A 143,118-nucleotide genomic window follows, 5' to 3' on the forward strand; every position below is an offset into this window, starting at 1 on the left:
GTCGTGAGATACAATGATGGTCTCTGCTGTGGAGATGTTTAATGTCCAGTGGAATGTAATTGAATATGTGTGTATGTGTGTTTGTGTGTGTGTCTGTCTGTCTGTGTCTGTGTCTGGAGAGTATGATAATGGTCTTACAGAAGGCCATTTCTTTTATAGCAGTGTTCTTCAGCGACCCTATTTTGCATGTCCAGCACCCAGCAGGCTGCCTGGAACATTTTAGACACCCCATCAGTATTTAGGTAACAGTGTTTTTCAATTTCCAAAGTAATTTTACCAGGGAAAAATGAATCTTCTTTTGTAATGATTACAGACGAATCACCCCTCTTCAGGAGCAGCTTTTCGTTCAGTCCTAAGAAATGAGGCAGGCTATGGGTCACTGACATGGTCACTTTAGCAACTTCACCTCCAGCTTCACCTCTCACCAGGGCCTTTCTTTTCCCTCACTGACTTACTGTCAAGAGCAAGAATGGGGAGAGTGCAGAAAGAATCAAAGGCTAGATCACAATCATGGAATGGTAGAGCTGGAATAGGCATGGAAATCATCCAAGCTAAAATTCTTCACCCCTTTTGCTAACAAGTGAGGATCCAGTGCTCATTGTCCTCTACTTTATACTGTGGCTTTCTGGAGCCTGAGTCAATAATCATTCAAGTTCTACACATTTTTTTCAATTAAGATTAAAATTTACCTAATCCCCTAAGTATACACTCAGGTAGGGAAAACCCCTATAATGTAATCTAAGTGTGAATCATGGAAACAGATAAGATTTGGGTTGGTGTAACTGTCATTTTTACTAATGGCTAATATCTGTCCAGCCCTTCATTTTCTCTTGAAAATCACAAACTCCTTAGGATCTTTAAATGTTTTTTAAACAACCTTTTTCTCATCAACCCATAAAATGGTCTTTTGGCCTCATCTTTGGAATGAACTGACCAGGCTATGAATCCTCATGACTCAATAGGAAGTGGGTCAGATTCTAGGGTGAGAGGGATGAGTAGATTTTCTTCTGAAAATGATACAGAATTGTATCTTTTACACATGATTGTCATTACTGGAGCATTCTGAGGAAGACCAGTCTGTGGAAAAGAGACGTAGAGATATGCAAAGGTGACCTGTTTAGAGATTAGTCTGGATAAAGAGAAAAAGTGCCAAGACTGAGTGGGCTGATTGCTTTTATGTGTTGTCAGTGGGGGTTTTTTTTTTGTGGTTTTTTTTTTTTTTTGTCCTCAGAAAAACAAAACAAAACAAAAACCCATACTCTCTCCTTTGTGAGTAAATGGGTCTTTACTGTTTTGCTAGGAAGATGGCAACTTTTTAAATGTGAAAGGCAACCTCAGATTCTAAGCAGGCTCGCTACTCCCCTCACCCTGCTTTTCCTGGTGTCTTAAGTCCTGGACAAAGCCAAGGTAAAGCAAGGTTTGCTCATCTTCCTTTCCTGTCATTTAATTTGAGGTACAAACAGTATACTCTTCAAGTACCAAGTTATTAAATCTCAAGAGTAGCTTTTGGCCCAGGTTACAAGTTAATATGGCAGCAGACTCTCCATGGTTGTCACCACCTACCCTCTGAACTATGCCACAAAAGGAGCAGGGGTTTCCCTCTCAATCAGGTTTGCATCAAACATGGCATCACCAATGCTGGGCCTCTAGCAGAGCACTTAAAAGTCCTGAGAGAACAGGTTTTATGATGAACTTAAATGCCAACTGTTGGATTTTTCTCCTTGTGCACAATGTACTCTTAACCTATGTACAAATACAGTTACCTAAGGCCTTTCCCCTTCTCTCCTGGAAATAGAATATGGGTTGTCTGTTGGGTTTAGTCAGCCTGCTGCAGCTCCCTGGTGGTCCAGTAATAATATAGTCAACATGCTGTCTCTATTAGAAGCAGAGGAAGGCCTGGATCATTGTGGACTGCCATTGCTGGCTTCCCTTTGCCTGACTCATCATAAAAAGCATTTTGACAAAGACAGGACTTGGAGCAGGGATGGCTTGTCAGAAATGCTTCTAACACAATGAGATGACGTGGAATTGAGTGGGATGATAACGTTTATTGCAACAGTACCAAAGTGCATTTTTCAATGTATTGTCTGCCTGCTTGGGGCAAGGCCCAAGTTGAAAATACAGTAAAGCAAACTCATGAAAAGTGTGAGTGCTCTGCTTCTTACCAGCCTTGACTCTGAAGAGCAATGTCTGACAAACATGAATATGCTTAGACTGTGATGCGTTGGGTTCTTTGAACTTGGAGATCCCCATATTGGAATGCTTTGCTTCTTTGAATTTCAGAATGATGGGAGAAATTGGAAGCTGGGATGAGATTTCCAAGGTGTATGACAACATCTCTGGGTGTACGTTATCTCCAATATACAACTTATTCTCTCATAACAGTATGAGTAAAGAGTGTGGAGGAGGACATTGTCCTTGCATGAGGGCTATACTTAGAAATCTGATACTGTGTATGCATGTGCATGCCAGTACTGGGGATCAGGACCTATTATTCTTGCTCAGCATTTTTGCTCATAGTTGGTATTCTACTACTTGAGCCAGGCCTCTAGTTCTGGATTTTTGCTGGTTAACTGGAGATGAGTCTTTGATTTGTGTGTCCAGGCTTTGAACCAGAAATTCATCAGATTGCCTTTAGCACTAGTTTTCACCCAATAGGGAACAAATGTATCCCGGGGGTTCCATGTAAACTTGGAAGACCCATCTGGAAGGCTGCTAGTGCCATACGTGGTATGCCAGCCCAAGGGGCCCTTGGCATTAGTAGGCCCGAACCTTCAAAGGAAAAGTGGTTGCAGAGGGAACGTGCAGCTCGTTGGAGAATCAAGAGCAGTGCTTGTCTCCTGGCCCCTGAAATAACAAAATGCCCTACACGCCAATCATTAGTTATCCTGTAGCTGGATGAGGTGAGTGGTGCAGTTCTCATTTGGAGTTGGGAATTCTGGCCAAACTCTGTCCATCTTAGAAGCTGGGCCCTCTGACTCCAAAGCTGCAGACTGCTGCTTCCCTGGTGTAAGCCACCCTTAGGGTGACGCCTTGTTCTACACTAGCCTTGGCCAGCTGTGATTCCAACTGCTATCTAGGGAAGACTCCCCTTAGACTGTGACAGGCAAGGGACCAATCTGACTCCTCTGTACACCCATTATTGGGAGAGAGAGAGGGATGAGGAACCACGGGAAATGGGGCAGGGTATGTTTCTGCATCATTCATTTCTTTTGCCCACATGGAACTGTCATGGTGCTCACTGACATCTTGGATGAACAGAAAAACAGTTCTGTGTGAAAGGATTCAAGGAAATAACTGAGTTGGTCTTGAAAGGACCAGTAAGAAAAACTGCCATGTGGTCTTACCAGATCTTCCTAGAGGTGAAGCAGTCACTGGATAGCAAATAGTAGCTCCCTTCCTGGGGTCCACATATTTATTGACATCTAGTGTGAGGGAATCGGAGGAGTCAGTACTCTACAGCTTCCAAGGTGGGAAAACTAGGTAGAGAATTGGGGATGATCACCAACAGCTTAGCAAGTCTAGGAGAGGCAACTTGATTATACAGTTGGAATCTTCAACTGAGATAGTATTTGTGGCCCAGCCTTTCCAGAATGTCCTCATATTGGTGAAAGCTCCGCCTGGATGGGCAGAGGGCAAATATACTCTTGTCCCCAGAGGAGAACTAGTATTACCTAGACTTACCTAATGACAGCTAAGGTCAATGGCTAGAACTGCAGAGACAGCCTAGTCATAGGGAGCAAGGCAGATGGACTGGAAGGGCTAGAGGCTGCCTTGAGGTGGGTACAGGGATGTGCCCAGGGGCCCCTCAAGTGTCGATGGTCTGACCACCATTGACTAAAGGAGCAGTTCAGGGGGTTCTCCAGTATTGAAACCTGGTGAAGCTGGTGAGTGACTGGTGGGGAGATTCTAGCGACAGGGTGTTTGCACTCTAGGAGATCCGTGCTGTCAGCAGCATGCCGTCAAACATGGCTGCTGCCGCTGAGGATCACCGTGCATTATGTGCATCTGCTCAGGTGCCTTCTTCACTTGGGGCTCCCTGTGTTTATGCTGCATGATGCATACCAGCATGTCAGTACTGGTGATTGTGAGAGACTGAAAATTAGTACACTCGCATGTACATATTTAGTTGCAAATTAGGTTGTCTCTGCTTGCTGAGGAACCATAATCCTTATGCTGGTGCTTCCTGGATCCTAGGGACTGCAGGTCTGCCACAAGGTGGCATCTCCAGGAGAGGAGTCTTAGAGCAAGAGTTGTCTTGGTGACTGGATGTGCCCAGCATTCATCCCCAAATAGTCACCTTGGAAGCCAGCGCGGCGGCCTTGTCCAGCTTCTCTTCTGTAGCAGATGCTGCCAGCTGGGCATACACCGAGAATGGGCAGACTACCTTGACCACACAGGTCTGTTGTGCAACCAAAGCTAGTTTGTTTGCATTAAGTCCTCAGCTTGGGTCCTGGATTTCAGAACCTTGGGAAATCCCAGCTAAGCTCTGGCCTTTGTTAGTCCCATCACCCTCTTTTCCCCTCAAAGAAAATGCTTTCCTCATGGACAAAAAACAAGGCCCCGTGGTCTTGGGTTTACCCCCCTTCGTACAGTGGGCAAGGCAGGTAACCAGAGCCTTAGGTTCGGAACTGATTCTCCATTCCGGCACCTCACCCCGCCACCCCACCCCCATTTCTGCCCTCCTCATGGGGCTCAGGGGTGTCCCACAGGCTCCCTGGGGGGCCTGCCTCCCTGAGGATCCTTCCCAGGTAGGAGGGCCGCGGCCCCGACCCTGTTTACAAGGAAGAAGGCCAGCACGCACGCCACCGCGCCCTGCACCGCTCTTTATTGCTGCTGGGCCAGGCACCCGGTGCAGCCCAGCCGGGGGAGGGGACCCCAGGCTGCCTCCCGCCAGGCGGAGCCGAACCTCCGGGCCCGAGCCAGGCCCAGTCCAGGGCGCAGAGGCCTCGGGAAGGGCCCGGGCGCAGGCCTAGCCTGGCGAGTCGCCGGCCGCGGGCTCCTGGCAGAACTCGTCCATGATCTCGAGGAAGCGGCCGAACCTGGGGGGCCCCGTGCTCAGCGCTGGGCGGGTCTGGGGCGGGGACGACCCGAACACTGTCCTCAGGGAGCCGCGCACCAGCTGCCGGTAGCGCGCGCGGAACTCCCGGAGCAGCCGCTTGGCCTCCAGGTACTGCTTCTGCGTCACCAGCCGCTGCTCCGCGCGCCGGCGCAGCACCGCACCTGCGGGGCGGGGCGGAGGGGGCGGGGGGCTCGCCCGGTTCTCCCCCAGACACCCCGCCCCAGGACCCGGGCCGGGGGAGGGGAGGCCGGGCCGTACCTAGCGGCGCCTCCGTCACGGTGCGCGGGTCCCGCATGCGAATGAGGATGTCGTCCAGCAGCTGAGCGCGGGTCTTCTGCGGGGCTGGCGCCGGCACCCTCGCGGCCTGCAGGAGGAGGCAGGCGTTCGGGCAGCCAGGGAGCGGGGTGCCGGGGTCCGGAGGGCCCTGGGGACGCCCCCGCCCCCGGGCGGCTGGGCGCTCACCCGCCTCCTCCTGGGGACGTAGGGCTTCTGGAAGGCGTCGAGCCGGGGCTTGGAGGAGCGGCAGAGCAGCGGGTACTTGAGCATGCGCTGCAGGGCCTGGGCGTTCTTCCGGATGCCTAGGGAGAAGATGCCACGGGCGCCCGGCCTCGCCCCAGCAGCCCCAGCGAGAGGGCAGCGCAGCCTCCCGGGCCCCCCGAGAACCGGTCCTACTGGACGCCCAGCCCCCCATCTCAGCGAGTCGCACGGCGGGGCCGGCACCGAGGAGGGCCCAGCGGAGGGCTGCGCGCGTGCCCTCTGGGCCTCGGCTGAGCTGGGAACTGCCTGGCTTTTCCAGCCCGACCAGCTGAGCCAGCCCGGGGCCCCCAAAGCCAGGGGGGCCCGGAAACGGCTAAGGGCGCCAACAGGCGGGGCTTCGAGCCAGAACGCGGCAAGGAGACCTCTGCGGACACGGACCGAGGCCGCTAGGCACCCACCGTGACTCGGCCCTGACCTTGGCCGCGAAGGTGTCTGCGGCCCTCACCTACCCTTGGGCTCCACGAAGGTTGGATCGGGCTTGGCAGTCAGCAGCTCCTCATAGCCCACGTACTTGCTCGGGGAGGGGGCCGACGGGAGCTTCCGTCGAGTCCTCTTCACCTCTCTGGGTGCGGTGGGTGGTCTCTTTGGGTGCTTCTCCTTCCCCTTTAAATCGCCTTGGTGGGTGCCAGGGCCAGGCAGGTCATTCACCTGTGCAGAGAAGAAAACAGCTCATTCCCCGCCTACTTTCAAGTACCAGCTCTGCACCGGTCCCCACCCTGGACTCTGAAGGTGGAGATAGGGCCTGAGGAAGCAGATGGCAAGCCAGGTTAAGGACCAAACATCTCCAAGAAGGCTGTGGTTTGGGTTAACTGCAGGGGAAAGCCATGCCTGGAGGAGCCAGGAGAGCTGTCTACACGCCAGGCGGGGCCAAGGACTGCAAGCATGAGCACCGGGACTCAGCAGGTAAGGAACGGGATCTACCAAGGTACAGAGTTCAGACTCATCAAGGGGCATTTAGGACAACTAAAGATTGATGCGGCTGGAGAGCCAGGTAGAGATGGGCACCAATCAGAGCCCAGGCGAGTAAGGGCCTTTAAATGCCAAATTGAGGGTGTCTTTTGTGGTCTATATTTTATCTATCTTTATACTGGTGGCAAACTATGGAGGATTTTAGTCTATCTACATGTCTTGTTTTTCCTTTTGTGCCGATATTCAGGCCTGAACTCACACCTTCAAGCTTTCGACTGGCTTTTTCACTCAAGGCTAGGGCTCTACCACTTGAGGCACACCTCCACGTCTGGGTTTTTGCTGGTTAACTGGAGAAAGTGTCTTGCAGATTTGTATGTCTGGGCTGGTTTCAAACAGGACCACTCAGCTCTCAGCCTCCTGAGTAGCTACAATTCCAGACTGGGGCCACCAGCACCCAGCTCTGCATTGTCTAGAAAGATTCAAAGGCAACTCACAGAGGGACCCTTGCACTCTGAATTTATCTGCCCTGTGTGGACTAAAAGGGATGAGTGGAGAATTAGATCTAATGTATGCATGGTGTACACCTTGAAGAGATCTGGTCATGGGCATACTGAAGGGGGAGACTGGAGGCAGGAAGATCATGCTCAAGTGAACTTGGTCAAATCTTTGGCCTCTGTGCAGGTTTAAAGCATTTTGCATTTTGGAATATTTGCATGCATGTACACACACACACACACACACACGTACGTATACCTCAGAGATGAGACCCAATCCTGCACATAGAAACCATTTACATTTTATACACATGTACGCTTGGAAGGAAATCTTGCATAATATTTTAAATAATTTTATGCATGAAACGCAGTTTCATGGTGTGGAGTTTTCCACTGTGGTCATGGTGGGCTTGGAGAGATTTCAGATTTTGAAGCATTTTGGATTTCAGACTCTCAGATAAGGGACGTTCAACCTGCATTTCCCTTCCCGATATATCATCTGTCTGTAGCATCTTTTTTACTACCCATCGAGTGGTACTCTCTGCCAGAGAGCCCGTGCTGCCTGGGTCTCCAGCTTGCTAGCTCCTACTCCGCCTACAGAGCTCAGTGCATCCAGTGGGGGGGGGGGGGGCGGCGGAAGTGCCCTGCCCTCTTCCAGGTTTCTTAGGCTCAGTTTCCCAGTAGACTCTGGGTGCTGGAGGGCAGGTCCTGCCCCTGGGCATCCTTGGCTCCTGGAACCCTGGGGCAGCACGAGAGGTGAGGTGGCCTGAAGCAGGGAGGCAGAGACAGTGGCAACCCTGTAGAAACCTGATCAGCCAGACTCCAGATGCTGTCTGTGCCCAGGGATGTAATCTCTGTAATCCCGCCTCTCTGGAGCTCCTGAGTGGCCACACAAGCTCTGCCAAGGGAGCTGCCTTTGGGTCCCCAGACTTGCCCTCTGCTTGCTATGGGCTCTGCAGACAATGGGGAGATAGGTGAGTTCAGGCACCTGGGTCAGGAAGATGGACTCTGTGCTCTTGATGTCCTCATCCGACAGGTGCTCGGGACTGACTCGGCCGGCTGTGTCACTTGGGCAGGATGCAGTCTCTTCACTATGCAGAGTGGAGTCAGAGCAGATGGGGGGCAGGGGCACAAAGGTCCTGCGGGACAGGGAGAGGCCTTCCAGGTCCTCGGTGGGCATCTGTATGTCCTGAGAGGCACTCCTGGCGTAGGGCATATCCTCCTCCAGCTCTGCCTCTGGCTCTGTCACATCCCGCAAGGGAGACTCAGCTGTGACCATGTAGAGCTGGTGGGGTATCACAGGCTGCTTCGGCACCTTGGGGACCTGGCTTTTCACCTGTCGTGGGAGGAAGGCAGGGTTCGATCAGGAGTCACTCCTCCACGTCACCAACCTGAGGCTGCTGGGTATGGAACCAGGGAGGCAGGAAAGGAAGTCACACTTAACCGTCTATCTGTGTTTATCCTATGTATAACTTTTATGTACCCCGCAACATTACCAGGGAACTATTGTTGTTATTACTACTATTGACAGGATTTGAACTTGCTAGACAGGTGTTCTAACATCAAGCCGTACCTCCAGCCCTCTTTTGTACCAAGTATTTTGAGATAGGTTCTCACTTTTGGACTAGTGCCTGGACTGCCATCCTTCTATTTTACACTTCCCGTCAAATCTGAGGTGACAGGCATGTGCTATCACAGCCATCAAAATAGAGTACCATGAACTTTTTTGCCCAAGTTGGCCTTGAACTTCATTCTCCTGATCTCAGCCCACCAAAGTAGCTAGAATTACTAGTGTGAGCCACCCTGCTTGGCTCAATCACCCTCACTTTATAGTGAGGAAACTGGCTCTCAGAGAGGGTAGGAAGACCTGACCAATGTCCCATTTGCAAAGCCTGCCTTTTTTTTTTTTTTTGGTCAGTACTGGGGCTTGAACTCAGGGCCAGAGCACTGTCCCTGGCTTCTTTTTGCTCAAGGCTCGCACTCTGACACTTGAGCCACAGTGCCACTCCTGGCTTTTTTCTGTCTATGTGGTGCTGAGGAATCAAACCCAGGGCTTCACGTATGTGAGGCAAGCATTCTACCAATAAGCCATATTCCCAGCCCTGGCCTGGCCTTTTTGACTCCAGCTTGGACTCTAGGTCTCATTCCTAGGCTGTGTCGTCTTTGACAATACCGCTCTGCCCTCTGGGGCTGATCAAGGTTTACCACAGGGCCCTTGACCTTCCTCTGGGACTCTGAGGGCCATGTTTAAGGTGTACATATACCAGCATATAAAATATATGTGCACATAACATCTCAAATGCAAGTGCTCCCTTAGGGTTGGGGCAAAGGGAAAACTTCCTGTTGAATGGCTCAATTTCATTAATTAGCAGAAACATAGGTCTTCTCTCCTCCTTCACCTCCACTGCCAGGAGGCTGCCTGCACTGTCATCCTCCCAGTCTCAGAAGGACAACTCTCTCAAGATTTTCTGGCTTGCTGGCTTTGAACTGCAATCTTCCTGTTCTCTTAAGCATCTAGGATTACAGCGGTGAGCCACCAGCACCTGACCAGAGATAGAAACTCTTGTGTAAGTGACAGAGCCAAGTCTCTTCCTGGGTTTTCAACCTCAAGACTTGTTTTTCCTCTCAGATGGGCCTAATGTCTCTGTAAGATCAGGGGGTCCCTGACTCGGTGATGCCCAAGGTGCCTCCATTTGCTTGGGGCCTTTCTGGCTGTCAGGCCCTTTCCATTCCAATCTGCATTTAGAGTCAGGAAAGGACAGGCCATGCTGTCTGCACGGAGAGGGCAGGTGACAGGGAGCCACGCTGCTCAGGCTTGTGTGCGCACATCCACATAGGCCCGGGGGCCCTGGAACACGTACCTTCCGTGATTCCTTCCGAGGCATCAACATGTGATGCTTAGCTTTTACTAACTTCCTTCTAATTAAGTGGATCCCCAGCCGCTCCTGGAGGAAGCTCTTTAGCAGTGGTGGGACCCCTGGTGCCAGGAGGGGAAAATAAGATGTTAGCTCGCAGTGACTGGGGCTTCCTATGTGCCAAGCACTGTTCAAATTGCTTGACACATGCTAATATAGCTTAATTTTGTCATCAGCCCCAGGGAGAAGATGCCATATAGTTCTCATTCAATAGACAAGGAAATGGAGGCCCAGAGAGGTTAAAGAATTTGCTTGGGGTCGGGGAGAGGGTGGGGGTGATGGTGACAGTGGCAAGGAACTATGCAGACCCAGGCCCCTCACCTGCTCCAGCCGCTGCCTCCGAGACAGCAGCCTCCACCACCGGACAGTGCCTGGTATTCAGCCTGCTCTGGGAGGGAGGGACCCACCATTTGGGAAGTGGGAAATGAAGCCACAACAGATCTGCTCCACAAAGCAGCGGGGAGCTCAAAGAATGCCTGCCAGCTCTAGAAAATTCTGTTTTGGGGCCTGGGACTATGGCCTAATGGTAGAGTGCTTGCCTCACATTCATGAAGCCCTGGGTTCGATTCCTCAGCACCATATATATAGAAAAAGCCGGAAGTGGCTCAAATGGCAGAGTGCTAGCCTTGAGCAAAAAGAAGCCAGGGACAGTGCTCAGGCCCCGAGTTTAAGCCCCAGGACTGGCCAAAAAAAAAGAAAGAAAGAAAATTCAGTTTTCCGTTCCCGACTCTTTCTTGCTGTGTGACCCTTGAAGATCACAAGCCTCCCTGAGCTTCAGTTCCCATCAGAGTCCACAGGGGACAGCACCATGTGGCCCACTTGGATAAGCATGTATGGAGTGGGTCCTCTCCCTTCCTGGGGCCCCCTGGATCTCACCCACCCCGGCACAACGCGGAGCCCAGGCCTGGTCTCCAGGTGGTGGGAGTGGGGTGCCCACACTGCTCCTGCACGCTACGCTGCAGGGGAAGGTTGAGCATCATACCTCGTGTGTGGGACACCAGAGGGTTGTTATGAAAAACGAGCTCGCAGAGAGAGGGGAAGAGAGCCACGGGCAGGACAGCATCCTCCTTTGAGATCTGTAACAACGGCAGGGCAGGTATTAGGTCGGTGGCACTTGTCACCTCGGGCCCCCATTGCTGACTGGGGAAGAGATGCCACTGTGGGCAGGGCCTTCTCCCTGCAATGCCACCTGCTCATGCCGAGGATGCTTTGCCCCTATCTTTGACTCCACCTGCACCATTCCACATCTGACACCAGAGAGTCATCCTTCCTTCTCCACACTGGATACACAGCCCACATTAAGTATCGGAGAGACTGCTGGGACCATAGGAATGAGCACAGAGCACGTTTCTGGCAAAGAGGGTGAAGGTTGGCCAGGCACTGACTTTGACTTCAGAGTTAGTATCACTCATATCACCTTCCTCCGGGCAAACCTGGGCACCCCCCAGCAGCCTGTCCTCCACCTCTGAGGGCTTCTTCCTGAGGTCAGCACCAGTCATTGTGGGGGAGGACAGAAGAGGCAGGAGATCAGGAGCTCAACCATCAGGGGTCAAGCAGAGCCCGCTGGAAGGGGCACCTCATGGCTAGCTGGGGCCCAGGGACTGCTCTATGATCTATGAAGCTGGCTGCTAAGTGATACTGTTGACCAGGCCAGCCTTTGGTAGGTAAAAATTATATTCCTCCATGAGTCACTGGAACACATAGGGTCATGTTGCAGCTGGGTTGAGTACAGGACCCAAAGATGGTACCAGAGAAGGGCATGGTGCCTGGGATGGGGCTGGGGGGGAGAGGACCTGGGAAGACAGGGAAGAGATTGGTGGCTGAGACTGGAGGAGGGAGGAGGTAGTGAGTGCCGGAGGCGCTGCCACCCCAGTGCAGCCAGGCAGCTAGCTAGGTGGGGTCATGTGGCTTGCTTCCGCCAGTACAATGTGGAATGTAAGTGATAAAGGTCCCTTCCAACACAGTGCCCACCTGCTCATGCGGAAGGCGTTCTGCCAACCAGGAGTGTCCACAGCGGACTTTACAAAAGCAAGAAGTAAGTTTTTCTTGTGCTAAATGACTAAGATGCCCAAGCTGGCTGCAGCAACATTACCCTAGCATTACTCTAGTGTGGCAGGAGAGTTGCATGCCTGTGAGAGAAAGGGTAGGGTGACTAAGCACAGAGAGGAAGCGTGGAAGCGGGAGAAGCATGGAGGAGCCACACCAATGCCAAGGAGTATAGCTCAGGGGGGAGACAGCAGAGACTTTAGAAACAGGAGGACCTAAATTTGGTAAGATTTGGTGACAGACTTGACATGTACAGAGGAGGAGAGGGCCCTTAAAGGAGTATCTAGGATGGCCACCAGATTCCAGCTTGAGTAACTGGGTGAATGATGGAGGACAATGGAAGGACATCATCTCATTCTGGAGGCCCCTTTGAGACCTCCAAGTAGGCAGTAGGACACTAGTCTGGAATATAGAAGAGAGGCTGATAAGAGCCACTGTTCATGGGACAATGGATATTTGAAGTTGTCCCTGAGGAGGTAGGAGAAAAGGAAGGGGGTGTGTGCCTAATGCTAGATCTTCCAGAGCACAGGTTGGCAAGTAAGGACAGAAAACTTTACTGACCCAGACATGGTATTTGGGGGAAGGAAAAAAATATCACTACTCTACTCCCGGAGTAGGGGCAGGACACTCACTTGTATCTGGTACAGCGGATGTCATTTGAGAAAACTAATCCTAGAGAATCAAAACCCACCAGGGCTGCCAAAAATGGGCTAGAACCTGCTCTAGTCCCCATCCTAGGCTGTAAGCACCAAGGATGCAACTATAGCAGCCTGCTGCAGGCCAGGGAGGGAAGTGGAGTTAGACCCTAAGCTGCAAGGATAGGAGAGGAAAACACAGTGCGAGCCTAGCAAGGGCCAGCTCCCTACTAGGGGGCTACTGAAAGGGATGTACTTTCAATGCAAGTACAGACAGGCTGCCAGCCTGGGGCAGAGATCAGCGCAAACAGTGTGAGAAAAGCTGTGCAGCTATATTAAAGTTAGACAACAACAACAATGAAAGACATTAATGCAAGGATTATTGTTAACAGGCAAAGGAGGACAATGTAATAAAAAAGGGTATGCAGCTCATTGATACAACAATTCTAAATATATATGCACTGGTTTCATATTACCTAGCACAAAAACTGAAAGAACTGCTGGATGCCAGTGGCTCATGTCTGTAATCCTAGTTACTTAGAAGGCTGAGATCTGAGGATCACGGTTCAAAGCCAGCCTGGGCAGAGAAGTGCATGCAACTCTTACCTTCAATTAACTACAAAAATCCAGAAGTGGGATTGTGGCTCAAGGGGTACAGCCCTAGCTTTGAGCACAAAAACTCAGGGACAGTGCTCAGGCCCAGAGCCTAGGACCAGCAAAAAATACAAAAAAAAAAACAAACAAAAAAAAAAACAAAAGAACCTGAAAGAACTAAAGGGAGAAACAAAACAAAATCACAGAAGTAGAAATTTCAACACAACATTCCCAGCAACTGACAGAGAAGAGTACACACAGTGACACTGCCAATCTCCTTAATAGACAATACTATCCCGCTTCCTACTAGAATAAACCCAGCGCACATGGAATATCCACCAAGACAGGCCATTTCAGAGGCTATCAAACAGGTTTAAACAAATATCAAAAGAAATAATAGGTGATGTTATCTGGCTAGAAGTAGTTAGAAATGAACATATCCAAGAAGAGCCTCATAGATCTGGAAACTAAACAACCCATGGATCAGAAACAAAAATGATAGGAAAAATTAAAAACACCTTAATGGGAGGAAAATAAAAATACAGAGGCTAGAACTACAGCTTAATAGAAGAACATGTGCTTGGCATACCCAAGGCTCTGGGGTTTGCTCCCTAGCACCCAAATAAATGAGAGTTTACAGAAGACCAAAGAGGATAGGAATATTTGATAAATACTAGGGAAACATGAAATCTGTCCATGGACATTATATCTGCTTTTTCTTTCCTCTTTACTTGTCTAGATTCATTGGTTCAGATCTTAACCTAAACACTACTGTTCCTCAAGAACTTTCTCCGATTTCAAATGCGAGGTTAGACTGTCCACATAGTACTTACATCCCAGCACAATCACGTCTACATTGTGGTTGTCCAGTATTTGTCTTCCCTATAGCTGACAAGCTTCTCAAGGAAAGGGGCCAAGTCTTTCTTTTCCTAGCTGTGTGCTCAATGCCTAGCACTAAACCAGGCATACAGTAAGTACCAAATAAATAATCTGTAATTGAATGATGGACTCCTGCCTTGGCCTGCACTCCTTCCATTTGCCCTTCTCAGAATTCCTGGGCACATGAACCTATAGTACAGGGAACCAGAAGGCTGGGCTCAAGCCAGAAAAGCTCACATCTCACCACCCATCTGTGCCCCTGAGGAAACAGGTAGAGAAGCAAAGTCACCTTGTTGTAGGCCAGGCTAAGGTACCTCAGCTCTGGGAAGGGTGGGGCCAACGTCTGGTTCCTGACCTTCAGTGACTTCACAGGAAGTATCTCGAATATGGGAGGGAACGAACATACCTTGGTTGTCTTAGAAGGAAAAAAAAAAGTCAAAAGTCAAAGTGTCCTAATGATAAAGAAATCGAGCTGGTGATTGCCTTCCTGTGGCATGTCCTGTCATGAGCTTTGTACCTGGGAGAAGGGACACATATAGGGCCCAGAATTCTGATTCCAAGTTCTCTGAGGTCACACAGTCAGCTGATTTCTAGCACCCAAAGTGCTAGATTCCAAGTTCTCTGAGCCAGGGGTCAGTGGCACTGAGGCAGACATCAGAGGTGCTCTGGCTCACTGCCCCCCCCCCCCCGTTCCCACAGCAGCTTGTCCCTTCTACAGAGCTGGATGAGGATGAAACCACAGCTAAGTCTTGGGGCCTGAATGTGGTAAGGTCCATATGGGTCACTTGCAGGGTCATGGTCTCTGTTCAACCCAGACTGCCTCAGGGTCAACATGTTTGATCAGGCAGAAAATGGAAATAGCATTGACCACATCTAACATAATTTCATTCACTGTTTCCTTGAGAGCCATGTGAGTGGAGAATATTACAAGGGTAGAAGTTGGGTTGATGGTTAGGATAAACTAATGCTCTGATTTCCATGTGTTCATTTGGTGAACATCTATGGGATGTCTACTTTGGACAAAGCATTTTGTGTCCTCCTAGGCCAACCTGTAAAGCCCCATCCATGGGACAGGTCGGTCATGGGGGAGAGTGAAACAAAAGCTAATATGACTGCCCTCTCCAGGGGACCCCAACACAAGCTGAGACAGCATATCATGGCAGTCTGATGTGACCACCCCCTCTCCATGCAACCCCCTGAAACAGGGACCCTGAAGGCTGACTTGGCTAGATACACAGGCTCTTCACTTGGCCTGCAGCTGTCCTGTTTGCTACCTTAGACTCTGGGTCAGATCACTGTTCAACTCTCACCCAGACATGTTAATCATGTAAATAATGTCCATCTAAAATCTAGTACTATAAGGTTGATTAGCACTACATTTATCTAATCTTTCCTTCTTCCCTTCAAGGCTGAAGAGCCAAGGTAAGAGAAAGGTATTTTCAAGATTCCAAGAAGTGAGTCTTAATAGGCAGACATCCCATGTGAGGAATCGAAGCTGTACACGTGGAAGCCAACGTTTCGTGTCAGGACTGAAATGCCTCCTCACGCAGGGATAACTGAAAGTCAGCAGGCACTCAGGACCAGAGCAGAGGTGACGGTCAACCAACCGACTGTTGGAGTATGCACACTTCTTCCCATCCCCACCCCTCCACCAAGCTAGTGCTCCCAAGACAAGGGTTAAGACCGTGTCCCTCTGTCTTTCGGTTTTTGCTTTTCTAGTGTAGCTACCCTCAATACTACATTTCTTTCCTACTTTACCACCACTTGTCTCTGGTTAGACTCTCAAAGTGATAGGTGGCAAGTCTAGTAGTAAGGTCTCTGGCCCAGGACTCTGGGACTTATTCCTACTTTGATTAGGTGAGCTGAAGGGAGCAAGTATGGACCACAGAACAGGAGAAACCAGAGATCCAGGCTGAGTGTACTCAACTTAGGGCATGACGCCCTGCTGAGGAGCACAGAGGACCCTGTCTTAGACCATTATCTGACCTTTAGCGTCCCTTGAAAGTCTCAGTCATCCAACTCTTTCTCTACATTTTCAGATGCTAGACAATTGGGATTTGAACATAGAACTAGGAATTATGTTGACACCTACAGTACACAGTCCTGGCCATGTATATGTCTTTTTGCAGGGTTACCCTGCTGCCCCTCCCATTCAGGGATGGGGTAGAAGAGTCTATATTTCTACTCCCTTGAAATTTGACTGGTTGCTGTATAGTACAGAATTTGTCTGCTCTTAGTCCCAGGTTGCTGACACCCAGCTTCTAACTACGACCTTTCCAAGTCTTGGAATTTCCAATTTCCTGAGGGATAGGAATGTCTGCTGCTCAGGATTCTTGACTATACCTGAGATTTTGCTAGTGAGATGAGGATGGGGGCCAGGCAGTCATGAGACACCTGGAAGATGGCTACAGGGTTGGACCTTTGAACCAATGTGACCTCTGGGAGGGAAAGGGGTAGAGATGGAGTTCAAACATGGAGCCAAGGATTCTCCAAGAAAGGCTCTGGAGGTGACCCTCCTAGCTGAGAAGCACATCAACATGCTGGGCGAGTACGCAATGCCCCTGACTCCGTGAGGGAGGGGCAGAAGTGCTGCTGGGTCCCTTCCAGATCTCACCTTCCGGGGCTTTACAGGTAGCTGGTCCTTATCTAGATGATAACAAGACCAGACAGACAGACAGAGAGGCCCATCTACGACAACTGTCCTTTTTAGCCAACCTCCAAGCTACCCTACTAGAGGTAGGGTAACTGTAGTTGCAGGATGTGCTGCAGTGAAGCCAGCAGAACTTCCTTGTTAGCTCCAATAATTGTGACAAGAAAGAATTGCTATTGTCTGAAGTTGGCAACTGAGTTGGTTCCTCAGCAACTGTTAAGTGGTACCATTCCTCCATTCCTCATACAGATGTATCGGTGAGGATGCAGACTGATCACAAGTACAGTTGTACTTCTTATTATCAATGAATTTGCTGACGTTTAGTTTAGGTGCATTAATCACGGTGAGCTTGGTGACGGAGATCTTATCCTAAGGCAAAAGCTGTGCTGACAAGAATCAAGGGTCTAGGCCTTTGACATCAAGGGTTAGATTCTAGGTAGAGATGTATCTAGCAAGAACGTTCCCAGCTTTGTGGGAGTGGGGAGAGCCCCTGGGCTTCAGCCCTTCAGTCAGGTTTATTACTAACAGTTCTGAGAGCAGTGAGAGCCAGACTGCAGGTGGAGGAGGGTAGGCGGGCCCCCATCAGTTCTCCCCTGCCTCTCTAGTGCCTGGGTGCCCATAACTGTCTGCTCAATGAATGCACTCACTTGACATGCTCTATGGAAATGTCTTTTCTGGTCCTTGTCATTCACTTGTTTCTATTCAAATTAATGTTCTTGGGCTAGGGAATGTTGCTCAGAGGTAGAGCATTTGCCTAGCATGTGGAAGCCCAGGACTGCAAATGAATGAATGAAAATGGGCTGATGTTTCAACTCAAGTCTACAAATGGAAAACAGGCTGTTCCTACCTCTGAGGTGGAGAATCCAGGGTAAGATGAAAAGACGACCTCTGAAACAAAGAGAAACAGACTGAAGGTTGGTGGATGCTTGAACTGACCCCCAGGGAGGCCACGGTATGGGTCTGCCCCCCACTATGTACAGCAAGGCTTCCCAGACTGGTTCCAATGATAACTGGCAAAGGAGCAGCAGCAACCGCCACCAGGCAACAAGGCCCTTTGCCACAGGAAAAAGTCCAAATTCTTGAGTGGGGGCCCCTGAGGCCCCACATGGCCAGGCCTCTGCTGACTCCCCCAATCTCATTTCATATGCTTGACCCTCTCCCTGACACTACTTCAGTGCACAGACTTCCTTGTGGACTCCGCAACATGCAAAGCTTCAGGAGGGAGTTTGTACAGAATAGAAAGTGAAGCAGCTAGCTCTCTTAGAAGAAAGAAATGTGCATCAGGTTATTCTGTCAGATGATTGAAAATACTCTGTCCTATTAGTGGAAGGAGAATGTGTTGTCACAGAATTCAGCAGCACAGTTCTAAGGAGAAAGCTGTAGAATGAGCTCATTCTTGGGACTATACGACAGACTATCCACTGAACAGCTGAGCTCACCCCAAGGAAAGGACTTGATCCTGTTACCCTGGGAAAAGGGTGTCCAAGTTAGTGATAGTGTAGTGAGACTGATCAAGTGAAAATAAACAGCAAGAGAGGGTGGAACAACACCTCCATAGGTAATTCTAGATGTGGATCCACAGGAATTTGGGAAAGAGCTGAGCTACAAAGTCAAGAGTTTATCAGGGGATGGGCCATGCTTCAACTGTGGGTGCTTAGCAGTGAGCCCCTGCTTAAGAAAATGGTTCTCTCTCTTTCTCTCTCCTTTCTCTTCCTCCCTCCTTTCTCTTCCCTCCCCTTCCCTTTCCTTCTCCTCCCTCCCTCCCTCCCTCCCTCCTTCCTTCCTCTTGGGTACTTTTGTTGTTGTTGTTTTGCCAGTCCTGGGGCTTGAACTCAGGGCCTGAGCACTCTCCCTGGTTTCTTTTTGCTCAAGGCTAGCACTCCACCACTTGAGCCACAGCACCACTTCTGGCTTTTTCTGTGTATGTGGTGCTGAGGAATTGAACCCAGGGCATCATACATGCAAGGCAAGCACTTTACAGGTAAGCCACATTCCCAGCTCCTTTTTAGTATTTTTTAAAATAAATACTACTAGAAAGCATTTCTTTAAAAGAATCCAAACTCATGAACTGCAAAGTGGAATTCAATAGATTTGGTGTTATGGGCTGAGTGTTATTTTCTAACACCTCAAATTTATATGAAGTCCTAACCTCAGGACCTCAGAAATGTGACTAGAATAGACAGTAATAAGGAAAGATCTTCAAAACAGTGCTGAATGAAGGATGTTACATAACAGAATGGGCTCAATAGTATATAACCACTATGTAAATTAAGACAAATTACAGTCAAAATAATCTATATCCTACAAAGATATATACATGGATCAAAAAATACAAAAGCATATATTTACATGCAAATGAGAAATGAGAATATCAAAATAGAAGAAAAATAAAGGAGGGCAAGAAGAACCTTGTGTGGTGCAATTCCTATACTACACTACTGTGAACTCCATTCTGCTTTAAGTTACACGTGCACATGAAGCAGATCAAAGGAGGAGGTAGATTTTTTTTAAGATACAAACTGATGTGTTATACCAGTAAACAATATATAAAACATATCAGAAACAACAGATACATATAAACTTTGCAGTCATACCAGATGTAACCCCTCGCATGGGTGTATAAAAGGAGAGCAGACAGAAGACAGTGATGTGGCATGCATGTCTGACCCATCACAGGGTTACTGGCTGTGAGCTATGTCCAGGAAAATTGTTGAAGTGAAGGACTCTGCCTCTATTCCCTGGCTCCAACTCAAGCAGTTTCTCTGTCTGTGATATACAACCCACTTCCAACCGATACTGAAACCAGCCAGCTGCCCAGACCTATACTTGACAACTCTGTGGCCTGAACAGTTCTAAGTCTGTTCTAAGCCACATTTTCTCTTTAATTACCACCAGTAAGTTGTAGAAGGGGGTCTCATTGTGGCATATCTGTACAGGCACTGTAATGAGACTCACTCCTCCACCACTCTCCTGTACCCATTCTCCCCTGAGGAGCAAAATCTAATACATCAACAGTTGTAGAGAGAAAGAAATGAATCCAGTAGTACAGTCTCTCGGTCTAATGACTGGTTGATGCATAATGTAAAAAAAAATAAAAATCAGTCCATATTATTAGGATTTATATCTATAATATTATTATAGTAAGCTATTTGGGGTAAGATTGAGAAAATAAATGCCTATTCAGTTTTCTTTTAGGGCTCAAGGAGTAGAATGCTTGCCTAGCAAGTGCAAGGCCTCAAGTTCAAAACTCAAATGGTTTCCTTCTTACCAAAGGGAAGATTTGCATTTGATTCAGCTATTGACAGGCAAGGTTTTAAAATGTGGATAGGCTTTTAGAAATCACCACTAGAAATAGGGGCTTTAGAAATGTAGAAGTGATCTGGTTGCCAGTGTCTCAGGCCTATAACCCTAGCTATTTAGGAGATCTGAGATCTGAGGATTGTGTCTGAAGCTGGGCAGGAAAGTCCATGAGACTCTTACTTCAAATTAACCAGCCAAAGCTGGAAGTGGAGGTGTTGCTCAAGAAGTAGAGCTCGTGGGCTGGGGATATAGCCTAGTGGCAAGAGTGCCTGCCTTGGTATACCCGAGGCCCTAGGTTCGATTCCCCAGCACCACATATACAGAAAACGGCCAGAAGCGGCGCTGTGGCTCAAGAGGCAGAGTGCTAGCCTTGAGCGGGAAGAAGCCAGGGACAGTGCTCAGGCCCTGAGTCCAAGGCCCAGGACTGGCCAAAAAAAAAAAAAAAAAAAAAAAAAAAGAAGTAGAGCTCCAACCATGAGTGAAAACTGAAATGAGAGTTTAAGGCCTTATGGCCAAACCCCAGAACCAGAGCATACGTATGCATATGCACACATACATGTGTGCACAGACACACAAATTGCAAACCTAATAACAGAGAATGGAACCAATTATTTAATAGTAAGATGCCAGAAATGCAAGGAGATAGTGACAAACCCCCAAGAGCAGTGAGAGACTCAATATAACTATTTCCAAAATTAACTAGACAAAAATTTTATGGGGAAAACCTGAATACCTAATTTTGACTGTTTTTTCAATGTTTTTTTTATCTCAAACCCACCCTTTCCCATCTCTTTTTCTCTAGCCTGCTTTGGAGTGTGGGAGCTGAGGCTCTGCGGACTATTTCTACAGCTGGTTTCCCGTTAGATTCTGACAACTACTGAGAGAAGACTGGGAAAGAAGAGGGCGGGGGTCACTTAATTTCACCACTTAATCTTCCCATGGTTTCCTGCCTACTTGTGATTTCTATGACTGCCAATGGAATCATGCTTCTTTATCCTAGCAACACATGAATCCAGTTGGTAAATTTCCCACTTCTAGAAGCCAGTCTGACGCTGACCTGCTGGCCAACGTCCCCTCTCACAAAGTCTGAGTCTCTGGCTACCCCAGCTGTCTGAGCTCACAGGTCCCAGCAGTTAAGCAGCCCCTCTCCCTCTGACGTCTAAGTTTTAGGGCTACTCTAGTCCAAAGGGATTCTCTTATGTAGCTTCTAAATTTTCCAGATTCCAACCACTTCCTATAAAAGAAAACTTGAGCCAGGCACCCATCTACTGCCTATAACCTGAGCTACTCAGGAGGTCGAGATCAGAGAATCAAAATTTAAAGCCAGCCAAGGCTGACAAATCTGCAACACTCTTTCTCCAATTAACAGCAAAAAGCCAAAAGTAGAAGTGTAGATCAAGTGGTAGAGAGCCAGCCATGAGTGAAAATGCCAAGTGAGAGCTTGAGGCCCTGAGTTCAAGCCCAGTACTGGCAAGCAAGAGAGAAGAGATTGAGAGGGACAGAAGGATGGGGAGGGGAAAGAGAGGGGGGAGGGAGGAGGAGAGAAGCGAGGGAAGAAACGTTGAAATGGCGGTAATTCTGCTGGGGGTACCATTAAGACACTGGAAATGTTCTGCATTATAACCTGAGTTGTTGCTAAGAGGGCTCAAAATCCTGGTTCTGTTCAGGATTTCTGTATTTTAATCACTGTAAGTTATTTTCCTCAATGTAGAACAAATTTAAACAACAAAAATAGGAAGCAGTGGTACAATAATAGATATCTAGATCAGTGGAATAGTATAGTCCAGAAATACACTCCTGTATTAAAGGGATTTGGGTCTATGACTCAGTGTTTGATTCAGAGCACTGTCTTAGAACTGTGGTGGCCATCCACCCCAGTACCCCAAAAAGACAAAAGCAAACAGGCTAGTGGTGGAGAGAAGAGGATGGAAAGGCCTGTGTCTCTTGAGGCCACTGGTGTGCCACAGAGCTAAACCATCTCTGGAAAGCCTTGCTTCTGAGTTCCTCAGTGAGATTTTTCAAACTGGTTCACTTTTATGTTGGATTTCAAAAGAATTTTAAGTGTGAAAACCCGTGAGGAAGTCAGTGTAACAGTAGTTGGCTAGTGGCTGGAACCAGGAGGATGGCTCACCTGTGCGGTCAACGTCCTTTTTCATGGGCAGGACAGTATAATCTGGTTGCTCATCCTGGGCCTCTGACTTCCACGACTTGGACTGCAGCACAGATTGGGACTCTTTCCTGGGACTTGCCCTGCCTCCAACCCATTCCCCAGACCCATCACGGAGCTGAACCTGCTGTAGGTACGGGATCCGGGAAATCTTGTTTTGGTCCAGGCTTAACTTCTTCAGTCTTCAATTAAGGAAAGTGAATACAGAATCACAGCAGTAATGATACCTCAGCAATATTACCAAGCAACTTGGGAAACAACCTGAAAGCAGGCTTGGACACATACTCCTTCCTCTGTGTGACCTTGAGCTAGTGGCTTGACCTCAATGTGCCTATCTCTGACTGGGCATGTTTATTCACCTTTCCAGGTAAGTTGCCTGACACACAATATTCAGTAAACGTTAGCTGAATACAGAAGAAACTTTCCAGGGGTCTAAAACTTAACTCTTTAAAGGCCAGTGTTTTCTTTACTTCAACCAAAGAGGCAGGGCTCAGCAGATAAACTTCTTTCTCATTTTATTTTTTCTGGTAGGGGTGTCTGTCTCCTCTCTCACATCAGCATGATGTCTTGGGTAATATCTCCACTTCCTGGCTAGTCACATGACCAGAAATAGCCTTACTCGTGCCCTGATTTTATGATGAACTAAAGCTCAGAGGGGGAGAAATGACTTACCCAAGGCCACACAGCAGAAGTAAGTGATGGAGCCAGACTTAACACCAGGCCTTGTGGCTTGCTGAGGAGCCTTGGGGTGTGAACAGGGCTGGGAGTTGGGGAGGGCCCTGCTGAGGAAGATGTGTGGCTTTACCTCCTGAGCCCGGCCAGGCTGGCAAAGCAGTTGGGGTTGGAGAGTTTGTTGTCATCCAGCATCAGTGTCTCCAGTGCTGGGAACCTCAGGATGTACCTCTTGCTTGTCAGCGATGTTATGGAGGCCTCCCTGTGAGAGCAGAGATCTTGGGTACCAAGCAAGGGCAGGGAAAAAGCTCCAGCATCCTTAAGAGGACATGGAAGACAGGGAATCAACTAGGAGGACAAACCAGCTCAGGAACTTCTCGTGCCCCAGGGAAGTCCCTCTAGAGGTGTACAAATGAAGTAAATGCCTCCCCACCCACCACCTCCCCAGACACCAGTGGTACATACAGGCTTCTCTATGGAGAATGTTTACACACACCATTGAGTTAGGCTGGGCAGGGTGGGCACTGGTGGTGCCCAGGACCAGACCAGAGTGAAAGAGATATAACCAAGCTAGGGGAGCATTCTGCAGGCAGAACATGCACAGTTATGGAGAGGAGCACTTGCTCTTGGCCACAACCACAGCTTTGCTAAGAAGGTCTCTCACAGAATTCATGGACACCCCTGAGAGTGGGACTGAATAAACGGAGGTTCTGAATTCCACAAAGGGGCAGGAAGTGGCGGGTCCCAGTACTACGGCTCAAGTGACCTTGCACTCCCAGGTGGATAGGGTCTGGGTAACTAACTACACACAGACAGAGGACTCGGATCACTTCTTCTTCTCCCTATTTTGTTCTACTCACATACTAAATGTCTGGAAGTAAAGACACAAACATGCATTCACCTCTATAAGCCCCACACACAGACACAAGAGGAAAGGAACATTTACCAGATCCTACTGCATTCTTAGCAATGTTAGTGTTTTATTTCTTTACTATTATTATTTTGTGGCTTGTGGGTTTTAACTCAGGGCTTTGAGCTTGCTTGGCAAGTGCTTTACCACTTGAGCAGCATCCAGCCCGTTATAGTTACTTTTCCAGCTAGGGTCTCCTATTTTTGCCAAGGCCAGCCTTGGACTATGCCTCCAGTATGGCTGGGATTACAGGGTGTGCACCCCCATACCAGCTTTATTTGTGGAAATGGGGTCTTACTTTGTGTCTGGGCTAGTCTCTCACTATGCTTCGTCTAAACTCTGTCTACCTAGTAGCAGATTTGCACCACCATGTCCAGTTGTGTTAGGTATTTTGTTGTTGGTGGTGGTGGTGGTGGTTGTGGGGCTTAAACTTGGGGCCTGAGTTCAAGCTGTCCCTGAGCTTTTTCATTCAAGGCTAGAACTCTACCACTTTGAGCCAGGGCTCTACTTCTAGTTTTCTATAGTGATTAATTGGAGATTACTCTCACAGATTTTCCTGCCTGGGCTGTCTTTGAACTGCGATCCTCAGATCTCAGCCTTCTGAGTAGCTAGGATTATAGGTGTGAGTCACTAGCACCAAGATTTGTGTTAGGTATTTTATAAGTGTTATTCATAGGGAAGATAAGTATTACTTACCTCAGAAAGTAATTACTTTCAGACCAGGAAACTCAAGCTCTGAGCAACTTGCTGAAAGTCCCATAGCTAGAAAGAGGCAGAGCTCAACTAGAGTTTAGTTCTGTCTGACACCCAAACCCATGCCCTTTGCACTCTGCTGACCAACTTTCCCATTCAAATCTTCAAGTGACATGTGGGTTAAAGGGTGGGGAGGGAGAAGAGACAGCTCTTTCCTGGGCTAGGGACAGCTTGACAAAGGTAGACAGTAGTGGAGCATACACCTTAGGTCAAAAATATTTCAAAGGTATACTTAGAGAGGGCATACTGCCATTCATTCATTCACACTTTTTAATCTCTTACATAGCCAAGTATGAGAGCACAAAGACAAAGACTGTTGCTCTCCCCTAAAGATGCTTGCAATCTCCTGAAAGAGACCAGCACAGTGCACACAGTGGGACAAATGCAGAAACAGAAGCAGCTGAGGGCTCAGGGAAGGCAATGCTTAGCCAGCACTCTACCATGCTCTTAACTACTGCGAAAGAGAGAAGAACAGGGAGAAAGATCATCTCTCTGTGGCTGGGTCTGTGACAGAATTAGAAGCTCTGGGCAGCCATGTTTCCTACCAAAGACACTTATGCAGCCCAGCTGTGCAGACACGTGCTGAGTCACAGAGAGGAACAGATGGGAAGCTGAGAGACAGGTGTTCTGAGTGATCTACCATGCCTAGTACCTACATTATTCAACATGGGCACTAAAGCACGGCTCTGGGGCATGGCTGAGCGATTCCTCGGTGTTAGGATAATAAATTCTCTCTCTTTTGCTTATTGTAAACCTGACTTCTACTGATGATGACCATGATAGTTCTGATTAAAGAAGGGACTGGACAGGCATCATTTTAGGAAGGGCACTGGCAGCAGTGTGGGGAATAGGCCTGAAGTCCAAAGATCAAGGACATTGGATAGGGGCAGAGCATGGGGCTTTTGTATTTCAAGGTCACAGTTCAAGGTCACAGGCACTCTTTTCCCTTTCCTAGAAGGACCAACTTTTACGCACTGAACTTTTCATCTCTACTTGAGATCAGGAACAGAACGGTATATAACAGCTCTGTTGACTTATAATTAGTTGGCCAATCTGTATTTTATTCCATGACATGTGAGGCATCTGAAATAAGCTTTCCAAGAAAAAAAATATATCCTCCTAAGTGCCATCATGGAAAAGCTGGTTCTATCTTATCTGTGACAAGTTATACTGCCTGGTCTTTCTAAGTTCTACCCTAATAATAATAGCATGAGGTATTTTCATTTTCATTTTGGGAGTACAGCTTCCCTCAGAAGAACAGCAGGCAGCTGATGAGCGTGCTGCAGAGCCTGCCCACCCCTCTTGCTGCCTGAGCGCTGCAGTGGCACAGCTCTCCAAGGGTAGACAAGCTGGGATTTTGGCTGTTCAGAATGATGCTAGTTTTATTATCATTTTTCCTGGCCAAATGAAATTAATACCATCTAAAAGCCTTCCAATTTAGTTTAAAATGAATTTTAGAAGCTCAGTGTATGGCCAGTAATTGGATCCATCATGGGAATTCATAAATCATATATGATAAGAGGCCTGAGAATGGGGTCCAGGAGCCCTGAGCTCTGGCTCTGGCTCTGGCGGGGCGGCTGCCTTGCTTGCTGTGTGACTACTGGCTGGTGTTGAGCATCTCAGGGCCCAGATTATCTGTCTATGTAGTATATGTGTTGTGTGCAAGTGCACATACATATTATAATGGGGAATATATTATAGATGCAATGTATGATGGGGATTTCTTTTGGCTTCCATTGTAAGAATTTGAATTAGGACAAAAATATTGGCCAAAGACTGAACTAAATGCTGTGGCAAAGCAAACATGATGAGTCTCAGCATTTGTACATTGGCACAAATGTGAGACAGACTTCTGTGATAAGATTCAGAAGACCCATTCTAGGAAATCCACACCTAAGATGAGGGAGGGCTGACCACGTGCATGAAAGAAGACTTAGGATGTGACTGTCAAACAGCAGGAGCTCTTTTACATGTCATATTTAGGAGTAAAATGACTAGAGTCTCAATCCCCTCCTTTCTGTGCTGGTCAAGTCTGAGGGAGCTGACATGGGTGGTCCAAGGCAGAAAGAGAACAGGATTAAAGGAAGCCCACATAGCAGATTTCAGCTCAAATCGAGTGGTTAAGCAGTAAAAAGATAGGGTGGGTCAAACAGGATTCTCCCAACTCACCTAGACAGAAGAATGTGGAACCCCCAAATGGAGACAGAACCAGTTCAGAAGAGATTATATGTGTCATGAAATGAAAAAGTAAGAAGGAAAGAAGGTGAAATAAGGACAGCAGGTCACAAAAAGCCTTGTGAGCAATGTCAACACCATTTGTGTGTGTGTGTATGTGTGTGTGTGTGTGTGTCTTGAACTCATAGCCCTGTGCTTGTTACATATACACAGGCTTTCTACCATGCTCCCAGCCCTTTTTTGTTTTAGACTTAGCCTTGGAATTTTTCCATTTTGGCCTCCTGCATAGCTAGGATTACAGACTTATATCACGATGCCCAGCTCTTCTTTAGGACCCTAGGAAGCAGTTGGAGGTCTCGAAGGGGCAGTGATAGAGCTGCATGTGTGCATGCTAGAAAAGGGTCACTTTGGCTGATGGTAAGAAAGATGGGTCCAGAGGCAAGAACCTGGGGGCTGAGGCTAAACAGAAGGCTAAGGGAAATTAGCAGGCTGGAGAAATATTTAGGAAGTGTGGTTCACAGCACCTGGCAGGATGAGAGAGGGCAGAGATCAGGTGGGCCTCAACTTTCCAGCTCAGATGACTACACAGGAGAGGGAGAGACAGACAGACAGACAGATAGAGACAGAGAGGGAGAAAGGAAGAGGAGAGAGAGAAAGGAGAGAGAGGGAGAGAAAAAAGGAGAGGAGAGAGGGAGGGAGAAGGAAGAGGGAGAGGAGGGTGAGAGAGGAGAGGAAAGAGGGAAAGAGGGAGGGCAAGAGAGAGGAGAAGAGAGAGGGAGAGAGGAAGGGATGGAGAAAGAGGAGGAGGAGAGAGGGGAGAGAGAGGAGGAGAGAGAGGAAGAGAGAGGAGGAGGAGGAGGAGGAGGAGAGAGAGAGAGACAGAGACAGAGAGGCACACATGCACATGGGGGGTGGGGAGACCAGCCACCAAGGCCAGAGAAGGAGGATGAGGAGAGTTTGGCATAGGATGTGAGTGGGTGAGTTTGGTATGATAAGGAGGCAATATGGGCTTAGAGTTCAGAAGACAGATGAAACACTTGGGGAAGGATAAGACCACCAAGAAAAAGTGTTTTTTCAAAGTGGGTTAAAGTAGAAGGTGAATAATATCAAAATGCATTGTGTCTGTGCATAAGGGTGGCATAAAGGAACTTATGGAATGCTGTTGGATAGTGGAAGGGAGAGAAGGAGTGATAGAGGGGATTAAAATGACTGAACTACAATACATATGTATGCGAAAAACTAACCATTTTGTACAGTTACCATACACTAGTTAAAAGGAATGCTGAGACTATATTGCAGGCTCTGTGGTGGAGTACCAGTGAGGGGGAGGACTGTGAGCACAGAGGGTGAATGTGGATTACTGTGGTTGAAGCACTTCACATACAGGTACGACAATGGAACAATGAACCTTGCTGCAGTTGACTGAAGAAGGGAGAGAAGGGGAAAAGAGAGTAATCGACGGGGTGGATTTGGTTAGGGGACATTGGATGCATACATGGAAAGATCACAATGAAGCCTCTAATACATGCTCATACAAAATGAATTATATTTTAAGGGTTAAAGGTGGGCAAGTATGGCACACGAATACATAAGAGGCCAGTGGAAGAACAATGCACAGAGCAGCTGAGTGTGGACAGGAAGTAGGGAAGACGCTAACACTGAGGACACTTGCCCGAAGTGCTGTGGCTCCTGCAGAGGCTTCCAATGGGTAATCCGACGCAGACAGGAGCACGTCTACGCTGCCCCTCATGTATGAGGCAGTGGGCTGTGGTTTGGATCTGAAATGGACCCCTGAAGGCCATGAACGAAAGGCCTGGTTGTCAGCTGATGGCATGACTAGGAGCCGTGGAACGTAGGTGAGGATTCATGGGAAGAAGTTGCTCATGGTGGGGAGACACCTGGAAAGGCATATCTTGTCCTACTGGCCCCTCTTTCCCTCTCTCCCTCTTTCCTCTTTTGGCTTTCTAGCCAGCATGAAGTGAGCAGCTTTGCCCTAGACATACTGCCTCACCTTGATATTCTGTCTTGACACAGATCAATGGAACCAAGTGACCTTGGATTGAAACCTTTGAAACTGTGAGCCAGAATAAACCTTTCCCTTTTAAAAATTATTTCTTTGAGGTATTTTGTCACAGCAATAAAAAGCTGAAATACAATGGAAATGCAGGATGGTGGAGACTTATGTGGCTTTCCAGAATGATAAATCAAATATTTTTTTAAAAAAGAGAAAGAGATCCATGATTTAAACACATGTAAGAGTTATGAAGGTAGAAAGGCGGCAATACGGCAAATCCAAATCCTGGAGAGAAACTGAACATCAGAAGCCAGTTAATCCTCAAGAAATTGTCTCCCTTTGCCACCCCCCCCCCATTTAAAATTGAACTGTAAGGTGGATACCAGTGGCTCATGCTGTAATCCTAGCTTCATGGGAGGCTGATACAGGGGAAGGTTGTGATTCAAGGATAACCTCGGCAGGAGAATCCCCTAGACTCCATCTCCATGGAGGACAGTTGTGGTGGCTAGTGCCTGTAATACAGCTATAGGAAACCTAGGAAGTTCATGGTCTGAGCTCAACTCAGGCAGAAAGCAAGACTCTATCTCACAAAGAGCACAGAAAGAAGGGATAGCGGTGTGGCTCAGCAGTAGAGAGCCTGCCCAAGCAAGTAGGAGGCTCTGAGTTCTGTGCTATGAAGGAAGGAAGGAAGGAAGGAGGGAGGGAGGGAGGGAAGGAAGGAAGGAAGGAAGGAAGGAAGGAAGGAAGGAAGGAAGGAAGGAAGGAAGGAAGGAAGGAAGGAAGGAAGGAAGGAAAGCAAGCAGGCAGGCAGACAGACAGGCAGGCAGGCAGGCATACAGAACGGAAGGGAGGGAGGGCAGAAAAAAGAAGAGAAAGAGAAAGAAACTGAGCTTTACTCAATTGAGATGGGTCCAAAGAAACAAAACCATAGGTTTAACAATGAGTGTGCCTAGAGCAATCAGAGACTCCCTACATGAATCTGGGATCTACCCTTCGGATAGCATGAATCAAGTGAACACAGTCACTTCATCCACAGCCAGGAAAACTGTCTCAGAGTGAAGATGGAGGAATCTAGGGGGAGACTGGTCTTCTTGTAAAACTAGCTCATCAGGAATTTGACTTGAATGGATTCCACATTGAGTGACTCTAGGCATCTGGCCAAAAGAAATGGAAAAGTTGATGGTATTTTAGACTAAGGCAAGAATATGATGATCATGGCTTTGGTCTGTGGAGTCAGATGGACTTGGCTCAAATCCTGGCTCTGCCACTTGTTTTGTAACCTTGGGGGCACTTATTTAACTTGTCTTTGCCTCAATTTCTTCAGCCAAAAAGTGAAGATAATGTAGGACATCCACTTCACAGAACTGTTGGGAGAGTCAATGAGTCAACATATGTAAAGTGTTGAGAACTATGTCCAGCGTATTGCAAGAACTACATATATGTTATTATTCACAGAATAAGATCCACTATGTTTTGGCTAGAAGAAATGGCCTCAATAAAAGTGCTGGGTGAGAATGTACAAAGCTTAATTAAAGACCACTAAGTATATTGAGCTGGAGCAAAGACCACACTGAGGTGAATCTTCTGGCAAGAGCATTATCTACAGTTTACAAAGGACCAATTGGAGGCAGGGAAAGTACCCTGACAAATACGTGGGTCTCTCTTAACCATACGCAGGAAAGTGGGGGGCATCCATCTGAGGTCTTTCCTGGAAGCTTCAATAGGTGGTGGTGGTGCTGTCTTGGCTCTGAGTACTCCTTGCCTGTCTTTATGACATTTCCAAGCCACTTTGGACTATTTCTTTGAATACTGGTACCCAGACAAAGGCTCTGAGGGAGCACAGAGGACAAATGCAAGGGTGCAGAACTTACTGCTCTGTGACGCCCAAATTGGCTGGCAGGGAGGTGAGCCCATTGCCTGTGAGAAGCAGGACACGCAGGTGTGGCAGAATCCCCAGATCACAGATGGCATCCCCAGTCAGGTTGTTGAAGGAAAGGTCCAAGAACTACCATGCAAAAACAAAAGGGGGAACAGCAGCACTATATACGTGAGGCAGAGGCTGGCTGCATCCCTCCTGCCAGGCCCATGACAAACAGGACAAACCCTTTTTAGCTAACTTCAAGGCCCAGCAGAGTAGGTTCTATCTATAGTCCAGTCATCGCTGCTGCCACTGCACATTTTGTCTTTCTTGTGGTACTGGACCATAGACTCTTCCATTCTTTGCCTCATTCCACTTATATAGATCCCTACTTTTTCATTCTACTTAAAGGAATTCCCTTCCTCCAAAGGCCAAATCAAAGCTGCCTCCTTATAAAATCTTTCCTGGTCCCTGCTAGATGGAATCTAGCTGACTCAGAGTGCCTTATCTAAGCAGTTCTCAGGATATTTATCAGGCTCCCAGGTACCCGAGACAGCTGGACATGTGTGAAGAAATAGAACACTGGGAAGTGGATCTGCCTGTGTACAATGTCTGGCCCACAATGGATGCCTTGATCACAAGCCCTTGAAATCAAGGGCCATGCTACAATAACCTTGTAGACTAGTATAGGATCTGGCACAAAGTAGGTGCACATAAAAAATTACCTGAAAGGAGCTAGCTTGATATTGGCCTCACATGGCCACTTCATCATCAACCACCTTCTGACTAGCTACCTGGATTCATATGATAGTTGATTGGGGTCAAGGGACCAGCCAGGAAGCTAGCTTCTCTCTGCAAAGAGAGGCAGTTAGGGCAAATGACATCTGCTCAATTTCTGCCCTCTGTTTCTGAATCTCTCTAGGTATTCTGCATAAGCCAGCCTCCTCCTCTTTCCTCCTGTGTGCTTCCCTGCAGCCTCCATCACAGACAGACACTAAACTAAAGCCTTTTGGGTGGGGTTAGATTCAGTGGCTTATACAGTCCACTGGAGCTGGAGCAATGTTTCTGACCAGACTCATTCAGTCAGACATATACACATGGCAGGCCTCTACCCAAGGACTAAGTTTGGTTTCACTCTGCAATAGTAATTAACTGATGAGCTTGTGCCATGTGGATAAATTACTTAACATGGGCTTTGGGAGTAGAAAGAGGTAATTCTCATGTAGATAAAACCTTTAGCCTAGATTGTGGTGCACAGTAAATGCTTAATTAATGTTGGTCCTCCTCCTCATCTTCCTTTCATTCACCAATCCCATGCCAAAGGCTAACTTTGTACCAATCCCTGCCCTCTGGGAACTCGCAACTTCATTAGGCAGTTAGGTACATATGTCCGTTTCAGAGTGATGCTGTCAGGACAGATACTGCACGTATATACATAGAGCACAAAATAAAAATGGTCATGGGGCTGGGGATATGGCCTAGTGGTAGAGTGCTTGCCTCGTATACATGAAGCCCTGGGTTCGATTCCTCAGCACCACATATATAGAAAAGGCCAGAAGTGGCGCTGTGGCTCAAGTAGCAGAGTGCTAGCCTTGAGCAAAAAGAAGCCAGGGGGGCTGGGGATATAGCCTAGTGGCAAGAGTGCCTGCCTCGGATACATGAGGCCCTAGGTTCGATTCCCCAGCACCACATATACAGAAAACGGCCAGAAGCGGCGCTGTGGCTCAAGTGGCGGAGTGCTAGCCTTGAGCGGGAAGAAGCCAGGGACAGTACTCAGGCCCTGAGTCTAAGCCCCAGGACTGGCCAAAACAAAAACAAAAAAAAGAAAAATGTTCATGTCTACCAAGGGGTCAGGGCAAGCTTCAGAGAGTACATGACATCTGAGCTGTCCTTAGCAGTAAGTATTTACAAAATTGTTCAGGGCAAGAGGCATTGAGATGAGCAAGGAGCAGGAAGAGGAGGCAGGAGGCAGCCTCATTTGATCTGAGAACTGCAAATGGTTTGAGCACGTCCAAAGCCCATGTTATTAGAAGAGGGCTTGATAAGACTGGCAGGCCATGAAACATACCCGGCACCATGGGAGTACCAAGTCAATTAGAAATGGAAGATCTATACAGGTTCACACAAAGGGCAATTCTAGTAGGTTGGAGGAAAGAGCCTCCTGAATAGCTGGGATGACAGGTCTGAGCCATGGTGCCTGACTGTGAGACTCTTATTTCCAGTTAACCACCAAAGAAAAAGCAAGAAGTGGCACTGTGGCTCAAGAGACAGAGCATTCTAGTCATGAACAAAAAAGCTCAGTGACATCACCCAGGGCCTGAGTTCAAGCCCTAGGACTGGCACAAACAAGCAAACAAAGGTAGTCAGTTGTACAGACAGAGCTTGTGGCCATGTCACCTGTCTATGGCCACTAACACTTAGCCACCAAAAGTCTGAAAGCCAAGTCCACCCTGATGTCTGTTTGTAGGGATGGTAAAAAAATGATTTTTACATTTATGAAATACAATAACAGCCATGTTTGTTTGTTTTGTTTTGTTTTGTTTTGCCAGTCCTGGGCCTTGGACTCAGGGACTGAGCACTGTCCCTGGCTTCTTTTTGCTCAAGGCTAGCACTCTGCCACTTGAGCCACAGCGCCCCTTCTGGCCGTTTTCCATATACGTGGTGCTGGGGAATCGAACCTAGGGCTTCATGTATGGGAGGCAAGCTCTCTTGCCATTAGGCCATATCCCCAGCCCAACAGCCATGTTTTTAACATGCAGAAATGATGTGAAATTATAATTTCAGCATCATAGATAAAGGGTTATTGAAAGCCAGCCAGGCCTATTTGTCTACATATTGTCTCTAGCTGCTTTCTGGTCACAGCAGCAGAGCTGACCATCATGACAATCGTGAGGAGTTAGGACCCTGTGAACCAAGAAGTCTATATTTACTTCCTGACCTCCTACTGAAAAAGTCTGTAGACTCCTGTTTCAGTTGTTTTGGGTATTAACAACTGCATATGAATTTGTTTTCTATATAGAATTAAGAACAGCTCAAAGAACAGATCAGCCTTGGGAGTCACAGATCATAGACTTTGGAGCTGACCTACAATTTACAAAGGGAAAACTTAAGTCCCAGAAAGAGTAAGTTCTCTGGCCAGGGAAGCATGGCAAAGGACTGGCAAAAGCAAGACTTGAAACAAGGTCATCTGATTGCCAGAGCAGGCATGCCACGGAATAGGTTCAGATCTGTAAAAAAAAATGAATCAAATCACGCCAAAGCTAAGTTTTCCTACATTGAAGCATGAAGATTTCTCCTCTGGGTTCTTCTCCCTGGGGCACCCTCTCTGAGAAGCAAGGACAAAGACTGTATCTGCTGAGTCACATCAAGTTTTATTACACATTGAAGTATTCATTACTGGAAGCTACAAATCCAGGATATTTGGCAGGTTTATCTGTTTTCATAAGGAGACATTGCAAATCATGGAGAGATGAAAACAAATGACTGGTCCAGAGATTTCCTTTTCTCATTTATGTTCTGCATCCTAACTTAGGTTTGTTTTTATGAATAAATTTCTTGGGGAAGGCTGGGCCTTCTGGATAAATTATCGACATAAAATGCTACCCAACTATACGATAGGGCATGCAAAAAAATTAATCATGATCAACCACTGAATACAAATTGAATACAAATACAATCTAAATAAAAAGGTATTCAGAGCAGGGCATCAATGGCTCACACCTGTAATCCTAGCTACTCAGGAAGCTGAGCTATGAGGATTATGGTTCAAACCTAGCCTGAGCAGGAAAGTTCATGAGACACTCTTTTTTGTCTTTTTTCTTGGTGAGTCCTAGGACTTGAACTCTGGGCCTAGGTGCTGTACCTAAGCTTTTGTGCTCAAGGACAGTTCTCTGGCATTTAAGCCCAGCTCATTTCCAGCTTTTTTGGTAGTTTTAGTGGAGATAAAGATCTTGCTCAGGTTGGCTTTGAACCATGATCCTCAGATCTCAGCCTCCTGAGTAGCTGGGATGACAGGTCTGAGCCATGGTGCCTGACTGTGAGACTCTTATTTCCAGTTAACCACCAAAGAAAAAGCAAGAAGTGGCACTGTGGCTCAAGAGGCAGAGCACTCTAGTCTTGAACAAAAAAGCTCAGGGACATCACCTGGGGCCTGAGTTCAAGCCCTAGGACTGGCACAAACAAGCAAACAAAGGTAGTCAGTTGTACGGACAGAGCTTGTGGCCATGTCACCTGTCCATGGCCACTAACACTAGAAATAACTATGTGGAATGGGGCTGGGGTGGGGGTAGGAGCAGGGGGGAGGAGTAGATGCCTGGCACATTGAACAACATGCAAGAACTTAATGACTATTCTGAAAAAGTGAAGGAATAAATAAAAGTCCTTAAGACGCTCCCATGTCTGAAGGCCATGGTTCCCTGATCTCTACAGTGTCTAGGACCCATTTCCCACTGTCTACTGCAAAGTAGACTTAAAAAAAAAACACTTATACCCCCCAACTGCACTTTCTCTTAATTTTATGGAACTTTTGAGAACTGCCTCCTGGTTAAATCATAGTAAACTGGTGCTACCCTTCAATGTGATTTGAGACTTCAGGGGGAAGTTATTATTACATTCAACATAATATGTTTGAAGAATGCAAAAACATATGACCCATCTTGGGAGTTTAAAGCTTTTACAACTCACACATATTAAGACTATGAACTCTGAAAAAGCTGGTCCAGGGGATGGCTCTTCACTCATTTAAGATGATGTGAGGTTTATGTGAAGAATGGGTTGCTCCTGATGTTGGCACACTGGATCATGTAAGTTACCATCTCTTTGGGTTTAACCCCAAGGCTCGCAGCTTGTAGACAATTTTCTGAAGTATGATGAGAAAGGCTTTAAGGATAGCATGCAGGAAATGGACCATTCCTCAGCAAGTGAGTGAGCCTGGACAGGAGCTTAGCCCCACTCCTGGTTTTATGAAAGCAGTGACTTTTAGGTAGTGACAAATGCTTTATTCCTTTGTTAAAAGGATCCCTAAAGTTTTCATGAATGCTCAAGAGATAAACTGAAAGGTATGCATGAAAAATGTATGCCTATGGAAATTTAATTCTAGAGAAAACCAGGAATATAAATACTGTTTTAAAACTTTTTAGCCTGGGCTTTGAACAACAGTTTGGTTATGCTTGTGTCTAGAGGTAGCTGTAGAATCGTAGGAGCCTAATTTTACTTCATCCTCATTTCTGAGTCTATGGACTAGAACTGTAGGCTGTTCTGCTGTAGTCTGCTGGGACTGATCCAGTTTACTAAGACCAACTGATCCAGTTTACTAAGACCAACATAGGTAGTTCTTTGATAGCAGGCCACCATGTCTCTAGTTCAGCAGCTACAATCTTCTGCAACTAGTTCTCAACTTCATGTCTCCTCAACTCTCACTAGATCAAGATTCCCCCTTAAATTCTCCCTCCTCAGATACTCTTTTAAACTCACAGTTCTACAAAACTCCCCTAATGTGAATAATCCTTGACCTTTATTTTCTAGGATCATACACCATGACCATAGGAATCTACCTGCTGCCACTGGTACCATGCTTCTATTACCATCCTCCCACCATTTATATCATCCCTTGCACCCCACCATCAATCATCACTATCACTACTACCCTCCTAAAGGTGAGCTGAGAAGCACAGGCCTACTTGTAAAGGCCCAGAGAGTTCCTTCCCCAAGTAATAATCATGTACTCTCTGGGAAACAGGTGGACACCAAACTATCCTCCAACTTACTTGTAATAGCTTAAAGTCTCCATATTTCACATAGACTGTCTTGATGCCATTGAATGCGAGCTCCAGCTCCTTTAAGGCTGGAAATGTGTGAAATGCCTCTACATGGGGAAGAAAAAGAGAGAAGCTGCAGTTTGCAAAGGACTTAAGAGAAAGAGGTCACTAAGGACAGTTCATGGCATCCCCACTGGGTCAGGCCAAGCACTGTGGATGGTGTTTTACACACCTGGCCTCTACATCTCTGACAATCCTCACAGCTAAGGACTGCTAGTCCTCTTATGGCTGAGGAAATAAAGGCTCAGCCAGATAAATGATTTGATAGAAATGAAATTGCTGATACATGAAAGAAAGAAATAAGCACTGACTCTAAGTCTTTCCAACCACAATGCCCATTTAAAAATTATCTTTCGGGCTGGGGATATGGCCTAGTGGCAAGAGTGCCTGCCTCTTATACATGAGGCCCTGGGTTCAATTCCCCAGCACCACATATACAGAAAATGGCCAGAAGTGGCAGAGTGCTAGCCTTGAGCAAAAACAAGCCAGGGACAGTGCTCAGGCCCTGAGTTCATGCCCCAGGACTGTCCAAAAAAATTATCTTTAATATTTCCAGGGCCCAGCCTAATTGTTCATTATTTCTGATTACAGCCGTGAAACATACCCACCAAAAATAGCTAAACATCACAGAAAAACAAAAATTACCTTTAATCCCAACACCCTGAAAATAATAGTAAAGATGATACTAATGATTTTTTTTTTTGGCCAGTCCTGGGCCTTGAACTCAGGGCCTGAGCACTGTCCCTGGCTTCTTTTTTCTCAAGGCTAGCACTCTGCCACTTGAGCCACAGCGCCACTTCTGGCCGTTTTCTGTATATGTGGTGCTGGGGAATTGAACCCAGGGCCTCATGTATACGAGGCAAGCTCTCTTACCACTAGGCCATATCCCCAGCTACCCATGATTATTTTTAATAATAGTAATTTTTTCTCTAGTGTGTATTGAAACACATACTTTCTTTCTAGAAAAATGGAATCATTCTACAGCAATCTTCTTGACAGCTGCCACTAAGCTTTCCTACTGAAAGTCAGCCAAGACTGTTTCATGTTGGAAGGATTAAATCCAAGTCACTGAAGACCCATGGTGATCAAGTATTTGACACAATGTTGGCTCTCAATTCTTCTGTTCATGTGTCCTTTGCAAGCATCCCAAACCTTCTCAGTTTCCCTGGTCAAGTACTACTATCCCATCTGCTTTACTGGTATGAAATGCCTTTATACCTTCTAAATTCCTTTTTTTTTTCTTTTTCTTAGCTTAAGTTTTCCTTTTCTGAGAAGTTGTGTCAAGCCACCGTCTCACCAAGGGAAGAACTAGACACATCCGTTCAATTCACAATTCACACAGTTTCCTAGTAGTCACCAGCAGGGGTCACTGTGGGCTTGCTGAATGACCAAGAAAACTTTCTTCCTCTATAAGTATCTGCAGGCTAAAATATGTATCTCCTCTGAGTTTTCTGTTTTTGTTTTTGCACAGCTGAGGACTGAACTCAGGGCCTTTTACTTGCCAGGCAAGCACTCCTCCATTGAGCTAAATCTCCAACCTTCATCTGAGTTTGTAGGTAGCACAATGTCTCATTTAGAGAAAAACAAAAAACTGCATTTCACACTGGGCATGAGTGGCACACATCTGTAACCCTAGTTATTGAGGAAACAGACCTTAAAGATCGTGGTTCAAAGCCAGCCTGGGTATAGAAAGTCTGTAAGACTCTTAACTCCAATTAACCACCAAAAAGATGGAAGTGGAGCTATGGCTCAAGGGACAGTGCCCAGGCCCTAAGTTCAAGCCCTACGACTGGTACAACAAATGACAACAGCCAAAAACAAAACAAAACAAAACTACAGCTCACAGAGAAATATGCTAAGTAAGCTGTCATAATGAGGCAGGTACAGGTTCTGTTTACTCCCCAGCACCCACAAAAGAGATGAGTGTCTGATGACAGGTGGACAGACAAATTCTAACACAAGAAAATAGCTATACCAACGAGGAAACAGGAGATAGTTTTCCAGAAAAAAGCTCACCCAGAGGCAGCAGGTTTTCTGATGCGTTGATATAAATCACAGAAGTAAAATGCTTGAAGTCCTTTTCATTCACCTGTAGGGAGGCATTTCAGAAAAAAAATACAAGATTAGTTCCCTGCCTAGAAGCTTGCTGAAGCTCCATAGCTGATGCCAGAATGAGCCAAGCTCTTAAGGCAAGAAAAGCCATGTATGAAGGCTCTTGCTTCTCTTTTATTCTTCTAGAAAATATTTTAAATGTACAGAAAATCATCCTGAATGACACTTTGATGACCCATGTGACCAGTACCCAACCTTAATAAATATAAAAACATCTATCTTTGCTTGACATTTTTTTTTTTTTTTTGCCAGTCCTGGGCTTGGACTCAGGGCCTGAGCACTGTCCCTGGCTTCTTTTTGCTCAAGGCTACCACTCTGCCACTTGAGCCACAGCGCCACTTCTGGCCATTTTTTGTATATGTGGTGCTGGGGAATCGAACCCAGGGCCTCATGTATATGAGGCAGGCACTCTTGCCACTAGGCCATATCCCCAGCCCCTGCTTGACATTTTTTTTTGGCCAGTCCTGGGCCTTGAACTCAGGGCCTGAGCACTGTCCCTGGCTTCTTCCCGCTCAAGGCTAGCACTCTGCCACTTGAGCCACAGCGCCGCTTCTGGCCGTTTTCTGTATATGTGGTGCTGGGGAATCGAACCTAGGGCCTCGTGTATCCGAGGCAGGCACTCTTGCCACTAGGCTATATCCCCAGCCCCTTTGCTTGACATTTTTTTAAAGAAAGAAATGAACTATTAGAGGGTTGACCATCACTACAACCCTCTACGTTTCCTTCCCAATCATGTACCAACTATGGTGACTCAGTGACCATCTTTTCCTTTCCTGTTCCATTCATTGTGTTGTATTCATACACATATCTACATGTATACCCACCAGTCACTTACAATGTTGATGAAATATCTTAAAACTTTAAGCACAACAATTTGGGAGATATTCTTCACTGTGCCTTTGTACTTCATAGCATGATTTACTTGTATTGATATAAATCTATGTATATTGATCTAGATCATCCACTTGAATTTCTGAGTCCTATTCCCATTGTGTGAGTGTGTTATAAGGTATGGCTTCTCCTAGTTTATTTCCAAGCTTTTATTCTTGTATATTTCTTTTCATCAGAAGAGTTTCTCTAATGATATGTCCCTACCAGATAGTGGGAACTTGTGATAGAAACTCAAGTGTCATAAAAAGAATTAAATCTCATCAAAATTCTTTTTGGGGGGTGGCACTGGACAAAACTCAAGGCTTCACCTTGTTAGGAGATGCTCTATCACCACTTGAGCCACTCCTCTGGTCCCTCTGTGTTTTGGTTATTTTGCAGGAAAGGTCTTGTGCTTTTGTCCAGGGCATCTCAGACCACAGTTCTCCTACCTATGCTTCCCACATAGAAGGATCACATGAATTATTGAGATGGAAGATCACTAACCCTTTTCCCCAGACTGGCCTCAAACCAAAACGCTCTTAATCTCCATCTCCTAAGTGTGTAGGCAACCAGGCCCAGCCATAAAGTCCACCAAAATTCTACTACAAATTGAAAGGTAGATTTCTAAGGTGAGTTCCCTTAATTCACACCAAATGGGACAATAGCAAGACCTAACCTAGCAAATACTGATTTTGGAATATTTTTTCCACATTTTGCTTGGCCTGTCCCTCCTTCCTTCCAATCCATAGAAACTCTGGAGGGGCTGTTGCCAGAAAAAGCAGGTGCCTCTCATGTTTGGCTCACTCGAGTCATGTCTTGGCTACTGGCCTTACCTTGGATAACTTTAGGCCACTCACGTTGATGTTGCAAAGGTCTGATGGATTTTCTGCACCATGGTGTTTCAGCTTGGGACACAAGACACGGAGTTTAGCTCTCAAGGCCACAACAAAATGCAAACAATTAAAAGCTATTTTTTTTGCCAGTCCTGGGGCTTGAACTCAGGGCCTGAGCACTGTCCTTGGCTTCTTTTTGCTCAAGGCTAGCACTCTACCACTAAGCTACATTCCTAGCCCCTTAAAAGCTATTTTTGTTCAGTATTTTCTTGTTGGGCCCTTTTATACATTTAACATTTGCTTGCTTGCTCATTCATTCATTATTTATAGCATTGTAATTACTAAGCACTATTTTGGGCTACACACTACTCTAAATATATTACACAACTGTCATTTACGAAGCCCTTTGTATTTATTTATTTATTTATTTTTGGCCAGTCCTGGGCCTTGGACTCAGGGCCTGAGCACTGTCCCTGGCTTCTTCCCGCTCAAGGCTAGCACTCTGACACTTGAGCCACAGCGCCGCTTCTGGCCGTTTTCTGTATATGTGGTGCTGGGGAATCGAACCTAGGGCCTCGTGTATATGAGGCAGGCACTCTTGCCACTAGGCTATATCCCCAGCCCTACGAAGCCCTTTGTTATAAGTAAAATTATCTCCTTTTTTTTGTATGTGGTACTAGGGATTAAACTCACAAACTAAGCAAATGCTCTACTGTTGAGTTAAATCTCCAACTCTCTCCCTTTTATCATGAGGTCAAGAAAGGGCAAAAATGCCATGCATAAGTAATTGATAGTTATGATTTGAATTCAAATCTGTTATCATTAAATTCTATGCATATTTACCTACCACATGTCATAGTTAAAAAGCAAAAAGCAGCTGGTCACCAGTAGCTCATGCCTGTAATCCTATCTACCTTGGAGGTTGAGATCATGCCCAGGCCCTGCATTCCAGCCCCAGTACCAGCACACACATACATACACACATAAACACAAAGAAGGTAAAAGTCAGCCTCTATTCATTCAACCTCTATTCACATTTACTGGAACTCATTCTTTTGTTCCATTAATTATTCAAGTAACTGCTATATTTAGGTTTTGAACTAGGCTGGGCAGTGGGAAGACAATAGAAACAAAGCAGAAGCAGTCCATCCTTTTTCAAAGAGCCTGCACTCTCATAGAAATCTAAGTGATAAACAAGCATTATAAATGAGTGGGCATATTTTAAGTCCTAGTTCCAAGATACAGGTCTTAACCTGTCTACAACAATCATGGGGATCTCCTTCTACCAATGACTGTTTAGGCATGTGTCATAAACTAGCCAATGAGACACTGTCTACTGATGGTCATAGAGTTGGGTGACCAATTTGGGAAAGCTTCTTCTAAAAATCAACATTAGACACTGGCAATCCTCTATATGTGATCACTAGGATTGCTGCAGCCACCTCAGGATCGTGAAAGTCATCAGCCAAAGAGGATGACAGAGAAGGAGGATGGAATGAACCTGAACCCTGGAAGGTGTTATTTCACCAGTAAATTAATCTACCTAAACAATGCCTCTGGCTTTGAAATAAAAGCATCCTCACTAGTTGAAACTAGTTAGGAAGTTATTGATTAGTCCAATAAGACATGATGGTGATCAAGTTAAAGATGGTGGTCATATAGATTATAAAAAGGCAGATTTGGGGCTGGAAGTGTAGCTTAGTGGTAGAGTGCTTGCCTAGTATGCATGAAGCCATGGGTTCGATTCCTCAGCACCACATAAACAGAAAAGGCCAAAAGTGGTACTGTGGCTCAAGTGGTAGAGTGCTAGCCTTGAGCAAAAAGAAGCCAGGGGCAGTGCTCAGGCCCTGAGTTCATGCCCCAGGACTGGCAAAAAAAAAAAAGAGAGAGAGACAGATTTAACAACTATTTAATTTAAAAAATTCCAGGACTAGGTAAGAATTGGGGTGGGAGACAGTGAAAGTGAGGAAGGTATAAAGTATACTCTCTCCAGATTATTGTCTTGGGACTAGGTAGTCAGGCCAACAGAAAGTATAGTAATACTAGATAAAAACAACTTGAGAACTTGTAGAAGAAGGACTGATGCAGCAATTTAACATGAGGTGACAGCAAAGCATTCAAGTGGAACCAGCCAACTGGCAGAGTGGAAATCTTGCTCTTCAGAAAACAAACAAAACCCAAACTTGCTGCTTTCTTTTTCCACTCAAAGTGGCAACTGGGTAACAAGCCATATCCTGAAATGTGGGACTGTATAGATATAGTTGTCTCTCAGTATTTGCTAGCAACTGGTTCTAGAATCCTCATCTACTACAAAAATATGCAGGCACTTAAGTCCCTTACAGAAAATGGTATCCAATTTGCATGTAGTCTACTCAATCTTCATTTAAAATTTTAGTTTATTATATCTAATGTAAATAAATAATATGCAATTTGTTGTTAAGCTGTATTGTTTAAGGAACAGTGACTTTAAAAAGTGTGTACATGTTTCCCTAAGCATGGAGAGAAAAGTTTTATTTCACTTTTTCAAATATTTATAATCTGTGGATTGAATATTTCATACCCATGGATGTGAAGGGACAATGGTACTTGGTGTTTAAGAGAAAGAGCACCATGGCAAGCGTTTCTTTCTTGCCTCAATATTGCTGTTCCAGTCCATCCAACCTCTAATGAGAAAGGAACATATCAATGAAATCAGTTCCATGGGCTCCACACAAAATCTTGTACTACTCAGCTGAGGTGAAATGAAACCAATCAAGTTCTCCTGCAACCCCTGATCTATGCAGAACCCATTTCTCAGGACTCATGAGCAGAATCTGGGTAACAGAGATGGCTGCCAGAAAATTCTTCTCAGGAATCAATGAGAACCAGACTGCCCATTAATATTGATTTACAAGATGTGTCTTTTGTTTTTTGTTTTTGCAAAGCCCCTGAAGCATTGCACAGAGCAGATGTTAAACAAGCTGACAGGTCTCCAACCCTGTCACCTTAGCTCTTTTCATCAAAGACTACCCCAGGTCCTGAGAAATACCTAGTTAGTTCCTTTGGCATTTAGCTAAATGCTAAAGCCAAGGGATTAAGGCTATGGGAAAGGAAGACCTCCTCAATTCCACCAGCTCCTAGAAAAGTCACCTCAGAGTAGAGTGGGGTAGAGCAGGAATCTTGACCTTCCTATGCATTGGAATAGTCTTCTCAATTGATTCCCACTCAACTGATGTTTTGCCTCTCCAACACTTCATATAATGTAAAAGTACAGGCGTTGGGGCTAGTAGACCAGAGTTCTAATCTTGACTCAGCTATTTACTAGCTGTAGGACTTCAGCCATGGCAAATGATTTCTCAGGGCCCAATAGAGTAAGGATGGCAATAACCATGCCCGTTTCACAAGGTATATCCAAATGAGGCTTCACATATAAAGAAAGTCTTAGGCCCTTCCTCATGAAATGTGCCAATATCATTCTCATGAGCTGTGATAGTTGTGCCAGGGCACAGTCAGGACAAGGGTAGATGAGGGAAGTCCTGTGCTTTCTCCCCCTCTTCCTCCTCCTCCTCTCCCAGCTGATGCTTCCAGTCGTCCCAGGATGCATTTACTCTCACCAGAAAAGCCCGGTCCATAATGTGTCTAGAAATGTCCACTTCGCTTTCCTGTTGAGCTGTTTTCTTATCCAGAATCTCAAAAGAAACCTTCTTCAGATGTTGTTGACTTTCAACAGGTGTCTGAGGTTCATGCGGAAGTTTCTTCTTGGCACTACTTTTCTGAGCCACTTGCCAGTGTCCTCGGCCTGTTGGGAAGGTCAGAACACTGAGAAGGGGTGCAGTTACATAACACTCACTTGTAACACTAAACCAAAAATAGCTCCTGGTCACTACCACACAACAGACACTGTACTTCTTTATGCTAGGGGTGGGAGGTATCACATACCTATCTAATTTAACTGGCTCCCATGGTCCAATGAAGAACATGTTACTAATTGTATTTCACAAATGAAAAGGCTTACACTAAAAGATGTGGAATTCTTGCTCAGTTTCGTTCTTCATATGTTTGTCTCCAAACTCTATTGTTCCTTTAAGACCCAACATCAAGTACTTTCTGTTCTGTGACGTCTTTCCTGACCCAACAAAAGACTGGATTCCTATGCCAGTCATAGTCATAGTCATTGGTCATAGTTTAGGTAAAGACCTCAACGCAGTGGGATCCATCTATCCATACTTCCATCACTGTAGAGAGAAAGTTATTTGAGAACTCAGAATAAGAAAGTGAGAAGAGGGGCTGGGGATATGGCCTAGTGGCAAGAGCGCTTGCCTCGTATACATAAGGCCTTGGGTTCAGTTCCCCAGCACCACATATACAGAAAATGGCCAGAAGTGGCGCTGTGGCTCAAGTGGCAGAGTGCTAGCCTTGAGCAAGAAGAAGCCAGGGACAGTGCTCAGGCCCTGAGTCCAAGCCCCAGGACTGGCCAAAAAAAAAAAAAAAAAAAAAGAAAAGAAAGTGAGAAGAGGAATGGAGATATAACTCAGAGCATTTGTCTAGCATACACAAAACCCCAGGTTTGATGCCCAGGACTGAAAGAAAAAAGAGGAAAAGGAGGAGGAAAAAGAAGAGCAAGAAACAACAAACAATAATGCTCAGTGAAGAAAATACAAGACATTTGTTAGCAAAAAGATGATGAAGTTGAGTTAATAAAAATCGGTCTGGGGATATGGCCTAGTGGCAAGAGTGCTCGCCTTGTATACATGAAGCCCAGGGTTTGATTCCCCAGTACCACATATATAGAAAATGGCCAGAAGTGGCGCTGTGGCTCAGGTGGCAGAGTGCTAGCCTTGAGCAAAAAGAAGCCAGGGACAGTGCTCAGGACCTGAGTTCAAGCGCCAGAATTGGCACCAAAAAAAAAAAAAAATCATGATGACATTCCAAGCCAGGGGCCAGTGGTTTATGCCTGTAATCCTAGCTACTCCAGAAAGTGAGATCTGAGGATCACAGTTCAAAGCACTGGGTAGAAAAGTCCTTGAGCCTTTTTTTTTTGGCCAGTCCTGGGGCTTGGGAATCAGGGCCTGAGCACTGTCCCTGGCTTCTTTTTGCTCAAGGCTAGCACTCTACCACTTGAGCCACAATGCCACTTCTGGCCTTTTCTGGTTATGTGGTGCTAAGGAATTGAACCTAGGGCTTCATCATGCAAGGCAAGCACACTACCACTAAGCTACATTCCCTGCCCCCTCATAAGACTCTTATTTCCAAAAAACTACTAAAAAAAGCTGGAGGTGGTGCCTGTTGCTCAAGTGGTAGAGTGCTAGCCTTGAGCACAAAGAGTCCACGGTCAGTGCCCAGGCCCTGAGTTCAAACAAAAGAACAGGGATTTTGTCTAACTCATCTCGATATAGCCAATGCCTGTATAGAATTCACCATATTCTGACTGTAGCTGAATGAATGAGTTAGTAAAGGCTGAGCCATGGCCACAAACCACCCATTCAGACCTTTTTTGAACATCTACTCTGTACAGGGCCTGGGGCCATATAAATGAATAAGACCTCCCAAAACGTTAAGGATATATGAGTTGCTATGCAAGTCCAGAGAAGAAGCTACTAGTCTAGGGCATGAGTGGATATAGGAAGTTGAAAGGACTTTGCTAGGTGAAAACTGGAAAACAAGCAGAGGAAAGAGCAGAAGAAATACACAGAAACAGAGATGAGGACCATGCAGAGTCACAGTTGTGGGAACCAGATCAGGCTGCCCACCACTGGCTGTCTTCTGGTATGGCTGGAACCCTGTCCGGGTATATGCTCTGCTCACCAGACCACTGCTGAAAATTCCTGCCTTGTGTCTTACATGAGCCATTTCTCACTCCCACTCTGGGCCCCAATAGTCCAGGTAACCCAGTGCCCAACATTTCACTCTCTAGACTATACAGACTTCACTTCTCTTTGATCCCATCCCAAATCCTCTACTCCTTAAGACTCCAGTCAGAGTTTGTACCAAAATTCTCAGCATGGCCTGGAAAAAAAGGCCCAGAGCATGTCAGGAGAACATTGTGAGGACAAAGAGATGAGAGAGGCTGGAGAAATCAGCAGTCAGGCTGTGAGAAGAGGTCCTAAAAACTCACGTGAAGGGTTATAATGGAACTAGGATTTTAACAAGAAGGGAATCAAGGGAGAGGATATCTTCTTCATATTTTTTCATCTTGAGATAGGTTTGAATTTCCAGAAAAAAAGTGCAAAAATAGTCCAGCTCCCTATAGAGCCTTCACCTAACTTCCTTTCTGCTTACAGTAATTGAAACCAAGCAATCAATATTGGTATGATATCAGTTACTTGTCTCAGCCTTTTTTCTTCTGTCATTTTCTGGTTTTCTCACTGATGTTCTTGTTCTGCTTCAGGACCTCAACTCCACTCAGCTGCCATTGTACCTCAGTCTCCTCCAGTCTGTGTAGAGGTTCTGCAGTCTTTTTTTTTTCCTTGTGTAACCTTAACATTTGTGAAAAGCTCTTGTCAGCTGTTTTCTAAATTGTTTTTAAATTTGAACTGGATACTTTTCTGTGTCTAAACTGAAGATATGCCTTTGGCAGAGTTACCAGAGAAGCATAGCTGGAACTTTGTTAGCATGTGATTTCAGGGAGTTCACAAAGCCATTATGCTTCATATCTGATGATGTTAATTTTTTTTTTAGAAAATAAGGTCTCTATTTTATATAGTCCAGGCTGACTTTGAACTCATAATCTTCCATTTCCCTCCAGAGTACTGGGATTACAGGTGTGTGTTACTAAATCTAGAACTGTCATGTTAATTTCCATCACTCAGCCATGTCTGTCTCATTTCTCTACTAAAAAATTGTCTTTCTCTTTGTAATTAATATAACTTGATATTGGGAGTATAGTTTAGTAATACAGTTTTGTCTAATATGTGCAAGGCCTTTGGCACCAATGTTTATGCCAGGAAAAAATACTAAGTATCAGCTCTTCCAGTTTCCACAGCCCCCCAAATCAATAAGCCAATTCCTGGAGAGAATAGAGGAATCTCCCCATAATATCTCTCTCCCTCCCCCACCTCTTTCTTCCTCCCTCCCTGCCTCCCTCTCTCCCCCTGTCTCCTACCAGTCCTGGATGACTGGAAAACCTTGACTACTGATACATCACCTATAGATGATTGTTACTTGTAAAATTTTTATTTGAATAGTGATTTCCTATTTCTCGCATTCCTTTTACATTTATTACTTAGGGTCTATTATAAGAAAAAGCTGGGGGCTAGGAATATAGCCTAGGGGCAAGAGTGCTTGCCTTGTATACATGAAGCCCTGGGTTTGATTCCTCAGCACCACATATACAGAAAAGATCAGAAGTGGTGCTATGGCTAAAGTGGCAGAGTGCTAGCCTTGAGCAAAAAGAAGCCAGGGACAGTGCTCAGGCCCTGAGTCCAAGCCCCAGGACTAGCAAAAAAAAAAAAACAAAAAAAAACAAAAAGCTGTTCTTTCTTCCCCACTTACATATTTATTCAAATATTTACTTGTATCACTATGAGGTCATGAATATTCATTTATTCTATGGTTTATTTCACTGCTCAGATTGTTCCAGCTTGGGCTCTGTTGTTTGGCTCCTGTGTCTTTTCAATCTGCCCATCACTTTGAGAACTTCTTTACTTTTTGATACCACAAGATGTTCTAGGCCCAATTTGATTCTGTCAAGAATGAAGAAACATGTATATTTCTCTCAGGAGCCCTTGCTTCTTTCACTGGAGAATAGTATTTACAAACCAAGATCCAAGAAGCAAGTATGTTCTTTTCTGCTAAGGTGGTGGTGTTCTCAACAGACATACACATACATACACAAGCACATGCAGATACACTGCTCTACATTTCTGTAGCTCTCTGTGGGGTGGGGGAGAAGAACATGAATGAATGAATTCACAGCTACCTTGGAGGATTTTAAGTAAGTCCATTGCCAGGGAAGGTCCCTATGCAAAAGTGAATTTATTCTAGAAAATGGAAGGACCGAATGTAGGACAAGGTTCCTTTAACATACTAGATACAGCAGTCCTCTGTCATTATTTCTTAGTTTTAGTTACTGGCAATCAACTACATTCTAAAAATATTAATAGAAAATTCTGGAAATAAAAAAATCCATTGTTTTAATGAACCCTTTGTAGTATATTGTTATAATTGTCCTATTAGCTAACCAGAATAATTATAACTATATATGTCAATCTTGTACTATGCCTAATTAATAAATTACACCTTATTATAGGTACATATATAGGAAAAGACAGTGTATAAAGGGTTTACATTATACAGTTCCGGGTACCATTAGGTCCCTTGGAACATATTCCCCAAATACAAAGATTACCAACAAGTCACAATCCTGGCATAAACAAGGTGTACTTTTCTCTTGCCCTTTCAAAGCATCAAATCCAACTGATACTTTTAGAAAGTATTCCATTTACAGGCCTCTGCTCAGTGTTAGAAGAGGTACCAGGGGTAGAAGAGCAATATTTTATCAGTTGGAATTAGGAGCTGGGCAGAATATGATTATCAAGTAGGTGACACAGAAAGATACACAAAAGACTAGGATTAGGGCAGTCAGATGGCTTGATCAAAAAAGTGGAGAGTGGGTTTCATGGATGGAAAGAGCTTAGCTATCTGGAATGAAGACTGGAACACTCAGAACAAATCAAGAAGCTGTGTGAGGGGCTGGGAATACGGCCTAGTGGCAAGAGTGCTTGCCTCGTATACATGAAGCCCTGGGTTTGATTCCTCAGCACCACATATATAGAAAAGGCCAGAAGTGGCGCTGTGGCTCAAGTGGCAGAGTGCTAGCTTTGAGCAAAAAGAAGCTGGGGACAGTGGTCAGGCCCTGAGTCCAAGGCCCAGGACTGGCAAAAAAAAAAGCCGCGTGAAATAGAGTATTATGGAATGAGTCATAGGTAACGCAATTGGGCTGTAGTTGAGAGTAGGCCAGCTAAGACAGGACATGTCCTCACATTTTAGGGAAGATGATATGCAAATAATGAGGTTTACACTGAATAAATTGGATTTGAAGGATGATGGAGAGAGCAAACATCCCAAACAGAAAAGGCCACAGGACTGAGGGTGTTGATGCACTGCACAGTAAAGGGCAGGACATGTGTCTGCAATGAGAGGCTACTGAACAGCAGGAGGCACTGCTGTAAAATACACAGGGTATGAGACCCACTGAGGCTGCTATGAGAGGATGCAGGGGAGGGGACAGCACTGGGAGCCCAAGAGGGAAATGTCATGAAGGAGCTGGAGAAGAAGACATAAATATGAGGAATGTGTGACATAGGAGCTGGGGCTGAGGAGAAGGTACCGATTTGAGAAGTCACCTGACCTTCCTCTGGCATCCGGAGCAGATTTCTGGCTGGAAAGCAGTTACCCAGGTAAGGCTTCCCATCGTCCAGCTTGTATATTCCTGAGGTGGTCATCTCCCTGAGGGCCAGCAAGGACAGACAGTGAGGAGTAAGACAAACCAGTAGTTGCAACTAAACTCTGACCCCAGAATAGCTCGTGAGCCCACTAGGACCACTGTGCCCTGTACACCCTGCTTCTGGGGTTCCAGAGACACCCCCTACACATGCCCACTCTATGGCAGAAATGGGCTGTCCTTTAGTACAGAGGAGATGAGTCCTGGGTTTTCCTGCTCAGATCAGTCTAACCCTGGAATACTAGAAACAGCATTACCTCTTGGCTTATACAGACCTGGCTTGAATATTGGTTCTAGGAAAATTGTGTATTTGGGCAAGTTACTCTTTCCTTGGGAGCCTCCGTTTCCTCATGTGCAAAACTGTTGTAAGCAAACTTACTTTTTTGTCTTGTTGCATTTAAACTCAGGGCCTCACACTAGGTAGGCACTCTGCCACTGTGTTATGCCTCTCGCCCATTTTTTGCACTGGTAGGGCAAGGGATAAGTACACCTTATTTATACCAGGGTTGTGACTGGCTTCCTGCTCAAGAATATACCTGGGACTATGATCCTCCTATTTTGCATTTCCCTTTGTAGCTAGGAGGACAGGGGCATGCTACTGCACCAAGCTTCTGTTGAAATGGAGTCTCGTGAACTTTTCTGTCCAGCCTGGCCTAGAATGACAATCTACTTGTTCTCAGCACTCCAAGTTGCTAGAATTACTAGGCCTGCATCATAATCCCATTTTAATAGAGAAACTACAGGATCAAGTGAGAAAGGTAGCACCAAGTACATATTACATGCTCACTAAAGTCTTCTGTGTCAACTGAGTTTCAAGAGGAGACTCACATTTTAGGGAAGATGATATGCAAATAATGAGGTTTACACTGAATAAATTGGGTTTGAACGATGATGGAGAGAACAAACATCCCAAACAGAAAGGGCCACAGGACTGAGGGTGTTGGTGCACTGCACAGTAAAGAAACAATCAAATCTGCCTGGGAGGCTGCATGGGAAAGATGGTGTCTGCACCTGAAGGGCATTTGGAGTTAGGCTAGGAGCTCAGGTATCATCCTATAGATGACCGAGAGCCATGAATGAGAGCTGGGGAGAGCCATGGCCCAAAATGTGCCTTAAAAAGGGAGGTCTGACAAAAATAGCACTGGATGAAAGTGATTGGCAGCTGGGACTGTAAGAAGACCACTGTGGCAATGAGGGTCCATGCTAAACACTGAGTAACAAAAGCAAGACAAAAAGAACAGAAGGGAAGGAGAGCAGGAGAAAGGGAAGGCAAAGCAAAAGAGCAACAGATGAACTAGAAGTACAAACATTTATGTTATAAGCAAAGAGGAGCAGACCAGGAAAACTGAGAAAGGACCTGTAGAGAAGAAGAATTAAGGGGATCCCAGGCAGGGAGCTGTCAAGTAAGCCAAAAGAAGAGAAAGTTCTAGAAGAGAGAGAGAGCAGCAGAGAAGTCAGGCAAGACAAGGATCAAAACTAGGCTATAAAGCCAGGAGTTGTAGTTCATCCTGTAATCCTAGAATTTGGGAGGTAGAGGTAGAAGGATCATGAGCTCCAAGCCAACATGAGTTGTACAGGGAGTTTGAGGCCAGCTTGAGCTACAAAATGATAACTGTCTCAAAAAAAATGAACCAACCAAACAAACAAATCTAAACTTTTTGAGTTAAGAAAAGAATACTTAACTCTGTCACAATCTGATGTCACACCTTGTAAAAACCTACATTTTAATCAGGAGTTAGAAATACAAATGGTTATGGAAGTTGGCCAGACTGTGAATGAAGAAAGCTGGTGGGGGAGAGAAGGGCATAGAAGAGGAGTGTGTGTATGTGTGCGCATACAGAGTATGCACGCTGCAGGCACAGGGAGTCACACCCAGACATGGCGGGGCCTACCTCAGGAGGCAAAGGTAAGAGGATCATGAATTGGAGGCCAGCCTTGCTATGTAGCAAGCAAATGTCTCAAAAGCCATTGACAACAAAACCAGAGGTGGCTCCTATTTAGCCTTCACCAACCACACAGGTACAAATATGGGTCAGTGTTGCCAGATCTTCCCATTTTTTCCCAAGAAGCGGCCTTTTGCAGAAAAACTCCTGATTATTTGAATGCTGGTAATGAATCTACCATTTTGAAATAAGGTATAGGCCAAATCAATGGGGAATAGATTCAACCCACAGGGTACCTGTATTATTTTTTTCTGATTGAATTTTTTTTTTTTTTTTTTGCCAGTCCTGGGCCTTGGACTCAGGGCCTGAGCACCTTCCCTGGCTTCTTCCCGCTCAAGGCTAGCACTCTGCCACCTGAGCCACAGCACCACTTCTGGCTGTTTTCCATATATGTGGTGCTGGGGAATCGAACCGAGAGCTTCATGTGTAGGAGGCAAGCACTCTTGCCACTAGGCCATATTCCCAGCCCCCTGATTGAAACTTTTGATCTCATGGTATAAGAATTAAATAGTAGGTCCTATGCAGATAAACAAACCAACTTCCTTATTTAGATTTTCAAATTCAATAACAAATATTTCCTTCTCTCTTGAAAATGCACACTTGGGCATTACTAATGCATTCTGTATATCATCCTAGACCCAATGTTGCTCTTCTTATCGCATGTATATAAATGTTCACTGAGTGACACTTTGGGCTCAAAAACACTGCATCATCTCCCAGGTAGACTACTGTCTTCTGACTGAGTTCCCACTGAGCATGAAGGCTGGATGCCAGAGCCTGGTCCTGAAGGACCTTGGCATCCCATCCCCTAACCTTTCTAGCTATAGCCAGTCCTGCCCACCCAGGCTCTCTAGGTTATACTTTAATCCTAAGGCACACCATTCACATTGAGCCATCCCAGCCTTTGTTCTAGGTGTTCTTCTTGAAGATCCTTTCCCACCTTGTCATCCTTTACAATTCAATCCCAAGGCCACATTGGAGATCTAAGTTCCTTAAGTCTCGAGCACTTAGAAATTTCTCTTTAACGGGTTCTGGCCGTTCTCATATCTGCTTTGGGACAGGTCTGCACAATTTGAAGGAACAAAGTGGTGGGAATCTGTAGGCCCTTAGCTAGAGGAAGGGAGGCCAGGAAAAGACTATGGAACCGTGACTCACAGGATGGAGTGGCATTCAGTACAAGGCAAACAGGCCAGTGAGGACAGACGGGACCTACGTGTCTTGGAGTGACAGTAGGAAGAGAAACAATTTGGGGGAATGGGAAGCTTAAGTTTGAATTTAGTTTTTATTACAAAGAAAGCTGGCTCACTTTTTTTTTTTTTTTGGCCAGTCCTGGGCCTTGAACTCAGGGCCTGAGCACTGTCCCTGGCTTCTTCCCGCTCAAGGCTAGCACTCTGCCACTTGAGCCACAGCGCCGCTTCTGGCCGTTTTCTGTATATGTGGTGCTGGGGAATCGAACCTAGGGCCTCGTGTATATGAGGCAGGCACTCTTGCCACTAGGCTATATCCCCAGCCCAGCTGGCTCACTTTTGTCAAATTACTTATTTGTGCCTCAGATTCCCCATTTCAAAAGTGAAGATAAAAGTTCTGTGCTCCTAAGAGTTAGTAAAAATTAACTGAGACAGATATGGTGCTTCCTGCCTATAAACCTAGGTGATGGGGGGCGGGGGCAGAGATCAGGAAGATCACAGTTTGAGGCCAGTCTGAGTAGAAAACCCATGAGACCCCATTTCAACCAACAACATGTAGGCATGGCAGTACAATCTGTCCTCTTAGCAATATGGGAAACATAAATAGGAGGATGGAAGTCCAGGACTGCCCAGGCAGAAATATGAGACCTATTTGAAAAATAATCAAAGCAAAAATGGGTTGGAGGTATGGTTCTAGTGTTAGAGTAGTGGCTTATCAAGCACAAGGCCCTGAGTCCAATCAACAGCACATTAAAAAAAAAAAAGATTGATAAAAGTCATGAGCTCCTTCATGGGACTACAAGCCTCCAAGTTTACATCCAATTCATTGTCTCTCTTCCACTCTTGGGACCCAGCTCATAAGAAGGAAGGACCCAATAGACATGTATGAGCCAAATGAAGGATATAATGGCACTCCTGGGACCCAGGAGTGTATGTGTAACTGATCTAATTACTAGACTCCAGGCTCCTCAAGGGAAAGAGCACCATTTATGGTATTAAACAATCAGCCAGGAGTTGGCAGCTCATGCCTATAATCCTAGCTACTCAGGAGGCTGAGATCTGAAGATTGTGGTTGGAAGCCAGCCTGGGCAGGAAGGAAAGTCCATGAAACTCTGAGCTCCAATTAGCTACCAGAAAGCTGGAAGTATGGCTCAAGTAGTAGAGCACTAGTCTTGAGTGAAAAAACGAAAGGACTGTGCTCAGGTCCTAAATTCAAGCCCCAGGACTGGCACATGTGTGCATGCACACACAAGCGCGCACACACACACACACACATCCTTAATACAGTACCAGGCACATAACAGATTCCATATCTATCTATCTATCTATAGATACATAGATATATCTATATCACTATGGATTTTCTGATCTCTGATCTCCATGGCAAAGGGCAGGGTGCTATTCTTATATGTTCCTATGGTAATCATTCTTTTCCTAGTATACTACTTATAGCTTTATCATATTGGTTTGCTCCCATCACCAACCTCCTGTTAAGATTAGCACCCAGTACTCACTCAAAATACATTAGAAAGATTGTTAGCTAAGCAGATGGATGAGGACAGATTCATATTCAGTTGATCTGCCCTTCAGTGGAAATTCTATCTGCTATAGAGGTGAATGAAGGACTAAAGGGGTAAATCACTGCCTGGGAAATGTGAGAGATGATGGCTGTTGGAGAAGCCTCCAGTTCCTTCTAGAATATTGGGTCTATATAGTACTTACTTGATCTTTAACTCTGGCAATAACTCTTTGCTTTCCTTTTTCTTTTGTTTCTTGACCTGTCTCTTGACCTGTAAAATAGATATTAAATCTTTCTTAGTGTGTCACTCAGAGCTCTTGAATTTTTTTTTTTGTGTGTGTGACTGGGGTTTGAATTCAGGGTCTTGCTAGGCAGATGCTCTGCCACTTGATCTACCCCACCAGCCCTAACCTTTCTTTTCAGTTGTATCTTACTATGAGCCTTCTGGTCTAAAATGCATCTTTTCTGAGGCTTAGGGGGAAAACCATAAGGTAGAAGAAATAGCTGAATATGCATATGGATATATGAAATATATATTCATAAAATATACATGGACATAGATAGGAGACATGAACATGGATGACAGAAAGTATAGGAAAATAGTTTTATGTTAATGGAGTGTTCTTGAGTTAGCTATGTTAAGACACAAAAAGTATAAATCAGAAAGAAAAGATTTACACAACCATTTAAATAAAATACATTCTGCAGTATAAAAATAGCAAAGACAAAGTTGGGTAGTGGTGGCTCACACGGCTGGCTACTTAGGAGGCTGAGATCTGAGAATCACAATTCAAAGCTAGCAGGAAGTGGAAGTACAGTTCAAGTGGTAGAGCACCAGAAAAGTTGAGTAAGTTAAGTGAGAGCATGAGGTCTCGGGTGTTCAAGCTCTAATACCAGAGAGAGAGAGAGAGAGAGAGAGAGAGAGAGAGAGAGAGAGAGAGAGAGAGAGAGAGAGAGAGAGAGGAGAGAGGGAGAGGAGGAGGAGAGAGAGAGGAGAGAATCAAAGACAAAGTGGAAAGGTAGGATATAGTCTTGGAAAAGATATTTGCTATCTATATAAATCAAACTGAAATATACAGACTGGGCATAACTAATCATAGAAATATAACTCCTATGAAAAGATTAGGTGAGAAAGGTATGGATCTGAGATTAAATACCTGGTTAACATCACGATCTCAAACTTTAAAGTTAATGACAATCTAACTTCAGGACGCCCTTTCTCTCAAGTGCAGGCATACCCACCCTCACCCCTGAGGCAGTAATGCTCCTCACCTATATCTCCATATATGTAATCTTTTCATCCCAAGGCTTATCATACTGTTACCCTTCTTTCTTTGGTTCATACAGGTAATTTTCCTGGTCCTCCTTATTCTAGGGTTGACTCTCAGCTGAGCTACCACCTTGGGCTCACTTCTTAACTGAGGCATTCTGCCACAGACTTGCATCTTAGACTATTCTCCACCTCTGCATCTCTCCAAGGCCAAGCCTGGGCCTACCACTGTCTATCTCCTTAGCACCTCATACAGGACCTGGTCTACTGAAGGGAGAATCGTAACAAAGGCATGAACAATGCTACAGGTACACTTCATTTTATCTGCAAAGGAGGAACATGCAAGGATTGGGGAAAGTTTCACACAGCGGGTCTTGAAACAATGAGAAGTTATGAAAGATAAACAACAACAACAAAAACTGGGAGGGGGTGATTCACAGAAGTGATGAAAAGTCTCATCTGATCATTATTTTCTCATGTTGGCCTTGACAAGCTAGATTTTTGTTTATTTATTTTGTCTTTGTTGCCAGTCCTGGGCCTTGGACTCAGGGCCTGAGCGCTGTCCCTGGCTTCTTTTTGCTCAGGCTAGCGCTCTACCTCTTGAGCCACAGCGCCACTTCTGGCTATTTTTCTACACATGTGGTGCTGGGGAATCGAACCCAGGGCTTCAAGTATACGAGGCGAGCGCTTTACCATTGGGCCATATTCCCAGCCTCCAAGCTAATTTTTTTTTGTCTGCTTTATTCAAAGATAAATCTCGAGTGGCTATTAACTAAGCAATTCAACAATTATGTGCTCGACCATTTGTACCCTCGAGGAGGATCCTGAAGGCACAATGCAACATAGAAAGCAACCTAACGGCATGCGGTATAACGCAATGCCGCTATGTGATGACGAGTAGCCGCCAGGTCTCTCTCAATCCCAGTGCCAGGCAACCGGTGTGCTCAAGAAAAACGTGCCGGGAAGGACGAACACTACTGACATCGTAAAGGCGGGATGCCAGGGAGGGGTCTAAAACACACGCGGCCGGGCCTCCACCTGACCGGGCGGGGCGGGGCCGGGCGGCCGAGGCGGGCGGCGGTGACGCGACACGCGGGCGGGGGGCTCCGAGGGCGGCGAGGAGCCCGGCTAGGGCGGGGGGAAGACCAAGACGGGGCGGGGCGGGCGAGGGCGCGTTTCCAGCCACACCTGCCTCCGGCGTCGCTTCCGCCTCCGGGCCCCCCGCGGAGGCGACCGGCCCCCCGCCCGGCGGGACGTGCGCCGACGAGCCTCACGGGGGTCTCGGAGCCGCTCCACCGTGGCGCTGACCCCTCGCCTTCCCCACCCGCTCCGAGGAAACCGCGACCACCGCGGCTGGCGGCGCAGGCGGCAACCGGCAGTCGGAGCGTCGAACTACCGGGCCCAGCGAGCTCCGCGGCCACTTCCGCCGGCGGCCGCGCGTCCGCACGCCCCGCGGCTACGGGCCCGCCCCGGGCGCGATCCCGGCGGCGCGTCACCCGGGCGGCGCCAGCCAATCAGCGTGGGACAGGTCGGAGGGGCGGGCGACGCCGAGGCGGGCAAGATGGCGGCGGCGGCGGCAGCGGCGGCGGCGGCTCCGGGCGGGCGGAGCGGCGGCGGCGGGGCCGGAGGCGGCCCGGGCGGCGGCCCCGGCGGCGGCCGCAGCGGCCTGCTGGATAAGGTGAGGAGGAGCCCGCGCGGCGGACGCGCGAGCCCTGGCGGGGCCCGGCCCCTCGTGGTCGGCGGCCCCTCGCGCGGGGCGCCGGTCCGGACCCCGGCCACGCCCGGGCCTGACGAGCCCCAGCCTGGTCCGCGGGCCCTTCCCTTCCCCGGCCTCCTTTCCTGGGCGACCCCGGCCACCTCACCGGCTCACCACCACGGGTCGCCCCGCCGTCCCCCGCGGCCCCCCGCTTGCCGTTGCGGCTCGGGGCCCCCCTGGAAGCGCCCCCTCGCAGCGAGCTGAAGGAACCTCCTCCACGTCGGCGATCCCGCCGCCTCCCCCACCTCCGTCCCCGTCCCCTTCGCGCGCCGCTGCGGGTTCCACCGCGCGCCGGCCTTGGGTGGCGAGGCTCCCGGCCGCCTCGCTCTCGGTGCCCTGGGTCGTGGAGGCGCCGCGGCGGGGCCGGGCCGCGTGGGCCGGACCGCTGTACCGGCTCCTCCTCTGCCCTCGCCCTCTCTTTCTTCCCCCTGCTTGCCACCAAGGGCCTGCTTCCTGCTCCCGCCGGCCCCTTCCCCCCCCTGTCCATTTTTTTTTAAATTGTAGCAAGAAGGACTTAAAGAAAAGGGGAAATCTGCTCCGGGTTGACCTTGCTTGCAAAACAGCAGCTGCATAGAAAGTGGCGTTCTGCTTCTAGCGATGCGACCTTAAAATATGTTCTCCTTATTTCTGTTTATTCATCTTCAAAATGAAGGCTATGTCCCTCGTAAACACTAAGGTCCCTTCCCAGTTCTCTTTCATTGTAGGGCTCTGGGCAGGTTTAAATAAGGCACAGCATGGTGTCTTTAATATAGTAAACAGGATTCCATACTTGACTTGGAAAGCTTTCATGTTTCATTGTGTCTGATATGTGGTAGATGTTTAAACATGAATAACTGATCATACTCAGGTACCTAGTTCAGATCCTGATGGTTTTGCTTGCAATTTCCCCCTCCTTTCTAAGCAGATACCCTACCACATCTTCATCTCTGTCTATTTTGTGTATTTTTGGTTTTGAATTATACATAGCAAGACCCTGTCTCAAATTCAAAACAAAAAATACACAAAATAGACAGAGATGAAGATGTGGTAGGGTATCTGCTTAGACAGATTTGCCTTTGACCTTACTCTCCCTCCAGACCATCTGTCACATTGACAGTAAAAAGTAACATAAAGTTGGTTGTCATTAATCTGCTTAAAATACTCAATGTTGCTTGCCTCAGAATGAAATTCTTTAGCCTTGAAAACAATGCCATCTAGGCTGTGGTCCTTCATCATAGGTGCCCCATTTTCTACTTTCCTTCTTGTAGCTTATATCTGCTTTGTGTGGAATAGACTATAGAAGGATCTGTGCTTAATTGTTTCTAAATCAGAATGGAGTTTTTCCACTGGCACACTCTCACTCCTGCTTTCCATCACCCCAGTGTGAACTAAGGAATTCTTTGATTCCTAACAGCTGGCCACCTGAGGAGTTCTCTGTGAAGCAGTCCACTGAGGTCTTTGAAATCACTGCATAGCTTCTACTTTCACTGTTACTTAAATAAGAGAATGGAAGATGTTCATGCTGGTAGATGTCATACTCAGGACAGATTTGTTTTGTTTGGCATGCCATGGTGATGCAGGATTTTGTCTTGTGACTGGCCACCATCTTCAGGGCCAGGGAATGAGAGGGCTACTTCAGAAATCAACAATATTTACATATCCTTCAACCATGGTTTGAGTTTAAAAACCTTTCTAAGCGCTCAAAAATGGAATTCCTGATGCCATACCTATAGTAAAATATCTCTGTAGAGCTTTTCATTATTCAAATGTGCAGTGGAGAATTGTAAACACAACGTATTGCCACAGTGTGTTGGAGTAATCAAATGCCTATTTTCTGTGCACCAGTTCGCCAATCAGGTATGGCTGGCATTGTTTCAGAACTAAACAATGCCAGCTGAGCAAGCAAGCCCAATGAGTGTGAGGCCCTAAGTTCAAACCCCAGTTAAAAAAGAAAGAAAGAAACAATATAAGCCAGGGCCTACTGGCTCATGCCTATAATCCTAACTACTCAGAAGGCTGAGGTCTGGAGGATGACCCTGTAAGGCCAGCCTAAACAAAAAAGTCTAGGAGACTACATCTCCAAACAACCAGCAAAGAGCCAGGCTGGAGGTGTGTCAAGCACCAGTTGAGCAATTCAGACCCTGAACCAAAATCCCTGTACTGACAAAAAGAAAAAAACAGTACAGACTTAAAAAGAGATCTAGAAGTAAAAACAAAACCCAGCTGTCCCTCTCTTTGGGCGAGAAATGACAATGACAAAGATCTTAGGGCAAAGCAGGGACTTTTATCTTAATGTGACTTTTTTTAGATACATTGATGATGTTAGTACAAATAAGTAAATTCATGCGATTGTTTATGCCCAATATTCGTATATCAAATATGCAAAAGGGAATGAGGAGAAATGGAATTATGTATGAAGTTACAACATCTGAAATACCTTGTAGGTGGCAATACAGTGTTACCTGTGTTGAGATTACCAAGATTACCCTAACTGGTAATTTGTTAGAAAGATGCAAAGGACTTAGTCTATATGTGTAAGCCCAATAGCCTCCTCTCCCTTAGCTTAGCATGCTCCTGTCCTAGGCAACTCAAGACCCATTTTAGTAATGGCAGTGAATAATCAGCCTCCGCCCCCCTTTACCTTGAGATGGCACTCCTTTGGGACAGCTACAACTACCATATAAGGCAACAAGGTGACCTTAGAGTCACCTTCAGGCCGGGACAGATACAAGACCCCTTATCTACTGCTTAGGCAGCAGCCATAAATCCTAGCCCATCATAATGAATGAAGTCCCTGGTCCGCAGGTCCACACCAAGGTCCCGGCCTCCAAGACCTAGGTTATATAGGTCACCTCAGACAATAGATGGTACTTCTCACTTCTCTCTTGTGAGAGGGGTCTTGCTGGTTCCTTTGCTGGCAATAAGGCTTTCCTTTGTTCTTTGTACGATGTGGTTTTCTGGCAAAGTCTAATTTACTCTAACAATATGTTACTCATGGGCAAGGAATATTATAGCAAAAGGATGCAAGGTGACAAACAACCAAGAGGACAGCTAAGTGGAATGAAGTCAAGCAGAAACCAGACACAAGATTCTAAGGCCTTTTCCCTTGGGGTCCCACACAACATGCTTTATTCCTTCAGCAACAGCATCCTGAGTGTGCATGTGAAATGTCTGCCAGAGAAGCTCCAATGATTAGTTTTATGTAGGACTCGTTTTGCAGACAGGCATAGCAGAGTCATACCAGAGTCAAAAAGAAAGATGTTTGGCATAAATCACCTTATTAATAAAATTTTGGCACAACAAACCACTATCATTTAGGGAGTTTTTTTTTTTTAAGTCAGTGTAAAGAATTATTACCAGACTTGTCAGAAGTCAGCCAAAGTCTAACCTTGTAACAACTTTCTAAGGGTGACAATCTCATATTGTCATCGTGTGTGTTTGTATTTGTGTGTGTGTGTGTTTTGTGTATGTATGGGGTTTGAAGTAGACCTTGGCACCTCCCTTTTCCAGATGTTTCTCTGCTTTTGCAGTGGTCCTATTTGCCTTCAAATAAGTTAATGTTTTTTATGCACACAAAATGGATGATGTTCTGATCACTTCAGAAATCAAAATTATGACTTTTCTTACCATTTATAAATGTTCCCATTCCATTTACTGAAAATTACTTTTAGGTACCAGGCAATGGAATTAGAGTTAAGACTGTTCAACACATATTATAATGGCTGTTTCTGCCTTTGATCCTCGAAATTGCTAAGAAATTATGTTGTGAATTATTTTGTGTGAGATGTGCCACACACAGTGGGATAAAAGTTGACACTTGAGAGTCTGTAGCCTGCATACATGTTCTGTTTGGGGCATGTAAATTTTGACTTTGCTGCCTAGAGTCTGACAACTTGGGTTCCTCCTGATTCTAGAAACTTCATCATCACTAGACTTTCCATTGTTTTAGCTCTCCAACATCAGAAGAGAGAATAAATGTTATATGTACTTGAGGATGTTCTTAAGAAAGTAGTTCATTTCAGCTACATCCAGTGGGTCATACTTGTAATCCTAGTTACTTGGTAGGCTGAGATGGGAGGATGACAGTTTAGACAAGCCTCTTTTAAGACCATGTTAACAAAAAAAGTTGGTCATGTGGCACATGCTTGTCAACTTAGCAGGAAAAATAAATAGAATAGTGAGCCAGGCCGAACTGGGCAAAAAGCAAGATCCCATTTCAAAAATAATCGTATCAAAAAGGGATGGAGGTGTATGTTCCAACTGCAGTATCACCAAAAAAAAAAAAAAAAGTCTCATTTTACTTTAAAATAGGTTTGTGATACACAACTTTCCTATTTGTTTTACAGTGGAAAATTGATGATAAGCCTGTAAAAATTGACAAGTGGGATGGATCAGCTGTGAAAAACTCTCTAGATGATTCTGCCAAAAAGGTACTTTCTTGAGGACGCGTCAGTGAACATGTGTGGGGTTTAAAGGAGGATCTTTTTATTCTCTTGAGGATTAAGGATTGACCTTAATTCTCAATGTTAAAATTGAGCCAGAAAGCAATTTCTAAAAGTCTCAGTAAGTACTAAGTGATGTATATTAAAATATAAACACATTTCTTAAGTTGATAATTTATTGTTTTGAAATTAATTAGCTTAGGCCACAGAAGGTTGAGAGAAGATAGGACATTCATCCATGATAAGCCATGTGTCTACTTGGAAAAAAAGAAAGAAAATTTTAACTTAAAGAATTATGTAAGGAGTTAATAAACTTTTTGCTCCGAAAATCACTTAAAAAGTTTCAGTTTTCTTTATGTAGAGTGGTAAAATACCAATGGTTAATTCATAGGATTTTTCAACATACTTTTTAATCATTGAAATGAAGAATAAAAGGTATATTGGTGGAAAGTACTCCTGTTAGTCTTATTCTTGCTGTTCTTCCCAGGTACTTCTGGAAAAGTACAAGTATGTGGAGAATTTTGGTCTAATTGATGGTCGCCTTACCATCTGTACCATCTCCTGTTTCTTTGCCATCGTAGCTTTGATTTGGGATTATATGCACCCCTTTCCAGAGTCCAAGCCAGTTTTGGCTTTGTGCGTCATATCATATCCTTTATGTATGCTCAGGTTTGTCTTTTAGTAGTAATTTTTAAATATGTCTGCTGTTAATCCTCGTGCATAACGAAAACTTTCTCCTTAGGGTTTGCTAATGTTAGCTACAATAGCTGTAGAGTTAAGTATACTGTTGACTTGTGAGCATCTGTATAGTTAAGTAGTACTGTTGATATTTTAGATTTCATGTTAATTTTATCCATAAGGCACATTTTAAATGTAGAATTTAAATTATAATATGAACACTTACTAGCAAAATGTACAATTATACTCTTACTGCTCATACCCCAGAACTTTAGGATGCTTTAAGTTCACTCATTCCAGAATATTAGAAAAGCACCAGATTTTGCAGGTTCAGATCTCTGCTTAGGTTTCCTTGAAGTTGAGGGGCTGGCCTGGCAGATCCTAAGCATTACCTCTTTGTCCTCCCCCCACCCCCATATATATTAAAGAGGTTCAACTGTAGTTCTTATGTTATAGTTCAGTCAGCTTATGCTCATCTTTGCTCTTTCTGAAAGACTTCTCTCTGGAATATTTTTAAAAACTACTTTCAGAGAGAGTTGGCAAGTCATTCAATAAAGCATCTGATCAAAAGTAATATTATGGGGCTGGGAATATGGCCTAGTGGCAAGAGTGCTTGCCTCGCATACATGAAGCCCTGAGTTCGATTCCCCAGCACCACATACATAGAAAATGGCCAGAAGTGGCGCTGTGGCTCAAGTGGCAGAGTGCTTGCCTTGAGCAAAAAGAAGCCAGGGACAGTGCTCAGGCCCTGAGTCCAAGCCCAGGACTGGCAAAAAAAAAAAAAAGTAATATTATCCGGATTGGTGCCAAATCATAGTTTCCAGAATTGGCACAAAGTGATTCCTAACTACTTTCAGTAATTGGATTAAGTATGAATTCCAGTATGAATATGCCATAGATTCTGTAGGAGTTTCAAAGAGATTTGAAAATGACATTGATATTATTGCAACATTATTACATAGCCTTCCAAGAAAATTACTTTGGTGGCACTTAAGTTACCTTTGTTTAAAACAAAGGAACATCTTATAATCACATACGTTTTATATATAATACTAGTAACTGCTGTATTGAATGTCTTCTGTGTGCTGCACAGGATAAATCCCATGACAATTCTAAAATGTCAGTATTATCCCTGCTTTAGTGGTGAAAATACTTGAGGTGGGGGAAGGAGTAATTTATTATAATTATACTGATTGAAGGCCAAGATTCAAATCCAGGACAGCTTCCCTGCAAAGTCTATATTCTTTGCACCATACTTTGCTACCTCCCCAGCTTATAAAATGAAATGAGAACACTTCACACACAAATTTAGTACCATACTTAATCATATACTCTGCCAGAAACACATAAAATGGACTATAATGGTAAGTCTATAGAGACATAGCATGTAATTGCTCTTATAGTAAGTAATTCATTGTCTAATGACCCCTGAAAGTGGTTGAATATGGTCAAGTTCCCTATGACTAGTGATTGTAGGTATGGTTTTTATTTTGTTGTTTGTTTGCTTTTTGTATTTTCCAACAGAGTCTCACTATATAGCCTGGGCTGGCTGACATTTTGTGATCCTCTTGCCTCAGCCTCCCAGCTAGGATTATGGGTGTAAAACACATGCCTGGCTAGGTAACTAGATTTTCTGATACCATTGTCCTTGAAGAGAAAAGATGAGAACTGCTTTGTGACTTCTACCTTTTTTCTTCCATTTCTCCATTGTTGTGGAGAGTTTCTGGAGAGAGTCTTCACTTCTCTTGGCATATAAAGAAAGTGAAAGAGAAATCGCTTTGTTTCCTATGCTTTTGAAGTAAGACAAAACTGTCTTGTTAGGTCTAACATGAAAATAGGCTCTTGTGTGTTAGTTTTTGTTATTTCCCTTTGTTTTCATGTTTATATATTTTCACCTTAACTTACTTGAACCTATTTTGTGATGATGGGGATTCTGACCATCTATACCTCATATAAGGAGAAGAGCATCTTTCTGGTGGCCCACAGGAAAGACCCTACAGGCATGGATCCTGATGATATTTGGCAGCTTTCCTCCAGTCTCAAAAGGTAATGACTATCTCTACTAATTCTTTATTCCTGGTACTGATTTGCCTTGAAATGTGGTCATCACTTAACAGCAAACTATTGTGTACCATTCTATGCAGATCATGTAGTGCTAATATAAAAGTGAAGTAACGGATTTGAATGATTTAGACAGTTTTTCTAGAAATGCAATTTTGAGATTGCATTATCATGGAAATGTACTAAGGATAAACTGGACCAGACAATTGATTCTCTTTTTCCCTGTAGCAAATTAGTAAGAGCCAAAGGTACAAGGTCAGTTACCTTTGTAGACATCCAATTTGTTTCTCTGTGTTCTATGATCCTGATTGTACTGTGAATACAGTTAGGTATCACTAGAGAAGTGGTCAGTACAACTCCAAAAAGTACACCCCAAGGTTTTTTTCTGATGGATGATGGAGTGTTATAAGTACCCAGATCTAAATTCATGTTCCAGTATGTTTTTAGCTGTGTGGCTTTTGGTAAATAATGTAAACTATTGATTCAGTGAGATTGAAAATGACTCCTTAGACTTATTGGGAAGATGAGATGCCAGCTGTCATAGCAAACATCTGCTAAGCATTTATTATACCTTTGGTCTTGTGGTAAATGCATTGTTTTCACTTAAACCTTAGAATATCTCTGTATAGATAGGAATTTAGTCCCAGAAGGTTAATTCTTCTATGATCATCTGGCCCAAAAGTGGTAGAGGAGGAATTCCAGCCCAAATCTGAGCACAGAATTCATACTCTTAATCACTAACTCAAACACATGGTATCCTTCCTAGCACATTATTATGTGGGACCTCAAACTATACGTATTCATATATTTGACGATAACTATATTTCAGCACCAAATGGCCTCACTCATTACCAATTTGTAGTGATATCTTTAAAAAGGGTTAACAGACAGACCTTCATTTTGATGTTGTAGTTGAGTTCTTGCTCTTGTTTCCTGGCTGGGGCCCTAGCTACCCTTCTGAGGAGTCTCCTTGAAATCAGGGATTTTTCAATTTGGTGAAAAGCACAAATATACAAAATCATTTCAGCACAGATAATTTTACAGATAGCCTGGGAACCTTTCATGAGACCTGGCATATCATAGGCACTGAGAATTTGAGTTGAATTGTGATTGAAGGTGTTGTGAGAGATAAAGAGACGTGACTCAGATTGGGAGGGTTTATGAAGGCTTTCACAGAAAAGTTTTGTGGCCAAATACATTAACAAATGGAGCTAGTCAAGTGAGATAGAAGTGACAACTAGGAAGATCTGTCAAAAGTGGCAAGTGCTAGTCCGGAAGAAGTAAGAGATGATCTACTTAGCTGAACAATCTATTAAGCTAAGGGGGGTACATAGCAATTAAATCTGGGAAGAAGGCAGTTACTGCCCCTTGGCTGTTCCTTTTTAAAGATGTACATTTCCTTGATCATTAATACCCAGCTTATCCCTGTCCTTAAAACGTCTGGTGCTGTGTTGCTACTAATTGAATCTGTTTGGTTTTTTGATTTATCTTTTCTGTAACGCTTAGGTTCGATGACAAATACACACTGAAGCTGACCTTCATCAGTGGGAGAACAAAGCAACAGCGGGAAGCTGAGTTCACCAGGTCCATTGCTAAGTTTTTTGACCACAGCGGGACACTGGTTATGGATGCATATGAACCTGAAATATCCAGGCTCCATGACAGTCTTGCCACAGAAAGAAAAATAAAATAGCCAATTCTGAAATCAGCCCTCTTTCTGCTGGATCATGCTGAATTATTGGGTGGGTGATTGGGGAGAAACAAATTAAAATGAGTCAAGTAAGATGCTAAAAATGTCCCTGTTTTGTCCTAAAAATTCAGTCCATTCTTGAAAATTAGGATTTTCTAGCACAGATATGAGAAGTTGTAGCTCTGATGTCTAGCTGTAGCTTCCTTGGTCTGCTTAATGTGTTCTGATTTGCTTTTCTGGAAAAGCATTTTTGCTAAAAGCTGTACAAACTTTCCTTTGTACCTAGCAGTACTTTGTATAGTATAGCTTTGTGCCATGCAGCATTTGAAGATTCAGTTTTTAAGAATTGTTAACCTGTTGCTGACAGTGTGTTAATTCCTGCTTTAACAACTGTTTTCCTGATGGATTCAGGACACAACTTGTGTGTGTAACAGCGTTCCTTCACACACCATTTTTATGGGTGTGTGTATATCTGACTTGGAGAGATATAAAAAAAAAGCTTTTGAGTTTGTTTAAGACAGACCTTCTGCCTGTTACATTTGTGCTCTTAACCAATTAAAGAAGCCAATAGCATTTTTAGTTTTATATTGTGTATGTTTTCCACTAGTATATCCTTGTTGATTTGTGCCCTTTATTAACTGCCATTTTCTAAAATTTTTTTCAATAAAAGGAAAGAAGATGTGAAAAAAATGGGAGTCATAGTCTTGATGGAAGGGACAGAGCAGCCAAGTGTTAACAGCTTTGCTTCCACCACAGATATATTTTATTTCTGGCTGTTTCATTGCTCAGAGCCCACTGAGAACCTTTGGCTGGAGGAACTCTTAGCTCTCCAATGATAGAATAACAATGCTCGGCATTTGTTTTGCACTCCAAGTTCTTCATGTGCACTAACTCATTAACAGCAGGCCTAAGAGATAGGTGGTATACTATTTTCTTCATTTTACAGATGAGGAAACAGACACAAAAGTCACACCGGTAGCAATAGAATAGGAATTTAAACCTGGGTAATCTAGCTTCACTATATTCCTGTAGAGATGGCACAGTAGTGCTTTTTCATTATTTTTATTGCCTGGTAACAGAAGAGCTGAGGATGCTTAGGTCCTATGACCATTAGGAATACTGTCCCTCAACCCTTACTTAAGTGTAATTCTAACTGAACCTAGTACCCAAAACTATTTTCACTTTATAAGAACTCGCCCTTAGGACATGTCCTGTTTGGTTGGGAATATCTTGTTGTCCACCACCCAGTGAGGGATAATGGAACTGCACTAGATGGAAGTTGAAGCCTTATTTTCCGAAGCCCATACAGTTCTTTGAAGGTTAGCAGTTTAGATCTGTCAAGGTAGATATCAGCCCAGCAGCCACTTGTTCCAGTTATCCTGCACTGCCTTCACACCTGTAGCATTTTAGGATGTTGCCCATTACATGATTCCAAAATAGCTTTTGCAGGTTCAGGATTCATGACCAGCACACTCTAGGCCTGCAGAGCACTTCTGGCCTGTGATTGATACATGACTACAAAGTGGTCGCTCCAGCCTGTTTTGGATGTTACTGGGCTGGTCTTTACCCTCTGGTAGGTTTGCAGCAAGAGGGTAGGTTTACCCTCTTAAAGGTTTCCCACCAGGAAATACACTTATCATGTTATCCTGATTCTCAGCTCGTTAAACTTGCCCTGGATGGATTTAAGGCTTCCAAAGCATATTGCCTGTTAATGAATTGGAAAGATGGTTGTAGGCTGAGTAGTGAGAAATAGGTTCAAAGGTAGCTGCATACAAGATAACTTGACTTCCTGACTCATATGGCAATCAGCCTCATATCTGCCTTATTTTAACATTCTTTCTATATGATGAAACCTGCACTATGTACCCATAATATACATCCTTTTAAAGAAGGTAAATAAGCAAAACGTCAGAAGTGGTGTGGCTCAGATGGTATAGTACGTGCCTTGACTGAAGAAATTGCTAAGCAAGAGTGTGAGGCCCTGAGCTAAAGCCTAATACCAGCACACGCATACACAAAAAAAGATGATCAGACTTTGAGGGTAAAGAAGCAAGAGTAACTAGATACCTATTTCTGGTGGGCACAACCCCTTCAGCATTTCCAGCTTGCATTTATAGGCATCAAATCTAAGATGAATTCTGTTGAGTTGTAAACATCTGTTAGTCTCATTATGTTTTAGTCATGGTAGAAAATACACATGTTGAAAGGTACATGTTACCAGGAATGGTGTTTCTATTTTAGTTGCTGTTTGAGTGATTTAAACTTTATGTACATAACTTTATGTCTGAATTTCAAGATGATAAAAGATGATAAAAGGGAGTGTTAAAATTTACATAAAAGAGCCTTGGGCTGGGGATATGGCCTAGTGGCAAGAGTGCTCGCCTTGTATACATGAAGCCCTGGGTTCAATTCCCCAGCACCACATATACAGAAAATGGCCAAAAGTGGCGCTGTGGCTCAAGTGGCAGAGTGCTAGCCTTGAGCAAAAGGAAGCCAGGGACAGTGCTCAGCCCCTGAGTCCAAGGCCCAGGACTGGCCAAAAAAAAAAAAAAAAAAAAAAAAAGAGCCTTGACTGTGCTTAAAATAGCTGCCTCAGTTTTAGGGTGCTGCAAATTTCCTTAGGCATCTGAGGTGTCATTCCTTCCTTTTATGGTTTCCTATCCTTTCTCTCCCCTGGGGATTTTCCCTTTCAGCCTCACAGGTGATCATTAGTGTAAAATGATACGTAGCCCCAACTGTGAGATTTCATTCTAAAATCTGAGCTACTCTACATTCAGATAGTGTCCCTGCATCCTTATAGAGTTAAATTCCATGTCACATCACTTGAGTGAATATGTGACCTTTCATGGGTGGCACTGAATCAGGAAGGGCAAAGAGGATAAATAGTACAGGTTCCTTTCCTACCTCAACAGTGCAGATATGTAACTTCCCACCTAGAAGCCACTGCCCAGTCATCAAACCATTTGGAGAAGTGAATACAAGGGGCCAGACTCATCTTTGCACCTCTGGTAACTCCACCCTACTGAATAAATCCCCAAGACCTTACAGCTTCATAGTTCCAATGCAGCCTTTATCCAACTGCATTGGGGCGTGCTTTTGCTTTGCAAATAAAGCTCCTTGCCATATTCCTAAGAAAAAGAAAAAAATGACAGGCTGTTTAGAAGGTATGAGCTTTTAGCTTTAGTGATAGTCTCAAAGCTCTTATAACTAATTTAATTTTTATTGTCAAACTGATACAGCGGTTACAGTTTCATACGTTAGGCATTGGATACATAACCAATTTATGATAGAGAAGCCCCCAGAGATGAGAAAGAATGAGCAAGTCTAGAGCTAATCTTAACTGTGCATTGTTCTGGAGCTAAGCTGGGTTAGAATGACTGGGTTAGAATGGGACAGTCATCCCAGTTATCTATCTTGGTCTTTGCTTCTGGGCAAGATGTGGAAACAGTGAAAATGATAGGATCATCAATTGGGAGAGGACTGCTAGGTTTGGCACTTGCCCCTGTATGCCACATAAACAGATGTGATGAAGGGCTGCAAAAGGAGTTTTATAATGTGGTAGGGGCATGCTGTGGGAAGACCACACATTGGTTCATCAGCCATCTTCAGGACACATCCCTGAGTGTTAGGTCTAAACAGAGGCAAAATAAGGGGTAGGGGACAAAAAATATGTGTGAAGTGTCCAAATTATAAGCGTAACCCAATTGGTCATTATCTCTGTTCTGGTTCTCCCAAGCACTGCAGAAGTTGTTACCACTGTATGACCTGAGGGGAGCAGCCTTGTCACTATAGGTAATTGTCCCTATATGGTCCATCCTTCGAGGCCATCCTATTCCCTAGCAACAGTTTCAGCCCCTTGTCATAAGTTTAACAAAAGTCCTGCCTTTCCTGGAACTGAAGGTGATTGCAAAGTGATTAGACAGCACAGTTTAGCACAGAGATGTACAAAAGGGAGGCAGAGATGGTGGGCTTTTCTCTTGCTTTGTTAATTTGTTGCAGCCAAAAACCATTTTAAGTATCTGTCATAAACACACCCTTAGTTGTTGAGTGAAAGCAGGTCCTCTGTAGGATGAGAACAACAGCACTGGCCTTTAGAATTTGAGATTGCCTATGAGAAATTCCTAGGTCCAGTCTACATGGCTGAGTTTTCCTGTGAGTAGGAAAGTTTTAATTACAATACAGTGTTTTCTTTGAGACCTTTGGGTCTCTTCTTGAATTTTAAGTTTTCTTTACATTTCCCCCATCCTTGTGGCTTGCTGCTATCTATCAGCCAGACTCTACTTGGTTAGACCAGCTGATTCGTTCTTTGAGTAGACTGTGGGCCAACCTCAGGAAGGCCATGGCCCTAGGAGAGGCCTCTGTAGGCAGCTGAGGACACAGCCATGGTCACAGCTTCATTGGAGAAGAACCTGGAAAGTGGATCCCAGCACCTGCCACATCAAAGAAACAGTATCAAGTCATCCAGGTGGCAGAGCCTCAGACTCCAGATGAAACACTGAAAAATGCCTATGAGACATTTGGTCTTCTAGAAATTATGTTTTCGGTGTCATCTTGTTAGGACAAATCAAGTGCTTTGGCCAGGGCTTCCCTTTAAAGAGAAGCTCATTGTGGTGTTCTGCTTCCTCCTACATTTATTAACTGGAATTCTACTGTAAAGAAGAGCTATCCCTTCCCCCTAATGTATATTTATACAATCAGTAATCATGTCAATATGGACTTCGTTTTTACTCCATTTACTAATATTTTCTGACCCAGTTGGCTCCAGCCTTGACTGTTAGGAGCTCCTGTGTGATGAAAGCTTGTTCTTTTGTTCTTATTTAAATAACTTCATGGGATCACAGATGCTCACATTTACCTTGTACTTTCCCCCTGTTCCCATTCCAAAATCAACTATATATACAAGGAGTCTCAATTCTTTTTATTAAAGAATAATGTTAGAAACTAAGGTCTGGGGACTTGGTGTCATTGTCAATTGGGAAGATTTTTTTTTAAACAGTACAATATTAATCATTATTCCTAAAAATTAATAATTCCTGAATATCACCTAATACCTGGTCACTAGTAAAATTTACCTTGTCTCAGTGTCCTTACTCAGACTAGAATATAAATAAGGTTCACGCTTTTTATTGTCAAGATGATGGGCTGGGAATATGGCCTAGTGGCAAGAGTGCTTGCCTCATATACATGAAGCCCAGGGTTTGATTCCCCGGCATCACATATATACAAAATGGCCAGAAAGTGGCGCTGTGGCTCAAGTGGCAGAATGCTAACCTTGAGCAAAAAAAAGCCAGGAACAGTGCTCAGGCCCTGAGTCCAAGGCCCAGGCCTGGACAAGAAAAAAAAAAAAAAGATGTACAGAATGGTTACAGTTACATGCTTAAGGTAGTGAATACATACACATTTCTTGTCATACCTGTTATCTCCTTCCTCATTTTTCTGCCTCCTTCCCTCCCCCTACCCCCTTGCTTTCTTCATTATTTTTCTGAAAAACAAAAAAAAAATCTTATCCTTAATGTACACTGTCACTCTAGTCTATAGTGCTTGTATCACACTTTTTTTAGCTGATATTTAAATTTTAATCTATAATAGTTTCCTCGTCTTTTTCATTTGTAGGTTTAGCAGATTGTATTCTGATAGTGGCATTAAACGTGTTTTTCTTGCTGCTGGTTCAAGTTTGTATTTTTTTCCCTTGACCATACTGGGGTTTGAACTTGGGACCTTGTGCTTAGTTAACAAACACAAGCACTCGAGCTACACTTTAGGCTGTGATTCTCCTACATGTGTCTCCTGCTTTGCTGAGATAACAAGCACGGATTGACATACTTGAAGGCTTGTTGGTTGAGATGGGAAGTTTTTTGTCCTGGTTGGTCTTGGGCCACAAATCTTACAGTCTTTGGGCCCAGAGTGGTTGGGAGTGCAGGTGTCAGACACCGTGCCTCACCATATCATTTATTTAACCTCTTTGCAGTACTGGGCAATGAACTGAGGGCGTCATAAATGTTATGCAAGTGTTCTACCATTGTGTTATACCTCCATGCCCTCAGGTTTGATTATCTTTTGGCAGGAAGATTTCATAGGGGAGACCAGGTAGCTTTTATTCTCTTTTATGAGGAGGCCACATAACACCAACTTGCCAGTCATATGTGGTGTGATAATTGCCCAATGGACTCAGGTGAGTTTTGGCCTGATCCTTCTATTATAAAATTTAGTAGTAACCATTAATCTTAAGATTTGAGCAAGCCACTGATAATGATCAGATTCATTATTTCATTCTAGATTGCAAAATGAGCAAATTCCACCATATATATCTGGCAGTTACTAGTTTCTTATTGTTTTGTAAAGGAGAACTTTCTTCAACTTGTAACTCAAATATGGTTTCCATAGGAAGGCAGAATAAAAGCTTGACTCCTCATTAGCATCCTGTGAGGTAACCAAAGTGACATTTTTCTTCATATGTCGATATGACATTAATGCAACTTAACTCAGCACTTGGCAGATGATTATTTTATGTCAAAACTTTCCATATTTGGTAAGTTCCAATTTCTGTATCTGAGCTTTCATGTTCAAGATGGCTTTTGTGACATGACCCAACAGCCTTTTAAGGCTCTTTTGCTTCCTAGAAGGATAAGATGTCAGATTGTCTTGTATATTTTCTTCTCTGGATCTGAAATCAACAACTGTCCTTGTTTCTTTTTAGAAGGAAATAATATTTAGGCTCATCAATATAAAGTTAGTTTTTTATACTAGTCCCTCGACCCCTCTCCCAGCTACCATTGAGCCACACCTCCAGTCCAACTTTTTAATGCTGATTAATTGGAGATAGTTTTGAGGATTTGTTTGCCTATAGCTGGCTTTGAACCAGTATCCTCAGATTTCAACCTCCCAAATAGCTAGGACTCCAGGAGTTATCCACACTAGTGGCTAGCCAAATTTTAAAGAAGAACATATCAGGCGGTATTTAGGTTGGCTTCTGTGTTCTAGAAAAAGCTTGTGCTTTCAGGCTCACACTTTATGGCACAATAAAAGATACCAGATTTATCTTGTATTTTCTCTACATGAATTCAGACTAAGAGAAGTTTTAACATTTTCGTATCCTTTAAGTTAACAGTCTTGTCTTTCCCTTTGTTGACATTTGCTTAATTCCTTTATGTTTTACCTGGCTTCAACTAAAAGTGACCATACATGTTAGTGACCTGGTGGGTTCTTATGTTCCCATTTAGAAGAATCTGGTTGTTTTTGTTCCCTTTTTGTCTTTTTCATTCATGTCTTTGGGAGGGTAAGGAGGGACACAGAAATGGAGAGATGGTACTGACTAGACACTGTGTTGAAAACCAATTATACTGTGGGTGGAGATGAGAAGGAAAAACTGAGAGACAGCAAAGGAAGGGGTGACATTGTCTAAAAAGAAAGGTACTCATTACCTGGGCTTTTGAAGCTGTAAACTCATCTTTATAATAAAAACAAAACAATCTGACAAAATGGTCAGAGGAACAAGACTCTTTGTTCTTACGTATATCCCAAGTATAAGGGAACCAACATGCAAAAACAAAGTCCCAAGCTGACTCAAAGGAAAAAGGAACAAAGGATTATGACATTACTCAGGTGAACAGAGCCCTGTTTCTCCACACCATCACAGGTAGAGGTGGAATCCCATTTGTGTCTGCACTTAGGTACTCTACCTCACCCCTGATTCATGCATAGCACATTTCATAATGTTAAATTCACTTGGCTGTGGTTTTTACTATTATGACAAAGTAAAGATTATTTATTGTAGTATACGTTAATGACAATTCTATACAACTACTAGTAGTGAAAAGCCAAAATGACTCCATTTTCAGGCAGCCCCCATTTTGTTGATTTTTTAAACTATGAGTAACCCAGAGCCCACCCAAATTCCAGGAACAGAGCTGTTTACCGAAACCACCAGACCACAACTACCCCCATGGCACAGATGGCCCAACTGGCTTGGGGGCGTTCCGTCGCTTTGACTGCCCTGGAATGTCCCTAGCCCCGAGCCAATCAGATTTGTACTCGCACCCCAGTCCTGCTTGCACATCTGGTTACTGTAACTCTGTGATTTTTGCCTTTATAAACCCTGTAAGATTTCAGCTCGGGACCTTCCTCCTAACCTCCGCTGCGTCTGTGTGTAGGATGAGGTCCAGGCTGCAGCTCGCCTGAATAAAGCCTTGCTTTTGCATTTTGGAACCTCTGGCTCTCGGTGATCTTCTCGGTGGTCTTCTCGGTGGTCTTCTTGCAACTTGGGCATAAAAGTAGAATGCCATTCCTATTATTTCAGAGAAAGCAAAGTTAAAATTAGTTTTACACAGTGAAAACAATGCTAGTTTATAGCTAACTGTACTGCATCTGTACTGCAACTGTACTGCAGTGGTTCTTTGTAATTAACTCATCCTTTTCCATTTGTTTTCCTGAGTGTTTCCTGGTAGGCTTCTTTTTTTTTTTTTTAAGGGACAAAGGATTTATTTTGATTCATTACTTCAAAGGATTCTGTTCTCCATTCCTGAGACCCATGCACTGGACACAACATGACCACGTGGGAAAATGGAGCAGAGAATTACCACACCTCCTAGCAGCCAGGAAGGAGGCAGAGGGAGACACTGAAGATGAAGGAGAGAAGGGAGGGAGGGGAGGGGAGGGAGAGGGAGGAGGAGGGGAGAGAGGAGGAGGGAGATCAAAAGAGATTCCTGGTAGAGCCTTCAAGGACATGCCCAAAATGACCTGTTTCCTCCACCCAGAAGTCTACAAGTGTTCCACAACTGCCCAGTCCACTGGGGACAAAGTTTTAAAAGCAGAAGTCTACTGGAAATATTACATTATTAAAGCACAGAACCATGAATATATTCTATTAAGCAAATTAAAAACACACTAGATATGCAGGCACATGTGAAACGTTTTTGGTTTTTTTTGGCCAGTCCTGGGGCTTGGACTCAGGGCCTGAGCACTGTCCCTGGCTTCCTTCTGCTCAAGGCTAGCACTCTGCCACTTGAGCCACAGCACCACCTCTGGCCGATTTCTGTATATGTGGTGCTGGGGAATCGAACCCAGGGCCTCATGTATACGAGGCAGGCTCTCTTGCCACTAGGCCATATCCCCAGCCCCTTGTGAAACGTATGAAAAAGCTGGATATCTTGACATTTGGCCATTTATTTCTAACTTTACAAATATGCATCTTACAGCAAACCATAATGCTATTTAATATACTTTCTAAGCCCCTTCTGTTACTTGTAAAGATATGCTCATAAGTACCCTGAATATAGGTAATTTGAGAAGTTATATTGAAAAGCACACTTTTTCCACATTATTGAAAATATGACACCAGTGACAACTTACATAAAATCTGTAAACTCTTTCATTAAGGAGCTTCTCATTTTGTTTCTTGTCTTCTGTTGATTTCTTGGGCTTGAGCTCAGGGTCTGTGTGGTAGGCTTCTTAACCTCATAGCTTTTAAAGGGTTTCCTTATCTCCTATTCATTTGTTGATCCACCTTTGCATTATGAAAAGAAGTCTTTGTTTCCCCTTTGTGTGTGTGTGTGGGGGGGGGGGGTAATTCATTTCCACGATGGGAAACAAGAAGAGACTCAGTGCTCTAGCAAATAGATGTATGTCAATGTGTACGTACACACATACATAGTAAATGTGGAGGAGCTCCCATTTAAGGAGATATGATGGACTGAGAATAAGGTCCAGGCTCAAAGACACGAATCAAGCACACCAAACAGGTCAGGTAGGCCCAGTGTTGGTAGCTCATGCCTATAATCATTGTTACATAGGAAACTGAGATCTGAGGATTGTGAATTGAAGCCAGCCTGGGCAGAAAAGTGCAAGAAACTACCTGCAATTAACCGGCAAAACAGCTAGATATGGAGCTATGGTTCAAGTGGTAGACGATTTGCCTGGAGTGAAAAAGCCAAGGGATAGCTCCAAAGCATTGCGCTCAAGGCCCAGTACTGACACACACAGATCAAAGCCTTGAAATGGGCCCAAAGGAAATCATATGAAAACTCAGCTCTCATGACGTTCCAGTGCTCTTAAATTTGAGCCACGGTCTATGCTCACTCAATATGGACCACAAACAGGGAGAAGGCCAATCAACCAAATCCTCACCCACCCCATACTGGGCCAAGGCTGCTGGCCAAGGCGCAGGGGCCACAGCAGGAGCAACGGCGGTACTGTGCTCCTTTGCTTAGCTGCCATCTACCCTTTGGTTTCTCTTATTCTCATACCTCAGCAAACGTATCTTGCCAACCTACGGTTCCCCAAAGACAAATGTCCACGGCATAAACTATACAAATGAACTTCTTGTGTTTCAGGCTCGGGGCTCTGGGTCCTTTTCGTAGCTCTCCCGGAGGCCCGGAACCTTCGTTGCATTCGTAGACCATCTGGGGGAAGTTTTAGGCAGTGATACCAACCTACACACCAACCAATAGATCAGAGCGTGGGGACTGCGCGGCTAACGCAGGGACGCAGAGACGCCGGGCTCGCGGGGGCGGGGCTCGCGGGGGCGGGGCCCGAGGAGGCGGGGCCGCGCTCGGCGCCGGCCCCCTGCGGGGCGGGGCTTCCCGCGGGCCGGCTGCAGCCTGGGTCCGCGGGCTCGCGGCTCGTGCTTCCAAGCCCGGTGCCCGCTCCGAGCGCGCTCCGCGGCCCGCTGCCCGCTTTTCCCTGCTCGGGGTTTGTGCCCGTCCTCTCCGGCCCGTTTTTCCCCTAGGCTCCGGTGTCGGCGAGCCGAAGGCCTGACTCCGCGCCCCACGGAAGAGCACCTCCCGCCCAGGTGAGCCGGGTCCGGGGACGCGGGCCCCAGCGCCTCCCCCTCGAGGGCAGCGGGTTCCGTGGCCTTGAGCCGCCCCGGCCGCTCCTGGGCCCGCGGTTCTCAGCGAAGGGGCGCCGGCCGCGGCCGGAAAGCGTTCTTGGCCCCCGGGGTTTTCGCGTTCTTCCTGCTGGAAGGAAAGGGATCCCCGAGCTGGCGTGGAGGAGACCTGGAACCGTGTCCTGGAGATAGACGCGTTTTCCTTGGCTTCGCCGCGGGGTGTCCTGACCCCTCGGAAGCCAAGGGAGCCCGCCGAAGCCCCACCGCGCCACGCAGGGGGCGCAGGACGGGACCCCCGAAGGCTTGAGCCCGCGCAGCGAGCGCGGCGGCGGACCGCCCGAATGCCGTGCCGAATCGAACGGCCCCAGCGCGGGCCTGGGGGTCCGGTTTGCCTCCCACCTCGAGCTCCACACACACGGCTTGTGAAAAAGGAGCTTCGCCTAGTAAATCCAGAGCACACACAAGTCTGCATTGTAAATGTCCATGCCTTCACAAGTTCTACTTGTGGCTCTGTGATGACTGGGTATGAAAATTCCACGGGCACCCAGATGTTATTGTACGTTTGTCTTGATTAAATAGACTCTACCAAAAACAGTGTAACAGCCTGGCAGCTCATTGCCCAGGACCAGTCAGAAAGGATCTTGCCCTTCCTTGTCAAGCACTCTGTAGTTACAACAGTGTCTTTGAAATTACCAGCATAGCCATAAGTAATGAAAATTAATTTATACTGATAGGACAGCCATAAGTGAAACTGGGAAAATGTCAAAATTTATAATGAAGACTACTGTTTGAATAGTGCTTTCGTGTTTGTTTTATTTTTGCCAGTCCTGAGGCTTGAACCCGGGGCCTGGATGCTTCCCCTAAGCTTCTTTTGCCCCAGGCTAGCACTCCACCACTTGAGCCACAGCGCCACTCCTGGCCTTTCTGTTTATGTGGTACTGAGGAATTGAACCCTGGGCTTCATGCTTGCTAGGCAAGCACCCTACCACTAAAACACATTCCCAGCCTACTTTAGTGTTTAATAGAGCACTTTTGAGTGGTTCTTCATTTTTTGGCCCTCTTAAGTAGATAATATTCGTATCTCACCAACAAGAGGAGGATGCAGTGGTGCGTGCCTGTAAACCCAGCATTTAGAAGGTTGCGGCAAAGCCAGCCTGGGCAGGAAAGACCATGAGACTTTTATTTCCAATTAACCACCCCAAAATACAGAAGTGGTGCTGTGGCTCATGTGGTAGAGTACTAGCCTTGAGCTGAAGAGCTCAGTGACAGTGCCCAGAGTTCAAGCCCCACGACTAATGAAAAAAAAAAATGGGGGAGGTTGAGTAACGAGTGCTAGGTCACAGGTCACAGTACAAAGTGGATCTGTGACATGAGTCCTGCAGTGTGACAAGTTGTACTCCTCTGGTAAGCTTTCCATTTCCTCTTTTCTTTTTCCCAATCCTTACATCCTACTTACTGCCCATCCTGTGCTCCATTCTTTTTTTTTTTTTTTAATTTGATTGTTATTATAAAGGTGATGTACAGAGGGGTTACAGTTACATAAGTCAGGTAAAGAGTACATTTCTAATTTTGTTTTTTGGTTTTTTTTTTGCCAGTCCTGGGGCTCGAACTCTGCCTGAGCACTGACCCTGGCTTCTTTTTGCTCAAGGCTAGCACTCTGCCACTTGAGCCACAGCGCCACTTCTGGCTTTTTCTGTATATGTGGTGCTGAGGAATCGAACCCAGGGCCTTGGGCATGCTAGGAAAACACTCTAACACTAGGCCATATTCCCAGCCCCAAGAGTACATTTCTTTTTGGACAATGTTACCCCTTTCCTCCCTCTCTCCTGGTTTTGTGTCCCATTCTTATTGAGAATTCCTATTTACATGGTCTCTCATTGGCTAATGAGAGACGCCTGTTGATAAAATTCATAAGAGTTTGAAGTCTGATCTCTTAAGGTGGTGAAGAGGAAATTGTACTGGGTGCCAGTGGCCTATGCCTGTCATCCTAGCTACTTGGGAGGATAAGATCAGATCACAGTTTGAGGATAGCCTGGGCAAGAAGTTTGTGAGACCCCCATCTCAACCATTAATTGGGCAAATTGGCATGTACCTGTCATCCCAGTTATATGGGAGGCTAAATTCAGGAGGATTGGGATTCCAGGCCGCCCAGCCTGGAAAAAAGTAAGACTGCTTAAAAAATAAGCAGAGCAAAAGGGGTTGGAGGCATAGCTCAAGTAGTAGGGTACCTGCCTAGCAAGCTGGAAGTCCTGAGTTCAAACCCCAGCATCATTTAAAAACAATGAGGAGGGCTGGGGATATAGCCTAGTGGCAAGAGTGCCTGCCTCGGATACACGAGGCCCTAGGTTCGATTCCCCAGCACCACATATACAGAAAACGGCCAGAAGCGGCGCTGTGGCTCAAGTGGCAGAGTGCTAGCCTTGAGCGGGAAGAAGCCAGGGACAGTGCTCAGGCCCTGAGTCCAAGGCCCAGGACTGGCCAAAAAAAAAAAAAAAAAAAAAAAAAAAAAAACAATGAGGAATTATTATTATGCATTTCTCAAACATGAGAATATGTACTAAGACATATGCCAGGTTATTTCATTGTACAAATAGAGTATACATGCATAAACCTAGGTGGTATATACCATATTCCTAGGCTATATAGGATCTATGTCTGTCTTTCACAGCCTACTGCTTCTAGGACCACAGTGAACAAAACCCAATGAAATCAAGCACAGGAGGCCATTGGAATCTGAGGTGTGTGTGTTTGCCATAAGATATATATCATACTTGTTTTACAGTAAACTTTTTTTAGCCAGAAAAAGCACATTCTCATGATAAAGTCATGGTGTGGTAAATACATAAACCAGCAACACAATTATTTGTTATCATTTAAGTATTTTGTACTGTACACAATTATATGTACTACACTTACATGTGACTGGCAGCATGGTAAGTTTCCACACACATGTGAATAATGTGCTGTGACATTTAACATGATTAACATGTCACTAAATAATAGAGATTTTCTTCCGCCCCATTGTAATTTTATCATCTATGTGTTGTGTCATTAACTTATACCTTGTTACACTGTTCATGACTATACTGTTTGTGTGTGTGTGTGTGTGAGTACTGGGGCTTGAATTCAGGGCCATGGCTCTTTCCCTTAGCTTTCTTGTTCAAGAATGGTGCTCTACCACCTGTGCCGCACCTCCATTTTCAACCTTTTGCCAGTTAATTAGAGATAAGAGATTTGGCCAGCTTCTAAACACAATACTCAGGTCATAGCCTCTGGAGGACTAGGATTACAGGAGTGAGCCACTGGCACCTGACTATGTATTTTTTTTTATCATCATCATTCACAGGATTCAAGGGGTAATGTACAGTGATTGGTAGTTTAAAAATAACTGGCATGTATTGTGCTCATGTGATGGGCCTCTTAAAGCTCTTTAGACGTAAAGCTGGGATGACAGGTATTCACATAGCTATTGGTTGAAAAGGGGTCTCACAAACATTGGGGGGGGGGCAAGATCTTTCCCATCTCAGCCTTCTAAGTAGCTAAGATTACAGGTACCAGTCACTTCCACCTGGCTTAATTATTTATTTTATAGATGAGGATCCTAAAGCACCGAGAGGTTAAATGAAGTATTTGAGGGCATGTAGTCCATCTGGTCCAAATCCTTTGTGAAGCTTTACAACAGCCTAGCTGGGGGACAGAATGTACTCAGAAGAAAGCCTTGACCGTCTCTGGAAGGAGGGCCTGAGCTGGGGGGAAAGATCATCTTAGACCAATTTGTAGGAAGCTTTCTGGGCAATGCCCTGTTGCACTGCTTTTATCGATAGCCTGCTACCCATGTCAGACCACAGGCACGTGTTAAGCGCTCTCCTTTCATCTGTTCTCCAGACTCTGTAGAAATCCTGTGCAGTATGTGTCAGTTGTCTCCCTTGACACACACTGTATAGGAAGCAAACATGGGATGATAGGCATGGACAAATACAAGCTGCTGTAACTACTGAGAAGAGTAAGTAATAAGAACAAGCAGGAAAATTTAAAAAGGGTCACCTGTCTAGATTGGGGCCTCAGAGGCCTCCAGGAGAGCCAGTGAGCTTCTGCTTCATGTGGTGACATGCTGTGCCTGACACTGTTCTCTCCCTCAGTGTGTTGAGCTCCATTCAAACAGGCAGTCCGTGAAACTCCAGAGGGGCACAGGCATGTCTGCTTCATTCACGCTCTTCCACAACGAGAACCATGTCAGGTACATGAAAGGCACTCAGCCAGTGCTTGTTGAGTGACTGGATGAGTGTGTGAAGAATGAAGAGTAGGCTAGCCAGCTAAGGATGCACAGCAGGACAGAGGGACTGCACGTCAAAAACCCGAGCTGTGGGGCCCGCAGTGCAGCCATGGTACACTGACTACACTGAAGTGAGCGCAAAAGCTGTCAGCAGAGATGACCGAGAGGTGAGCAGAATCCTAATCCTGGAGGCTTTGGCACCGAATTACATCCCACAGATAAGGAGGCACTCGACAGTTTTGGGTTTTTTGTTTTTTTTTTTGGCCAGTCCTGGGGCTTGGACTCAGGGCCTGAGCACTGTCCCTGGCTTCTTTTTGCTCAAGGCTAGCACTCTGCCACTTGAGCCACAGCGCCGCTTCTGGCTGTTTTCTGTATATGTGGTGCTGGGGAATCGAACCCAGGGCCTCATGTATACGAGGCAGGTGCTCTTGCCACTAGGCCATATCCCCAGCCCCCATTCTACAGTTTTTAACCCATTCCATAGGCAGCTTTCTGTGGAAATGTAGAATAATGTTTTGCTGGTTTTAGCTACAGCCTCTTAGTTGGTCAACACAAAATTTTTTTTTTTTTTTTTTTGCCAGTACTGGGCCTTGGACTCAGGGCCTGAGCACTGTCCCTGGCTTCTTCGCTCAAGGCTAGCACTCTGCCACTTGAGCCACAGCACCGCTTCTGGCGGTTTTCTATATATGTGGTGCTGGGGAATCGAACCTAGGGCCTCGTGTATCCGAGGCAGGCACTCTTGCCACTAGGCCATATCCCCAGCCCTCAACACAAAATTTTTAAAACTAAAAATCAAAGTTTATTTATCAGACCTTATGTTAGTAAGTTCACACTTCTTTTTAATAGCTTGTCTTTTTAAAAACATATTTGAAGATAAGGAAAACTATCCTGAAAGCATCATATGACTCTAAGCAAAGCATGTGAGACTAAGCAATTGACCAAAAAGAGCCATTCAGAATTTTATGAGACAGTTATTTCACAAAACTAGAAATTGAATATTTTTTGTCAAAATCCACTTTTTATAGTCTCACCAAAAATACATTGATCCTCACTCTACTTGATTTGCATGCATCACCAAATAAAAATTCTGTACTTAAATAGATCTTCAGGAGGGTTAGAATTTAGAATTTAGGGTAGAGTGAGATAGTTCAACACAAATTTTTATGAGTAACTCATTTGATCACTAACTTGAGAGAGAACCATGGGTCACTATCATAATGTGTGTGTGTCTTTCAGACATGCATATATTATATTTTGATCACAATATCCAATCCTAACCTGGTTTTATTTGGCTTGCTTCCCTTCTTGGGCCTCTAAGAAGAGGAGTACCCATTTTTTGTTGTTGTTTTATGTATTAGCGCTGGGGCTTGAACTTAGGATCTTTCCTTCTCCCCTAGCTTTTTTACTCAAGGCTAGGGTCCTACTACTTGAGCCACACTTCTACTTCTGGCTTTTTTGCTGGCTAATTAGAGATAAGAATTTCTTATATTTGTTTGGCCAGGCTGAATCTAAACCTTGATCCTCAGATCTCTGCCTCCTGAGTAAGATGACAGGTGTGAGCTACTGGTGCTCAGCTGTTTGGTTTTGTTTTTGGAAGAGCACTTAGAGGCTTCCCTTGTCAGAATTATGACAGGTCAGCTAGCCTGGAAAACAATAGCTTGATTACTACAAAGCTCTTAATAGCTGAATTTGCAAGAAAGTAAAGGTCCTGGAAAAGCCCCTGAAGAGCAAACTGAAAAACCACAGGAGTTAGCACCTTAACCTGCCCTCGGCTGCTCTAGATCGTCCCCTTAAAAGCCTGGACTATAATAAGCTTGCCATTACAGCAACTGAAACCACCAGTGCAGGCACTGAGCTTAGTTGTTCTGGAACAGAGCTGAAGCAAATGCAGACGTTCTTTGAAGAGACCATTGCACACATACTACATACACATACATGTGCTACAGTCTGGAGAACAGATTGTTAGATGAGAGGGTACTCTTTGCTTTGTGCCTTTGAGTCCCTTATGTTCCCTTTATATAAAACAATACACATTTGTGTACCTTTGTGCATCCCCTGTGCCCTCCAGCAGGGGAGTGCTGTAGACTGGGCGTGTAGGCCAGCATGTGGGTACAGACACACACTGAGCTGCCTCCTATCCTTGCAGACGACATGGAAGACGTGAACAGACCTTTGTTCCAGCAGGAAGACAAGGAGGGGATTACCTACCGGATCCCCGCCCTGCTCTACATTCCCCCCAAACACACCTTCCTGGCCTTTGCAGAGAAGCGGTCCACCAGGAAGGACGAGGATGCTCTCTATCTGGTGCTGAGGCGAGGACTGAGGACTGGGCGCTCAGTACAGGTGACTCATCTCAGATCTGGGCCTGGGCCTTATTTCCTCTCTGTGGGCCTTGGCCTCTTCCTGTCATTGAGGGTTAAGCTCTGTGTGGGGAGCTGAGGAGGGAAGAACAGTAAAGGCCATGGCTCTCCAGAGTGATTATGGTGTGCCCAGGGCAGGTGGAATCTTCACAGCCATTGGACACTGTTGTCAGCTACTGTTACACGTGGACAAAGTGAAGCATGGAGGTTGCCATTTGGCTCAGGGTATACAGTTCAACTGCAGGCCTCTCACCCGGGCTCCGGCTCCAGAGTCCTCCTTGGTTCACATCTGTGAGGGCGTGTGGTAAGAACTTGTGGTGTGCTTTTCATTTCTGTTCTTTAGTCCTATTCACACAGAGGGGTGAGCACTGTTAGTCCCATTTTGCTGATGAAGGTTAGTACTCCATGAGGTTAGTGACTTGGTTTAAAAACATTTTTTTAAATGAACCTTTTCCCCACTTTATGCCAGTACTGAGCCTTGAACTCAGCACTGCGTGCTCTCACTATTAGACATAGCTTGGGATGTTGGAGTGTCACCTCGGAATAAGGACACCAGCTTGGAAGGAACTTGGTAAAGCTAACGTTATTTCTGCAGAAGGGTGTGTCCTCAGCCAAAAATCTGGCAGGCAAACACACAGACTATGGTAGCTGCTCCCTTTCTGTGCCTAACCCAGCAGGCTCCACCCCTCTGCTCAGATTGGCTGAGTTCAGGTTTGCAGTCTGCAAAAGGATGTGACTTAACAGGATACAATTAAAATTCAGACAGCTTCTCCAGCAGGACAGAAAAGCCACCGAGACTCTTATCTCCAATAAACTACTCAGAAAAAGCTGGAAATGGAAGTGGCACTGTAGTTCAAGTGGCAGAGCACTAGCCTTGAGCACAAAGAGGCCCAGGGACAGTGCCCAGGCCCTGAGTTTAAACCCCAAGACTGGCAAAAAAGTAAAAAAAAAAAAAAGATAATTGAAAGAGCTTCTGACAGGATGTCTTAATTAAAGTGCAGCAGAACAAGGATGTATGTGACTAAAGTGTGATTAGCAAAGACCAGGCCTCCTGGCCAAAGTAGGAACTTCTCAGAAAAACAATTTTCACAAGAAGAAGGGAAAGGAAGCAAACCACTTTGATAGAAAAGATTTTTTTCCCATATCACTTACCTTTTTTGCTCAAAGGCTGGCATTCTACCACTTAAGCCATACCTCCACGTGTAGTTTTCTCCTGGTTAACTGAAGATAAGAGTCTAAGATTTGTCTGCCTGGGCAAACTTTGAACTACCATCCTCAGATCTCATCACCCTCCTGAGTTATTAGGATTACAGGCATGAGCCACCAGTGTTCAGCTAAGTGACTTGTTTAAAATGATACCATCAGATAACGGAGGAAAGTAACAATAACAACCATGTTCTTACTACTACTAAATGCCTTATATGAGGTACATACTGTTATTGCCATTTTATAAGAGGAATCTGGGCCCGAGAATGAAAGCAACTTCCTTTGGGCCCACAGCTAATAAGCAGAATTGAAGCTGGAACCGTTGCCTTTCAGCAGCCCAGTCTTCATGAAGTGGTGGTGGGGAAAGAATGACTACTGTTGTGGAACCTGGGAGCCACAAGGTTACCTCAGACCCGGTATTTCTTAGTTGTGCCTTCCTCCATCAGCTTCCTGAGACAATGATTTTGAGAGTTTTGTAAAACATGCTGTGTCTCTATAATGGATCCTTTATTCCTGTAACCTGTACTTTTCTCTGTCTCACCACTAAACCTTCACACCTATAGCCGATGCCTAGTTCTGTTTCAGTGCAAATGTTGTGCTGCTCCACATGAGTCTTCCCAGTAAGCTTTGTTGTTGTTTTCACGGTTGTAAAGAATTTATGTAGTAAAGAGAGAGCAAGCAGCGGGACCTGCCTTGTGGCCAGGGACTGGCTGTTTTCTGTTATCCCTCCCCATCTTTTTCTTTTCCCTCTGGGCAGTTTGTTAGATGGTGATTGGTTGGTTTGAAACAAGCCAGACCCTGCCCTGGGTGGTGGCCACCAGTCGGGGAGGGGGCAAGCTGGCCTGGACCTGTTGGCTGATGTTTTCCCTGATTGCTGTTGGGACATGGGACCAATGAGCTCTGTTCTGGCTACTTCCTGCTCGATGGGGGTGATGAGGGGGCCCATGCCCACTGACAGAGAAGACTCAGGGAAACAGGGGCTTTGAAGTTGCTGTAGTAATGCTGGTCCTCAGGTCCTCAGTGGTCAGTAGTTAGTTTTTATATCCATGATTATTTGTAGTTTGAATTGATCTACGCGAGAGGGTACAAACTTTGTAATTTAAATACACAGGAAGTGTTAGGCCCTGCCAGAAAACCGTGTAAACATCCAGGCACAATGAACGAAGGAAAGGCTTATTGCTAGCTAAGGGCCAGCAAGACCCCTTCTCACAGGAGAGAAGAAGTGCCGGTTATTGTCTGAGGTGACCTATATAACCTACAAGGCTAGGAGGCAGAGACTCTGGTGTGGACCGAGGGCTTCATCATGGCGGGCTAGGGCTTATGGCTGCTGCCCAAGTTGTAGATAGGAGCCTGCAGCTACCCAGACTTGAAGGTCACTTGAAGGAGATCTTGCTGCCTCCTACGGTTATAACTGCCCCAGAGGAGTGCCATCTCAAGGTAAAGGGGGAAGGAGGCTGATTACTTACTTCCTGTACCAGATGGGCCTAGTGCTGCCTGGGAGCTGACTGGAATGGGGGAAGGGTATGAGTAGTCCTATCAATAGCCCCCAAAAAGTGAGGGGCCAAGTGGCTGATGGCAGCCAAGACCATGCTTGTTTTTATACCTCTGAGATCAGGTAGGCTTATAAAGACTGTTGTAACCATTTAGCCTATTGGAGGATGAAGCTTCCTTGTTCGTGCCATGTAAGTGAGGGATGATAAGGAATGCTGTATATTTTATAGCTAGCAGTGTCTGTTTATTGGTCAGTGACACTGTATTGGCTAAATTTGCAATCATTATATGATTGGCAACTATTTATAGATTTTGCCTCGTGTAAGGACTAACCCAATAATGGCTACTGCTAGGAAAATGGAGGAGAAAGGAAGGAGGCATGTGGGACTCCATCTTGCCCAGGTGAATAGCAAGGAGCTGGTTTGCACCTACCCAGCAGCACACCACAGCCCCCTCGCAGGTCCTGCCTGTGAGCTCTTGTGTCTCCAATATTCATAATCACGCCCAAATTGGAAAGTCTTAGGCTGAACTTGTACTTTGGCCAGGAAGAGTAACACTGAGGCAGGACTAGGAAAATGACGCATGGTAAATAGAAGCCAGGATTTAAAAAAATGCATTTAGAAACGTAGAAGTGATAACTTTGTGCCCTTTTATACTCCCATACAAGCTGCAATATTAGTACAAAGAAAAAGAAAAGAGAAGGGAGGTTTCCTCCATCTGACCTTGTCTGCTGGCCCAAAATAATTAATGTGCTCTGAAAACTGAGAAAAAGACACACATTCTGGAAAGGCAAATGCCAGGGAGAATGGCCTGTCCTAGCACAAAGCCCTTACCTCAAGAATAAGTTGGTTTCATGGCTGGCTGTATTTTTCTTTTTCTGGAAAGGATATGGTCAGAAGTTTAAAGAGCAGGTCTTAGAGACCTTGAGCTCAAGTAATAAAAGTGTAACACCAAGAATGATTAAGAGCAAAGATAAGCACTTATCTGAGCTCAGTGTGTTGCTTCCTTTGAGAATCTCCACTCTGTCGGAGTGTGACTTTGTCTCTCCACCTGCTTGCTTGCTCACAGAAGTGTGGGAGCAGGAACTATATCTGTCACACCAGTAACTATACAGTGGCAAGGAACCAAAGCCCTGTGCCAGGCCACTTTATATAGAGGTTCCAGGACTGCAAAAGTAACCCACTCCTGACAGAGACCAGAGAACTCCTAAGAGAGGTAAAAAACCAAACTGTAGTGGGCACCAGAGGGTGGCTGGGTGAATGCCAGAGATAAACTACAATTCATTGCTCCTTTTAAGAAAGCGTGGACTCTACTGGCCCAGGAAAAGTTTGGAGAGTACTGGGGACAGAAACCATCTCAGGGGATATGCAGTACTGACCTGGGGAATAAGAAAGTCCTTCCCTGCTGTTTGCGCCGGGCACTCATGGTGGGGGGGGAGCAGGCCAGGAGACTCCCCCTCATCCTTGTGGCATGGGCAGCTGGTGTATACCCGCCCCCCGCTGGCCCCTGGGGTAGCTACTCCCTTCCATGAAGGAGAAGGTCCCATAAAGTGGACTTGAGAGGAGTTCCCTCAGGAGGAAGCCCTCTAATGAGAGGACCGGGATACCACACTGGGAAGTTGGGCTACCACCCAATCTTGGCCTGGGGGCTTTGCCTGAACACCTGAGCTTCCAGACAGTGCCCATACAACCAAGGCTGGTTCTGGAGACACGTGTCAGGTTTTCAGTGCGTCTTGTTACATTTTGTCTTCTGCCCTGGGTTGAGTACCAAGATGATACAGGAGTGTGGTGGGTTCTTGTTCTCTGGTAGTAGAAAAATAAAACCAGAAGGATGAGTACAGTTGTAAAGGGTTTATTTAGTAAAGAGAACATAAAGGCCACTCTGGAGAGTGAGCAGCAGGACCCTGAAACCAGTTGTTCTACAACCTCAGTTGGTTTTTTTTTTTGGTTTTTTTTTGGCCAGTCCTGGGCTTGGACTCAGGGCCTGAGCACCATCCCTGGCTTCTTCCCGCTCAAGGCTAGCACTCTGCCACTTGAGCCACAGCGCCGCTTCTGGCCGTTTTCTGTATATGTGGTGCTGGGGAATCGAACCTAGGGCCTCGTGTATCCGAGGCAGGCACTCTTGCCACTAGGCTATATCCCCAGCCCACAACCTCAGTTTTTGATGAGGTTGGCTCACATTTCGCTATAGGGAAATTTTTACTTTGAGGAATTCCAGTCCTTCTTATAATCTCATGGAGATGATCTCACCGTCTGTTAGTTTACTGTCTTCTTTGTGGCTTTCTAGGACAGACATGTACAACAGGCCACCATCAAGGCCCAGCCCAGCAGAGTTTGGACAATGACCTTTGGTCATGTTGCCCTGTCTTCTGACAGAGCCTAGGAGTCATTATGTTTTTTTCTTTTTTTTAATGCCAGTCCTGAGCCTTGAACTCTGGACCTGGGCACTGTTCCTAAGCTCCATTTACTCAAGGCTAGCTCTCTACCACTTGAGCTACAGTACTTTTGGCTTTTTCTGTTTTTAATTGGAGATGAGAGCCTCATGGACGATCCTCAGAACTCAGTCTCCTGAGTAGCTGGGATTACAGGTGTGAGCCACTGGCACCCAGCAGCTTTTTTTCTTTTTCTTAACATAACCTCATTGCCCGGTAGCCACACAGATTCACACATATGCCCTGAATACAAGTTTGAATACGGACACACACACACACACACACACACACACACACTCACCATGTTGAGCACATTCACCCCCTGACACCCTCTCCTTTCCCCCTCTTCCTGCTAATGTCTCCCCAAACAGTCCCCCTTTAATAGTTCTGTATGTAGTTAATGTTTTAATTTTTGTGTCAGTACTGGGAATTGAACTCAGGACCTTACAATCTTGACTGACTTTTTTGTTCAAGTCTGGTGCTCTACCTCTTGACCCACACCATCACTTCCAGGTTCTTGCTGCTAGTTGGAGATAAGAATCTCTTGGATTTGTTTTTTTGATAGCTAATTGGAGATAAGAGCCTTATAAACTTTCCTTCCCAGGCTAACTTTGAACCATGGTCCTCAGATCTCAGCCTCCTGAGTGTCTAGGATTACAGGCATGAGCCACTAAACGTCCAGCTATACATATGTAATTTGATGAGTAGGGTATGTTTTAGAATAAACTTTCAGAACTGAACATCCTGAGAAAGAATATATATATGTATATGTATATTAGGATATATATATATATACACACACACAATTACTATATATCTTACAGAAGGGTTGAATCATTTACACTCTGACCCATATATAAAGAAACCTGTTTCTTTACTTTTTTTTTTACCATAGCAGTTATCAAATTTTTGACAAGTTGTAAGATGAAAAATGTTGTTGTCATTTTAATTTGCATTTCTTTTGTATGTATGAGGTGTTTTTTTTGTCTTTCTGTGGCTTGTTTGATCTTACCCTTTGCCCATTTCTATTGGGAAATTCAAGTTAAGGAGATCAGCGCTTTCTTGGCAGTATGTCTGACCAAGCATTATCTATGTCATTGTATCTTTTCAACACCTACTCTATTATGAAATTCTCCACCGAACGGATGCAAACACTGAAGTAAAGTGAGATTAACTAACTTGCCAATGCTTCCCAGGAGAGAGGCAGGAGACCTTCATTATCTGTCTCTAATTCCATGCTTGAGCTTTTAATAATACCCTTATAAATGACTATCAGGTAGCACAGGAAGTCAAAGTCTTGGTCTTAAACTTCTTTCTATTCATCTAGAACTTCCCTATTTTCTTACTTTATTTTTCTACCTTTCTTTTTCTTGTAACGTTTTACTTAGCCAGACTCTAGAGATGCAGAATTACTATAATTTAGACTCTGTCCTCAGAAATATTACTGTCTAAGAAAGGAGATAATTGCAAGAGTTTGCAGTGTTACATAATTGTTATGACTTGCTAGGGGAGGAGAGAGAGTTTCACAGAAAGCTTCACAAAAGAGGTGACATTTGAGTTGGGTATTGGAGGATGATTTGGAGGTTCAGACAAAGCAAGGAAGGACATTCTAGATGGGGACAGAGCACAGCTTATCCAATAGCTAGTATTATTTATTTCTTGCTTTGTAAGTCATCTTAGAACAGTTAAGAATGTAGCAACTACTTTGGGCTCTCAGGATTTAATACCATTTGTTTCTTGTGTCTGAAAAGTACCAGTGACTTTCATCTGTATCTCACTCCCCTTCTTTCTCTCTCTCCCCTTGGTTAGTGGGGACCCCAGGAGCCACTCATGGAAGCCACGTTACCTGGGCATCGGACCATGAACCCCTGTCCCGTGTGGGAACAGAAGAACAGCTGTGTGTACCTGTTCTTCATCTGCGTGCGAGACCATGTGACTGAGTGTCACCAGATTATGTTGGGCAGGAATGCCGCCCGGCTGTGCTTCATCTGCAGTCAAGACGCGGGCCACACGTGGAGTAAGCTGAGAGACTTGACGGAGGAGGTGGTTGAGCTCTCAGAGATGGAGCACTGGGCCACCTTCGCTGTGGGCCCAGGCCATGGCATCCAGACACAGTCAGGGCGGCTGGTCATCCCTGCCTATGCCTACTATATCTCACACCGGTTGTGTGGCTTCCCACTACCATGTTCCACCAAACCTCACTCCCTGATGATCTACAGTGATGACTTTGGCCTCACGTGGCACCACGGCAAGTTCATTGGGCGCCTGGTGACCGTGGAGTGCCAAGTGGCAGAAGTGATGGGGGGATCTGGTTTCCCTGTGCTCTTCTGCAGTGCCCGCACACCAGATAGGTACCGGGCTGAGGCTCTTAGCACTGATCATGGTGAATGCTTTCCGAAGCAGGCCCTGAACTTGAGGCTCTGCGAGCCCCCACATGGCTGCCAAGGCAGTATCGTGAGTTTCTGGCCCTCGCAGATCCCACACAGATGCCAGGATGCTAGTGGCAAAGATGTTCCTACCACTGAGAACAGTTCCCAGATGGACAGATCACTGTCAGAAACCTGGCTCATGTACTCACACCCCACCAGTAAGAAGAAGAGAATCAACCTAGGTATCTACCTGAACCACAGCCCCACGGATGCTGCCGGCTGGTCTCGGCCCTGGATCATGCACCAGGGACCGAGTGGCTACTCTGACCTGGCGGTGGTGGAGGAGCAGGGCTTGTTTGGGTGTTTGTTTGAGTGTGGGAATGAGCAGGAATGTGAGCAGATTGCCTTTCGCCTCTTTACACAACAGGAGGTGCTGAGCCACGTGCAGGAGGACTGTGCCAGCCCTGCTGGGAAGGAACCTGAGCCAGGCCCGCACGGACTGTGCTGTCTCTAGAAGGGAGTGACAACCAGAGCTTGGGTGCCGGAGCTTTCTGACAGCTCAGTTCATTTCTTCAGCCGCTTACTCTTTCCTTCTCCTTTAAAGAAAAAAAACGAAAGGTTTGCCGCAGTCATTGTTGAACTGGCAGTTGGCTGGCCATGATGTGATCTTGGCTGCTGACCTGCTTAGAGACCTTGGCTGTGCCTCCTGGACTGGGGGCCTCTGGTCTGCACTTTGAAGTTGACAGGGCTAGTCTGTGGCTTTTCATCTTGCCATTGCTAGGTGAGGTAAAGTGCCTGTGTGCTCCCTAGTCAGCAGGTCCTGGCTACGTATAAGACTGATCTCAAATGGAGGTTAGAGGACTTCTCTTTTCAGATAGCCCACGCTTGTCTGAGTGGGTTTTTGTGTGGCAAGAAGGAAAGGAAGTTAGGAGGTTTGGGGTTTTTTTGTTTGTTTTGGGTGTTTTGCTTTGTTGGATGCCTGTACTGAGTTTAGCACAGGGCCTGGGTTCTGTCACTTAGCTTCTTTTGCTCAAGCTTATTCCTTTTTGCTGTAATTGGAGATAAGAGTCTCATGGATTTTTCTGCTCAGGTTGGCTCAAACCATAAAACCTCCGATCTCAGCTTCCTGAGTAGCTAGGATTGCAAGTGTGAGCCACTGGCTGCCTGGCAGGTTCGTTCGTTCCTTCCTTCCTCCTCCTTTCCTTTTTAAATTTTTTTCTTTTAATTTCATTTATTTATTTTTTGTTTATATGATACTGAAGAATTGAACCGAGAGCTTCATGGATGCTAGGCAAGCATTCTACCACTAAGCCATATTCCCATTCTCTCTCTCTCTCTCTCTCTCTCTCTCTCTCTCTCTCTCTCTCTCTCTCTCTCTCTCTCTCTGTGCTGGTTCTAGGCTTGAACTCAGGGCCTACACACTGTTCCTGAGCCATTTGAGCCATAGCTCCATTTATATCTTTTTGGAAGGAAATAAGAGATTCATAGACTTTCCTGCCCAGGCTGGCTTTGAACCTCTATCCTCTTATCTCAGCCTCTTGAGTAGGTAAGATTACAAGTGTGAGCCACCAGTGCCTAGCTGTTTTATTTTTCTTGGTTTAAAAAAAAAATTGTTGTTCATGGGGCTTGAACTCAGGGTATGGGTGCTGTCCCTGAGCTCTTTTGCTCAAGGCTCATGCTCTACCACTTTGAGCTATAGCTCAAACTTCTGGTTTACAGGTAGTTAATTGGAGATAAGAGTCTCACAGACTTTACTGCTCGGGCTGGCTTTGAGCTGTGATCTTCAGATATCAGCCTTCTGAGTAGTGCCCAGAAGCTGTTTTATTTTTAATGACAAAACACTCTCATTCTTCTAATCATGCTCAGAGCTCTACAAGCAGATTTACCCAGAAGAGTTGAGCAAGATGGCAGAATCATGACGTCACTCACCTTTGCAGGTTGGGTTAACCTCCCCTTCTTCATCCAGAGAAAATAATTTCCTAGAAAGAAAAATGATCATCTTGGTGCTAGCCATCCTTTATAATGGAGCTTATTGCTTCTGATGCCATCACCTCCTTGCAAGATGAGCCTGAAGTTCATTTATTAAATAGAATGCTTCCTGATCAGAAAGGACAGGTGTTAGGACTGTAGAGCATTGGCCAAGCTGGACATGGTAGTCCCAGCTACATAGGGAGGCTGAGGCAAGAAGAGTGCTTGAGCTTAGGAGCTCAAGACAAGTCTGGGCAGCAAAGTAAGACCATCTGAAAAACAAATCAGATCCAGAACTTGGACAAAACTTCCCATGGCCTGTGTCCTCAGGAACCCTCATTTTACAAGGTTAGAAGAAGCGTGGCAAATAGTTTGCAGATGTTGGGGTCATGATGGCTCCTAACTTTTTTTTTTCATTGCATCTTTGGTATACCTGGAGTGGTATGTCCAGGGATGTCTGGGCTTTTTGCTTTCTTAGAAATTGGTCTTACTCAGAATATTATTGTAATCCAATGACTCCTTAACTAGGGAGAAGGGCTTCCTGTCCAGGCCATTTTGTTTGACCTTATTGCAGTTGCTGTTTATTTTCTGTTTGCTTGTTAGGTTTTCTTTTGTGTGTGGTAGCTAGGTTTTGAACGCAAGGCCTTGTGCTGTCTAGGCAGGCACTTTACCCCTTGAGTTATACCCCAGCCCTCTTTTGCTTTAGAAGTTTTCAGGCAAGGTCTCAAGTTTTTTCCTAGGGAAGCCTGTTACTGAAGTTCTGTATAGCTGGGATCACTCTCCCATGCCACCATGCCTGGCTTGTTGATTTAAGATGGGGTCTCACTACTGTTTGTCTGGGTTGGCCCCAAATTGCACAACCTTCCCAGCCCCTCCTTGGTGAGTAGCTGGGATTTCTCACGAGAGCCACTGCACCTGGCTTGATCACTGCTTGTGAAGCACAGGAACTTCCTCATCTAACAGCGGTGGCACTCAGCCTGTGCCACGTCTCTCAGCTGGTGCCAATCGGTTGCTTCCCTCATAGATTATCTCCCCAGTAGTCTGCCATTGTGTTGGAAATTGCATCATAACAGATTTATTATTTTGTCCCTATTCGTATCCCTATTTTAGGAAGACAATACCTTAAACTGATATCAGCTAAATAGGTTTGGTGCATGACACTGGGTCAGAGATGCCCACCACCAGTGCTTGTAGGGCTCTCGGCCCTTGCGTGCTCTCCCCCGACCCGCGGGGGAAAGCCTGGAGCGTGCTCTGGTGTGAAAAGCGAGGACGTGTGTAAGTCGTGAAAAACGCCCACCCAGCCCTCTTACATTTAAATAAGGACTCAGGTCGCCAGGCACTTCGGGGAACTGTCACGCGAGAATCCCAGGTTTTATTTTCAGGGTGGGGTTTATATAGCAGTAATGGCCGCAGGAAGGGGCGGGATTGGGAGTGGCTAGCTAGACACGGCGATAGGCTGATTATGAGCTGTTCATCACAGTGACGTCACGGGACTTCCTCTATGGGTGGTCATCATGTCCCATAGGACCGCCCCCTGGGTTCCGCCTGCCACCATCTTGGCGCACATGTGGTCCGAGTCGGGAGGCGGGGCTAGCAGCCACAAGGCCCCAGGCCAGGATAAGAGGCGGGCCTAGGACCGCCTCTTAAAGCTATAAGCCGATGGCCAACAAGTGCTCATAGAGGATCTACTGGGTCAGAGATCCCCACCACCCGTGCTCATAGAGGATCTACTGGGTCAGAGATCCCCACCACCCGTGCTCATAGAGGATCAACTGGGTCAGAGATCCCCACCACCCGTGCTCATAGAGGATCTACTGGGTCAGAGATCCCCACCACCCGTGCTCATAGAGGATCTACTGGGTCAGAGATCCCCACCACTAGTGCTCATACAGGATCCTCCCCACTCCCCCCTGGTCTCCCGTTTCTGTCTCTTTAATCACAAGCAGCCAACCTTTTTTTTTTTTTGTCAATATTTCCTTAAGGAATGAGATATCCAAGTCTGGATTGATTTAGTCACATTTAACTGATAAAGTAGTTACTAATGATATTCATTGATATAGGTAAAAATTACACCACAGTACTGTTGAAAACAGCTATTAAAATTAAAAGTCTTTTTCTTCAGTATTGGGGATTGCACCCAAGGCCTAGGTTTTCCCACTGTAGACATGCTCCCCTCCCCGCAAGCCCTAAAACATAGCCCTTGTCTGAATGCACAACCTTTAAAGCTGAACCTGGGGCAGCAGGTACAGTCATTGTCATTCAGCACCATCACCATTAAGTTCTGATATGTGAAACAGTTAACAGGATCACTGATCTGAGTCTGGATGTTCAAGAGAAAGACTTATTCTATACTAACGAGCCTTATTCCCAGGTGTTAGAAGAGAGCAATCTGGAGCAAGTTTAATGGGAATCCACAGCATGTGTTAAAGAGTGATACACCAAAAGCATAACTTGGATACACTTTCACGGTTCGGGGTAGGGAAATGAAGCCTGGTCTTGCAGACCCTGTTGTTTCCAGAGTAGGGGTAGGGAAATGAAGCCTGCTCTTGTACACCCTGTTGTTTCCAGAGGCTCCTGGTGTTCGTGCTGCAAGTGTTGGCTTTAGAACATAGTGTTCCACTTCATCAAGGGATTTCCTATCTATTTCTTCTTCTAGAGCTGCTGAGTAAATACACTAGAATGAGGGACATGCAGGGACATGCAGGGACTGTCCCATGCAGGGACAGTCTGTACAAAGCTCCTGATCCTCTCCACCTTTGGGGGCGGGGGGCACCTCAGAAATGTGTGTGGTCGTGGGGCCCCAGCTCGGCCCCACGCGTGCTGTGCTGGTGTGTGCAAGGCAGAGGGAGCACTCCCTAGAAACTTCTAATTGGGAAAAGACCTGTGTGCCTATTTCAGAAATAGAAATTAAAAGATGGAGACACAGGAAGTTCAAGATGAGGATTCGAGAGGGACAGAATAGGTGATGGGAGCAGTGAAGAGGGAGAACAGCAGATAGAAGTCCTGGTGCCTTTAGGTGGATGGACGATGGCATAGACACGAGGTCTGCTGGAGAGGGCTGGTGCTCGCTGCTTTGAAGAAGTGACAATAGGCTGGAGCTGTGCACTGAAACCCATAGAAGTGGGACCTGTGCAGGTGGTGGCTTGGCTTGCAGAGGAGGCCCCGCCCCGCCCAGTGCAATACCTCCAACCCCGGTCAACTTCCCCACCCTCCCAAGGCCCTGCGACCTGTCCCGACGGTTGGTACCCTCTCTGAGCCCGCTCCAGCTACCCTGGTGGAGTGGAAAGTCAGGCAGTTGGAGCAGGTATGAAGACTAGAGGGAGGCAGGTAGGAGGCTTAAAATCTTTCCACGTGAAGAGGATTTCAAGCAGCTGCAGGCAAGATAAGAGACCTTTCACGCTCCCTCCAGTAGCTCCTCCAGTAGCTTATTATTCTGAGTTGTGTTATCCATGTCTGTGCTGACAGAGGGCACAGCCTGGAGTTCCCCTGGGGCCTTTCCATGGCTACTGTGTACTGTTGTCTGTCTTGTGCCTTCTAGGCCTCTGCTATGTTGGGAACTCCTTTGTTGGTTTTTGTTGTTGTTGTTATTGTTGTTTGTTTTTTTTTGGCCAGTCCTGGGCCTTGGACTCAGGGCCTGAGCACTGTCCCTGGCTTCTTCCCGCTCAAGGCTAGCACTCTGCCACTTGAGCCACAGCGCCGCTTCTGGCTGTTTTCTGTATATGTGGTGCTGGGGAATCGAACCTAGGGCCTCGTGTATCCGAGGCAGGCACTCTTGCCACTAGGCTATATCCCCAGCCCCTGTTGTTTGTTTTTTAATCACAGTGTTTTCTCTGTCACATTCTGACTTACCAGAAGGCAAGGATCACCTCATTGCTGTCTTTGTACCAGCATAGGTCAGGAAAAGACTAGATTAGACAGCAAAAAAGATAGGTTGAATGCATGAGTGATTTAAAGATTCTTGTTCTTCTGGAACTTACCTAAGGAAGCCTGGGGGCATTCTACACCAGCAAGGATGTGGCCTCTCTGTGGGTTTTGGCTAGCTGTAAATGATGATTCACTCTGCTGACCTGATTCTCGGGTCGGTGGCTATTCTTCCTGGGAATAGGCTTTTCTCTGTGTTGAGCTTGGTGCTGCCTTGGTGACTCAAAGATCACCGTCCATGCCGAAGCTGAGCCATGATGTGTGGGGTTCCCATGTCACTGCAGCATTTACTCTGTAACTGCCGTTCCTTCTGGACTTGAAGGGGGCGCTGAGCCCAGCGGGTTCTGGGTGTGTTGGCGCTGTGATGCCATCCATGTATCAGAAGTATCTCTGTACCTTAGAAACCATCACTGAAGGATGAATAAAGATTTAGTTCTGGTGAATGCGGTTGCTTTTTTGTGGTTAAGGAAACCGAGATGATCATCTTAATACAGAGTATAGACTCCCACATTAGGAATTTGGGGCGCTTTCTCTTCATAAGGACTTTTACTTACCAGTAATGTTTGAGACATTATGATAGTGCTCTGCACAGTGTCAGTTGACACGATACTGTTGAGGGAGGGGAGGCTGGGCATCCATGGGTGGTTAGGTAGCATGGTGGTGTCTGTTAGCTTCTGAGTGGAAGAACCAGGTCTACAGTCACCCCGACCCTGGTCCCAGGTCACATCACTGAAAGTCTTGTATATTTTTGAAAACAACTTGAAGTTATTGTCAAATTATAGCTGGAAAGGTCCTAAATATTATCTAAGTGAAATGGGTGGGAGTGTAATATCACTCTTGATTGTAGCTAAGCTTCACGTGTGTTCCATTGGAATGTTTATACGGGGCTGCCTGGATTTGCCGTGTATTTTAAGACATTTTACATTCTGTTAGTGAAACGAAGCCACCAGACCATGATTTGTCTCAAACCAAGGTTTGTTTATTGAGCAAAATGACTGACCAGGACTCACTCAGCCCCCGGAGTGAGTAGCCCTGAACTTTAGTAGCAGGGGTTTTATAAAGGCAAGCAAGCTGATTCACAGAAGCGGAATTTAGCAAGCAAGCAGGTTTACAGAAGCTTCAAGGTCGCAGTTAGCCCTATCTTAACAAAGAACAGGTATAGTCATCTCCTGTTTTTCTCCCTTTGCGGTATAACTACAGTCTGTCAGTCATTGAGGAGGCGGGTTCCGGGAAGGCAATTTGGTGATAAATCAGGAGATCATGCTAGTCTGCCTGCTGTTTGCAGGAGTTATAATTTAAAAATTCCCCCAAAGCAAGATGTGAATAGGATAGGTGTGGCCATTGAGAATGGTGCAGGTTTAGAAACTGCCATATTTCAAACACTAAAACTGCAGGCACCCCAGTCCTAGGGCAACTTAGGAATCCACGCTGGCACTTCATTTCATTAGTAGATCAGCCTGTCTTCTTAAAGCAAATTCATTTTTTTAAAGGTTTCAAATGGGCATCTTTTATCTTCATACCAAATCCCATTATGAGAAAAAATAAATGCTGATTTCACTCTTAAAATAGTTTTTATCATAATTACATGATCATTTAAAAAAGAATTCTAATAATCTATTTTGCATGTTTCATTAGGTTGCTCAATGCAGGGCCTTTGGGCTTGAGAGAACTACTCAAGTCTATTACATAAACTGTTTCAATTTATTAAACTCATATTCCAATAGAACATTAAAACCTCTTAAATATTTAAACAACACATTTGAACTGCCTTAAACATAAATATCAATTACCAACAAGTACCAATTTTGTAGAACAGATCCTTTTGAACATTTCAAACACTATTAAAAAGTAGATAAGATATAATTCATCTAATTAATAAAACATTATTTTCCCAAAATGGAATACACAAGAGCTTATGTCATAGATTTAACTTCGTTACTTATTCTTTGGGGAGTTTTAATTATTTCTTTTGTCTGAGACCAGGACTTGAACTTGGTATCTGACACTTTTGCTCATTGGCTGGCATTCTAATGTGAAGCCTGAACAAAATGCAGTCTAAAATAATCAAGGTAGCCAGAGAGACTTCATTTGACCAGAGGTCAGTTAAAGTTAGAATGCTTTAGCCAAATCTTTGTGAGTCGCTTCACTGCCTTGCTTGATAATCGTGCAGTTAAAGGTAACTGATAACTTGACCAATGACCTTGCAGTTTGGCACGTACACCCTTGCAGCTCAGAGCCAATCATTTTAGAAAGCCTCAACCCCTCGAGGCGGCCAATTACCTTTACCAGGTTTGTTCCCACCTCTGGTTACACTAATCATCTTAGAGAATTGTTTTATGATTTTCCTGCAGTGTGATATGATTTGCTGAATAATGCCACGATGTATAGGATGCCCCTGAAAACCCTATAAAAACCCTGTTGATGGAAGGGTCGGGGCTCCGGATTCTGACCCGCTGTGCTGGTGACAGCCGTGAGCCCAGGCTCGAGCTTGCAATAAAGACTCTCGTGTGCTTACAGTGGACTCGGCTCCTTGGTGGTCTTTCGGGGACTCTGAATTCTGGGCACAACACTACCACCTGAGTCATGCCTCCAAACCACAGAGAGTTTTAATTTATAAAGCTGTTTAGGTTTTTAGAGACTTTGCTACAAACACACACATACACTCCTAGGGAAATCCCTAGGATTTAGTAATAGCAGTTCCAGAATAAAAGGAGCATCTGTTTAGGCAAGTTCTCTTTCTTGGAGCCAGAGACCCTTCACTAGTGTGCAGGAGAAACCTGAAAGAATGGATGCAGGAAGGAGGAGTACCTGATGGTACCCACTAGTGCCCCTCACTATGCTGGGAACCAGTGACCCCTTAGTCAATTATTTTTGTGTGGGTCCTGGGGATAATCGTGTTTACTCAAGGCTAGCACTCTACCACTTGAGCCATAGCTCTACTTCTAGCCTTTTTGGTAGCTAGTTGGAGAAAAGAATCACACAGACTTTCCTGCCCAGGCTGGCTTTAAGCCATGATCTTCAAATCTCGGCCTCCTGAGAAGGATGTGGGCATGAGCCGCTAGCACCTGGCCTAATCTTTATTTTTATTTTTATTTATTTATTTATTTTTTTTTGCCAGTCCTGGGCCTTGGACTCAGGGCCTGAGCACTGTCCCTGGCTTCTTCCCGCTCAAGGCTAGCTAGCACTCTGCCACTTGAGCCACAGCGCCGCTTCTGGCCGTTTTCTGTATATGTGGTGCTGGGGAATCGAACCTAGGGCCTCGTGTATCCGAGGCAGGCACTCTTGCCACTAGGCCATATCCCCAGCCCTAATCTTTATTTTTAAAGCTGCTTTGGATAGCTTGCCTCCAAAAGAGTTTAAATATCGATTGGGCTTGGAGGCGTGGCTCTGTGGGCAGAGCTCCGGCTAATGAGTGAGTCAGATATGGAGTTCAAGTGCCAGCCTTGGACAAAAGAAAAAGAAAAGAAAAGAATTTGAATACCCATCCTCACAGAAAATTTCAGTTGGCTCCACAACCTATTCATCACTACCTGGAATAGCAAGACAAGCCACGAGAGGTTAACTTACAATCTACTGAAGTCAGACCCACAATGTTCTCTGAAGGGTGTGTTACAGACAAAGACATTGGGATGCAGTGGAGAGAGGATTGGATGGGAGGAGTTGGCGGCACAGGGCCCTTGTTCAAGAGCTTGCCACTAACTTGAGGGATGATTTCCTGCAAGTCACTGGAAACCAGTTAATTCAGCTATGGTCTGAGCACATCCTTTTCCACCTGCCACACCAGAACATTCTATTTATCCAATGGGGTAGCAAAAGGATGCATTGTGTGTATAGAGAAAAGATAACTTGCCTTATCTTACCTTTGATCTCCATTATCCTAAGCACTGATAACATTTGACGCCTGAGATTGAGGTGAAGGAGGAGGAGGCGGGGCTCACTGAGGAAGGCGCTCCAGGGCAGACCCAAACACTAGTAGGCAAACTGCTGGCCCGAGGATTCTGCCCAACCTTCTAGATTCATCCTGGAACTTCCCCCCTTACGAGGATAGAAGAGCCCAAGGATTCAGGGAGGGGGTCTGTTATCTCTGTCCCCTGTGCCCATTTTTAAGCCAGCAAATTATACAAGGAAGAATGGCATATATATGTATATATATATATGCAGAGAGAAATATATATATATCATATATAAAATGAATATATATAACTGTTCCAGAGATTAAAAAAAGCTAGATTCAACAGTTACATGATATGATCATGTCACACAACCACTAAGTGGTGAAAACAGGTCTATTTCCAAGTGCATTTGTGTGTGTGTGTGTGTGTGTGTGTGTGTGTGTGACATCAAAGAGGCTGAAGTGTGGTGATGCTAACCTTGCAAGGCTGGTGTGAAGCAGGGATCATATCTCAAGTCCTTGGAATCTGCTGGGCATTCAGTAGTTGGTAAGGAGCCAATGAAGATGACCTCTGCAATAATGGGTTGAGGACACCTCTCCAACCAAAGGTCTCCTCTTGTTTTTGTTTTTTTTTGTCAGTTGTGGAGGGCTTGAACTCAGGGCCTACACGCTGTCTCTGAGCCTCTTTTTTTTTTTTTTGGCCAGTCCTGGGCCTTGGACTCAGGGCCTGAGCACTGTCCCTGGCTTCTTCCCGCTCAAGGCTAGCACTCCGCCACTTGAGCCACAGCGCCGCTTCTGGCCGTTTTTCTGTATATGTGGTGCTGGGGAATCGAACCTAGGGCCTCGTGTATCCGAGGCAGGCACTCTTGCCACTAGGCTATCTCCCCAGCCCGTCTCTGAGCCTCTTTGTATTCAAGGCTAGTGCTCTACCACCTGAGCCACAGTGCCACTTCCAGTTTTGAGTGGTTAATTGGATCTGAGTCTCATGGGGACTTTTCTGCCCAGGCTGGCTTTGAACCACAATTCTCAGATCTCAGCCTCCTTAGTAGCTAGGATTACAGGCCTGAGCCACAGTGCCAGCTCTCCTCTTCTTTTTATCCCAAGATTAATGCATTCATTTCTTTCCTTGGAAGCCCAGACCTAGAAGTAAGTTCCAGCACCTTGCATTCAGAGTGGCTGCCTTCCAAGACCCAGAGTCATCCTAAACACAGATTTTGTTGTCACCAACTAGGAATAGAATGAAGAAGACAGCATGGGTCTCCTAAAGGGTAAACATGGAACTTGGAAACAGGTGGAGCTGACTTAATGTCTGGTAGGCAGTAGGCACTACTGGGGAGAGATTTTTCTTCTAGGCTTCAGTCAGCAGAGCCGCCTCCGCCTTTCCCCGCTGTGGGCCAGTCTCAGGAGCTGTAGACAGTGGCTGGGCCCAGGCCTCCCCCATATCATCTTCATCTTTAGTCCTTACAACAACCAAAGATGAAAGACAGTATGGCCTCAAATTCACAGATGAGGAAATTGAGCATTGGGAAGGTTATGTGATTTGGGTGACTTTATAACTTATTCATCTGTAAAAACAAGAATAGGAAAAATACCTTGTAAGGTTGTCATGAGGATGAAGTGAGATAAGGTTAAACTAAAATAAAAATAAACAGCCAGGAGCCAGAGGCTCACCCCTGTAATCCTTGCCACTTGGATCAAGGTTCAATGAAGCCAGCCTGGGCAGGGGAGTCTTTGAGACACTTCCTATGATGAGCTACCAAAAGGCCAGAAGTGAAACTGTGGTGCACGTGGTGGAATGCCAGCCTTGAAGGAAGAAGCTCAGGGATAGCAGACTGGCACAAGAGACAAAGACAGGGAGACAGAAACAGAGAGAAAGAGAGACAGAGACAGAGAAAGAGAGGGAGAGAGCGAGCGAGAGAGAGAGAAACAGGAAGTGCTCATCACATAGATGGTCAGCAAATAGGAGCTGCTATGATTGTTATTTTTTCTTCGTAGTCGTCACCCCAGCCCATCAGGGGTGCGCTGAGTGCTATAGTCTGAACATATGTGTCCACCTATATGTATAAGTTGAAACCTGACACCCAAGATGTTAGATCAGAGTCTTTAGGAAATAGTTAGGCCAGGAGAGCTTGCCCGCTTGAATGGGATTAGTGTTCTAGAAGGCCTGAAGGGAGGCTGCCAGTCCCCACACCCTCAGCCACATGAAGCTACTGTCTCTAGCACCATCTATGTGGCAGACAGCATACTGGCTGACATCTTGAAATTCCCAGCTCCCCAGTGGTAGGCAATGCATTTCTTGTTTATAAATTATACTGTCTACAGTCTTTTTGCTATAGCATTCTAGACTAAGAAAGCATATTTGTAGTGCATTTAAAACTTCTCTGTCCATATGAATCACTCATAGAGATTTAACATATGGCCCCTCATTCTCCCTCAAGAAACTAATTCAGTGGGGCTGGAGTAGGGCCTAAGAAACTGTATTTCTAATCAGCTCTCAAGTAAGGTCGCTGTACCGACCTCTCATCTATTGCCTCATCTTCTCTCTACTCACTCTCCTGCCAAACCCATGAAGTCATTTCAGAAGTCACTCTACTGTCCATGCAAAACCAAGCTTCATTTCCCACACAGGTGTCTTACCGTGGGTCCCTGGCCTGCCAGGCAGCTCCATTCTTCCTGGGTCAGAGATTCAGCTTTCCCACCACGTGGCAATTGCCTGTGATCTCTACTGACCCTCCTGCCGTGGAAGGCTAATGGAGGTTAATGGAGACACTGCGGCTTGCACAGAGACTTGGGTCGGTGGGCACAGGGTGCTTTTTCACCAGCAGGGCAGGTTTCAATGCCCTGTGGACTTTCCCAAGCACTGGCTAGGCTGTGGGTAAAGACGTTGAGTCACTTAGGGACTCGGCGCTGTGAAGAGGGACTCCCCAGGCCAACCAAGGGGTGTCAGAGCATGGAGCATGTGTGTCACGTGCGTGTGTGTCAGGGCGTGGAGCACCAGCTGTCTGGAGCCCCGGAAGTATGCGGCCAAATGCGAGATTCAAGGGGTCACATGACCCCGCCACTTTGGCCTGACAGTATGTCGGGCTGCCTCTTGCTACCTCTCTCCCTAGTGCCCTCTCCTCAGAGACCCCAGGTTCAGGTTTGGTTTCTTTGGGGTCAAATACTGGAAAATTGTCAAGAAGTGGCAGTGCCCTTCCTGCTATGCCACGCGCCTGGCTTAAAGCTTGGGGTTCTGTGTTTAAAATGCAGGATGCTTTAAAGAGCACAGAATTTGGCCTGCAGGAAAAGCTCATAGCTATGGTCTTTGAGGGGAAGCCAAGTCTATCTGCTCATCATATTATTCCTCTAGCATAGCAGGGACTCAATACATACTTGTGCAATGAATGAATGGGTGGCGATTCTATTCTTTTTGTTTCTTTATCTCTTAGAGAAGTAGAGCTCCTCCAAAACTGGGGACTCAACAGTAGATCTGCAGCCAAGCTCAGAGAGACAAATGGCGCATGTTCTGTCTTACGCAGAGGCTAGATCTAAACTACACTGGGACAGGACATATTATACAGGACTCTAGGCACTCACACAGTGAGACCACAGGAGGGCGCTCTTAGGAGAGGAACACAATGACATAATGTCTATGGGCCTCTGATCATATAAAATAATACTTACAAAATGAACTCCAGGAAATGGAAACAAGAGGAGTTTTCTTTGTTGTTGTTTCTGTTTTCCTTTCTTTTTGTCTTGTTTGTCCATTTATCTATCTTTGGGAGGGTAAGGGAAGGCACAGAAATAGAGGGACAAAGGGTGAATAAATGCAGCAATGGTACAATGATACAATGTTGAAAATGAACTATCATTCTGTGGTTGGGATGGGTGGGGAGGGAAAAAAGGGGAGAGAGTGAGGAAATAGGCAATATTGTCCAAAAATAAATATATTCTTTACCTGACTTACGTAACTGCAACCTCTCTGTACATCACCTTCATAATAACATTTTTTATTTGTTTTTTTGTTTTTGTTGCCAGTCCTGGGCCTTGGACTCAGGGCCTGAGCACTGTCCCTGGCTTCTTTTTGCTCAAGGCTAGCACTCTACCTCTTGAGCCACAGCGCCACTTCCAGCTTTTTTCTATATATGTGGTGCTGAGGAATCGAACCCAGGGCTTCATGTGTATGAGGTGAGCACTTTTACCACTAGGCCATATTCCCAGCCCCTATAATAACATTTTTTAAAGTAGCTCTTAGGTAGGATGGAGCAGACATCCCTACCCTTCTTTGCCTCATTTGTTGAACTTGTGACTTTATGGCCTTGAAGTGACCCAGAGAATGACCCCTGGTTACTGTGAGCTAAAGAGAACTCTCCAGACTGGGAGGGGAGGAAGACTGGCTTTGACATTCCAGTCTCTTTATTTGTTCACTCGAAACCTTTCCTAAGGCCTTGTCTGAGCGGTCCAGCCTGGCGTCTGCTTCGCTGGTGAGAGAAGGCCTAAAGTTGATGATGAATGTGGGGGTTGGAGCCCGATGTGCTGGCTTCCTTCTGCTCGTCACAGGAAGCCAGGTAAGACAGCTGTGGTTCCCTTACAACGTTGGGGAGAATGGGAGGGGCTTGAGGTCTGGGGTGCATGTGCCTTTCCAGGGATATGAGTATCGAGGTTCCAGGAGTTCCCACGGGAGGGCACGGGCCTTGTCCTAAGAGTCGGCAGAGCTGGGGCAGATTCGCACACACTTCCCTGCGCTTGATGGGTGCCGACCAGGATACAGGGCTGCAGGATCTCGCATACCTGCTGAGTTGCTGAGGTTGATCTTGCTAGCTAGAAATAGACGGGCTCCAGATGAGAACATCATGCTGTGGTTGGGCAGCTTTTGGTACACAGTACTCAGAAGTGCTTGGCCGGGGCTGGGGCTGACAGCGAGCAGAGTAGAGCCATGGTTTATAAGGCTGCAACTACCCAGAGGGCATCTCTTCCTAGTTAGTGTGGAGTGGGCAGCGGGAAATCCAGGTTTGGGGTGTCTGATGTGGTGCTAATCATGGTTGCCTGAGAGCTCTGAGCTAGGTAAACCATGCCTGGTATTTTAGAGGCATACGGAGGCCAGAAGCCGACTCTCTTCCTTGCTGTGTCTCAGAGAAGTTGACCTTGGCCTAAGTCAGGTTGAGTCCACGTCACTTAAGGCCTAGGACCGACCTGCTCTACAGGTGAGTCACCCTAGACCATGCTCAAAACAGGCTCTGGACTTGATCGTGGTGTTTCTACTCCGAGGGCAGGGATTATTTACGTATATTTCCTAGCTGGGCTCAGTATCTCATTCCTGTAGTTCTTGCTACCTGGGCGGTGGCCATCAGGAGGACCAGGGTTTGATGCCAGCCTAGGATGACAAATTCACAAGACTCCATCTCAACCAGTAAAATTCTGGGTATGGTAGTGTATGCTTGTCCTCCCTGCTCTGTGGGCAGCAGAGACAGGCAAAAAATGAGATCCTATCTAAACACAAAGCCATAGCAAACATATTGGGGGCATGGCTTAAGTGGAAAAGTGCCTGCCTAGCAAGTGCAGGGTCCTGAGTGCAAACCTCATGCGTGTGTGTGCGTGTGTGTGTGTGTGTGTGTTTCTATGATAATACTCAGAGGGAGGAAGAGAAACAAGTGAAATTTAGGAGGATATCACTTATTGAAAAAACCTTAGTGATTAGGACACTTTATATGAAATTAGAATTATTCCGGGAATCATAAGGATGCTTAGCAGAGCTAAAGTCTTCATTCCAGTTTCAACTCTTTTTCATCTCTCCCTTCTCTCCTCCTCCTCCTCACTTTTTGAAACTAGCTAGGTGGGAGCTTGGGCAATGGAGCACCCCCAGAGCTGGCCTTTCCTCACAGGTGCTATTGTGAGGGTCTGAGCTGCCTCTTCAGAGCCCAGTCTCCTCTCCCAGCCTCAGTCCTACCCTCATATCCGGGCACCACAGGGGCGGCGTGAGGCCATAATGGATCTCTCTCTTACGGCTGAGGGATGTCACCATAGTGACTGCTGGAAATGACTTGAGTTGGGGGAAGGAAGGACCTGGAAATGTAAGGCTGTGGCCTTCCACTTCGCATCAGGACTGGCCAGTCAGTCTCCTCACCGCCCCTCCAGCTTCCCATTCCCATTATAGTTCATTTTCCACCATTAGTGGCTCATTTACCAACAGGACAGAGGCTTTATCTTGGTTTTAAGGACCCAGTCTGGCTTTCTACCTCACCTCCCACTATAGTTGTCTACACACAGAGTTGGGTATCCCTGAACAGGCCACAGTATTTCGGCCTCTATGTGGCTCTGCTTGCCTGAAATGCTCTTTCTCCCTCTGTGGTAAGAAAGTTCATTTTCCTCCCAGAGTCTTGCTTACATGTTCCAGACACTGAGGAACCTGTTGACCCCAGAGCAGGATAGGTCCACCCTGGCACAGTGCTGACTATATGGTGTGGAATGTTGTTGTTGACTGAGAGTTCCTCCATGGGCAGGAGCCATATCTGGCCATTTCTATGTCCACAGACCCAGCTTATGGCATCACCCAGAGTAGGGGCACCCTGGGGCCTGTTGCATGCATGTGCATCTGTGGGATAATTACAGGGAGAAGGGGTGGGGGAATGTAAATGTAAGTGCCAGGCAGCCCTGTTCCCAAGCCTCAGTGGCTCACAGGGACCTAACAGAGTATAAGTTAGATTTTGGTATCTTTGACAAAGATCAGTTTTGAATGTCTTTCCAGAAAATGTGCCATGTAATTTGTAAGACAAACGTCTAAGGGGGGACTAAAATCTGACCTGAACAACTCTATCCAAATCATTACCAACACTCACCACCAGGTGGCAATCTTCTCCCAACTCCAGCAGGACTCGGCAACCTGTGCTCTCAAACCCCAGAGCCTACACATCGGTAAGGGTAGTGACAAAACAACCCTCTCCCCCTGGGTGTTCCCCACTGCCTGGAGTCATTGTTGATTAAGTCTGTGTCTCCAGGGCAGCACAGGTGCCCCTGGAGGAAGGAGGACTTCCCAGAGGAGGAAGTTCTGTGTGCTGTGTGTGTTTGCCTTCAAATGAGCAGAGGCTCTGCTTCTGGGTCCCCAGGAGGCTGGTAGTCCTGCCGACATGTGGTTACCTGCCAGTCCGTATCCTCGGTTTTATTAGCATCGTGTTCAGCTTCCCGTGTCACCTCCATTGCCAGAGCTGTGCTCAGAGATGGTAGCTGAGCTTTCCCTGGACACTGCCGGACACCTAACCTGCCCTTGGTTCAGGTAGAGTCAGCCCCAAGTCCACTCCCTGGTACGGAGCCATGTGTGACACGTGGCTGGGATTGGTCCGTGCCTACCTACAGCCAGGAAGAACTGGGAGGACGTCTTGAATTCTTCCTGACACTTCCCCTTGCTCCTTGTAAGCACTGCTGCTTGGAACGCGGCTCCTTGACGGGTCTCACAAATGTCCTGCTTGTATATAAGGGTGGGGCTCTGGAATAGCCACCACTCGCCCTCATGCCATGAGCCCTCCCTCCTCAGGCCCCCTTTATGCTTCTGGATGGGGCCTCCTGCCTGCACCGTGGGGGTCCCCACCACGATTCCACAAATGCATGACCTTAGGGAATGCCTCACCCGACACCCTCTCATGCCAACACGACAGTTACCTTGCCTGCCAGTGGCAGGACTGACCGCAAGGAGAGAGATCGACTGGGGGCTCCCCTGGGAAGGCTCTGTCCCCCCCACTCAGCACGGGACCACACCCCACAGGTCCGAGGGCAGTTTCTCCTGTAGATGAAGGGATGAGGCGAGTCCGTGCTCTGTGTGTCTCACAGGACAGACCCCCTTCTTCTGAAGGGCCCCACATGCCCCTCTACAGGAGGTAAGGGAGGGCAGAGAAAGAACAAATATTCCTGGAGGCGAGCATCCCACAGCCCTTATTTCTAATATTGGGTTACAGTTTCTCTTCATCGTGCATTTCCTCCGTGTTTGCTAACTCGTCTATTATTCTTAATAAGTCCCCTTAGTATACTTTATGTAAATATCAAATCGCAATGGTCTCCTAAGCAGTGACACTCACTCACTGGTTTGATCTATTCGTTGGGATTTTGTTCCATTGCACATGACAACAAACACATAGCTATTTAAAACAGCAAAGATCACTGACAAATATCCTAGGTCCCACCCCCTTGGGTGATTTAATTTTCACACAGCCCTAGGAGGTCATTGTCTCACAGAGGAAGAAAAGTAGAAGCTCAGAGGGGTGCATCAACTTGGCCAAGGTCACGCACGCGGAGTCTTCTGATAGCCACCTCTCAGCCTAGGGAAAGGGGAGGGGAGGCAGGAACGTGCACAAACACGAGGGGCTGAGGGAGGGGAGGAGGATGTGGGGAAACTGCCGAGGAGAAATGAAAGAAAGCAAGGAAGACACGAGTGGGGGACAGGACTGTCAGGAAGGCAAATGAGTCTGAATCCCAATGTCCTATGCACACTAATGGCCATGAAAATAGCTGCAGATTTGCCTGCATTTGTGTGACCAAGATTTATTGTGCCAGCAGCTCCGGTAATTGGATGATGAAAGCGTTTCAGCTGGGCCTGCTGGCTTGAGATTCATTATCGGGGAGCTGGAGGTGGGTGGGGCATGGCCTGGAGCCGGCCCAGCTGTGGAGAGACCGACTTCAGAGATCTGAAAGCCCCCTCCCCCTCCACAGGGGCCGCTGCATAGCACAGCAGAACAGCTGTGCTCCACGGGAGGGGCCTGGACACGATGCCTGCACGCACAAGGGGAACCCCCACTTGGTGTCTTACTGCCTGCAGGGCCTTGGGAAGGTGACTTCATCTCTGAGTCACAGTTTCCCCAGCTGTACAGGGAGGATGGAAGTTCTGTCTAAACGAGGAAGTTGTGCAGCTCCGAGGAAAATTCTGGCCCCACATAATTATGTCTTTGGAGCCCATACTCTGGGGGGACCTTCACCCCCTACTGCTCAGGTCTGGCCCTAGGTCCTGTGAACTCTTCCACAGAGCCCTAAAGACTGGATGCTGAGCCCCGGTGGGTACTTTCTCCATGGATGTCTAGTCCCTCCAGGTGAATGGGGGAAATCTAAAAGGCACAGGAGGGTGGGGTGCCAGGGAGGAGCCCTAAAATGAGAGGGCTTGGGGGACACAATCGGTCTTGAGTTAAGCCACTCTTACCAGGTAGAGACAGGCAGGCTCCTTCTCCTGAGGAGGCCTGGGACATAGAGAAGAAGGAGGGATGGGCCCTGGAGAAAGAAGGCACTTGAAGCCCAAGCCCATCTCTGCCACTTAACTAAATGTGATTTGTCACAGCCTTGGATTTCCTCCCTTGAAAAATGGGGTTTTGTTTGGATTTCTTTAATTGCAAAGAATAGGAAACCACATGAGGTCATTTAGACGTGGTGGAGTTGAGTCATGAGCCAGCTGTGAGGACCGGAACGAGCACCTGAGTGCTGGAGGGGCAGAGAGGCCAGGTGGGGGCCAACTTCTCTCTCCATCTCTGTCAGTGGGTCTCTGTTGCTACCCTGAGTCTGGGAGGGACTCCTCCTCTTGCCCTGCCCCTCTGCTCCCGACAGCTTCTCCTTCCTCCCAATCCCTGCTCCAGTGCACACCCGTGACCTCTCATGGCTGAGACTCAATGCCACGCTCCTTGCTCTGGGTCCTTTGTAATTTTCCCTTTCTCCCTCGAGCTGTTCCCCGTCCTTCCAGGTGCTTGGCCCTGCTTCTCTATCCTCGCTAGCCTCGCCAGAGGATATAGAGCTACTTGTGCTCTGCATCTGATCACGGGTCATAGAGCCTTCACTGATCTGAAGGAAGGACAGTCCCCTAGACTGACAGGCTAAGTATTGGATTGGAGGAGGGGAGGAGGATGCGCTAGGTCACATTTAGAAAATGCCGCACGTGATGCTGACATCTCACGGTGCTCAAACAAGTTTGACTGACAAAACTCGGAAATCCTAGCCGGGCCTGGGAGGCTCATGCCTTTAATTCTAACTACTCAGGAGGCTGAGATCTGAGGATCACGGTTCAAAACCAGCCTGGTCAGGAAAGCCCATGAGATAACTTATTTCTAATTAACCACCAAAACAACTGGAAGTGGTGTTGTGGCTGGATAATGATAGAGCACTATTCTTGAGCAAAAAAAAGTTCAGGGACAGCACCTAGGCCCTGAGTTCAAGCCCCAGGACTGGCACCAAACAACAAGAACATAAAACTCTCAGAAACCTCCCCCTGCTCCCTCCCTCTCTCCAGCTTTGCCTTCCTCCCTCTCACATCTGACATTAGTCTTAGCCTCTCTTCCTTTGCTGATCAGCCTGGACTTGGGTGGGAGCGATCTCACAATCCCGACCCTCTAGAGCACCCTGTACCTCCCCAAAGCTTGTCCAACCCCCAGCTCTGCTCTCTGCCGACCTCCCGTCATATCTGTGGTACTGGGAAGGGAACATGTGGCAACTACCATTTGCTGGGCACCTGAGCACCTGGCCCTGGCCACAGTACCTTACCACTGTGTGTGTGTGTGTGTGTGCGTGTGTGTTTGAACCCAGGGCCCGTGTGCTGTCCCTGAGCTTCTTTTTCTCAAGGCTAGTCCTCTACCACTTTATCCACAGCTCTACTTCCAGCCTTTTGGTTGTTTATTGGAGATAGGAGGCTCATGGACTTTCCTGCCTAAGTTGGCTTGGAGCCACAGCCCTCAGATCTCAGCCTCCTGAGTGTCTAGGATTACAGGCGTGAGTCACTTGCTCCAGCTTCCTGCCGTTTGAGTGGGGGCTTTAACACATAGATGTAGGATGGTGAGATGATGTGAAGCTGGCTCTAACTCCAAATCCTTGGCTGAAGAGCAAAGTAGCTAGTGTGAGCACTTCCTCCGTTTCCCCAACCTGGGTTTCCACAGGCCATAGCAATAGTTATTCTCTTCTCTCTAGCTTTGCAAGGTCAATGAGCTAAGAGCTAATTAGCTAATGGCTAATTTTTACAGACCGCTAACAGCTTCTTTCAAGCACTTCGTGTGTGGGGGGCATGGTTCTGAAGACTTTACATGTCCTAGCAGGGCTCAGGGTGTCTACTGAATTTTCCTAACTACAGGCTAGGCACCACTGCCCCTCATTTTTCAAGCCTCTGCTGTGGGGAAAGTCACTTGGCCAAGGTCCCACTGTCTTGGTGCAGCTGGCTGCTCCATCAGGCCACCTGGCTTCCGATGCTGAGCACTTAACCACTATGCTGTAGGACAGGGGGTCAGGGAGTGGTCCTCACTTCAGCTCAAGGCCCTGGGGCCCATTTCCTGCCTACTGCCTTCAAGAACTGCTCCTGGGGCTGGGGAATATGGCCTGGTGGCAAGAGCGCTTGCCTCGTGTACATGAAGCCCTGGGTTCGATTCCCCAGCACCACATATATAGAAAAAGCTAGAAGTGGCGCTGTGGCTCAAGAGGCAGAGTGCTAGCCTTGAGCCAAGGAAGCCAGGGACAGGGCTCAGGGCCTGAGTTCAAGCCCAAGGACTGGCCAAAAAAACAAAACAAAAAACAACAAAGAACTGCTTCCATCAGTCACCTCTGTAAGCCTCACCCACTCCCCAATGTGCTTGTTAGTGTTCAGCATGATTACAACGTGCCCGTCTCCGAAGTATCCATGGCCCTGTGTTACTCTATTATTACCTGTCATTGCTATTTCTGTCACAGCCCCATTTCTTGAGATTTCCTACTTGCTGTCCAAGTGTCCTTTCCTCGTTTTAAATCTACATTCTCCCAACACCCTCCAGACAAACTGCCCTGAGAACGTTGAGCTTGTGCCCCAATAGTTGCAGAAGGGAAAAGGCATTCCTTTCAACAGCTTAAAAACACTATCAATCAAACATAGTCTCAGCACCGAGAAGGGTGAAATGTGCTACAGCCCTAGGAGTTCCACAAGACCTTTTCATCGTGGTTCTACACTCAAACACTGGGGCTTCGCCGTCACTCAGCTGATGATGATAGGTAGGCAAGACTTCTCTACCCAGCTAGTTTGCTTGTTCTGCACTCTACTATTGTATCCAGGGCTGAGGATGTGGCTGGGTGGTAGGCCACTGACTAGCATGTTACAAGGCCCTGGGTCCCATCCTCAGCACTACAAAAATTTAAACCCAGACCCTCCCCCTCCCCCTCCCCCTCCCCCTCCCCCTCCCCCTCTTCTTCTTCTTCTTCTTCTTCTTCTTCTTCTTCTTCTTCTTCTTCTTCTTCTTCTTCTGGCCTTGGACTCAGGGCCTGAGCACTGTCCCTGGCTTCTTCCCGCTCAAGGCTAGCACTCTGCCACTTGAGCCACAGCGCCGCTTCTGGCCATTTTCTGTATATGTGGTGCTGGGGAATCGAACCTAGGGCCTCGTGTATCCGAGGCAGGCACTCTTGCCACTAGGCCATATCCCCAGCCCCTTCTTCTTCTTCTTCTTCTTCTTCTTCTTCTTCTTCTTCTTCTTCTTCTTCTTCTTCTTCTTCTTCTTCTTCTTCTTCTTCTTCTTCTTCTTCTCTCTCCTCCTCCTCCTCCTCCTCCTCCTCCTCCTCCTCCTCCCCTTCCTCCTCCTCCTCCTCCTCCTCTTCTTCTTCTCCTCCTCCTCCTCCTCCCCCTTCCTCCTCCTCCCCCTCCCCTTCCTCCTCCTCCTCCTCCTCCTCCTCCTCCTTCTTCTTCTTCTTCTTCTTCTTCTTCTTCTTCTTCTTCTTCTTCTTCCTCCTCCTCCTCCTCCTCCTCCTCCTCCTCCTCCTCCTCCTTCCCTTCCTCCTCCTCTTCCTCCTCCTCTTCTTCTCCTCCTTCTCCTTCCCCTTCTCCTCCTCCTCCTCCTCCTCCTCTTCCTCCTCCTCTCCTCTCCTATCAATCCCTTCTTCTTTTTCCTCCTCCTCCCCCCTCCTCCTCCTCCTTCCCCTCCTCTCTGATCCTCCTCCTCTTTCTCCTTCCTCCCCACCTTCCTTCTCCTCCTCTTCCTCTCCCCCCCCCTTCTGCTCAGTTGACATCAAGTTCTGGTGCTCCCTAGGCAGGTGCTCTATCACTTGAGCCACACTTCCAACTCCTTTTTGCATTGGTTATTTTCAAAGTAGAGACTTGCTTTTGCAGTGGGCCAGTCTGGTATGGGATCTGATCCTTACCTGTACTGCCTCCTGTCTTTGGGGATGGCAGGTAGCCACCACTGTCTCCAGCCGTTGTGTTTTCCCATGGCTGGGACATTTGGTACACACTGCCGTGCCCAGACCTTGTCTGGGAAAGATCACTTGAACATTGTTTGGTTTTGTCTGGGCTGGCCTTGAACCATGATGCTCAAATCTCTACCTCTTGAGTAGCTAAGATCACGGGGGGGGGGGGGGGGGTTGTGACTCCTTTCATAATTCCTTCTCTGTTGTCACAACCAAAACACCTGAGACAATAGTTTATGTAAGAGCTTGTGGTGCAAATGCTTCCTCTTCACCTCACTGTGGGCAGGAAGAAGAGCAGAAGCAAGGGAGAGAGGAAGACAGACAGAGCTCCACAGACACTTCCCCAGTGACCTGCTTCCTCCAGCTAAGCCCACCAGCTGGCCACCAAGTATACAGTTCATCTCAAACCAAAACACCTGGAAAATGCAGTTACTTGACAAGTAAATTTCATTTTTTGGAGGATTTACAGTTCTTATGCCTCTCAAACGAGCTTCATACATTTCCATCTTTCTCTCTTCCTCCTTCAATCTCCTTTCTTCTCTCTTGCCTATCTTTCCCCCAAACTCCCTTCCTAATATTGCTCCTGTAGTTCAGGGTTTCTGGGAGAGGTTGGAGCTGAGGCACTAATATACATGGGCCAAAAGATGCTCCCCCCATCCCATGGAAGCGAAGGTAACTTAGGGCCTCAAGTAGGGCATTATAGACTCGTCCAGTGGTTTGGCAAAATGGTGACCATGGAGATTACAAGAAAGCTCCCTGACTGCCCCACCCAGGGCCTCTGCCTCAGCACTGGGTCTCTAAACCCAAGGGAAGCTTTTTTGTTTTCACCTTCTTTTTTTCCATTTCTTTATTGTCACAGTGATGTACAGAGGGGTTACAGTTTCATAAAAAGGCAGTGCATACATTTCTTATCTAACTCGTTACCATCTCCCTTATTTTTCCCATCTCCCCCTCTCCGTTTCCCTCTCTCCCCCATGAGTTGTACAGTTGGTTTACACCATGTAGTTTTTTAAGTATTGCTGCTGCATTGGTTTGTCTTTTTATCCTTTGTCTCTCGATTTTGATATTCCCTTTCCCTTCCCTAGTTCCAATACATGTATATACAATATCTAGGGTACTGAAATCAGTTATAGTGACATCAGGGGTAAAACCATGGGAAAGAAAGACAAAAGAAAAAGGGCATAATTTCACATGGTATGTTGAAAATAACAACAACAGTGATATACCACTTGTTTCCATAACTTGGAGTTCATTTCACTTAGCATCATCTTATGTGTTCATAAGACATAGCTATTGATCTATTGTGATCTTCACCCCTGATATCACTGTAACTGATTTTGGTACCCTGGATATTGTATATACATGTATTGGAACTAGAGAAGGGAAAGGGAATACCAAAATCAAGAGACAAAGGATAAAAAGACAAACCAATGCAGCAGCAATACTTATAAAACTATATGGAGTAATTCAACTGTACAACTCATGGGGGGGCGGGGAAATGGGGAGGGGAGAGGTGGGGGGAAAATGAGGCAGGAGGTAACAAGTTAGATAAGAAATGTACTCACTGGAATGGCCAAGAGATACATGAAGAAGTGTTCTACATCATTGGCCATAAAAGAAATGCAAATCAAAACCACACTGAGATTCCACCTCACCCCAGTAAGAATGTCCATTATCAAGAAAACTAATAATAGCAAATGCTGGAGATGTGGCCAGAAGGGAACCCTACCGTACTGTTGGTCGGAGTGCAAACTTGTTTCCACCTTCTTGTCCCTTCAGCAGCATCCTGAAGCAAATTCCACTTCTCCTTGCTCACCTGGCGCCCCACCATTGTCATTCTGCCCTCGTGTGTTGTGTTCATTCTCTGAGAGCTGGGGCACTCTGAGATCCCAGCCTTGCTCTGCTGTCTGCTATGCACACTTCTGTTGGGGATCCAGCTTGGCACTGAGGGGGGAAGGGCGATGAGGGGGATCCCAAGATGCTGCCCTTCCCTCAGCCCTGGGGCAGTGTGGAAGTGAGCCACACCTATCTCCTTCTGGGTCCGGAACCAGGAGGAGTAGCTCTGAAACCAGCCCCCCACTTCTCGCCAGCTAGCACGTGTGCCCCCCTGTCGCGGGCAATGCCCAGAGGGTGGTACTATGGGAAGTGACGTTAGCCCATGAGGGAGGTCCTAGGAAGCTGCTCTTGGTCGGACAAGCTCACCAGCCTATCGCCAGTTCCTGGTCTGTCACCCCCTTTCCTCGTCATCACTGTTGTATGACTGTGAGCCCCTCCCTTACTAAACCAGATTGCTCTCTGAAGCATCTCCAAGACTCGTGCACGCCTGGCTTCCTTGGTGGGTATAAAGAGGGAGGAAGGGGTCCCGTTCGGCCACGTGCACCTTAGGCTAGCCTGTGTCCCTTCACTTCACCTTGGCCGCCCACAGGCCAGGCACCCAGGGGAGAGGGTGAAAAGGGAGCACTGATAAGGGAGTAAGCTTAGCATCCCCGCACCAAGGGAGGTAAATCTAGCCCGGCACACTCCCTCTGGGGACTTCCATTGGTCAGAAACTTCCAAATCTGTGTCTCTGGCCTCAGTCTTGGCTCCATACCCAGGTACTGGGCACTGCCCTCGAATTCAACTGGTCAAGATCTAACTCATCAATTCCTCCCAAGCTTCCTGTTCTGCCTGGGCTCTCTCTTCATACAGTATCTTCCCTGGCCAGGAGCTTGTACAAGATCCTTTTCTCCCCTCCCCCCTCTTTTGTTTTCCACACCCAAACACAAAAATCCTCTCTTAGGTGCTGGAGAAACCATGCCTTTCTTGCCAAGAAGCGAAACACAAAAAATATTTGAGACAAGTAAGGGTAGGTGGACTTTAGGGTCTGTTTCTACCACTTCCTGTCTCCAATCAGCTCTCTTAACGGATGCATCTATCTCCCTTTCTTAGTCTGACTAGTAGGGGTGATAAGAATCTACTTTGAAAGATTATCGGGAGGGTTGGAAGCAAGGATGCAAATACATAGCACCGTGCTCAGCTCATATTAACATTTAGTGCTAGCAAGCTGGTGTTAACAGGTAGCTCATGCCTAAGCTACTCAGGAGGCTGAGATCTGAGGCTTTCAGTTCAAAGCTAGCGCAAGCAGGAAAACACCTAAGGTCATTTTGTTGTTGTTGTTTTTGTTATGCCAAGTCGCGAAACGACCACCAAGAAGGCCACCGAGACTCAGACGTTCCGAAATGCAAAAGCAAGGCAAGACTTTATTCAAGCAAGCTGCAACTCGGGCCTCGTCCTACCCACCAACACAGCAGAGGTTAGGGGGGAGTCCCGAGCTGAGATTTCACAGGGCTTATAAAGGCAAAAAACAAAGTTACAGCCATCAGGTGTTCAAGCAAGCAAGATTAGGACACAGGTACAAATCTGATTGGCTCAGGGCTCGAGGCATTCTGGGGGCAGTTAGAGTTAAGCATTCCCAGTGGTTAGAGTTCTTGACCGGCTGGGCCCTAATGAGCTTGTCCTGGGTTTGTTCATAGTTTAAACAGACAACAAAACGGGGGCTGCTTTACTTTAACTCTTCATTCCCCCCTTCAGTTTTGTTTTTTTCTTTGGCCAGTCCTGGGGCTTGAACTAAGGGCCTGTGCTCTGAGCCTGAGCCTCTCTGTACTTAGGGCTAGAGTTCTACAACTTGAGCCACAATGCCACTTCTGGCTTTTTCTGCTTATGTGGTACTAAGGAATTGAGCCCAGGGCTTCATGCATGCTGGGCAAGCACTCTACCACTAAGCCACATTCCTAGCCCCCTAAGATTTTTATCTCCATTTAGCCCCTCAAAACTCAGAAGTGGAACTGTGGCTCAAGTGTTAGAGCGCCAGCAAAAAAAATCTAAGAAGTAGCACATAGGCCCTGAGTTTAAGCCCCAGTACTTGCACAAGTACACACACACACACACACACACACACACACACTGATGTCAGTACTCATTATCATGATGCTAACAATAATACTTCCTGATGTAATCTAGATCTTAATCTAATCTTTCTATTGCTGTAATCGCAGACTTCAGGCATTGTGTTGGATTCCTTGCTGGACTCCCATGTCTGTCTTCACTCCAATCCTACTGTGAAATCTGCGTGTCAGTCAGCAGTCAGAGAGATCTGATCAGGACACTACCTGCCTAAGATTCTTCCTTTCCCACCTGCTGCCCCAGCACTGCAAGGTGAATAGGTATCCAGAAGGAAGATGGCGCCCTAGGAGAAGGAAAGAGACACAAGACAGTCTCAGGAATCAAAGCCGGGGAGCCAAGGGGGCACCTCATCTCCTAGGACAAAGGCCCCTAGTTCATCAGGCCGCTTTCATTATCCAGCATGATGTACAGTTGGAAACTTGGACCATAACTAGTGAAGGATAAATAAGGTCGGGGATAAAGGCTGGAGCCGCTGCTTGCCTGTGTGTGCCTCTCCACTCTGCCTGTGACCCTTGCCTCGTAGGCAGCCCTGGCACGGGGCCTTGCGCAGAGCCAAGTGTGCCTTCAGTGTTGCTTAGGGCGATCGGTGGTCGGGACACCCCTTCCTATTTCCCTGTGCCCCAGCCACGCTTGCTGGTCTATAAGCACACACCGGTGGCTCACAGCTTCCTGCCATGTTTGCTCAAGCAGATGCCCTGCCTCTGCCTGGGTGCCTTCTCTCCCCCCTCTCCTCTCCTTCCTGGAGAGAAGCAGCATCCTCCACCTCCAGTGCCCAGGCCTGTTACCTGCCAGGGCAATGCCTGCCTGTGCGCAGGGTCTGCCTCCTCTGTGTGGGCCCTGTCTGGCTGCACAGAGCTTGGCCCACAGAAGGCCTTGCAGGACACGTCAGACACACCGAGGGTCCAGAACTCACGATCAGGCCTGGGGCTGAAGTCAGTCTCCTTCTTCTGGTTCAGGACCCTTCATTGTGCTTCGGTGAAGCCCACCGGGCCCCCGGGCAGGCTGGGTGGAGGGGCTCCCCAGGCGAGGGTAGCAGGCAGCCCGAGGACACTCACCAATCCCATCTCCGTGCTGCGCCTGGGAAACGGGGAAGGCTAAAATTATCCACTGCCCGCGTCCTCTATCTCCCCATCCGACAGGGGCGAGAGATAAAAAATGAACGACACAAAATCCAATCTTCCTGGTGTAGAGGCTGGTGGGGTGGGGGAAGGGCTGGCAGCCCGAGCGGCCGCTCCCCCAACAGCACATCTTGTATTTATTGCCTCGTAATTGAAGGCAGCCTGGAGGTGTCCCAGCACGGTCCCGGCAAGACAGATGGGGGCACAGGGACTGCGGTGGGAGAGAGTCGGGATGCAGATTTCTTCACAGACCTGCAGTGAGTGGAAAGGGAGCAGCGAGGGGGCCGCCGCTCCGGACCCAGGGGCTGGGTCTCGCTGCGTGATGACCTGGGAGCAGGCCCTCTCCTCTCCAGGACTGGCCAGGCCAGGCCATTTTCTGTGTGACTGTAGGAGAATCCCTACGTCTCTGGGCTCTGTGATTTTTCTCCTCATGAAGAGAAGATGTGCTTGGCTCTGGTGGCTCATGTCTGTAATCCTAGCGACCCGGGAGGCTAAGATCTGAGGCTCATTGTTCAAAGCCAGGCTGGGAAGATAAATCTGTGAGATGATGATGATGATGATGATGATGATGATGATGATGATGATGACGATGAAAATATCTTCTCCAATGAACAAGAAAAAAACTCCAAACAGGGGCTGGGAATATGGCCTTGCGTGGCAAGAGTGCTTGCCTCGAATACATGAAGCTCTGGGTTCCATTCCTCAGCACCACATATATAGAAAATGGCCAGAAGTGGCGCTGTGGCTCAAGTGGCAGAGTGCTAGCCTTGAGCAAAAAGAAGCCAGGGACAGTGCTCAGGCCCTGAGTCCAAGGCCCAGGACTGGCAAACAAACAAAAACTCCAAACAAACAGGGCTGGAGTATGGCTCAAATGGTAGAGCATTTGCCTAGCAAATGTAAGCACAAAGACAGTGAGACAAAGGGGGAACCAATTCAGCAGTGAAACCCACTGGACACTGTGTGGGAAATTAACTATACAACCAGGGGCAGGGGATCAGGAAGGAAAAACTGGGAGAGAATGAGGGAGGGGTGACACTGTTCAAAAGGAAATGTATTCATTACCTTATGTAATTGTAACCCTTCTGCACATCACCTTTACAGTAAAATTTAAACAAAGGCTGGGAATATGGCCCAGTGGTAGAGTGCTTGCCTAGCATGCATGAAGCCCTGGGTTTGATTCCTCAGCACCACTTAAGCAGAAAAAGCCAGAAGTGGTGCTGTGGCTCAAGTGGTAAAATGCTATCCTTGAGCAAAAAGAAGCCAGGGACAGTGCTCAGGCGCTGAGTTCAAGCCCAGGTGTGGCAAAAATAAAAAAAATTAAACAATTACAACAAAAAACAACAGCAACAAAAATCCAAATGGAAGACCCTGAGTTCAAACCCCAGTGCCATACACACATAAAAGTAAGTAAATAAATAAATACAGCAAAAAATGCAAGTGGAGGTGTGGCTCAAGCGGTAGAGGGCCAGCCTTGAGTGACAAAAGCCAAGCAAGAATGTGAGACCCTGAGTTCAAGCCCCAGTACTGGCACAAAATAAATAAAAAGGCTGCCTCTCTTCTATATGAAGATCAAGGAGGCTGGACTGGCCTAGAAGCAACCAGATTATGAATTTTAGAAACAGTGCTGGGAAACTTCAGTCGGGAGAAGGCAAAGAAACAAGAAACGCTGCCGCATCTTAAGAGCCTGCCATGGCTCCTAATTGCTATGGAAACGGTCCTAATTCCCAGGCCTGGCATTCAGTGCTCTGTGAGACCTGTGCAGTGTGATCTCTCCCATTTGTGGCATTGTGGGAGAGGATTTGGTCTTAGAGCTCAGAAGCCTGAGTTCTGGACCAGTTTTACCGGTGTCCTTCTGTGTGACCTTGAGCCGGTCCTGATCATCTCCAGCTTGGTTTCTCCATCTGTAAGAGTTACACCGATAAAGAAACTAGGGTCTCCACGCCCGAGCCAGTCAATTACCAAGTTATATCCTCTCTCCAGGCACCACTAAAACCATAGAACTCCCACCCCCCACTCCAGTTATGGCCACTGGCCCCAGCAGTACTCTCTCCTGCAGACCAAGGGCCTCTTTCCTGGCCTCCTCTTGATGCTCACAGTTCCATTCTCCACTCAGAGGGACTTTGTAAAGGCTCCTCCCCTGATTTCACCACCTGCTCTGCTGTCCACTGCCCTCAGTGAGCCTCGCTGGCCTTTCAACGGGCCAGGTCATTCAGGACCCCGTTTGGTCTCTTCTCTCACTTCTGTTCCCCGTTTGGCCTCGCTCACTGCCTTCTCTCCAGCTGGGATACCAGGACTGGGCCCCCCCCCAAGCCAGCCACTAGAAGGAGCTGTGGCCTGAAGACAGCAGTGGGGGCGGGGAGGGGGTAGTGCCTGTACTGCTCTGCCTCTCTGGAAGCTTCTGACGTTCCCCGCTGTGGAGGGGAGCTGCCCCATGAAGCCCCCCAGGCCTTAGGTAGAAATGCTGCCCGTTTCCCTCCAGCTGCTGATAGCCAGAGTCCCAGAGATGGCTTCCTATAATCCTGCAGTGGCTAGATGGAGACTCAGTACGTGGAAGTTAGTGACCACAGGGCAAGTTAGTGCAGAACCAGGATGGGGGCTCCTTCTTGTGCTGTCTGGGTGAGGATACAGGGCTGAAGAAGAGGGTGCTCCTGGCTGGGGCTGCAGGAGGCATTGCATCACTGTTCAGTGGATGGAGGTCGGATGAGGAGCGGCTGGGAGGAGAAGTGGGTTCTGCCCTCTCAGGGGCTCCGGGGCCCTTAGTCACATGTCCAGACTTCCTGGATTGGGGGAGGGCAGTGGGGAAGGAAGAGGGGAAATCAAGGAAGCCCACACCAACACTGTGATTAAGACTCTACCCCTTGACAAGAACTCACTGCCTCCTGGAGCAGCGTCAACCCAGGGCAGCGATCTTGTTTCCTGTGAGGATTTTCAGAGGGCTGCTCAGGAGAAGGGGGTTCTCTGTAGGGAGTCCTAGGCCATCTATCACCTTGCAGACATTAGACGGGAGACAGGAAGCGGGGCTTTGGCGGTGCGCGCCTATAATCCTAGCGACTCAGGAGGCTGAGATCTGAGGATTACAACCCAAAGTCAGCCCAGGCAGGAAAGTCTGTGAGACCCTTATCTCAAAGTAACCACCAAAAATAAAAAACAAAAGAGACCAGACTTGGAACTGTGGTTCACGTAATAGAGTGCTAGCCTTGAGCAAAACAGCTCAAGGACAGCGCCCAGGCCCTGAGCTCAAGCCCCAGGACTGGCACAGGAAGCAAAAGAAAGAACAAAGGGAGGGAGGGAGGGAAGGGAGGAAGGAAGGAAGGAAGGAAGGAAGGAAGGAAGGAAGGAAGGAAGGAAGGAAGGAAGGAAGGAAGGAAGGAAGGCAGAGATGGATTCTACCCCCCCCACACACACACACTTTTCTCCAGACTCAATGGATTGTCAGGTTATGTAGTACCTGGCCCCTTAATGCACAAGATGTGTATCAGAGCTCCCATCCACTGAATCCAGGTCTTGGAGGGGTTGCAGATAGAAAGTCTGAGGCTGGGCTTAGGTAGGGTGTACCGGGCTCCCCCAGCCAGCCCAGAATCCAAGAGCCCTGGGTCTTGACTATGGACGTCCCATAGTCCTCTCTGTGACGTGGGGTACTGAGTGGGGCCCCTGATATAAGTTTTACAGATAAAAAGGAAGCAACTGATGACAAGGGCTCGGGTTGGGTGAAGAGAATCTGCTCTGTAGGTGCTGAATGTAGAGATAGCTGCAGGCAGAGGAAGTTTTCCTCTGCCTTCCATACATGAGAGCGCGTACTCCACCTCCTTCCATACCTCAGAGCAGATGCTCTACCTAGGTGTGGCACGGAGGCCACATCCAACCTGCACTCAAGAAGCCATGCGCGTGCGTGCGTGCGTGCACGTGTGTGTGTGTGTGTGTGTGTGAACCTACATGCCTCTAGTCTCAACAGACATCTTCCTAACACATTCACCAGAAACGTAATTGTTTTGTTTTTCATTTTTATTGTTATTATCATAAAAGCGATGTACAGAAGGGTGACTGTTACGTAAGTCAGGAAATGAGTACATTTCTTTTTGGACAATATCACCCCTTCTCTTTGCTGTCTCCCAGATTTTCCCTTCCATCCCCACCCACAAGTGTTTTTGTTTTTGCCCGTCCTGAGTTGAACTCAGGCACTGTCCCTGAGCTTCATTTTGCTCAAGGCTATCACCTACCGCTTACCCCACAGCGCCACGTCTGCCTTTTTCCGTGTATGTGTGTATGTGGTACTGAGGAATGGAGCCCAGGGCTTCACGCATGCTAGGGAAGCACTCTACCACTGAGCCACATTCCCAGCCCCTCCACCCGTAAGTTGTATAGTTCATTTTCAACCTGGTATGTAGTGAGTACCACCGCTGCATTTGCGCATTCCTCTGTCCCTCCATCCAGGAAAGGAAGTTTTGTGCAATGTATTTGCCATGAGGGGACTTGCAGTAGAGCTGTAGCAGATCAGTGGTGGCTTGCGTGGTGTGGCCACTTGCAGACTACTATTTTGATGACAGATGGGGCAGGGCCCTGAATGTCACACCCAGGAACTCGGATGTATCCCACAAGAGATAGGGAGGAAATGTCTTGGTGTTCTAGAAAGATCCTGGATTGGAGAGGAACTGTAGGGGACAGCAACCTGTGTGGGAAAAGAAGAGTTAGGGGATGGCTCTGGTAAATCTAGGGACTTCCCAGATGGCCATGGGAACCATCATGGAAATTGCTGCTCTGAGTGAAAGCCCTCTTTATGTACCAGCTGTGCAAAGCAGCCTGATGTGATTGTCATACGAAGTAGTCCCTGTGCAGAGCTTTTCCAAGTATAAAGCTATTCATTCCTAGATGTAACTTCCTGGGAGAAATAGGGCAAAAATGGGAGCTAGTTAGCAAAACAGAACGTTACCTACGCCACATGCCCACCAGTGTTTATTCCTCCGAGAGTTAGAGGGCTACGTTCAGTGCCCAGCCCCAGAGTTTGAAGGCTTTGCCTTTCACGTTTCTTTCCTTTTCCGTTTTCTCTTTTGGGTTCGGTAGTTTCATTCTCACATTTAACTGCTTCACTCAGCTTGGGTTCATCTTGGTATGTGGTCTAAGGCGAGGCTTTGAAACGCTTTCCTCCTTTAATTGTCACGAATACACATGTGACTGGTCACCTAGATCAACATTTTCCAGAATGATTCTACAAAATACTGGCTCCAGAAGAGCCTTGCGGCTCACGAGGGGTGGAGCAGATCTGCCTAGTGCACGTGAGGATGAGTTCACACCCTGACCTTACCTCATGGTTACCCCCCAAAGGAAAGAAAAACCAAAGGAAGCTTAAAAATAGAAACCACTGTACACTGCAATGCTGTTTTAAACATGGCAGCAAAGACACTGCAAATGCTTCAAGGATTCTCCCAGTAAGGGTTGTGTGTGTGGCGCGGGGGTGGGGGTGGGGGGTCTGGGATGCTATGGGGCTTGAACTCAGGACTGGGCTCCATCCCTTAGCTTTTTCACTCAAGCCTAATGCTCTACCACTTGAACCATACCTCCACTTCCGGCCTGTTGGTGGTTAGTTGGAGGTAAGAGCCTCACGGACTTTCCTACCCCAGCTGGCTTTGAATCGCCATCCTCAGACCTTAGCCTCCTAAGTAGTTAGGATTCCAAGTGTGAGACATTGGTGCTCAGCCTCGGTAAGGACTTTTTGTGTCTGGATTTGTAATTTTATTGAACTATGCACCTTACCGTGAGCACATGCAGAACACCCTGCTTTGGAGGGAGGGTGACTCGGGCAGATCCAGCATCTGTGGAGTAGAGACCTGGGCTTGGGTTGAAAGCATGGTGTACATACAGCCGTCTAGTTCTCCTCTAGGGCTGGCACTGCAAACAGCTTCTCCAGGAACCCTAGCCATGGGTGTTCCTGACAGGGCAGGGTGGCCTGGCTGCCGCCTGGCTAAGAGGTCATCGAGGAGCATTTGCCCTGGGCCTTGAAGGGTGAGCGGAAGAAGGCGAGGTGTCCTTGTGAGGGGAGGAGACCCCCTTCCGGGGCAGTGACCCAGACCACATCTAAGAACCACACGACGGAAAGAGCCAAAGGAGCAGAAATGCCCGTGGAGACACCAGGTGAGAACGCACGCAGGTGCCTACGACGTGGCACACCTGGGTTTGGGCCAGAACTTTCCTGCAGGTGCAAGGGAGGGGCGTTCTAGGTCTGCCGCGATGAGTCGGGGTCTCCTGGGCCTCCTTACCACAGTCAGCCCAGACCACACACAAGTGGCCGAGTTCTCCCGAGGCCTCTCTTTCCTGGGGGAGTCTGCAAAGCTCTTTTCTCATCTCAACTTGAGAGTTGGAAATGTGGGGACCGCGATTCCCAAGGATTCATTAAGGCCCTTTGTTGAGATGGTTCCCCTTTGGAGGCCAATTAAAGGAACTGGAAGTTTGGGCAGAGGTAAATATTTGTGCCTGTGCTCGAGACAGACCCTTTGGTATTCAGCTAGGGAGTCGCACCCCACTTCCATCCCTGGGGTTGGGAGGCCTCAGGGGCCCTGGGTTCATTTACCACAAAAGTACCCGGGCAAACATGATTACAGGCTCATCCTTCCTGCTCTCCGGTGTTTTGTCTGGTTTTAATTATTTAAGAGCCGACTCTAGGTTGTACGGTTGGAAGTACATTGTTACCCGAGGAGGAAGCATCCTCGTCTCCATAGTAACGATCTCCATAGTGCTCACCAGGGGCACTGGATTTCACTGGGCAGGGCCCAGGCGGGCGAGGAGAAGGACTGGGTTTTGTAGTCAGCGTTTTCCCTTGTAGAAAAGTGCTCCACCACATGCGCTGTGCTCCCAGCACTTATGTTCTCATTTAAAAGAAGAGTTTGATTGAGATAAAATCCAGATACAAGTAACATATCTACTTATCTAAAGTATGCAAGTCAGTATTTTTTAGTATATTCAGACAATTGTGCAACCCTTCACCCAAATTGCTCTTAGGACATTTTCATTTCCCCTCAAAAGACATTCTGTGTCCACTCACCATCACTTCTGCTTTCCCCTTGACTCTTCCCATCCCCAGACACCGTGAATATACTGTGTGTCTCTGTAGCTTTGCTTCTCCGAGGTGTCTCATACAATGTGTGGGCTGCTGTGATTGGCTTATTTCATCAGCATAATGGATTCAATGGTGTTTTATAATGCTGTTGTTCATTTTTCTGTATATTTCATTCTTCTTAAAAAAACAACAACAAACATCAGCCAGGCGCTGGTGGCTCATGCCTATAATCCAGCTACTCAGAAGGCTTAGATCTGAGGATCTTGGTTCAAAACCAGCCTGGGAAGAAAAGTCCCTGTGAGATTCTTATCTCCAATTAACACTCAAAAACCAGAAGTGGAGCCATGGCTCAAAGTGGTAGAGCACTAGCCTTGAGCAAAACAGAGGTCCCAAGTTCAAGCCTCACGACTGGAAAAAACCCAGAAAAAAACAGAGATCATTGAGATACAATTAACGTGTCATAATTCACTCAGTTGAAAGTGAGCAACTCGGTGGTTTTTATTATCTTACATTGTTAATTTTTACACTTAAAAGTGAACCAGACAGAACCTTCCTATTTTATCTATTTTTTTGTGGTACTGGGATTTGAACTCAGGGCCTCATGCTTGCTAGGCAGGCACCTTAGCACTGAGCCTTGGAGGTGTACTCGTGCATTCCGACTGGGCATACACGTGGACTGTGATGCCTACTAAGACTTCCTGTCATAGCTGGGATGCTAGGCGTGCACTACCACACCCAGCTTCTTCCACTGAGATGGAGTCCTGTGGACTTTTCTGCGTGGGCTGTCTCTAAATTATGATCCTTCCAGATCTCAGCCTCCTGAGTAGCTAGGACTACAGGACTGAGTCCCCAGCACCTAGCAAATTTCTTTCAGGGTCTTCTTTATTAGATTCATTTGTGTCTTATTCCATTAATTGTTTTATGCTATTGTAAATAGAATTGTTTGCTTAATTTCCTTTCCAAGCTGCTTTACATTGTTAGTGTAGCCAAACACAATTGAATTTTGTGTGTTGGTCTTGCACCCTGAAACTCTGCTGCTCTAAAAGGTTTTCAGGACTTGCTATACATGGTTTCACATCAAATAAACATAGTTTGGCTTCTTCCATTTTTCATTTGATGCTTTTCTTTTTCTTTCTTGCTTAATTGCTTCTGTTATGCCCAGATTTCGGGGTCCCCAAAGACCACCAAGGAGCTGAGAGCCGATATAATCACACGAGAGTCTATTGCAGGCTCGAGCCTGGGCTCACGATCGCAGCGGGTCTGAATCGTGAGCCCAGTCCTCCATTCAGCAGGGTTATTATAGGGTTTGGGGGGAACATTCCATGAGTCACATCATCACACAGCAAATGATATCACAGGGTTATTATAGGGTTTGGGGGGAACATTCCATGGGTCACATCATCACACAGCAAATAATATCACACCGTGGGAAAAATCATAAAACAGCATAGCAACTTGCAGCAAACCATTTCCTACTGTGGGAAAGTTATAAAATAATCCTTAAGAATGATTGGCCTAATCTTTGGCAAGAGCAGGCCTGGTGAAGGTGATTGGCTAGCTTACGGGGTTCGAAATGATTGGTTTAGACAAACGATCTGGGTTGGGTCGCAAGGGTGTCGCCCGAGTCATCCTCAGCATGAGGGGACACATTAACCGTGTTTCAGGAACGCAAAACACACTGGCCACACTGCAGTACATTTCCTTTGTGTCACATGGCTGAAGCGTTCTCACTTTAACGGACCTCTGGTCAAATGAAGTCTCTCTGGCTACCTTCATTATTTTAGACCGCATTTTCACATTGACATGTTCTGTAGTTATTCCAGGAAGCTTCAGGGCCCGGTCAGGCCCAAGCTACCATATGGAGGTGCAATGCTGCTCAGGTTCTTCTTCACTTTTACTAGGATTCCCAGTGCAATGTTGGATAGCGCTGATGAATGGGCATCCTTCAACCGTGTGTGTGTGTGTGTGTGTGTGTGTGTGTGTGTGTCTGTGTGATGGTACTGGGGTTTCAACTCAAGGCCTGGTGCTTGCTAGACAGGCACCTGACCACTTGAGCCATACCTTCAGCCCTCTTGTCTTTCTTTTTCTTGATCTCAGGATAAAAAGCTTTCAGTCTCCCTCCATTGAGTATGTTAGCTGTGGATGGTTTATTAATGTGCAGTTTCATTTTGTGGCAGTTTCCTTTTAGTTCTAGTCCTTTGATTGTTCTACTTTGAAAGTGTGTTGAATTTTGTCATGTGGTTTCTTTTCTATACCAGTTGAGACAATCATGTGATAATATCCTTTTATTCCATAAACATGTTTTCGAACACAGGTTTTTGTGTATTAAAGCATTCTTCCACTCCTATACTAAATTCCCTTTGGTCATGCTGTACAATCCACAATTCTTTAAATGCTTTTAGATTTTATTTACTCAGGTTTACTGAGAATATTTACATCTTTATTCACAGGGGATACTGATCTCCCATCTTCTTTTGGTGTTTTAAATCTGATTTTGACATTCTGTCAGGGCTTCATGTATACAAGGCAAGCTCTCTACCACTAGGCCATATTCCCAGTCCCTGTCCAGCTCTATGTTTTATTTTCAAATTTGTTTATTCTGTTTTCTGTGCTTCCTAAATAACTTTGAATCACCTGTGTTTACAAAAATATTGCTGGGGGCTGGGGATATGGCCTAGTGGCAAGAGAACTTGCCTTGTATACATGAGGCCCTGGGTTCGATTCCGCAGCACCACATATACAGAAAACAGCCAGAAGTGGCGCTGTGGCTCAAGTGGCAGAGTGCTAGCCTTGAGCAAAAGGAAGCCAGGGACAGCGCTCAGGCCCTGAGTCCAAGCCCCAGGACTGGCAATATATATATATATATATATATATATATATATATATATATATTTTTTTTTTTTTTTTTTTGCTGGGAATTTGACTGCATAGGTTTTGTTGTTGTTCCTCAATTGATTTTTTTTTTTTTAACATACTGATACTGAAAAACTGCAATGCTGGGACCAGGTCTTTGTCTCTATGGTCTCAATGAATGAATCCATGGATTTGGAGGATATAAAATGTCCAAGATTTATTGAAGAAAAAGATAAGCAGATTCCTAGTAGACAGGAGGGATCCCAAAGAGAGCCTCACTTGGAGTGTGTCCCGTAAAGGTTCGTAAGGTCTCTAGGAAAGATCAAGATCACTGGACAGCCTGTGGGCCATCGAAGTCCCAGGCCTAAGCGGCCTCCATGTTTCCTTGAGTCTTTTAGCTCCTCTCACTGCCAGTTCAGGCACGTACTCCTGGGGTCCGATCAGCCTGCTGTTCGCGTGCGAGTCCTCGGGAGCCAGGGGCCATGGCATGATGCCCGGGGCTTTCATGCTCCTCTGCACGATGATGCCCTGTCTCGGGCCTGCACCCAGGACTGCTTGCACAGGCGTGGTGAGGAGTGCACCGTGTATAGAGAGAGGGTCTTGGCCCTGATTGCCTTGCCAGGCTCTCTTTGTGCTCTCCATAGTACCACCCACATTGATTCTTTTCTTAGTTACTTCTTTGAATATTTTAGAGATATTTTCATAGTAGTTACCTTGAGGATTATAATTAGCAGTCCAAATTCATGACCATACAGTTTGAATTGAAGCCAATTCAGGTTTTGTTGTTTGTTTTTTTGCCAGTCGTGAGGCTTGAACCCAGGGCCTGGGCACTGTCCCTGAGCTTCTTTGTGCTCAAGGATGGTGCTCTACCACTTGAGCCACAGCACCACCTCTGGATTTTTCTGAGTAGTTTACTGAAGATAAGAATCTCACAGACCTTTCCTACCCTGGCTGGCTTTGAACTGTGATTCTCAGATCTCTGCCTCCTGAGTAACTAGAATGACAGGCATGAGCCACTGGTGCCTGGCTCTAATTTAGCTTTAGTAGCATATAAAACACTTCTCCTTTGTGTGTTATTGTCACAAAATTATATGCATCAAAAATTTTCTGTCGGGGGGGCTGGGGATATAGCCTAGCGGCAAGAGTGCCTGCCTCGGATACACGAGGCCCTAGGTTCGAATCCCCAGCACCACATATACAGAAAACGGCCAGAAGCGGCGCTGTGGCTCAAGCGGCAGAGTGCTAGCCTTGAGCGGGAAGAAGCCAGGGACAGTGCTCAGGCCCTGAGTCCAAGGCCCAGGACTGGCAAAAAAAAAAAAGAATTAAAAAAAAAAATTTTCTGTCGGGGGCTGGGGATATGGCCTAGTGGCAAGAGAGCTTGCCTTGTATACATGAGGCCCTGGGTTCGATTCCCCAGCACCACATATACAGAAAACGGCCAGAAGTGGTGCTGTGGCTCAAGTGGTAGAGTGCTAGCCTTGAGCAAAAGGAAGCCAGGGACAGTGCTCAGGCTCTGAGTCCAAGGCCCAGGACTGGCCAAAAAAAAAAAAAAAAAAAAAACTAAAAAAAAAAATTTTCTGTCGGGGCTGGGAATATGGCCTAGTGGCAAGAGTGCTTGCCTCGTATACATGAAGCCCTGGGTTCGATTCCCCAGCACCACATATATATATAAAAAAGCCAGAAGTGGCGCTGTGGCTCAAGTGGCAGAGTGCTAGCCTTGAGCAAAGAGAAGCCAGGGACAGTGCTCAGGCCCTGAGTCAGAGGCCCAGGACTGGCAAAAAAAAAAAAAAAGAAGAAGAAGCAAAAAAATTTTTTTTCTGCCATTAATATAGGTAATTATTATTTTTATTTATTTGTATTTATACAATATAGGAAAAAGAAGATAATTGCAATCAAACATAAATGCAGGGCTACTTTGGAAATACTGCAGATTTGATTTCAGATCACCACAATAAAGCAAAGATTGTAATAAGGTGAGTCCCACAAAATTTTGGCTTTCTAGTTCATATAAAATTCACGTGGTACTATACTGTAGCGTATAAAGTGTACAATAGCATTACATCTAAAAACAGTTTAATTTAGAATACCTTATTGCTAAAAATGTTAAGTAGTCATCTGAGCTGTTGGCACCTGTAAAGTATTTGAATATAAAGTGGTCACAAACCTTCAGTTCATAAAAAAAAAAAAGAACAAGCAAATTGCCCTAAAGTGAAGTAATAAAGTAAGGAATGACTGCTGTGTTTTATATTTATATATGTAGTTACCTTTTCCAGAGATCGTATCTTCAGCTCTTCATGTGGTTTTGAGTTACTGTTTAGCACCCTTGGTCTTCAACCTCAAGGACCCATTTTTTGTATGTCTTGTAGTGACAAGCTCCTCAACTTCTGATCATCTGGGAGTGTTATAATTTTGATTTCTTTTCTTAAAATTATTTTGTAAAATATAAAATACTTGGTTTACAGACTTCTTTTTTTAATCCTTTCAAACATGACATTGCCTTGTCTACTCTCCCTTTCCTGTACTAGGGCTTGAGCTCAGGGTCTCATTTGGAAGTGTTTTTGCTCACGGCTGGAGATCTGCCACTTGAGTCACATCTACAGTCCAGAATTTTCCCAGTTAATTTAAGATAGAGTAATGAGAACTTTCTGCTCAGACTGGCTTTGAACCAAGATCTTCAGATCTCAGCCACCTGAACAGCTACAATTACAGACGTGAGCCTCTTACTCCTGGCGTATCTATCTACTTAAGTCTAGCTTGTAGTTTTTTTCATAGATGTTTGTTGGATAAATGAGTGCTTCTCAATTTGTTTCAAAAGAATAGGTAATGGAGGAAGTAGTTAGAATGTGCCATGAAGGTTTAGCCCTTTGAAGAGCACTGAGATCCTTGTGGTATAAGCGACTCTTAGTATCCTCATGAGTCAGATTAGGAAGTGGCCTTAAAGATGTTCTGGTCCAAATCGGCCTTCTTACAGAAGAGAACAGAGGCTCAGAGGTGGATCAAGGACACAGCAAAGCTGTAACAAAGCTTAGCTGGTGTCCTGGTCTCTAGGTACCCAGCAGTAGGAGATGGTTCAGTAGAGCTAGGTCCTCTGATATCATTAAGGACAATAGGATTGTGGAATTGCAGGAGACAGATGGCAGCACGGTTAGGTGCAAAGTTGATGGAATTACCAAAACAGGCTGCAAGGTGAGACTTTATATAATGACATAATTGTGATTTGCTGACATACTGGCTCTTTACATTGGTATTAATTTCTTCTTGAACCTATTGGCTTCTATTTGAATTTTGTTTTCATTTGCCTGAAATACCCTTTGGTGTAGGATGGTGAAGAGGAATCCAGATTTTGTTTATCAGAAATTTACTTGGTTCATTTTTTTTTTTTTTTTTGTCAGTCGTGGAGCTTGAACTCTGGGCCTGGGTACTGTCCCTGAGCTCTTTTGCTCAAGGCCAGTGTTCTACCACTTTGAGCCACAGCACCATATCTGGTTTCCTGGTGGTTAATTGGAGATAAGAGTCTCACAGACTTTCCTGCCCAGGCTGGCCTTGAACCTGGATCCTCAGATCTCAGCCTCTTGGGTAGCTAGGATTACAGGTGTGAGCCACTGGCACCTGGCTTTTGTTCATTTGTTGTTGTTGTTGTTTTGCCAGTCCTGGGCCTTGAGCTCAGGGCCTGAGCACTGTCCCTGGCTTCTTTTTGCTCAAGGCTAGCACTCTGCCACTTGAGTCACAGCACCACTTCTGGCCATTTTCTGTATATGTGGTGCTGGGGAATCGAACCCAGGGCTTCAAGTATAGGAGGCAAGCGCTCTTGCCACTAGGCCATATCCCCAGCCCTTGTTCATTTTTTTTAAGCAGATATTCATTGGGTATAGAAATTTTGGCAATTGTTTTTATGATCACTTAGAAAATATTATTAAATTGACTCTGTTTCTCTTTCTCCTCCTCCTTCTTGGCGTTACTATGGGTTGAGCTCAGGGCTTTGTGCTTCCTAGGCAGATGATCCACCACTTGAACCATTTCTCCAGCCCTGTGGTGCTTTAGTGATGCCAGTGGAGTCTTGACCCCCTGTCATCCCACACCTCCTACCTGGACCTGGAGCTTGATCTTCCTACCTATGACTCCTACGTGGCTGGGTTAACAGACAGGCACTCCTGTGCTTGACTTCTTTGTGGAGATAAGGGTTTGCTAACTGTTGCCCAGGCAGGCTGCCATCTTCAGTTCTCCCTACCTCCTGAGTAGCTGAGACCAGCGTGAGCCACTGTGCCTGGTCTTAGTAATTTCCTCTAATTCCATTGTTTCTATTGAGAAACTTGGTGTTGCTACGTAAAGGTTGTTTATTAAGGGGGATGTGTCTTTTATTCTTCTGGCTCTTTTAACAATTACATTATTCTATGCTTTAAAAAAAAACAGCTTTAGCATACTATTCTGGTTAGAGGTTGTAGAATTACTTGAATATGTGGATTAATATCTTTATTTAGAATTTGAAAATTTCTTTAGTATTAACTCTTTCATTATTATATCTTCCCCATTTTTCCTCTCTACTGATATTGAGCTCCCTGTTAGACTTTCCATATCTGTTCCACGAGGCCCTGAGTTCAAACACAGCACCACCCAAGAGAGCAGGGGAAGGTAGAGATAACGCCTAAAAGGAGTATAAGGGTTAAGGAATAGAAGGATTATGAAAAACATGAAGACTTAACTATTAGTTAACATTAGTTTTAAAATCTTAATTTATTTTCAGAAGGTATTATTAATTTTGTACACTTGTTCATTTCTTTTTCTTTTTTTTTTTTTTTGCCAGTCCTGGGGCTTCAACTCAGGGCCTGAGCACTGTCCCTGGCTTCTTTTTGCTCAAGGCTAGCACTCTGCCACCTGAGTCACAGCGCCACTTCCGGCTTTTTCTGTTCGTGTGGTGCTGAGGAATCGAACCCAGGGCTCTACCATTAGGCCATATTCCCAGCCCTTCATTTCCTTTATTTCCAAAAATATTAGCTATTAATTTTTGCTTTCTTACAGTTTGGAACGTTAATTTCTGTTCTTAAGTTATAATTCCCAAAGTTCCTTAGTCTTGATTCTATATTTAAATTGGCTATTTAGTATTCACCAGTCTCATTTCATCACTGCTCCTCAACTCAACCTTCTTGGTTCTTTTTCATTTCTTTTTTTTTTTTTTTTTTTGCCAGTCCTGGGCCTTGGACTCAGGGCCTGAGCACTGTCCCTGGCTTCTTCCCGCTCAAGGCTAGCACTCTGCCGCTTGAGCCACAGCACCGCTTCTAGCCGTTTTCTGTATATGTGGTGCTGGGGAATCGAACCTAGGGCCTCGTGTATCCGAGGCAGGCACTCTTGCCACTAGGCCATATCCCCAGCCCCTTCTTGGTTCTTTTTCTTTTGTTTCTTTTTAATAATATTGGGGTTCAAACTCAGGGTCTTGCACTTCCAACCAGACCCTGTATTACAGAACCTTGCCTCCAGTCCCAAAGTCTAATTCTTTGTTTTGATTCGTCTGTTGTAAGGATGGGGAACCTTTTTCTGCGAAGGGCCATTTGGAGATTTATAACATCATTTGAGTGCCGTACAAGTCACTTATGGTCAAACATTTAATGAACTCGCCCCTAATGTGATGAGTGGTACTGTTCCTCTTCGGTAAGGTGTGTGAGTCAGCCGGTACGGGTGGTTGCTGCTCGCTACTGCTTTCTCAAGTTTGCACTAGTCAGTCTGGAGCACAGTTGATTTTGTGGAGATGCATTTAAAAAACTGCTTGCAGCAGTAAGTTGTTCTGAACACAGGTGCATCTTTCAGTATATGCCTCCTCAAAGCAGGAACTGCATCACTGGTTACGTACCATTTACAGAACTCTAGCAGTAGGAGGTGGTTGGACTTAGCTTTCAGCCATCATCCCTAGGCAACTGAGTGATTTCATGCCGTAGGTCATCAGGCACCTCAATCAGCGGGTTCCACATGAACTGTTTGCAGTTTGTAAAACCTCATGAGTCTGTTCCTTGGACTCAGTCACCATACTTCACAGAGATAAACAAGTTCACTCTAGGCAGAGTCAAGATCATTCAGTAGCTCTTTTAACTAGTGGCTGTTAAGCTCTCTGCTTTGGACAAAATCTATGCATGATACTACTTTTAACATCGCATTGCTGAGACAGGGTTGTGCACAGAATTTCCTTGTATGATTCACTAACATATAATTAATTTGCATCAAGGTTGTGTCTATTCAGTTCTTTCTTGACAAATGCAATTAATCCCTTTTGCAAATCAACCATAGCTAGAACTCCGTCTGTAGTAAGGCTACTTAACATGTCAAATGTTAGTTCAAGTTTTTCACTGATTAGAACAAGTGTCTCAGTAAGTCTTCACCTCTTATATTGCCATACATGGCTTCTAGTGTCAGCATTTTCTACTTTCAAACTCTTCAGGTATTCCATGAATGGAAATGGCTAGTTGGACAGTATTTATTATGATCATTGACTCATTAAATTTTTATGGCAAAGGTGGTATACAGAGGGATTACAGTTACATAAGTCAGATATTGAGTACATTTCTTTTTTAACAGTGTCACACCTCCTTCATTTTTCCCTCCCTGGCACCTCCCCGCAAGTTGTATAGTTCATTTCCAACATAGTGTCTAGTGAGTATCATTGCGGAATCAATTCACCCTTTGTCCAACTGTTTCTTTGCTTCCCTTCCCCTCCCCAAATCAGATAAACTCACATATAAGACAGATTTCAAAAACAATGACAAAAGGTAAAAAACAAACCAACCCCAAACAGAAAATAAAAAGAACTACAAAAAGTAAAATGAAAGATATCTTGGGGCTGGGAATATGGCCTAGTGGTAGAGCGCATGCCTCGTATACATAAAGCCCTGGGTTCGATTCCCCAGCACCACATATATAGAAAATGGCCAGAAGTGGCGCTGTGGCTCAAGTGGCAGAGTGCTATCCCTGAACAAAAAGAAGCCAGGGACAGTGCTCAGGCCCTGGGTTCAAGGGCCAGGACTGGAAAAAAAAAAAGACCTCTGGTTTTCACTTCTTGGAGTGAGACCAAGGGAGGATATTCTTAGAAGAGGATCACCAGGGCTCAATAGCTATGTGTGTATGATCATATAAAATGATGCTTATTAAATTGTTTTTTACTACCTTGTGCTAAGTCAGTAATCTGATCTGAGATGGTTCTTTGAGACAAATAACCACTTACAAACAATTTTACTTTGTAACAACTCTTTCCCAAACTTTCTCTCTACATGAGACTGCAGCTTGCTCACTACTTAGCTCATGAATAATCTTGTCTCTGAAACAACAAGGTCTGGTGAAAATGGCTTGTTGTCATTCCAAAGGCTGCTGAAGAGCATTGATTTTATCCAGATGCAGCTAGCCTCCAATTCATCAAGTTTAGCAATTTTTGAGCTGTACTGAGGCTCCAGATTTGCTTTTCTCATTACTGCTGCTACAGTGCCACAACCTAATCATGGCTTTGACTTCAACAACAACAACAAAATCATTTGTCCTTATTTCCTGGGAATATTGGCACTCAGCATCAACTTTTTCTTTCCTTTGAGTCTCCATTTATAAGATGTCACTCCACTTAGGTTTTGATAACTATCCAGTATGTGTGTGTGGCCAGAGATGTGACTATCGTGCGCCAATCACGGTTCTGATCCTTTGTCTTTAATTTGGAACATACCCAAAGTTCATCTTCTGAGTCTTGAGATCTCTTTCTGTATACTGTCAGTTCCTAATCTTTACCTGTAATTCCATTTTTGTGAGGATTTTGATGGTGGACATGTAGTGAAGGTTGGATTGGAGCCATTGTCTGTGTTAATAAAGAAGTTGGCAGCATCGTTCTCAATCGTCAGAGGACATCACTAGTGTCTTGAGGAATCATCTCACTGCATCACCACCACGTGTTAACCCTTTCTCAACCTGCCTGTCCGTGACTGCCCTCGTAGTCACCACCATTCAGCCGATGCGCCAGTGGGCAACTGATGAGAAACATACATGTCTGTCCTAGCTGCCCTGTGTATCCTGCAATGGACGTTCCTGGGTCATTTCCCCAGATTACATGATTGCTATGATTTGCTTAACAGAAATGGACATTGATATGGAAAACTCTCCTAGATTTTTTTTGGATTTCAAATCCTGCCTACAGTTGCCTCGGAAGGGCCAGACCAAATGATTGGAAGGCTGAACAAGTTTACATTCCCACCAACATTTTAGTAGGGTTCCCTTTTGGCTACATCCCCTCCAGCATTTGTTATTGTTAGTTTTCCTGATAATGGACATTCTTCCTGGGGTGAGGTGGAATCTCAGTGTTGTTTTGATTTGCGTTTATTTTATGGCTAGTGATGTAGAGCACTTCTTCATGTGTCCCTTGGCCATTCTCATTTCCTCCTCAAAGAAGTCTCTGTTTAGGTCTTTAGTCCATTTGTTGAGGGGGCCGTTGGTTCTTTGAGGATTTGTTTTGGAGGTATTTAATTTTGTGAGTTCTGCATATATTTTAGATATGAGGCCTTTCTCCGTTGTATGGCTGCTAAAGATCTTCTCCCAATCTGTGGGCTTTCTGTTTATCTTGCAAGCTATGTCCTTTGCCCTGCATATGCTCTGCAGTTTGATGCATTCCCATTGAAGTCTTTCTTCTTAAGTACTTGAACTGAAGTGTATATATGTATTGATCTTCTTGCATCAACTTGTCTCAAAATAAGCTGTAGCTTTTGAATCTGTACAATAAGTTCTTTATTTCATGGAACTTCCCTGCTATATATCTTGGAATAAATAGCATTTGTCTAGTCAAACAAAATAGAGACCATTGGGAGCTTTATTTTCAGGACATCAAGTAGTTTTTTCTTTTTTTTTTGGCCAGTCCTGGGGCTTGGACTCAGGGCCTGAGCACTGTCCCTGGCCTCTTCTTGCTCAAGGCTAGTACTCTACCACTTGAGCCACAGCACCACCAGGCCTTTTTCTGTATATGTGGTGCTGGGGAATTGAACCCAGGGCCTCATGTATACGAGGCAAGCACTCTTGCCACTAGGCCATATCCCCAGCCCCCTCAAGTAGTTTTTTGATAATGTTTATCTCTCATATTTATTGTCTTCCTTCAATTTAGGTATCAAGAAGAACAGGCTCTCTCTTTCTCTCGCCTAGTAATCATCAATAAATTAATTCAAGAAACAGGTTTCTTAATTGGACAGAATTAAAACCAATCAATCAACACCCACCAACAACCTAATATCTACCATGCCATTTATTCAGTCACTAGCTTAGGCCTTGGCTGAGCGTAGTAGAGCACGATTGAACTCCTAGTTGAGATGGGATGATTGTGAGTGTTGAGTCCAGTCTGGGCTATATATCTAGACCTATCTACAAAAGGTGTTCCAAGGATTGAGATGACTTATATTTGGTCTCCATCTCCAGGCCTTGCCACAGGACACAGGCCTGTTCAATCAGGAGAAGAAGCAGAATTGAGAGAAACCAGTAGTCTAATAGGAAAATTGGCCAGGATCAAATATAGAAGCTGGTGTAGACATGTAGTGTCAGGTTTATAGGGGAATATAAGAGCATCTATGGGACGTAACATGAGATATTAGCGTTTTAGAATAGTAGGACCAGGCTGAGGATGTGTAAGGTAGATAGAAGGCATTGGGATGATGGCTGTGCACAAAGCAGTGGTTCTGTGTGGCAGAACTAGCCATGGCAGGCAGGCCATGTTATATTGCTTACACTAAATTGAAAGCCTGGGTCTTCTGAATCCCTCCCCTTGCCCTCTGTCTATGTCCCTCTTAGGCTACCTTTCCTGTTCCAGAGATTTTCTGCTCCATCAGCTGCTTGTTCTGGCAGAGTTTCCTTGCATCTGGTCCTGATTTTGTCCCCAGACCCACCGATTAGTCCAACCCCAGAGGTGCCTATCTCATATTTGGCTATGGGTGAAGAAAGAAACAAACACATTTTCTTTGTATGCCACCTTCTAAAGATGGTTTGAGAGGGAAAGTCTTGACTCGAGCCAGGAGAGGAAAGACAAAGACAGTGGGGCACCTTGAAAGCCTGCTAACCATTCAGTGTCTTCTCCACCCTGCTCCCTAGGACTCTGCCCTAAACAGGACTCAGTCAGACCATCTCATCTCTGAGGACGAGAGATCAGAGCCGTTGGGATTATCTATGTCCATTGATTGGCACACATTTGGATGCAAGTGACAGAAGCTTAGCTCTAGCTAGCTACACCTGTCAGGGACTTACTTGCAAACAGCAGAAAGCAACTCTAACGGATTTAATCAGCAAAGACTTGTATCAAGGGAAATTAGAAACTCACAAAATTACTGTAGGGCTTGAAAATCTAGGTCAAATACCTGGGATCTTTTTTTTGTAAGGGAACCTACTAGCAAGCAAGTGAAGGCTTTAGGGGAAGGACAAGGTGGGAAACACCTCAAATGCAGGAAGGTTCTGGGCACCCAATATAGCAGCGTCCAACATACCACCCCGGTGTTCACTAGACTGGGAAATACACAGGGATGGTTTAGCTTCTGAAATGTTTGCTTGAGGTCCTGTGACCATTCTTCTCTCCTTATTTCATCTATCAAAGCTATTATCTCTATACTCTATGCTCTTTCCAGTGTTACATTTCATCTGTCATGGTCCTTTAGTATTTTGCTTTTGGAGTCTCTTTGTCTGTACCTACTAAAATGATAGTTTATGATTCAATTGGAATAATGATTAACACAGTCCAAACTGAGTTGTATTACTTCTGTTACTCTGAGTTCAAGAGAAATTAAAACATTTTCATGGGTTCCTAAAAGTAGGGTGGGCTCCAAACACTGTCCTACAATGCCTGATGGTAAGGCAGTCTTGACACATCCTGCTCGATGGAAAAGTGAATAGCAAATCTTGAGCCACAGTGTTTGTGCTGTGCTTACAGCTATGGTCCCAGGGGATAGGAGTCTTTGTTCCGTGTATCTATTATGGCTTGACAAGGCCCTTGGCCTACTTGTGGAAGGTTTGTTGTGTTTGGGATGTGGGGGTGTTCTCCATAGACTAGGCATGTCTACATCCTGAGATAGGGAAGGGAATGTGGGTGGCAAAGGGACACACAGGGGCCAGGAACAAGGGATGTCCTACAAGGAGAGGTCCTAGGCAGACAGGAAGGCAATAAGGGTCCGCTCAGCCTTCCCTCAGGTAGAGGTGAGGTCCACCTCTGTAAGTGATCGGGCCCTCCCAGGAACTGGCTGAGTCACATACTAACTATGACCTTCCATGAGCTTTGCTCGGAGCACCACCTGGGAAGGTGAAAACACTTCCTGGTAGATGGTAGGACTGGACAGTTGATTTATCTATTCAAGGGTTACTAGTACTGAGGTGTAAAGGCATAGGACTAAAGGTCTCAGACTTTTAGACTCTTAGATTTAAATGTGTGAGACTTTAGAGTCCTTGGATCTTAGACTCCAATGATCTTGGTAATTTAATTGAAAATCTCTGGAAGCACAGGCTTCTAGATTCTTAAGTTTCTTTTTCCTTGGAGTCTTTTCTTATAATTTATAGACATTTATACTCTTAAACAATAGACCTCCCAATTCTGAGAGCTGACCTGCTTTTGCCCAGTGGCCATACATTCCTCACAACCTAGAACATGGCTGCCACGCCCTCGGTACCCTCAGCCCATTGCATCTCATCTCCTTGGGGCTGTTCCTCCTCTGCTAGGGGCCAGGCTACCCAGGCCTCTCCTGGTGATGCAAACTGGGCAAGGAAGCAGTGGGAGATATCAACTGTCCCTTTCCGTGCCTTTTCCAGGCCCTTCTGAGCCTTTTGCATGTAACAAATCCTTCTCTGAATACTGGCTCAAGGATAACTAAAATGGAAGGCATCCAAGCCCAGGAGGGGTATCTCCACTATGACAGAGAAATACCCATAAAAGCAACTGCTGGCTTTGCTAGACTCTGATATTCAGCACTATCCTAATATCGTCTTCATATTACATGGGTTGGATAGCTACCTAGATAGCTACGGTGAGCATCAGTTAAGCAACTCAGAGATACAAAAACTTCCCTAAACTAGAGATAATCTGAGACAGTTTGCTGAAAAGGTAAACTAAGTACTGCCGAGTCCTTAAGTTTTTCTAGAGATCATTATTTTGTTTTAGTCAGATGTCTTCATGTTTATACATTTATATATAATACATACATGTTTATTTATATTCCACATATAAGAAGGAGTTCAGACCGCTTTAGAAACTGAAGATATCGTGAAATAGAGAAAAACATAACAAAAATAATTTGGAAGGGGGGAGAAGAGCAATAGGTATTTTTAGACACTCAAAAGAAAGGTGCAGGAGCTGAGAAGCAGGCTGAGTTCCTGTCAGCCAAGGCAAAAATGACTCTGGCTGTTAGAAAGAATGTCATTACCTAGCAGAAGGAAGGACAGCGGTTCACTTCTGGATAATACTCTTCTCTTCTTCTGCATTTGAGGAGAAAGTTACAGGGTGATGTTGAGTAATGGATACTGTATTGAACTTGTGGTTCTGTGCAACATTATTAAAAGCCAGGACTCCCTGGGTACTTAGTATGTGCTTATTTGTGTTAGAAATTCAAAGCCTTGGGCCCCATCCAAGATCTGCTAGACCAAAAATTCAGAATGAGCTTAGCAACCTGCCTTTTTTTTTCTTTATGGGGGAGAAGTTGGGGGAGGCGGGACTGTGCTAGTTTTGAACTCAGGGCTTGGGTGCTGTCCCTGAACTTTTTTTTCCCTCAAAACTAGCACTCTGCTGCTTGGTTCATGCACTTGGATAAAACACCATGAGGACAGGAGCTGGTGACTGAGGAGAGTTGCTCACTGAATGGTGAACAGGAAGCAGAATGAAAAGGGGACCGAGGACCTGGTATACCCTTCAAAACGTCTCCTCCAGTGACCTACTTCCTTCTGTGAAGCTCTATCTCTCAAGGTTTCTGCCATCTCCCAAAATAGCTCCGCCAACTGGAGCCCAAGTACACATGAGCCAGGGAGACATTTCAGATCCAAGCCCTAACACTTTCCTAACACACATATTTTCCCTGTAAGGCACATCACAGCCTTCTTGCACTTAGAAACACTAAACAGCACTTCAGCACTGTGTTTGGGGGACAGTTAAAACAGTGAAATCACCAAAAAGTAGCAAAAAGAACGAGAGAGAGAGAGAGAGGAGCAAACAATGTGGGTGTAAATAGACTACTGAAAGGACATATACAGCATGGGAGTTGAAGGCAGAAAGGCATAGTGCCAACTTCTTTGGCCTCGTCTGAGAACCTGAGCTGCAGGAGATGAATTTAGGGTTTGCCTGCCCAGGCTGGCTTTGACCTAGAACATTACTGAATCCTAAAGTCTCCTTGACCTATCTATCTCTGGATAAGAATGATCTTGTTGGAGTCTATATGAGTTTTATGTCCACTAGTGTTTGTTTTGTGAAATAGAGGTACTGTCATTTGGTAAGAATGTGTCTAGAATTGATGGATTCTTCCTTTTATCCATAAAAAGTGAAATTTGTCTCTTAGTTTTGGTTGGAAGTCTGCTTTGTCAGATATGAGTATAGCTACTACTGCTTGCTTTCAGGCTCTGTTTGCTTAGATTATCTTTTTGTTTTTTTCCAGTCCTAGAGCTTGAACAGGGCTAGCACTCTACCACTTGGACCACAGTGCCACTTCCGGCCTTTTGTGGTTCTGTGCAACATTATTAAAAGCTAGGGCACTTCCGGCTTACATGGTACTGAGGAATTCAACCCAGGGCTTCATGCATGCTAGATAAGCACTCTACCATTAAATAGCCACCTTCCCAGCTCTTAGATTATCTTTTTACCATCTTTTCCTTATAAGTCTACATTTGCCTCTGCCAATGAGGTGCATTTCTTACAGGTAATAAATATCAGGTCTTGTTTTTTAATCCAGTCTGACACTTTGTATCTTTTTGTGTGTGAATACTAGTCCTGGGGCTTGAACTCAGGGCCTGGGCACTGTCCCTGAACTATAGAGTTAAAGGCTAGTGCTCTACCACTTGATTCACAGCTCCACTTCTGGCTTTTTGGTGCTTAATTGGAGATAAGCATCTCAGAGTTTCCTGCCTGGACTGGCTTCAAACTGTAATCCTCAAATCTCAGCCTCTGTGTAGCTAGGATTATAAGCGTGAGTTTATA

General features: G+C 45.9%; 3 protein-coding genes across 7 annotated transcripts; 2 read left to right on the forward strand and 1 right to left on the reverse strand.

Annotated features, from left to right (window-relative positions):
• Positions 1-4,944: 4,944 nt before the first annotated feature.
• Xrra1 (X-ray radiation resistance associated 1) lies at positions 4,945-56,956 on the reverse strand. 4 transcript variants are annotated; one of them, XM_048361542.1, is made up of 19 exons: positions 56,730-56,956; positions 54,475-54,542; positions 49,530-49,627; positions 43,795-43,979; positions 40,202-40,273; positions 38,403-38,475; positions 36,336-36,433; positions 30,584-30,717; positions 22,994-23,122; positions 22,153-22,370; positions 17,569-17,609; positions 14,478-14,486; positions 10,900-10,993; positions 9,864-9,979; positions 7,991-8,338; positions 6,049-6,247; positions 5,525-5,640; positions 5,321-5,426; positions 4,945-5,223 (listed from the first exon to the last, which is right to left on the reverse strand). In XM_048361542.1, exons 3-19 carry the CDS (start codon positions 49,621-49,623, stop codon positions 4,973-4,975), a joined length of 2,283 nt encoding a protein of 760 aa, XP_048217499.1. In that variant the 5' UTR covers positions 49,624-49,627; positions 54,475-54,542; positions 56,730-56,956; the 3' UTR covers positions 4,945-4,972. The 4 variants fall into 4 exon arrangements, with proteins under 4 accessions (XP_048217499.1, XP_048217496.1, XP_048217498.1 ...); XM_048361539.1 differs by having other exon boundaries at positions 14,361-14,486; XM_048361541.1 differs by lacking the exon at positions 54,475-54,542 and having other exon boundaries at positions 14,361-14,486.
• Positions 56,419-66,732, forward strand: Spcs2 (signal peptidase complex subunit 2). The gene is made up of 7 exons (XM_048360493.1): positions 56,419-56,438; positions 56,724-57,069; positions 57,127-57,219; positions 61,623-61,706; positions 62,206-62,366; positions 64,308-64,442; positions 65,964-66,732. Exons 1-7 carry the CDS (start codon positions 56,419-56,421, stop codon positions 66,148-66,150), a joined length of 1,026 nt encoding a protein of 341 aa, XP_048216450.1. The 3' UTR covers positions 66,151-66,732.
• A 10,140-nt stretch (positions 66,733-76,872) lies between these two features.
• Neu3 (neuraminidase 3) lies at positions 76,873-92,050 on the forward strand. 2 transcript variants are annotated; one of them, XM_048361002.1, is made up of 3 exons: positions 76,873-76,933; positions 83,358-83,585; positions 90,540-92,050. In XM_048361002.1, exons 2-3 carry the CDS (start codon positions 83,394-83,396, stop codon positions 91,611-91,613), a joined length of 1,266 nt encoding a protein of 421 aa, XP_048216959.1. In that variant the 5' UTR covers positions 76,873-76,933; positions 83,358-83,393; the 3' UTR covers positions 91,614-92,050. The 2 variants fall into 2 exon arrangements, with proteins under 2 accessions (XP_048216959.1, XP_048216960.1); XM_048361003.1 differs by lacking the exon at positions 76,873-76,933 and adding an exon at positions 79,524-79,707 and having other exon boundaries at positions 83,389-83,585.
• The last annotated feature ends 51,068 nt before the right edge of the window (positions 92,051-143,118 follow it).

The sequence above is a fragment of the Perognathus longimembris genome, chromosome 13 (genome assembly GCF_023159225.1).
Source record: "Perognathus longimembris pacificus isolate PPM17 chromosome 13, ASM2315922v1, whole genome shotgun sequence".
In the NCBI taxonomy this organism is placed as follows: Eukaryota; Metazoa; Chordata; class Mammalia; order Rodentia; family Heteromyidae; genus Perognathus; species Perognathus longimembris.

Coding starts and splice junctions, on each gene's coding strand:
- Xrra1 (XM_048361541.1), bottom strand. CDS start 49,623: ATGACCACCTCAGGAATATACAAGCTGGACGATGGGAAGCCTTACCTG. Junction 8,339..9,863: donor CTCGGAAGGAATCACGGAAG/GTACGTGTTCCA, acceptor CTCCCACGACAG/GTGAAAAGCCAGGTCCCCAA. Junction 6,248..7,990: donor AGTCCATCTTCCTGACCCAG/GTGCCTGAACTC, acceptor TTCTCTGCACAG/GTGAATGACCTGCCTGGCCC.
- Spcs2 (XM_048360493.1), top strand. CDS start 56,419: ATGCCGCTATGTGATGACGA. Junction 56,439..56,723: donor ATGCCGCTATGTGATGACGA/GTAGCCGCCAGG, acceptor GCGCGTTTCCAG/CCACACCTGCCTCCGGCGTC. Junction 62,367..64,307: donor TTGGCTTTGTGCGTCATATC/ATATCCTTTATG, acceptor ACTTACTTGAAC/CTATTTTGTGATGATGGGGA.
- Neu3 (XM_048361002.1), top strand. CDS start 83,394: ATGGAAGACGTGAACAGACCTTTGTTCCAGCAGGAAGACAAGGAGGGG. Junction 83,586..90,539: donor GGACTGGGCGCTCAGTACAG/GTGACTCATCTC, acceptor CCCCTTGGTTAG/TGGGGACCCCAGGAGCCACT.